The sequence below is a fragment of the Notechis scutatus genome, chromosome 2 (assembly GCF_049901735.1).
Source record: "Notechis scutatus isolate UNSWTSFEM ecotype Mainland chromosome 2, rNotScu1.2, whole genome shotgun sequence".
Classification (NCBI taxonomy): Eukaryota; Metazoa; Chordata; class Lepidosauria; order Squamata; family Elapidae; genus Notechis; species Notechis scutatus.
Window position 1 is genome coordinate 89,092,746 of NC_142010.1, and position 130,523 is coordinate 89,223,268.

Consider the following 130,523-nt stretch of genomic DNA (forward strand, 5'->3'; position numbering starts at 1 on the left):
AGGGGTCCCCAACCACCAGTCCCCGGACCGGTACCGGTCTGTGGATCATTTTTTACCGGGCTGCAAAGCTTGGGCCCCGCGAGGGAGAGAGAGGAAGAAAAGAGCGCTATGGTATGCCCAGCGCTAGTCTCCCTTTTCCTCTCCTTCTCCTTCTCCCCCGTCAACCATGCACACACATGCGCGCAGATAAAGCTGTTGCTGTTGCTGCTGCTGCTGCACCACGACCCGGAGGAACAGATTGAGCACAAGCACTGAAGGAGCGCCACGGCGTCCATCGCCAGAGCGCAAGGAAGCAGCAGCAGCTGCGGTGGCGGCAGCTGCTGCGCCTCCGACTTTCCCAGGGAAGGTCATTCCCTAAACAGTCATGCTTCCCGGCCCACACTTGCACCCCTCGACCTCCCGCCGCCCACTTCCTCGGAGGCGGGAAGCTGTGAGGAATTTGGGCGTGCTTTCTAGCCGGCTGTGCCAAGTCTTTTTTTTTTTTTTTTGCCCGAGGCTGGAAAGAAGAAGGGCGACGGGTCACTGAGGAAGGTGAGAGAGACTGAGAAGGGAGAGAGAAGCCCTGCTAAGGCAGCTCCGCGCTGCTTTAGGGACTAGTAGTAGAAGGCGGCGGTTGGTGGCACTTGCCACCAGGCGATGCTTCCGGGTTTTCGGTTGGAAAGCGGTGTTTGGGTGCTCGCGCCTTAGTTTCGTCGAAGAGGGGGGTGGCTTCGAACGAAGAGCCGTCCCGATGGCGGTGGAGTCTCACATTACTCAGGTACCGATCCGTGGAAGAATAAATAATCGTGAAACTGGTCCCTGGTTCAAAAAAGGTTGGGGGCCACTGGACTAGGCCATTCATACCATGGCCATGCCCAATCAGTAATCTGGCAGAAAACCCATTGCTGAAATTTTTGAAGCCCACCCCTGGCTCAATCATGGTCATACATCGAGGACCACCTGTAGTGCAACAATCCCACTTTAACTAAGAACAGGAGACATATCAACCAGCAGATGAGGTCCCTGTGTAGGAGAAACTCTTTTCATTTAGCAGAGAATTAGTAACATGGGGATTTCAATAGCTTTCCTTGGCAACAAGGCCTAAGGCCTTGAAAAGTGACACATCGCAAGGAAGGTTGGCTACAGTCTTTGCTCACTGACCTTCTTCTTCTTGTCATATGGCTAATGGTGATAAATACCGTATTTGCCGGCGTATAAGATGACTTTTTTGCCCTGAAAAACATGCCTCCAAGTGGGGGGGTCGTCTTATACGCCGGGAGGACTCCGACTCCCACTTCGAGCTTGAGTTGCAGCCGGGAGGGAGGCTGGGGGAGCGTGTGTGTGTGTGTGTGTGTGTGTGTGTGTGTGTGGCGGGTGTCACTCGCCACGCGCTGCGCAACCTTTCCCCCTCTTCCTTCCTTAGCGGTGTGGGGAGGAGAGGATTCGAAGATCCTCACGTGCGGCGTACTTTTCTTTTTCTTTTTTTCTTTTTGCACGCAGGTTTTGCATGCGGGCGGCTGTAGGTTAAGGATGGGGAGCCCCGGGTGGGTTATCAGGTTTTACGGTGCTTCCAACATGTGCGAACGGTGGGAGAGCGGAGAAGAGAGCGAGCGCGCCCGCTGTGTGAAATCCTGCCGTCAAAGCAACACTGGGGGAGGCAGGGTATAAATTTACCAGGTTAATGTAGCAATGGTGATTAATGCCCAGAACATTGTTTGCGGGTATTGGGGTGTGTGTGTGTGTGTGTGTGGTGGTGGTGAGGAGAGGTTGTCCTTTGAATGCGGAAAAGTAGGTGTGACCTTGTGTAGGAAAATAAAGAGATCCTTTTTAGCGTGTTTGGCTTCTTTGCCTCCCCTCGTTCGTTTTGACGTGGAGATAATGGCCTTCGGGCGGGAGGGGAAGAAAACGGTAGCTGGATCATTTCAAATTTCACTTACTCTCCTGCCTCACTTCAATATGTCTGAGCGACTCCAGATACTGGAAGACTTTTTGAATGAAAGTGTTACCTCCATTTTTTTTTTTAAAGAGGGCCACTTGGGGGAAAAAAAAGATTCTAAGGAATTCCTTGTTTCTTGATTAAAGAGAAGGCATTGAATATACTGTTCCTTGGCAGCCTTTTCAGTGTCCTGGTTTTTGGTGTGTGTGTGTGTGTGTGTGTGTGTGTGAGAGAGAGAGAGAGAGAGAGAGAGAGAGAGAGAGAGAGAGAGAGAGAGATCAGCTGTATTGAGAAGAGAACGTTTCCTGTGTTCTCATTTTATTTACAACATATTTTACGCTTAATGGTAAGCAATGAAAAATATTTTTAAAACTCATTTCTAAACTCCATAGCTATTTGCATATTCTTGGTTCAAAATTGGATTAGCTCATTTCAAAATTGTCCAAAGCAGAAAAGTGCGTCAAAAAAAAAAAAAGTGCAAAAGTGGAAGGTGTGTGGAAGAGGGGGTAGTCTTATACGGCGAGTATATAACAAACTCTATATTTTGAGTGGAAATGTTGGGGGGTCGTCTTATACGCCCAGTCGTCTTATACGCCGGCAAATACGGTATCTGCTTTCTATAGAGAAGGGTGTCAGCATTTAGCTGAGTGAGAAATGACAGTGGATGGAGCAAAAAGCACAATATTAAGACATCAAATAATATTATAGGCTTAAACTAGCAGATGTCTGCAACAACAAGGAAAACCAGGTTAAACATCACCAGTAGGAACCTCCCAAGTGAACAAGATCCATTCGTGCAACGTGAGTCCGTTCATATGAAAGACTGAAATAAGTGACATGGGAGTTTTACAAAGTGTATTCCTGTATGTCTGTATTGGATTTTCAGTCAACTAAAAGTATTGGACATGGAAGTAAAATACGGTATTTTTTATTTTATGTCTGCTAAGAAGTCCATTCGCACACACCCACACACTTTTCTAAGCAGGGGAAACATTGATTGCAGTCAAGAATATTGAAAATTTACACTAGCAGGCCAGAGGCTAGTAATGAAAAACCCAACAGAGGAAGATTAAGTCCTGCAAGAAAAAATACTTATGCAAGCAAATAAGCACAATATGGACATTTTACATAGAGTACAATTTTTAAAATGACCAAAAAAAATATGGAATGGTAGAAGAATGAGTCGATATGAATCCAGAATATCAATAGAATGTTAATAAACTGTTTGAAATAATATGCATAATGTAATCCCATTAGGAGACTGAGCAAAGTCTAGCAAAATAATGCATACCCAGAGACAAATTATCAACTCTTTTCTAACAAGGCCAATGGCATTTGCAAGGTAATTCAGCAACAAATCAGTTGGCTTAAATATAATGGTTTGGATTCCAAACAAAATTTCTATTCAAGTAAGGGGATTATAAGGAAATGGTTGTTCTTTATTATTTCATCTGCAATCCTCCATATCCTATCTGATGTCATGTCGAAGGATTCATCAACTCACAATTTATTGGAAGAAAGAAGATACTGCAGAGGAGAAGGGTACATTGGACAACTGTTATTTAAATATCAGCTTGGTGAATTGATGCAATTGTCCTGACCCTCTGGAACCTTTCAGGGGCTTTCAATATAATTGTCTACAGAATGTTTTTTGGACTAGCATTAGGGATTGGCAATAGGAAGCAAAGCTTGGCAGTGGTTTCTCTGGGGCCAGTTGTAGTGAGTGTTGATTGATGGTGTGGGGGAGGAATTTCCAGGTCTAGGCCTTTTAAACTTCTGGAAGGCAGTAAAGAGGTCTCTTTCCCACACAGGGATCCTGCGGACAGTTTTGTTGGATATATCCAAGGAGGAGAGTTGAGACAGCATGTTTTTGTGTTATGGTTTTTGTTGTTTCCTGGTCATATGTTTGTTATGACCTACCTAGAGTTATGTTCTAAGATAGGCAATCAGACATATATTTTAAATAACTAAACAAACTTTGTTTTATTCATGACACGTAAGATAATGAGTGATAAGATCCAAACCACTGCTTCTTAATTTTGATTGTGTTACTTATATTATTTATTTGTTTAGTATAGTACAGGTAGTCCTCAACTTACAACCGTTCATTCAGTGACCATTCAAAGTTACAACAGCATTGAAAAAAAGTGACCTATGACCATTTTTCACGCTTTCAGCATCCCCCTGGTCAGACACTTGGCAACTGACTCATATTTATGATGGTTGCAGTGTCCCAAGGTCATGTGATCGCCTTTGTAATCTTCTGACAAGCAAAGTCAATGGGGAAGCCTGATTCACTTAACAACTGTGTGACTAATTTAACGACTGCAATGATTCCCTTAAATAACTGTTGCAAGCATGCTCATAAAATGGGGCAAAACTCACTTAATAAATGTTTCACTTAGCAACAGAAATGTTGGGCTCAGTTGTGGTCATAAATCAAGGACTACCAGTCTAGTCTAGTCTAGTCTAGTCTAGTCTAGTCTAGTCTAGTCTAGTCTAGTAACCATTTGAGAGAACCTTCAGGACTAAAGTACTTTTCTAAAGAGAAAAGTACTTTAGTCCAGAAGGTTCTCTCAAATGGTTATTATACTGTACTATACTATACTAGGACATTATAGCTATATACATTAGTTGTATATATGCTGACAGTAAGGCTTGAAACAGATATTTTAATACCACTTTCAGGGCTCTGCCTATTAATAAGTAAATCCATACAGCCCATCTGGATTAGAAATATCCTGATAGGTCAAATGTAGAGCTAGTGATGAAACTGGAAAACCCTGAAGTGGAATTGTTAGATTTACATGAAGAATTATGTCATCTCAGTGTTCACCTGGAATTGGTTGGAGATATAAGAGGAGCTCTGTTGGATCCAGTCAAGGACCATCCATTCTATTCTTCCATGCCATTCTGAGGCCAACCAAATGTATCCCAGAAGTTCAGAAGCATAGACAAAAAGTCCATTTTTATTGTTGTTCCAAAACCCTGATATTTATGCTGTTTGTGATTCTGAAGGTAGTAAACAACCAGCCAGATTGTAATCATTAGTAATCTGTTCTTCCATTTCTTTGTGGAATGTAAGTTATTTATTTTTTATTTGATTTATTTTGGTTTGTCAATTGCTTATAAGATAATAGGTATAAATAAAAACATAGTTATGAATACATGAAAAATAAAAAAATAAAAGAAACAATAGGACAGGGACGGTAGACACATTAGTGCGCTTATGCACGCCCCCTACAGTCCTCTTAGGAAAGGGGTGAGGTCAATAGTAGACAGTCTAAGATTAAAGTTTTTGGGGTTTGGGGAAGAAACCACAGAGTCAGGTAGAGTATTCCAGACATTGACCACTCTGTTGCTGAAGTCGTATTTCCTGCAATCAAGTTTGGTGAGATTAAACTTGAGTTTGTATCTATTGTTTGCTCTTGTATTGTTATGGTTGAAGCTGAAGTATTCATTGACAGGTAGGACATTGCAATATATGATTTTATATGCTATACTTAGATCGGACCAAAGGTGGCTTAGTTCTAGGTTTTCTAGGTCTAGAATTTCAAGTCTGGTGGCATAAGGTATTCTGCAATGAGTAGAGGAGTGGAGAACTCTTCTTGTAAAATATTTCTGGACTTTCTCAACTGTGTTAATATCAGATACGTAATGTGGGTTCCAGACTGATGAGCTGTATTCGAGTATTGGTCTAGCAAATGTTTTGTATGCTCTAGTTAGTAGTGTAATATTACCAGAGAAAAAGCTACGTAAGATTAGGTTAACAACTCTTAACACCTTTTTGGCTATGTAGTTACAGTGGGCTCTAGCACTTAGATCATTAGAGATGAGTACTCCAAGATCCTTGACACAGTTTGGATCATCAATAAGGTCTTGACTATTCAGCCTGTATTTTATTTTCTGATTTTTTTTTGCCAATATGTAGGATAGAGCATTTATTTGTTGAGATTTGAAGTTGCCATTTGTTTGACCATTCTGATACATAGTCAAGGTCTTTTTGAAGGGTAGCAGTATTGTCTGTGGTGTTGAATAGCATTACATCATCAGCGAAGAGAATGCAGTTGCTGTTAATATGATCACAGAGGTCATTTATGTAGAGTATGAACAGAGTTGGTCCTAAAACACTGCCTTGGGGGACACCACTGTTGACAGGTACAGAATTTGATAGGACGCTCCCAATTTTGACCATTTGTTGTCTGTTTGACAGGAATGCTTCTATCCAGTTATGCAGGTGTCCAGAGATACCATAAGATTTTAGTTTTAGGAGTAGTTTGTCATGTACCACTAAATCAAAGGCTTTACAGAAGTCTATGTAGATTGCGTCTATTGCTTTGCCCTGATCGAGTTGTGTGGTCCATGTATTTTTGCAGTGTAAGAATTGCAGATTACAAGATAGTTTTTGTTTCTGAAACCAAATTGTTTATTAGAGAGTAGGTTGTTTGTCTCTAAGTGGAGGATGATGGATTGGTTAATAATTGATTCCATGACTTTACAGGTGACGCAGCATAAAGAGATTGGTCTGTAATTTTCAACTAGGCTGGGGTCTCCCTTTTTGAAGATGGGGATGACCGTGGCATGTGGCCATAGTTTTGGCAAGGAGCTGGTCCTGAAAGATTTTTCAAAGATTATGCTTAGAGGTTCGGCTATGGCAGTGGATAGCTTTTTTAAGAAGTAGGCACATATTCCATCTGGTCCAATAGATAGAGATGGTTTTAGATTGCGTAGTGCTTTTTCAACATTGTCTTCTGTAAAATTGATATGTATTAGATCATTGTAGTTATCTGTGGTTCGACTAGGAAATACTGGGCATGATCCATTGCTGTTTACAAATACTGAGCCAAAGAATGTGTTAAAGAGGTTGGCTTTAATGGTGTCATTATTGCAGTCTTTACCATTAGGTCTTTTCAGGAGTGGGATGGACCTTGAGTCTTTTAGATTGTTGTTTACAAAATTGTAGAAAGCATGGTGGAATTGGTGCGTAGAAGGTTTTCTTCTTGTTATCAAACAAACAAAGTTATCAAACAAACAAACCCCCCACAAACAACTCTGGGTACAACTTGGAAGTCATTTTGTGGCTCCTCCAATATCAAGGCATAGACTTGTCTCCATGTTTAAACTCAGTTCTATTGTATTTTCAGCATTAATGTCAGTAGGATGTATTTGGAAGCTTCTGGCGTTCAAGAATAATTTTGACCCATATTCATATGATAGACTTTGGTATAATCTCAATTTGATTTCTGCAAGAGGTCTTGTCCTGCCTTACAGATACACATACACATACACATACATATATGAAAGCCAGCTTCTCCCAAGGACTGGTCACCAACAACTTTAGTCAAGTGATAACCTATAGCCTATTTAGTAGTATATTCCAAAAGGTGAATCCTGAAAAGTCATTTTTTTTATCCATTGCTATTAAAAATACAAGTATGCAGTAAACATATGCATGCACTCACATACTTCAACCAAGCTGTCTCAGATCAAGAGATCTGATTTTTTTTTTTTTTACAATACAGAAGATATATGATGGTAATATTAAAGAGTTTTCTCCTTGTGCTGGCTGACTGAATATTAAGACATTTTGCTGTTTGGCAAACCCTGAATCAAGCTACAGTATATATTTTAAGAAGTTTCTGCAACTTTCAAGAAGGGGTTTTAACTCAAAATATGGTGCTGCAAACCAATTCCCAAAGCCGGCTTTGAAAAATGTTTTTCTGCAAGCTAAAAATCTAAGTCAAACTCATCAAACATTGTTGGATAACAGGGGACCAAACATGACTAATGACAGCCTCTTCAGGCCTAAAGGATACTAACAGAATTTCATTTTCCTGTCCCCTAAAGTACTGTTTTTTTTCAAACATCAGTATGCCACATTGGGAGAATGGGCTTATTAACAGAATATTTAACTATTGGTAATGGGAATGTATGTATATGTGACATTTTCCTGTCTCACATCTTTATTTTCAATTGGCTTCCTACTTTGTAATCATTTTCTACACTTTACATAAAGTTGCAGGTCCTAAAAAGTAATGACATGATAGATATATGTGCATGATAATGGATTGAGACCAATTTTAGTCTTTTTTGAAATAGTGCCACTGAAATCTATAGAATATGTTAGACATTAATAAGCTATGCTCATAGATTTCAATAGTTCTGCTCCATATGTATCTGAAACTCAATGCAATCTAATAAATCAGGGATGTCAAGCTCAATTTCATTGAGGGCCACATCATAGTTGTGTTTGACTTCGGGTGGCCAGGTGAGCATGGCCAGAATGGGCATGGCCAGCTTGACGTCACTTGTGTCAGGAGTGCCTGCTGTGGCCCAAGTGCCCTGCCAGTGAAAATGGAGCTTGTTTTTGCTGGCAGAGGCACCATGGGCTAGTCCTTTCCAAGGTGGCCCTGCGGGTCAGATCTAAGCATCCCATGGGCCATTTCAATTCAAATTATGATATCAGCTGAAGAATCCTACCATATGATCAATGTTAGGTTTTTTAATGGTGCTCCCAGAATGCTAAAGTCCTATACAGTACACTATAAACTACATTACCGAATTGACTTCAAAATTATAATGAAACCAGCATTCTTGAGCCACTGACAGACAGATGAATTGTGATTGCTCCAAATACTTCTGTGACATCATAGCAAACCAACCAGTGATATTTCAAGAAGCAGGTCAAGCCAGAAATAACAGAGCTTGAAAGAGCATAAAGCAGTGCAAAGGAAAAATACAGTATTTGTATGGGAGAATAGTAGCATAGCTGCCTCACTAACAGACTTAAATCTGTAGAAATACTCTACATCAGGGCTGCCAAACTCCCAGCCCATGGGCTGGATGCGTCATGGGCTGGCCACGCCCAGGTTTAGCAAAGGGGGGAAAGTGCCGATATGTCGCATGACACTGCCATAACAATGTGAGTTTGACACCCTTGCTCTACATCATTATTTAAATGCTTTAATTTAAAGATTTAAATTTAATTGGGTGAAAAAATCAAAATCAAATATAAAGTAAAGAAATTCTGTCAATCCAATACCCATGAAAAATATTTCAGTAGGATTTTCAAGTATGTAGATTTGAATATCAGTGCATAAATTGATTTCATTAATGCAACGTTGAGAAACTAGGATCACTGCAGGAATCATTGTAAATATTCACATTGCAGTATTACCCAGTGATAAGAATAAGAAGTTGATTTTAATTCCTTTCCGGAACAATATATTGATGTTTGCAAAAAAAAAAAAAAAGCATTAATTCAAAGACTATTCATGTAGTCAACCTCAGTATCTACTCTGGAGAGTATCAAGCTAAAAAAATATTTACAGCAGATTCTATTGACTGGAATAGCCACATGTAAACTTTAAATATTTTTTTATGAGAAAATGTAAAATATCAATTCTGATTCCCAGGAAATGCTGTGTGGGTGTATGTGAGCAAAATGATTATTTGATATGATAGATACAAATTATGCATACAAATTAGGGATCAGCATTTTAGGGAGACGTGTTTTTACAGTACATAGAAGAAATACAAATATCAAAAATTGAACAATTTGAATGACTACAAAAGATCCTCCTCAACGTGGTTGCCATTTCAACAAAGAAACCTGGTTACTAGTTCACAACTCTCTGAGTTGAACAGTGTACATATCCACCATTCTTGGTTTGGGATTTCTTTCTGCTTTGCAAAGTAGGCTGCAGATTCTGCTTTACTACTACGGAAAATGAAGCAATTAACCTCAAGTAGAGATGCCAGGAGATGGCAGGCAAGAAGCTATTGGGGTAAATGTTTGTGTTGCATTCCCTGAAATAGCCTGTTGCCCCCAGGTGAAACTATTGAACAATAGTAATCAATCATGTTCTAAACCAGGGGTATCAACATCAAAGTCATGTCATCACACCAGCGTCATGTGATGTATTGCGATTTTTCCCCCCTTCGCTAACCAGGCATGGGCATGGTCAGCACGGGACGCATCCAGCCTGCAGGCTGGGAGTTTGACAACCCTGTTATAAATGATGAGTGACAATTTCCATCCCAGGTCTCCAACATGAGATAATGTAATGATATCACTGTGAAGCATCAGGAAATCTCATTCCTGTCCTTCCACTTGCAGGGTGAAAGCTTAACTTTTACTGGGAAGTTAACGAAACAGGAGTTCTACCAAAGTTACTGGTAAATTCACTCCGCAGCTTCCAGCTGAACCATAATTTTTCCTCTACATTGCCCAGGGAACACATCTTATGAAAAGGGTAAAGAAGAAGAGAGAGAGAGACATTTATTTGCAGAATCATGACAATGTTGTGTCAGATGTTTATAAAGTTGTTCACATTTTTCATTTGTTTCACATAGCCATTATGAAAGAAGGTCCAGTTGTCCAGACCTACACAGAACACGGTGAGGGGTGCTGTGCTATTATAGACCACAAATTCCTGGCCATAATTCAAAGATTAGTTTAAGCAATGGCTCTCTTTGGACTTTTGTCACTTTTTTATTTTTTTATTTATTTTGTTTTTTTGGGTTCCTGAAATAATTAAACAGCATGATTCAATTCCCCAAAATATGTTGGAATTCATCTCACACTGTGCTACTTATTTTTTTCCCCAGCTGATCCAGCAAAATGGCTGAACTGACTACAATTTCTTAGGTTAGCAGATTCTAACAGCCGCAGTTGACATTTCTCTTCTGATTTTGTTCATAAAGCAGAACTAAGGACCTTCAGGCTTAATCTGCCCCCCCACCCCCCCGAGTTTGATATCTGAGGCTGCTGGTTGGGTGTTCCCAAGGAATCTTCTCTTGGAAGTAGAGCACCGTCTATACAAATTTCATTGCACTGGCAGGTGATCAAATCTATCTAGCCCAGGGATGTCAAACTCACGTTGTCATGGTGTTGTTATGTGATGTATCAGGATTTTTTTTATCCTTCATTAAACTGGGCATGGCCAGCATGTGACGCATCTGACTCGCGGGCCGGGAGTTTGGCAGCCCTGATCTAGTCCTGTGACTCAGAACTAATTAATGTTCTCCACAGTTATTCTATTATTGATTTAGTTTCATGAACCCAGGCAAATGTTTAGAGCTAATTATCTTCCCTATGTTCTGATAGAGGTGGGCCATGTAAAGTGAGAGGAACAAGAATAAAGCACTATTATTTGGTTTCTTCCTCTTGGTTGCAGTTTACTCAGTCATGACAAGTTCTAATGCTAAGGTGCACTTCAGGGATTATCATATATAATAGCAAGCTTTGCTTGGCCACTTCCCTTTCCTCTGAATGTGTTCTCTATATCTGAATGATTAATGCAGAAATTAAATTAATTCAGAAGAATAGATTTTTAACAAATAGACTGCTATTTGCATATGTGCTTAACACAGAAATATAGTGAGATCTTTAAATAACAACAATGATGTTCCAGGGAATTTTTTTTAGAAAAATCTGAGCCCTGTATTTTTAACCAGATGAAATCTCTTGATGTGATAACACATACATCAATTATTAGGAATGTAAAGATAAGTGGAAATTCAATTTGTGCCACCGCCACATCTATGTACTTATTGTTCTGTTCCATTTGTTTCCTGACAAATCCATTTTTGTAGAAATAGCTGGAAAATCAATGAGTTGCTTTCATGCAGATATTTTATTATCCCAATCTGTGCATTTTTCCAGTATAAATTATGTCATTATGCTTGTGCACCATAGCAAGAGTTGTGGTAGCGCAGTGGTTAGAATACAGTACTGCAGGCTAATTCTGCTGACTGCTGGCTGCCAGCAGTTCGGCAGTTCAATTCTCACCGGTTCAAAGGTGACTCAGCCTTGCATCCTTCCGAGGTCGGTAAAATGAGGAGCCAGATTGTTGGGGACAATAAGCTGACTCTGCAAACCACTTAGAGATAGCTATAAAGCACTGTGAAGTGGTATATAAGTCTAAGTGCCATTGCTATGTACAACTCAGTCCAAGAATGCATGTTTTGAATGCATTATTCATAAACATATATTGATTTTACATATTGGTCAACTTACTTATTGAGCCAAGAACAATACCTGGCTGCAAACTCCAATCACTGCTGACATCCATGTGATTGAAGAGTCCATTGTGTTGGATCATGGATTTCAAAAGATAAAAAGTCAATAAATATGGTGTGATTGGATATGTATCGCTTTGATGATATCATGTGAAATATTTCTAATGAGTGTCTAACAATAAATTCTTAATATTATCCACATGAATCATTATTATCGTCATTCATTATAAAACTGTTCTAGCCTCCCATTCCTAAAGACTCTGGGCAGCTTACAAATATAAATATAAACCAATAAAAAACCGTGCTTTTTGGAACTCCAGGGGAGATAGATCTGTCCTAATGCTGCCTGGAGAGAGGCTGTGACAGAGAAGGCTCATTCCCTTAGCCCCATAAAATGAAAACATTCAATACTTCCCTCCCTCCCTCCCTCCCTCCCTCCCTCCTTCCCTTTCTCTCTCTCTCTCTCTCTCTCTCTCTCTCTCTCTCTCTCTCTATCTATCTATCTATCTATCTATCTATCTATCTATCTATCTATCTCCCCCACCCCACTGGCTGCTGTCATTTTGGAAGGCTAAAGCAAGCCATCACAAGACGCCTGCATTTCTTTTATGTACAAATGTTTATCCAAGGCCAATTGATGGCAGTTTTCTGCTGCCAACTATTTTGATGCAGAAAAACTCAGCCACTTTTGCTTGGACTCAAGGATGCCAATTATTCTACATTTTAAGTGGACTAAACCTATCAGACAAACTCCTGACAGTGACATCAGTTACTGCAAGATCCTGAATGTCTCTGCTGTCCCAATTTCAGGCTCTTTTTGCTTCAAAATATTATTAATACTCACTATCAGCATCACACTTACAAAATCCCAAGGGTGGGCTGAAAATAGAAGAATGTTCCCTGTTAACAGTATCAGAGAGAATCACGACTGAGCCAAAGAGATTTTGCTGGTGGAGAGGAGGGGATTGGAAATAGAATCCATAGGAAAATGCAAGAGTAAATACTGACAAACAGCCCTCGTCTTTTTTATTTTCTGTAGAGATCATTTAAATGGCTCAGTATAAGACTTAGGCTCTCTTTTACTTCTATATCTATAATTCCGTGCCTCCGATGTGAGGAATGGAGGTTCTTTGTAATTCAGACTCCACAGCTAAGAGAACTTAAGTTGCAGTTCTGAGTATCTTTCTTTTGACATTTGTGTCCAACTCATTGGGTATTTTGAGAAAAAAGATATGGGATTTGAAAATTTCAGCCACATTAAATAGTTCACCAAACTCAGTGAAACTTATATCTGAATACACCTCCAAATGCATGCTTATTTAGCTTCCAATGAAGTGAATAGTCACTTTACAGTAAACCCAAGTCAGGTGCTACACATATGTAAAAAAATTGGACTGTTAAAGTCTCCTCTTGAACGTACACATTTAATTTGGGCATTCATACAGTAATGTCATAAATATTTGTGTTTTGGTCTTGGTCATTTTTTGCCTGCCGCTAGTGCTGAGCTCTCATGTTCCCAAAGTTTTTGCCCAATGGGAGAAAAATTTGGTTCAACAGCTTGTGCAAACTTTTATTAATCAACAACTTTGTTATATTAATATCACACAGAATAATTCAAAGGTATCTTTGTTGCTTTTACGGAACTCGGCGGTGGGCAAAATTATTTTTAATCTATAGCCTTGATTTATCTGTATTCCCAATTGGTGCTTAATTTATAAAAGAGATTTTAGGATCAGGACTGAAGCGTTTCCCCTATTTTCCAAGTTGAAATTTCATAATGAAGAATAGACCTATGCCTGCCTTGGAATATCAACTATCTGTATTTCTTAAGACTAATTTTGCACTGATTTTAGTACAACAATTATTTCTGCTATTAACTCTCTTCAAAACAACATGTTACTAATATTTTTTAAAACAAACATAATGTTGGGCATTGGAAAAAGGAGATAGGGTTAAGTAAAGTCAGAATGAATCCTGCCACTAGTAAAGCTTTCCCTCTTTATAGGAAAATCTGAGAAAATGACTGCCTTGTTTCCACCTTGTCTGTGTTTTTTCCCATTGATAAATACGTACTTGGGGAAAACCCAAGAGCTGGTCTCAAAACTGATACTTCCCAATCATGTTTCCTGCAACAATTAGCATTGAAAGGCTGCAATAACCACTGTGACTAACTTTGCCTCAGTTTCCATGAACTGGTTTTATTTCATGTTAGAAACCATCCCTTGTCCTGTGATCAAATGATGTGCTTGCATGAAGTAGATTCAACACATGGAAAGCAGCATCTTCCCCTCTCTGAGTCACACTGTGATGTCTGCATTTACAATGTAATTTTCTGTAGCAGAGAGATTGCAGAAATACAACAGCCTCCATACAAACTAGGACTTTAATCACACATGTTTAAGTATGCAATTATTATGCTTTGCAGTGGCAAAGTTCTGATAAGTAAAGCTCATCCTACACGAGGCAGTGAATAAAGACAATGTGTAAGATGTCTGTGTGTTCTTATAATAACCACTGTGACTAACTTTGCCTTTATGCATGCTCATTCACCCCTAATTGGCAGTAAAATGTATTTGCACATATAAAATGTATTTGCTCACTTAAAGTCCTCCCTAATTGCTGGAGCTGTGTGATGTAGTCTTATATACAACTCTCTTTTTATCTGGTTTATTTTTTATTAAAAGTAAATATTTTTAGATAGACAAAAATGTTATTGAACAGGCTTCAGTTTATATATCTCACTTACCTTGGCTGATATTGAGGAGACTCTGATTATAATCTCTGTTTCTAGTATGATGTTGATTAAATCATAGTTTTGTTGACTTTTCTCAAAGTTTGAGCAGTTTTCAGGAACAATTTTTCAGCACTTCCCTCCTCCCAGAAAGGCATGAGTTTCTGCAGAATAAGTTCAGCTTGGATCTTAAAATAAATGAGGGCTGCAAAATGTTCACAAAAGAAAAGGGCATATACCAGGCATGTAGTGTGGTTTCACGTACATGTGGGTGACTGATGTCTAAGCAATGTTGTCAGGAGCTGCAGGTTTGAACTGTGAAGGACCCACTCATTTTGAACTGTAATTCATTGCAATCATGCAATGTTTAATATACTTGACTGGCAGATGCCAGTTGAGTCCTGAAACTGACAGTTGGGATCACTGTGAGCCAGATCAACCTATGAATTGAGTTGATCTGAAGTAAAGTTGATCTGAGGTAAGCCAGTCACCTATATATTTCTCTAAAAGATGCAGGTGTGTTAAAAATGTAAGAATGGTCTATTATGTTTTGTGAGGGGTGAAATAAACATGCGCAATCCATATTTTATCATTCCTAACATGTTCATCATATCCATATAAATTCTTAGTGAAAAAAATGGAAGGAAACAATGGTACCACAATAGTTGAGACTCTCAGACACATCTAATTTTATTTGTCCTGTCAGAAAAAGTCAAGAACTACACCAAAAATACTTCAGTCTCTTCTACCTACTGACATACAACAACCATAAAATTATAAATTATCCAGTAGCTGTTCTGGAAATTGTTTACTTTTTTTTCCAATGATTTTTTTTTTTTTACATTTTTAGATGAGAAATGGATTTACAGATGTAGTATGAAGAAAGAGATAAAGACAGGGATAAAAAGACATTGAGATTTGGCACTACAGTTTTGGCTACATTATACAACCATTTATCATTACTTCTTTTGTTTTCCATCTCCAGTAGAGTAGGCTTTCCTTTTTTCTTGCAGGTAAAATATAAATCAGAAATCTGATTTGGGGACCCATCTTTAGGGCTCTTAGTGACAATTTGATTAATTTTAAAATAGCTGTTGTTTGCTTAATGTTTCTCTACATTCAGGTTAATTGAATTTGCATAATTTGGGCATAGCCAAGAATTCCCCCACTGACCACTCCCAAGTAATTCCTATTAATACAAATTAAGATTTTGGTGGAGCATGCCCTTGGTTTCTTTTTTTCTTCATGAAACTGAAGGTTAATTTGACACAAACCAGTTCTGCAAAACCAATAATATTTAAATACATAATTCATTCAAACCTCTGTGTGTGTGTGTGTGTGTGTGTGTGTGTGTGTGTGTGTGTGTGTGTGTGTGTGTGTGTGTGTGTGTGTATTAAAGTATAAACATATGAGATTACAGTTTCCTAATATGATGTCTTAGATCAAGCGCACTCTTCAACTGCTTCCTCCTATGCATTTATTCAGTAATTCTTATCATTCTAAATGGCTCTACCAATTTGTGGGGTTCTGAGAACTTCTGTTAAAAATTCAGCATGTTTTATTTACTGAAGATGAACTCACTGTAGCTGTAATATAAATTTATGTAGCACATTTATGCCTATGATTGGGCTCATGTGACTTGAGTCTTCCATCCAAGCACTGATCAGACCTTGAAGTGGTTGAATCATGTGACCTTAATCAGTACTATTTAGGAGACTACGAAGTGCCATTGCCTGTCAAGGTCACTAGTGCTAATCCAGCTGCACTAGTAGCCTGTATATTTGTATAACACAATTTGTATAACACAGTTTCTTAGATGATGTCAAGGACTTGGTACAAATGAACACAGGCATTATATTCCATTAAGAGTAATGTATATGGTTAGTTTTTGAAAGATATGTGGATTCTTTTACTGGGAGGAAAAAATGGCTTCCAATGAGCAGTTCCATACTTCTTTACCACCTACATATTGACAGTGATATTAGACATTGGTTTCATTAGTAAAAATGAACCCACAGAATCAGTTAGGGGAATCTTCTTAAAGAGTGAAGCTATGATCTGCAATAGATGCATGGCATGATTACATGAAATTGTATAGAAATACACATGTTTTTTTTTTTTTTTTTGGTGGTGGTAGTGGTTTATTCCACAGCTGTTCTGACATTATTTCATGGGTGACTTTTAAAATTATTTTGCATTTCTTTTAAAAAATGTTTAGTCATTGTTTAGGGTGAAGGAAAATTGGATAGGGAAGAATTTAAAAATGCCAGCATGCAAATGTGGCATAAAACAGCAAGGTTATACTCCTAAAATCCTTTTCGTAACCTACTCATCATCTACACAATGTGCTAATTTAATTTGATATGTTTTGTCAAATACTGTCCAATACACAGGAGAACCAGTACCTCCTTCACGATCCCTATTGCAGAAAATGTGAAGCTGAATAGCCAATATCACTGTTTCAGCTTGTGCTACTTCTAATCTAATTTCCACTTTAAAAAAAACCACTTACTGCTTGCAAGTTTGTTTGTTTGCTTGTTTTGGTTGGCTGGCTGGGTTTTCTTTTGTTTTTTTCTGTCTTTTACATTTTCAGGAGAGTACAGTATTATTCAACTCTTCCAGATTCTCAGGAAAGAAAATGGGCCTTGCCAATGAGGATGAGAATTTTCTGAAGCTATCTGGTACCCATTGGCATAAAGAGGGCAAATGTTTAAATGTTGCCATAATATTACCAGGCAAAACCAATAACTTTTGTACTTGTATTTAATCTTGGGATATGAAAGGGCAGTCATATGCCGCCTGGTGTCATAATGCATTATTTCATCATTTTGGGGTCATGGTGGCTAGTAACAGATACCATTGCTTACATATCTCTAGCTACATTTTATTTGTGTGATAACACACCTGCTTGGGTAACCATTTTTTATGTTTAATGTATTTTGGCAAACATACAGAAAACAGGTTATCTCTGTCTTAACTTTAAATCTCTCTATTGTAAGAGTGGCTGGCCATGTGATGGGGCATTTGTGGTGGCATCTGTCTGTTGCCCTATTGAACAAGATTCCCTGTAGCCAAGGAGATATAAGATTTTTATACTCCTTGAAGAATCAAAATAAAGTCTGTTTCACTTCTACATTTTTTTGTCTCTATCTCAAATTCACCACCCCAAAAAAACACCCCAAAAAACACCTGGGTCCTTCTGAGACAGCAGTTCACCCTCTTTCTCCAAGCCGAATTTTTATTTGTTGTTTTTGAACTTTGGCGGTCAGTTTTGGATTGTGGGAGGACAGAACTGTTGTGTTCAAAATTGGGTTGACAGTCAGGAGACACATAGGAACCTGCTTGCATTCACTCTCATGGCTAATATTTCCCTCTTGAGAAACAACCAAAGATTAGTAGCCACAATCCAATAGTTTAATGCATGTGTGGGGCTTTTGCTAAAGAGACAGGAGTTTCCTTGTATGTAAGGTCTTTCCCATTCATTTTAATGTTAAGGACAGAATAATGCACATTGGAGCACCAATGGTGCTAAACTGCTTTAAAATCATCCATATAACATCACCATCCCTTGAAAACTCTTTGAGATGGATTTTTGCCCAGACAAGTATGTATTTTATTTGTACATGATGGTTGTGCACTATAAAGTTGCTCCAACAATCTGAACTTTCCTTTCATGTCACATTGTGAAAAACAAATTACCCACCTTTGTTTGCCAAGTTTCAAGGCTGTTTTCTCAGCCAAGAAAGGCCTAATAAATTATGCTTACGATTTCTTTTCCTTTCTTGTCAATGTTTACTGGGTTTGCTTTTTTTGTTTCATTTTTATTTTCTTAACAAATACTTAGCAATGGTTTTAAAAATATTTGTACATTGTGAGATATAGTCAACACCTAACATGCCTTTGTACAAGATCCTGACTTAGTTACAAATTAACGAGAACAATGCACTAAAAGGAAGGGTGAGAATGAATGAAAGAGAGAAAACTATCCATTAAGATGACACCTGCACTTGGAGTTAGTGTATTCTCATCACACCGATTAGCAAGGCGCCCTCCGTGAACTAGAGCAATGACTTAGAGACATGATGTGGTTTTCCCACTCCCTCCATCCCCAGGCCATCACATGGCTTTAATGGCCTTCTGTCTTAGTGGCCTTATTTTCATGATTTACCGATCCTGAAGAAAGCCAGGGAGATACAGACCGCGAGCTGGTTTGCTTAGCCATGCTGTAGTGGCTGATGACGGTGTAGAATCTGCCCCGGGAGTTGGAATCCTGAGCTGAATAGTAAGCATCGAGAGAGGCAGGAATGCACCTCTTATGCTGAAGATCAAGGAAAAAAACAGGAACCATGAATACTAATTTAGCAAAAACACTTTTTTTATTTAATTATCTACTTGCCATCAACTTAGCTCACTCTGAACCCCTTGCAAAAGTTTAAATATTTTGAGTGGAATTCTAGCTACCGATCCCAGCTCCACAACAGTTGACTATTGGCTGATCTCAAAAAGCTAAACCTACAGTTGGGTCTCTGACTATTACTTGAATGGCTGAAAGCCCAGGGCTGTAGTTCAAACTATAGGAAATAAGAAATAGGGAAATAGAAAAGGGGGGGGGGAGAGCAATGGGATACCATTCTGCATTGTTGCCAAAATAACTGCATAGATCTATCCACAGAGCAAAAATCACCAGCAGTTGATCTTGACTCAAAATAAAATTTTCTTTTCTGGAAGGATAGTCCTGAAACTCACAGCAGAACTACAAGTAAATGTGCTTCTCAATTCCAATTCTTTGTATGGTATAGGCCTGTGATGGCAAACCTATGGCACGTGTGGCACCACAGGTGGCACACAGAGCCATTTGTGCTGGCACACAAACTGCAGGTAAACTTACCTCACTGTGCATCCATGCGCCTCACAGCTGATTTTCGCCAGTTTGAGGCCTTTTTCCCAAAGGCTTGAGGAAGGCTTCTGCAGGCTTTGCAGGCCAAAAACCAGGCCCATTTTTTCACTTTCTGTTTTTCCGAAAATACCGGAAGTGATGAAACAGGCCAAGTTTCGGGCCTGCAGAAGTCTTCCTCAAGCCTCTGGGAGGCCGAAAAGGTCTCAAACCATCCAAAAATCAGCTGTGAGGTGCAGTGCAGGTAAGGGGGCGGCGGGGTGGGTGGGTGGGTGTGGATTGCGCGCACATGCGTAGGGGGGCATGGGGGGTTGTGCATTGCCTTCTGGGTGCTTGCATGCAAGCGCAAGTATGCAAGCACACGCACAATTTTTGGCACAGAAGCCCACAAAGGTTAGCCACTACTGGTATAGGCCGATGAGCAGAATATTGTCCTTGGATGTAAAGACATAGACATGAAATGTCTTTCAACAAGACGGTGAATTATGTTTGCCAATAGGTAATTTTTTCTCAGTTTTATAACTCCTACTCCTATTTTTCCTTTTATTCTGTGACAATAAACTGAGGATCAATAAAGATGTCCCAAAACTTTCAAAATGCATAATGTGTAACTGTATGCAAAAACTAGAGCCAGCCACCCTCACCTACATTGTTAATCTGATACTGAGACTAAGCTGAGTCAAAAACCTAATTTTTGTCAGCCTGTTCAAAAATAGATGGGGGTGGCTGGCTGTAGTCTGCTTGAAGATTTATACCTGTCAAATTCAAAATAATTGAGGCTGTTGGAGGGTATTGCAGACCTTTATTTCCTAAAGCACTAGCCACTTTTCAGCATGTTGTTGACAAATTATATCTTCAGTCCTGACAGAAAAAGGCCGGATTAAATTGTAGTCATGCAGTAAACTAGATTCTATCACTAGCTGAGACCGTTCCTTCATCCCAGACTTCTTACCTTATAAACAAATCCATCTGGGCAACTGTGGTCGTAGGTGAACGCTTTGTATACCACAAGAAAGACTATGCAGGCAAGGAATGCAAGAGCCAGGCTTATGAGAATAGTGACCTGCAAAACAATTAACAATTAAATTAATATTTTGCCATGAAATAATGGATATTTATAGTCATTTTAACAGATTTGTGGCTGTGATTGTTTTTTAGCACAACATGCAGCACTTAACTCCCATCATCACAGATATTAAAATAAATACTGGTATATTTTCTGAAAGGGTATATTAACTCTAGGAAAGCAAATTAATAACTATAGAGGAGTTATATCGAAGACAGAAAGCTAAACTAGAACAGATTGCAGCAAGTGTTCATGAAGTGATATTAGAGATATTAGTTTGATGTAGTGGTTAAGGTGCTAGCCTTAAAATCAGTAGACAGTTTCTAGGCCTGCCTTAGGCATAAAAACCACTAGGTGACTTTAATCCAGTAATTCTCTCAACCTAACCCAACCCATCTAAAAAAGATGCTGTTGCAAAGAAAATAGAAAACAAGAATATTAGGTATCTCTGCTGCTTTGAGTTACATACCCCGGGGTGGGATGCTACTGGTTCTGCCCAGCTCTATAGAACTGGTAGCTCTGAAGAGCAGCAGACACTGAACCAGTTCTGTATTTGCTGCTGTTTGGCCCACCTGCCGACTCAGACTCTTACCTGTCCTTTATTTCCTGCTTTTTCAACCTCAGCTGTTTTGCGTGGCACAGATGAGGTTGAAAAAGCAGGAAAAAAGTAGCTTTTCAACCACTGTGCACCTGCGCACAGCGCTTTTCAGCTGTACAGGCGGCACAGCTTAAGGTTTTTTATATGCGTGCACAGCAAAATGTAGTTACTGAACTGGTAGTAACACCAGTTGAATCCCACCCCTGTACATACCTACATACATACATGTAAAATAGATGATAGATTGATTATAGCTGAGATAGATATAAGAGATCACAGAGATAGAGAGATAATTGTGATAAAACTAAATCATCATCATCACCTAAAGCTTTATAGAAAATCAGAAATTGAAATCCAATTATTGATAAACTCTATAAGAATTTTTAGCCACAGATATAGTAATGGTCTTTGGCCTAGGAAAATGTGCCTCTAAAGCAATAAATCAGGTTAAAATCACAAGCAGTAATCTTATTGAAAATGCCAAATGGCCAAACTATCAAGAGCCATCAGGATGAAGCCTACAAGTTATCTGGGCATTATATAGTGGAATAACATGAAGCATCGATAAGTTCAAAGCATGATTAACAAACAAGACATCCAAAAAGTAAAAATATTACTAAGCACAAAGCATAGTAGTGCTATCAATATCTGGGTCATACTGATGATATGTTACACTCATTAGAATCATTAGAAGCAGGCTCCCCACCAATGAACCACAAGACTCCTGCACATGCCTTAAATGCTACAAAAATCTAAAGGATAATGAAAACTCCATCAAATGTTCTCTGTGTAAAAATACACTCATCATGACTGCTTGGGATTACCTGAGCAGATGATTCAATACCTAAAATCATCCAATGAGTTTCCACATATCTGCAAATCATGCAGACCCAAACTGGATCTGTCTGAAAGAGTTGATACCATTGAAACCATTGAAACATCCCCTACCATCGAAACCATTACAACATCCCTCAACATCATAGTAGCATCCCTGGACGCCGTAAAAGAAAGAATATCCAACCTTGAAAAAAAAAGGACACAACGCAAAAACCTGAACATCCAATAGCTACTAACCACATCTCTACCAATCAACCACAATCCAATCCACAACCCAATCCACAAATAAACACAACCCAGACAAATATTGATATCCCAATTCTCATCAGAGAAGCCGTTGAGCGTGAACGGAAACGCCCAAACGCCATCTTATTTGGTCTAGAAGACATCAATGTCAATGATGACATCACAACTGTCCGAAACATCATCAGAAATTATCAAGCATCAACCATCTCCGCTGATGAAATACTTGACATTTCCCGCATTGACCGAGAGCTCAAAAATAGAGATGGCTCTGTGGCCCCACGCTTGTGCAGGGTCATTTGCAAAAATGAATCAAGCAAACGTAAATTCATTTATACTATAAACTCACTGCCAAACCAACACCATCCATAAGAACCTCCGTTGCCGCCCTGACCTAACCATACAGCAACGTGCCCGCTCCCGTGCACTCCGCATCGAACTCATTAGAAACAATAGCATAGCAAAGTAGCAACAATGGTGTATTGGAATATCTGCAAGAAAGCTCATTTGCCTGCAAGCAACAACTGGTGGAACTATGAAATAGACAAAGTAATAGAAAATCAGGAAGTTAAAGCATTCTGGGATTTTAGAATTCAAACAGACAAGCACCTGCCACAAAACCCCAGACTTAACAATTGTTGATAAGAAAGAAAAACATGTCTGGATAATGTATGTCTTGAAGTCAGCAGAAGAGAAGAAAGAACTGGAAAAACTCACAAAATACAAAGATCTGCAAATAAAAATAGAATGACTATGGCAAAAGAAAAGAAAGATTCGATCTGAACATCTGGCTAACTACATGACCAACCATAATAATAACAATAAATATTAACGTCTGAAACTATGAATTTCTAGCATATACAATGTAAACAAGTTAATTTGGACTGGAATCTAATATCTAGGCAGAAAAACATAAAATATGCAATACTAAATATCACCAAGAGTGTTTCCATCTGGCAATAAGAACACAATAACACCTAGGAAGCTGCGCTAGCCGCTTTTGGTGCTCCCGATCCCGGACGGGTCCGGAGCTAGGCTGCCCTGCAGGGGCAGCTGAAGATAGGGGATCCGGAGAGGGGTTTGGGGTGTTGCAGACCCCCTCCCGGCCGGCAGAACCCCCTTTTCCCAAGACGGTGCAGCGGCGGTCCGCAATGGCCGCCACAAAGAAGCTGGCAGCCGGGTAAGAATGCGCAGGAGGAAGTGGAGAAAGTTTTTGAAAAGAGAAAGTTTTTCTTGGTTCCCAGGACTCTAAGACATATTTAACAAAACTCCTGAAAATTATGACTTTCTGAATGATACCTTCTAGAAGAGGAAAAAAAGCGGCAGTTTGGTGGTGCTGAAAGGAAAGTTTACTCTCCTTCCCGACGGAATTAATAAGTGGACATTGAGAAACCTGTTTTTTCAGGTAAAACTAGCTTTATGGGATAAGTCGGAAGGGAGAGGACAAAAATATATTCATCTGGTTTGATTTTGTTGGAGGAGATGCCTTAAGGATTTGAAGACAGAAATAGAACTCCAATAAGGCTTCAAAATACAGATTTGGACTTTCTTTTTCTTTTGTCTGATACTACCCCTGGAAGAGAAAGGGAGAATTTTGTCTTGGCTTGGATTGATTGAGGATTGTGGATTTTGGGATTGTTTTACTTTTTTTTAAATATCTTGGTTGGTGTAAGAAGAAAGAGGGAAAAAAGAAAAGAAAAGAAAAGAAAAGATCTATAATGGCTTTTTCTTTTGAGGAACTGAGGGAAGAATATGAGCAAATAAAAGCAGCCGGTAAAGATGGTATGGAAAAAGCCTTCCTATTTTTAGAAATGGCGCTGGTTAACTATCAACAAACAATACAACAGATGGAGGCAGAAGAACAACAAGAAGAAGAAGATGAAGACGCCATCTTTAATGAATTCCAAAATTTAACTAAGAAAGAAGGAAGAAAGAAAGCGAGGAAAATGAAGGACTTAAGATCTAAAAAAACATTTAAGAAAGAGAAAAATAAGATGAAAAATAAATATAATGATAGTAAACAAAAGAAAAGGGAACACAACAGAGAAGGGATGCCAGCAAGGCAGAGGCTAGAACAGGGGTGGGCAAACTACGGCCCGCGGGCCACATCCGGCCCGTTGGTCTTTTTAATCCGGCCCGCCGAAGATTGGTACAGAATTAAGGTTTGATGTGAATGATTGAGTGATTGCATTCATTTGATTTTGACTTGTAATGACAGGCATTTCGACACCAGGTGGTGGCCCGTCTGTCAAATTTTAAAAGTCAATGCGGCCCCCGAGCCAAAAAGTTTGCCCACCCCTGGGCTAGAAGAAGGGGGTAGGAAGATTTGGTGGGGGAAGAAAGAAAGGGGAAAGGCGGAGAAAAGCCACAAAGTTTTGAAATTAGATGGGAAAAGAGGAATTTTTTTAGGGACAAAGGGTAAAGTACAATTTCCTTAAAAAGATTTTGCAAGGTACATAAGATGGTATTGTAACATCTGTATTAGAAATAGAAAATTAGAATGGCTTAAGAGTTAATACGAAATTAAAATGTTGAAATGTTTAACAATGATTGATTTTAAAATGTAATAAAATATTAAAGGGAAAGGCAATGGGAATGTTATAAGATTTAATATTTAGATTTATTATTTAACTATGTATTTAATCATTTTGGATTTATCACTCTGTTTTTATTGTTATTAAAAGAAAAAAATTAGTAGATAGAAAGTACCAAGCAGAATCAGATTGGGTATTAGGTGTTATTTTAAATGTTAATCTAATTAATTTAGGGGAGGATAGAAAGGCATCATACTCTGATTAGTGATTTCAGGAGAAATTCTTTTTTTTTTTTATAAGGAATGAGATAGAGGGATAATAAAGAATGGGCAAAAGATACAAATATAATGATTTAAATTAAGATGGATTAAATAAGATAGAATTATGAAGAGTGAAATGTGTGGAGAAGTTTATATAGAAGATATAGAATGGTAAACAAAATAGGTAATGATATGTAAGATGAGCATGAATATAATTGAAGCCCATATAATGAGAGGTACCTGGGGCCAAGTTACTTTCCTAAAAGATTTTTTATATGTTTGTTTGTTGTGTGTCTATGTTTTTGAGAGTATTAATAAAACCTTGTAGAAATACAGAATGAGAATAATGGTAATCAAGTCAGAAAGAAATAGATGAAATAATAATAGTGAAATTGAATAAGAGTAAAGAGAAGTAAAGAGAAATTGGATAAGAGGTATTTTTATGCTCATATGGAAATGGCTTAAAATAGAATTGTATTGTATAAAATAAGGTTTTATCTGACTTGTAAAATTTATAATGGAAAAAGGTTCAAATATGTAATGGTTGATGATGATTTGTTTGTCTTTGAAATTAATAAAATTTGCTTTAAAAAAAATATAACATAGTTTCCCACTGCAATTGATCTGGGAACAGCTCAAGGTGAAAACAGGGCTTTCTGGATGTAAATGACGGAGATGTTATTGGCTGCAATGCACTCTAAATATAAATGTTGGCTGATATTGAGTATAGAAGACAAAGGCAGGAGGGAGGAAGCAGGAAATAGATCCAGCCTCAGTACCTGATTTGAAGAAGCCATAAACAGTGATGCTCATTGCATCCTGCTCCCTCTTTTTCATTTTTAAAAATGCATTATAACTAGGGCAATTGGTGGGACATGCCTATCCTCAACACAGAGTATGTTACTATTTTCACTTCTAAAATGTATTGTTTATCTTCAAGAAAAAGTAGTGGCAAAAATAACTGTAAATATAATGGTATGCACTCCAATATGCAAGTATGCTGAATTCATTATCAAACTTATGAAATGCCCCTCCCCAATATATACCAACTCCTTATAGAGTCCTTGTCAAGGTAAATCAGTCAGGAACCTGTGGTCCAATAAACCATTCACTGACCATATTTCTAAGATAGTAGGTGTCAACTCATGAAGCTTCCCTGACCCACTCCCGAGTTGCCATAGGCAGGGGGATGGGAAATCGTGTCTCGCAGCTGCACCATGGAATTTACTCCTCAGTCCTAACATGACACAGTCTGGATGAGCAAGTCAAGGCCATCTCTAATGGATACCAGTAATGCCTGGAGGGAGTGACTTCTGCAACCTGCGAAATTACCTCATTGAGGAATGTGACGGGTGACACACTTTGGGGGGAGGGGGAAACAGGGTCAGAGGCAAGGCGTGAGGGGGTGAAGTCAGAGTTGGCTTCACCTAAGTAATGTTGACATGGTGCTCCTAATAAAAGCCTAGATTTTTATTGCCAGATGGCTTGAGACTCTTAATTGCATTAGGGCACTGGTCAGAACCCCGACAGAAGGACTAGCATGCTGAGGTAAGAAGGCTATAAATAATAATAAACTATTTAGATTGAATATCTAAAATATTCAATATCATGCTGTAATTGCCACTGTGTCTGCCTTTCTGTTTTTCTTGCCCTTGTAATTCTTGCCCTTGTAATGTAGCTAAACTCTGATTTTGCCTTGGCTCATGGCTCTTCAGCAAAGTGTCATTGCTTTGCTGGGGGTCCAGAATATATTATTTATCGATTTTCAAATAAGCAAGATATGCAAATAAGATTATGTCATATCTTCAAAGTGATTTGATTGCTTTAGATAAGACGGGTTTTGGCCACAACAAGAAGAAAGCCAATTTGCAAATATCTGTTGAGACAAAACTGATAACCATTTTTATTAGGAAAAACAAAAACTCGGTTTGCTATAATATATCAGGTACTCAGTAAAAACACAGTAAAACATGATAGCAAGTTCCAATATCTGATTGGCTGCCACAAAGAAGAGGGGGGCAACCTATTTTCTAAAGTACCTGAAGGCAGGACAAGAAGCAATGGATGGAAATTAATCAGAGAGTTGCAAGCTGGAACTAAAGATAAATTTCCTGACAGTCAGAACAATTAATCAGTAGAACAACTTTCCTCCAGAAGTTGTAAATGCTTCAGTATTGGAAGTTTTTGAGAAGAGATTGGATAACTATTTGTCTGAAATTGTATAGGGTTTCCTGCCTAAGCAGGGGGTTGGGTTAGAAGATCTCCAGAGTCCCTTCTGTTATTCTATTCTAGTGTTGAACCTAGAAAGACAGTCTGACTGTAAACAGAACATTGAGTTTCACAACTGAAGATATGATATTATGACCGTCTTCTTCCATAAAATCTTTAAAAAAAACTGGAAAGCTGCCTAGATATACCTCTGTCCAAGGGCAGACAATCTATCTTAAGGCCAAAGCATCACTGTTCTTCTTTCTTAAAGAGTCTCCAATATTTTTGCTTTGTAAACTAAGGCAGACTGACTGCAAACTGCCTCAAGTAATCCTGGGGTTGAGCTCCCCTGTCTCAATGATGCAAAATCATCAAGAGAGTTGAGAAAGATATCTATGTAAATTCTCAGTCATCCAGGTCATGGTTGTCTCCAAGGCGCTTTTTCAAAAAGCAACTGGACTTTCTGGTTTTTCTTTGAAAACATTTTGCTTCTCATCCAAGAGCTCTTTGAACCATTTGAAAAAGCAACTTTGGGTTGAGAAAGATATTTATGCCTTGACAAACAGCTTTTGTCCTAACAAAATACTGAAGCAGTGCTGATCTGCTTCAGTCAGATGCTTCTTGTCTGTAAAAGTTGTTAAGCAATGCTGCTGTGTCACACAATGGGAAAAAAATATAGAGGACCATTGCTTTGTTTTTAGCAGGACTTCAAAGGGGTATCTCATTAAAATTCTGCCTCATTAAAATTCTGTAGAAGTAAAGATTCTTAGTAGCTATATTGCTTCTGTATCTTGTGATATTCAGGAGATTTGTCATACTAATCATTCTATACACCCAACCCTGCTGCTATCTCCTTTTAGATACTTCCACCACAACCTACAAAATTGAAACCACTTCCATTTTGGTGTTGTTTTTTTCTATAAACATTTATATGCCTCTTTTTGTTTAAAAAATTCAAAGTGGTTGACAGTACAATTCAAGCAACTATAATGGTAAGCTAAAGCCTATACTAAAATATTCTATAAAACATAAACAATAAATCTATCAAATGGAAAGAAGAACCAGTAGTACAGAAGTTAAAACTATCCTAAGAACTTGTTTATTTAGTGGTATTCTCCATTCAAGCGCTTCCTTCCCCTCATGTACTACGTATTAACTTCCAGCCTATTTTTCAGTTCACTTTGCCTTGGTCTTCCATCACCAGGTTGCAATCTCTTTGACTCTCTCAGCCAATACAAAATTCAAAGCCAGCCAAATAAATATTTATTCATGACTATACCCAGTTACTCACAATTAACATTTGAACTAGCTTGAAACCTGTCTTTATGAGAAACAGATTGTGGCCAACAAAGCCTCCAATGCAGCTATGCTTCAAGTTTGCAAATATTATTATAAATCATGTAATTTAAAGAATAGTAATATTATTTTAAAGAATAGTAAAGTTGACAAAAATCCAGTATAGTAAAGAAATCAAGCCCTTTATGGACTGAAGGAAAAAATGAGAGTAATAAGCGTAAAGTTACCTTTTTCCAAATTCTCTTGAAAATACAGAACTTGATTATTATTGAAATAACTTATGATCAGGAAAATGAACTATCTGAACTATCTCCAGAAGGAACCTTCAATAAAAGTTTCTTAATCCACAGTGGGAGGAGTTTTTTTTAATAATAACTTATGTTTCAGCACTTTCATTTTTCCTAATGCCCCTCTTATTTTTATCATATCTCATGACACTTGAATTCTAGTGTCTTCATGTGAAAACATCATTTCCCATTCTTCTCAAAACCAGATATACATCATGTTCACATGGAACTTCATGTTATTTTTTTTTCCTCTTAGGCTTACCTGCATGATAAAATAAATTTATAATTGAAAGTGGAAGCCACATATTTAATTCCTTTTAACTTATTGTTATCATAACTCCATGATCTGATCCACTAATGGAATGACCCTGACTAATGAACAAAGAAATATAGCTTACCTGGGCTTGATCTGGGCAGTTCAAATAACCTTATTTTACTTCAGAGCTGATTCAGAGTCAACCCATATAGTCAATACTATTTGTTATGTGCATGTGGGTGCAACCTGGAGAGAGGAAAGGAAGTAGGAAAGGGGAATGACAGCAAGATGCCTTGGAAATGGGGTTCTCCAAGAGGGACTACATCTTCCTATCCCATTCCTCCTCTTTTCCATTGATGAACCTAAAGAGGTTTGTCCACAGCAATTTTCATTAAAATAAAAAGCATTAGAAATATATTTCACAGTGTTTCTGGTTTCTTGGTTTTAGAAAACTCAGGAAACATTTTTAATGCTTGTAGGAATAATTGAACGTCAATGTCTTATAGAGGTGAGTCATCTATTAAGAATGCCTCTCACAAAAATAAAGTTTAAAAATAAATGATGGAAGCATGTAGGAAAGCTTGACAATATTAAGAAAAACACGTTGGCTCTATTTGAAGCTGAGTAATGAATGCATAAATTTAATAAATTTCCCATTTGGCCAAATTGGAGGGTTCAGTATTTGTCTGAAATTTCACATACAGCTGCCGAGAAGGTTTGGCAGAAGAGACAAGTAAGATACACCCTCTAAGTCTCTATAATATGAAAAATGAATCTTTATGTTGCCTCTAGATGAGATGGGCTGCATGTAAACCTAATAAATAAATAAAAATATCCATCCTTTCCATGGTATTACAGTTCTTTTTCCCCTTTCATTAACAGCCATCCCATCATAATCTTACTGTGACAGAATGATGGCCCCTTTCTACTATAAGTAATATTTTCCCTACATCAGGATAAGTTGGTCTTCCAATGCTTAAAAACAAGCATGGTTGGCTGAGGAATTCTGGGAGTTGAAGTCCACAAGTCTTAAAGTTTCAAGTTTGAAGATCCCTGCTCTAACATCCACAATATATGGGGCATGGAATTAGAATTTGATGCAATTGGAGAAAACAACTCTACACATTCCAAGGAGAGATCCAGCCACTATTTGGAAAGTTTTATAATCCCTAGTCTAGGAAATATTATTTCAAAATAGGTTGTGCATAATATATAGGAGAGTTTAAAGGTGGGAACGAATGTTTGATGTTTCTTTAATAAAAGCACAACATGGATAGAATTAAATTAGACTCTTATTCTTCAAAATATGTTTTCATTCAAAAAAAAACCCACAATGTCTATTCCAACATTTTTTTTCTTTTGGGAACCTCTAATGTCACCATTGCCCAGTTTGCTTTACACATCTTGTCACCACAAAGCCTGCTTTCTGAGATGATATCTCTGCCATTAATTCTCCCTGCCCTGCTATTCTGAGATAGCAATGAAATGACAGAACAAACAAGCACATCATGTTTCCAAGTAGTTTGTCAAATAATTAAATTAAGCAGGGGGCTCAATTAGACTGGCCAAACTCCAATATCAAACTCGTAATATCATTTCTGGAGTTTATTTCAATCCTAATGGATTTGATGCTTTAAGTGTTTGTGGAGCCAGATTGCAGTTCGGAGACATATTTCATTGCCAAGTCCTAAATTTCCAGCGAGGGAATAACAATTACAGTATGCTTAATAAGCACTGGTTGAGTTATAACATGCTTTTTTCTAAGCAGAATGCACTAAAGTGATAAATGTTTTACACTTGGGTGGGAGGTTTACATAGAAGAAGGTTAATGGGACCAAAATGGTAGCAGCTTTTTAAAAAATGTTCCATGGAAAACTTGTTTGGCTCATGCACAACTTAGATGTGAGAGGTTTCACCTTAAAATATTCAATTATTCTGTTATTCAGTTTCTTCTCACCCCTGGAGGACATGGAGTGAGTATAATAGGATCCATAGGGAAATGTTTTAGTGCAAGAACATCCAAAGCCAATGCTGTATGTATGTGTGTGTGTGTGTGTGTGTGTGTGTGTGTGTGTGTACACACACACAAAATACTATATAATGGAAACAAACATAATAATTACAGTTAAACATCCCAATTAGTCTTAGAAATAGTTACAATAGTTATTCAAATCCCAAAGGCTTGCAGAACAACCATAATTTTGCAAACCAGGGTTGCCAGATCGCAGCTTGGCTCTGCGGCCAAACTCAAGTCAAAATACGGCCAAATTCGGCCAAATTATTTTCTCTCACGGCCAAACAAACTATTTCAGAGGTTTTCAGACAATCTGACAGTCATTTTCATGTGAATATATTGTATTGAAAACCGGTATTCGGCCAAAATTTTGATTTCACGGCCAAGCAACTTTCATATGGCCAAATTTCCGGCCAAACATATTTGAGATTGAGACATGATTTTTTTCACGGCCAAACAGATTTCTATACGGCCAGATTTCCCGAATTTGGCCAGAAAAATGGCCAGATGGCAACCCTGTTGCAAACTTGGGAGCAGATGCTGCCCTTGGCTCAGAGACAAGCTGTTCCAAAATAGGGCAGTGCCCACACAGAGAATACCCCTTTTCATGCCCCGTCCCTTCTCGTGTCTTCATAGTTAGAGATCTTCAGTAGGCATTTTCTGACCCCATGGGATAGGCAGTCTCAAAGATACCTATGTTGTGAACCACTAATTTTTTATAGGTGATAACTAGCACTTTGAATTGTACTTAGAAACATATCCAGTGCAAATCCCATTGCAATGGTGTTATATGGCAGTAGCAAGACTATCCACCTAGGCTATTGACTGCTATGCTTTGCTCCAACTAAGGTTTTTGGTGGAGAGAGGTTGTGACAGAGAAGACTTATTGCCTTAGCCCCATGTAAGGTAGCCCCATGTAAAGTAATCAATACTGGAGATGACAAAGGCTCGATATTTAGTGCTTCCTGCTCTAGGTAAGACTACTTCTGCCTTGGCTTCCACTCTTAGGACCTTTTAGTTGAGGAGGATCTCCAAATTGTGGACCTGCTCTCCTTGGGATAGGGTTAGTGATTCTCAGTACAACTGGATATAATCTATATATTGATAATATCTCACCCAGAGGTGGTATTCAGCAGGTTCTGACCAGTTCTGGAGAACTGGTAGCGGAAATTTTGAGTAGTTCAGAGAACCAGCAAATACCACCTCTGACTGGAGATTTTACAGTATCCTTCCCCTGTCACACCCACCAAGCCCACCACAGAACCGGTAGTAAAAAAAAAATGGAATTCAACCACTGATCTCACCCTAAACTAGTGAACTGCCTCTTCCAGAAGCTTCAAGTTGATGTTAAATCAGAGAGGGGAGAAGATCCAGGACTCGCCTCCCTTGAGGGAATGACCAACAACCTGATCATTCTCACCATACTTTTTGACAGCCAACTGAACTCCATCACTCAAGAAGGAATGGAATCATTAGAATATCAAATCCCAACTGCATAAGCAATCAAGCAGGATATACAAATGGCAAAAGTTCTAATAAAACAACAATGGATGGCCATGCTTTCTTCATCCAAGTTCAGCCACAAGTCATATATGAGAGTCACCAATTAAGTTTAGACCCATGCTCAGGTCTGAATCTCAGTTTCAATGGATCTGGACAATCAGTTTTGTCCAGGGTTCTGCAACTGTTATCCTACCACTCTCCCCACATAGTAGAAATTGGATGTAGGATGATGGTTTCCCAAAATAAGTTAATCCAAGGCAGTTTATTGACTGTGGGCAGAACATTGCTTCTCTCAAAGTTACCAGCATCAACACACTGGGGAAGGAAGGTTACCTAAATACACATTCATCTCCAAACAATTAACTAGCTAGGAAGATCAGGGGTTAAGTCCACAAATTCTGGAGATAATGCTACAAAGAACCCTTTTGGCTACTTGCTCAGAAACATCTCAGTAACCTACTCAGCTTCTTATTCAGAGAAGATATGAGCAATTTTATTTACAATATAATGAGACAAATTATGGTAACCTCAGATTGTATAGCCGTGTATAATCATATAGTCATAAGAAACGTTATCAATCACAGACAAATAGTTGATTACTGAATGTCTGTATTAGGACTTAGCTTTTTAGCAAACTGCAAAAAGAAAAAAAAACTTGCTTCATTCAAATCTACAAAATTGAGTTAACTCCATTCAGTCTGTTAAGCCAATTGTGAAGGAAGACGTGGCATTTTGACTGCATGCTTCACAATGAATCCCCAGAGTTTAAGCCAGAATGCAAACCCACAAGGTTGCATGTTACAGTGTGTATGTATGTGTGTGTATTAAACTTGGGGGGGGGATAAATAGCAACTATCTTATTATTCCCTGGAGGGATTTCTATTTCAGATTAATCTGTCTTTCTAATCTTACTTTTTCATAATTGGCAATCCCAAACATATTGATATCATTAATTCAGTTTTCTTCTATAAATGAATAAATCACCAACATCATAATACTCTGGAATGGGGCATACACAAAACCAAAAGTCCAACATAGATAGATAGATAATCAGAGTTGGAAGGGACCTTATAGGTCATCTAGTCCAACCCCCCACCCACCCAAGCGGGAGACCCTACACCATTTCTGACAAATGGCAGTCCAATCTCTTCTTGAAGGTCTCAAGTGATGGCGCTCCCACAACTTCTGAGGGCAAGGTGTTCCATTGGTTGATTGTTCTCACTGTCAGAAAGTTTCTCCTTATTTCCAGGTTAAATCTCTCCTTGTTCAGTTTCCATCCATTATTCCTTGTCTGGCCTACAGGCGCTTTAGAAAATACTGTGTTTCTCACAAAATAAGGCCGGGTCTTTTTTTTTTTTTTTGACCCCCCAAAAAACGGCTAGGCCATCTTTTCAGGGGTGGCTTAATTTCCTCCCCCACCTAGAGCAGTCCATGTGCATGTAACTCTCCACGAGGCCGTTTCTATCGGCCGACGAAAGTTCTCCAAAGGCAGAGTCCCCAGCCGCTTCAGGGTGAGGCGTAGCTGCCCATGTCCCCTCGCCATTAGGCAGTGCTTTTCAAGTGATGGAAGCTCCCCGAGGGCAGTCACCAGCCACTTTGGTAGGCCGGACACACACGCACACTCCCCTCGCCCCGAGGCCGCTTCTACCGGCCGATCGAAGTGGCTGGTGACTGCCCTTGGGGAGCTTCCATCGCCCAAAAGACACTGCCTAACAGCGAGGGGACACGGGCAGCCATGCCTCACCCCGAAGCGGCTGGGGACTCTGCCTTCGGGAAACTTTCACCAGCCGATAGAAACAGCCTCGTGGAGAGGGGATTGTGCATGGGCGCTCACCCCGAGGCCGCTTCTACCAGCCGATCGAAGCGGCTGATGACTCTGCCTTCGGGGAACTTCTATTGGCTGATGTTCTATCGATAGTAGATTGGGGTATTCTAGCCTAGGCTACCTGCAGGGCACTCCTAAAGGCAAGTTTTCTCCCCGCCCCACCCCCGCCCTTCCCCCATTTCTCTTCACCTCATGTAGTTCTAACGAACAATGTGAGAAATGGTGGGAAAACGCATGGTTTAAATAGGCCTAGATTTTGAGGGTGGGGGTTAATTTCACCTCATGCCTAGAAATCATGCTGGGCCTTCCTATTGGTGGAGGCTGTATTGTTGGAGAAACACGGTAGCTTGACCTGTTCCTCTCTGTGGCAGCCCCTCAAATATTGGAAGACTGCTATCATGTCTCCTCTGGTCCTTCTCTTCACTAGACTAGCCAAGCCCAGTTCCTGTAGCTGTTCTTCATATGCCTTAGTCTTCAGTCCCCTAATCAACCTGGTTGCTCTTCTCTGCACTTTTTCTAGAGTCTCAACATCTTTTTTATAATGTGGTGACCAAAATGGATGCAGTACTCTAGGTGTGGTCTTACTAAAGCTTGACCTTGATTGTATCCCTCTGTTAATACAATTTATGATTCCATTAGCTTTTTTTGGCTTCTGTTGCACACTGCTGGCTCATATTGAGTTGGTTGTCCACTAAGACTCCAAGATCCCTCTCACAGTTACTGCTATTGAGCCTGGTTTCACTCAGTCTATATGTGTACTTTTGTTTTTTCTTGCCTAAGTGTAGAACTTTACTTTTCTCTACATTGAATTACATTTTGTTAGATACAGCCAACTGTTCTAGTCTGTCAAGATCCATCTGGATCTTGAGCCTATCTTCTTCGGTGTTAGCTATTCCTGCCAGCTTAGTATCATCTGCAAATTTGGTAAGTTCCCCTTCTATTTCCTCATCTAAATCATTAATGAAGATATTGAAGAGTACTGGGCCTAAGACGGAACCTTGTGGCACCCCACTGCTTACTTCCCTCCATGTAGACTTAGACCCATTAAGGACTACTAGTTGAGTATGGTTTCTCAGCCAGTTGCGAGTCCATTTAGTGGTGGTGATATCTATTCCACTTTTTTTTAGCTTACTAAGGAGTAGATTGTGGTCTACTTTGTCGAATGCCCTGCTGAAATCTAAATAAATTATGTCCACAGTATTTTGCTGGTCTACTAATTTAGTCACTGTGTTGAAGAATGAAATAAGATTGGTTTGGCATGATCTGTTCTTAACAAACCCGTGCTGACTGCTAGTTATTACTTTACTTGTTTCTAGCTGTCGGCAGATCTGTTTTTTTATCTTTTCCAGTATCTTCCCAGGTATTGATGTTAGGCTGATTGGTCTATAGTTTCCTGGGATTGTTTTTTTTCCTCCTTTTTTGAAGATGGGAACCACATCAGTTCTTTTCCAGTCCTCTGGCAGTTCCCTGGTGCTCCAGGATTTTTGAAAGATTTGGTGCAGTGGTTCTGAGATGACCTCTGCCAGTTCCTTTAAAACTCTGGGATGTAATCCATCAAGCCCCGGTGATTTGTTTTCATCAAGATCAGACTGGTATTCTCTTACTAATTTTTTTGCTTATTTTAAAAGCTATGCGCCCAACAATACAGTTAGAACAATTAATCAGTGGAACGACTTGTCTCCAGAAGTTGTGGGTGCTCCAACAAGGGAGATTTTTAAGAAGAGATTGGTCAATCTTTGTCTGAAATGGTATAATATAGGGTTTCCTGCTTGAGCCTGGCATTAGACTAGAAGACCTCCAAGGTTCCTTCCAACTGTTCTATTCTATTATTCTGTTCTTAAAATCCCAGTGAAAATATTTGACAAATATTTGGAGAGGATCTTGGTGTCTCTCTGAGCTTGGTTGTTTTTGTGCTGATGTTTTGTTTCCCAAACTAAGTAACATCATCAGTGTTAGTCCATCATTGATGACGTTACCTCGTTTGGGTAATGAAATATCAGCAAGCAAACAACCAAGCTCAGAGAGCACCAAGGACCCCCTCATGTCAACCCTGAGCTACAAATATTCTTCTTTACTGATACATTGTTTTATCCTGTTAGCCCAAAGAATAATTGTTGTACATCAAACACTGCAATACTGATTAGTTAAGAATTTACTATAAAAATTTATAAAAGCCAATATCTGTAAAACAATTGATTTTGTCATGCACTGAATATTAAATATCAAATTTTGGTACTGGGAGATATGATTTGAGACTGTCCTTGTCATTATTTATTTGTAATGTCTTCTTATGTGTATTTATAGCCCAGTCTTCCATTGTCAAAATAACATTTAAGGTAGCTTATAAATATCCTTTTCTACAAACATAACTTTGTAATATGAAGTGCATGACATCATCTAATGTACTGAACTGATTGAAAATTTCTGTAATAAATATGACTAGGAAGTAATTACACACTTTTTTCTTCCCTAATTTGGTTTCCGTCTGGTGTCTTAGATTTCAATTCTTGTAATTCCTAGACAGCTAGTCCATTTCAACTGGTGAAAATGATTTTATAAACTCAGGTTTTGTATGATTGTGAGAACCCATAATCACTGTTTCCACCCCCACGTATTCCAACTATTTTCACTCTTGTCATGGTTGGTTCTGTCCTGCAGGTCTAGCAATGGCATAACTGTAGAAGATCTATACATTGGAAAGACATGAGCAGTCGAATACTAAACAGTGAAATATTTAAGGGAAAATAAAAATTATTGATAAACTATGAATAGTGGGTTAGATAGGATGCTTAATTTTCTGATGTTGAGATTCAGAAACATGATTGTTGCTTTTCCAGAAAAAAAAAGTGATTGTAAGAACATGATCCTTTCACTTGCAGTGAATTGATGAGTACTTTTCAGAGCAGCCTTTCTAAAATGACCCTTATAAAAAGGAAAGTTTGTGATGAGAAAAATTGGGACTGACTTGTCTTTCAAATCTGTAAATTGAGCAACTGATTCAAGTAATAGAGTTCCTATATAAGAGCTTGTCTCCCAGCTGCCAGCTTTTATAGGTGATATCACATTGCATTATGTTAAATCTAGTGTAGTTCACCAAGCTAATTTTGCATTAATGGAACTTGAAGGACATTTTTAAGTGCAACACCAAATACAATTTGGCACTGAAATTATCAAAGAAGTTAGAACATTTGTGGATACTGGAAAGGGAAGCCCACATTTGTCAATGGTTTGCCTATAATCAGTTAATAGAAAGATTTAAACTGGATAAGAATAATTTTGTTCTTACCAGTGAGAAAACTGATTTTGAGTTGGATTTATGACTAATGGCATTAATGAAAAACACGTGATTGCCAAGATGTATAAATTACTGTTAAAATTAATATGGAGGATGAATGTGAAAGTTTTTTTGATCAAATAGGTAAGAAATGGGTTATAACACTGGATCAACCTGAGAATATGTGGAATAAAAGATTGAAATTTACATTGAATTATAATTTTGAAGGGAGTTATTACAAGATGATGTACCCCTGGCCTTTAACACCTGATAAATTGTTGAAGATCTACAGTATAAGGATATGTCAAAAGTATACTGGAAATGTAAACAATTTGAAGGCACTTTTTATCACCTATGTTGGACAAGTAAAGCCAGAGATTTGATGGACAGACTGAAAAAAAACATAGAACTTTGTTTTTATACATGATAACAGCAACAAGGCTTCTTATATGCACATAGATGAAAGGATTCACATATTCCCACAATGGAAGAATGGATGGTAAAATTACTGAAGTTGATGAAGAAGGTGAAATTGATTGTTTTGATTAAATCAATCTTTATCTAGCTTCCTTTCTACTTGGAACCATTGGATTTTTTTTTGTCTGAAATGGAAAGAAATGAAATTTTAACCTTGTATTTTGATGATTAGATTGTTTATGATGATAGAAGAACTGTCTGTTATAGCTTATGGTTTATATTACTTCAAAGGATAATTGATTTTGAGGGTTTTATAACTGTAGCAAAGAGAGTCAGAAGTTATCATTCTTCTATAGCTTTTGCTTGCATTTTCCATTACCTCTTTCCATTCTTTTTGACTCTTTTCTTTTTTTTCTTTTTCTATTTTATACTTTTTTGAAATTTAATAAAGTTTTTTGGGGGAAAGAACATTTATGGATACAACAAAAGCAGATGGGTAATCACCTCCAATTTCAAGTGAAATTATGGCATTCTATCAAACGCTTCCATTTCTAATGACCTATTTTTCATGGTCGCTTTTTTGAGGAAATCAATTTATGACAAAGACATCCAGAAATATTTTTGTCCCCAGAAATCCTTCTGAGATGCATGTTGGAACTTTCAAAATTACAACCTCTTTACTATTCCTAGCAATAAGGGGTTGTGTTGGTACCAGCATTAGACTAGAGTAGAGGTAATATCTATTGAAAAATATAGTTTTTTTACTGTATGGACAGAGAACCCAGTATCTCATTTTGAAGTAACATGCCACTTTGTAAACAAAAATTATCTAGACAATTTAACAATTAAGATAAAATTCAAGTTCAAAAATACAAAGTCCAGTTGCTTCTTGAAAAAGCATCTTTGTTAAATTCTGAGTCACTGTTGTCCAACTTACTTCCTCTGTTATTGATAGCCTATTTTCATTTAGTTATGACAGGGAATTTTAAAAAAGGAAAATTTATAAAAGCATCAAAATAGGCATTGCTGCTTCACTCTCACAAAAGTAGATTGAACAGCGGAGGGCAAACAAAGGCTAATTTTCTGGAGATTTGAGTTTTGTATTCTGTTCTGTATTCTCAGATCATTTTTTCACATTTCAGTGTTCTACTGGCTCTGACATTTAATGTAATATCCCTCAAAATTGAGCTTCACTTGCAAGAGCCGTACAAAGAAGTGAGTTTACATATAAATGCAGATAAATAATTTCTCTACCTCAAATGCGGTGACCTTTTCATGTGAGATGAGATGAAAAGCAGTTATAGCATATTTACTGCTATATTCTAGCATTTTAGTTCTGTTTGAGAATGCTGATGCACCACTTTAAATCAAGAAAAAAAATCTATTGTTAGCATTCATACATACGTTATTCTCTCTTGTTCAGAAACTATTATTAATGTTATAATTTTCATTGATTTGGAAGACCCCGATGATCATCTCTTTGTACTGTCTTTGCAACTGCTGTTGTATTACTCACACATCCAGCAAGACTCGTTTTCCTATTTAAACTATTAAATGTCCCAATTGCAGATACACCATGAAGAGTTAGAATGTAACCTAATTTACAGCATTTTCTTTTACTGGTTCTATAGAGGATCTAATGCCTTTAAATAAGTCTATCTCCAGTGATGGCATTCAACTTGAAGACATGGAATCCATCAGTGGAATATATATGCAACTCTCTTTTTTCACATACACCCCTAAAAATCCATTCCTAGGGCAAGAAGGTCCTGTTGAGTCAAAGGATTTTTGCTCCATTTTTCCAGTCAGTGCTATCAGGATGTCTTTCCCCTCTCCATATGTGTATCCTTGTTCATTTAGTACCCTTTCAATACCACTTTAACCATATTCATATTGACTTCAGTTAGTTTCCAACTTCCCTGGTATACATAAACATTTGAACATCACACTAAATCCTGTCCTTAAAAAACTTAGCTGCCTTGACCAAGGCTTTCCAGACCTAGAAAAAAAAATCCATATTCATCAGTGGTGGGATTTAAATTATTTTACTACTGGTTCTGTGGATGTGGCTTGGTGGGCGTGGCAGGGGAAGGATACTGTAAAATCTCTAGTCAGAGATGGTATTTGCTGGTTCTGTAAACTACTCAAAATTTCCACTACTGGTTCTCCAAAACTGGTCAGAACCTGCTGAATTCAACCTCTGATATTCATCATAATATTTGTATTCTTTCTGACTCAACCCTGATTCTTCAAATACTTCCCTCTGTGTTACCTAGCATCACACAGTGATTACATACAGTGTTTTATAATATATTTTAATATATTTTATATTCAATAGCTGGTCACTGTTGACAATTTGTTTAAATGAATTGAGCTGAACAGATAAACTGAAAATACATTTTGGAAGAAGACTACTTTTTCCTTCAAATGTCTTCTTCTGTTAACTCTTAAACAGAAGCAATGCACCAAATTGTACATAAAGACAGATGAGATAATCATATAAAATTCTCCGTATGTGGGTCTGTGAGAGTGCATATATATAGATGAACATGAGAAAGAGAAATGTTCAGAAGCTTTCTTAGATACTGAATGACTATATTGTCAGTTTCTTTAATAAAATTTGATGTTAGCAACATATTAATTTATTTACAGACATTTATCTAATTCTTAGATTCTGAGTGGTGTGGTGGCCAAGAGGTGCAGAAGCTTACCTCACACTCAGAAGATAGAGACTTCAATCTCATGCAGTAACATTAGTTTTTCTATCAGGGCACAAAGAGAAAATATCTGTTGCAAACTTTGCCTAGGCACCAGGAAGGGTATTTGGCCAGTAAATACGCAGCTCTATTCTATCATCCCAACTCCACCCCAATAAAAGGGATTACAGGGGTTTTTAAACAATCTATTTCTGAGATTCTGTTTCTATCATACTTAGTCATTTAGGCTTATAAACGTTCCTCTCCCACTACATACTTGGGGAAAAAATTGCATTTAAGGATAAGTTAGTTTGGAAATGATGACCTTGATGAAAACAGAAAAGCTTATATAAGGAACAACTCTAAATATGAGTTTTGTAAAAGAGAAAAAATATAAAATACATACTTGGAGTGACATGACTGATTTTCATTACTGGAATTATATCAAACTCTTTCTCACCATGTGACACAATTATGTTAAGGTCAGAAGAACAATCAATTATTTATTCTTCATGACAGAAAAATCCAAAACAAGAAATGACTAGATCAGGGCTGATCATGTGACAAAATGAGAAAAAAACTTAAAACTGTCATTTTAAGTGGTGTAAGAAATGCTCAGCTGAGCAAATCAAGGCTGAAGAAACATTCCTGACGGGATTTAGAGATGATTGACATTATTGCTTGTTGTCTTCCACAGAAGAAATTGAGTGACTTCTGGTGATTTCACATTAACTTCAGTTTGACCAAAAGAACCAGGAAAATGGATTTTGCAGAGAATTGTGAAAGTGGAAGGAATGCAATGCCATCTACTTACCCATGGAACATACAATATTTTTAAAAAAATATTATTAAACTTGTATGCTGCCTGACTACCAATAACTCTGTGTGACTTTAAAGTAATGCGCTTATTAATTATTGATCCCACAGAAACTATGTTCCCTATGGCAAATTTAGAAGAAATTCAGTGGCACAACAGCTAGGCTGTATAGCACTTTACATCAGAAGAAGATAGGTGGTTTGGAGCATACAAAACCCCTAGTTGCAACTTCATAAACCAAAAATGTATTTTTCTAGATATGTGAAGAGCAGCCATGCAATCTCTGGAAAATATACATCGGTCTGGAGGAGCTGAAGATAGATCAAGCATCTCTGCTCTCCTTGAAGCATTTTTTTACTAAAAGAAATACAGCACAACTTTACTATTTACTATATATCCCCATGGCATTATTTCTGAATAGAAGAAATAAAGGTAAGTAGTTTTTATCAGTAGAACAGACACTGTTGGTGGAATGCCATTCTTTCTGCCATCCAAGGTTGTTCTACCAGACAGGAAGAAGAGTCTCTTGAAATAATTTAGAGACATACTCGCCCACACATGCATACATACTATTGGAAGGGGAAAAAGCAATGAATGTCTCATCTTATGAGTGGATGTCTATCATATAATTGAAAGAAGCCACTGGATACAAGTGTATTACAATAGTCTTCAGGGAAGTAGAAGCAGTAAAAAGAATATGAAACATAACAAAGCTAAGATGGGAAAGTGAATTGTTGACATTGAAGTCTGATAGATTCCAGAGCTTCCTGAGGAAATTAAAAAATATTTATCAGATGTGTACACTGCTGTATTCCAAAGACTCTCAGTGGCCAAGAAAAATACACACACACACACACACACACACATATGGTATTCAGCTTTGTTCGGGTATTTTCCCACGTCATTATAGTTGTGCTTTAAAAGTTGTAGCAACGTTTCGACAGAATCTCATCTGCCATCAACAGGCTTCTGTATTGTGTTCATCTGTGAGTCAGGCTTTCACAGCCGTTTCTGTTTTAAATTTGGTACTAGCCTACTGCTGTGTTAGAATGGTTTTTCTTCATCCTGATTGGTTGGGAGTCTTGGTCTGTGTTTATTGGTCTTGGAGTTTGCTGTGTTCTGCTTGATTGGTGTTTCTAATATCTTCTGTCTGTTTTGTAGCATTTTTTGATTGGCTGGCAACATTGTGTTTCCTGTATTGGAGGCTTTTAGTGCAGCTTGGCTTCAGGTAAAAGGATGGCTATCATTTATTAGGAAGCTAGGTTTCATCTGAGTGCCTGGTTGGGGTGTGTTTGAGCCGGAGGTATCAGGGAGGGTCTGTTTGTGTCCAGGTGTTTGCTTGGCTTGTGGTGTGGAGATTTTTTTGTTTGAGAGTGCAGGCTTCCAAATAATTGACAGTCTGGTGGAGTCATCTCTTCTATTCATGCTTTCAGGTTTTTTTCAATCTCTATGGCTTCTCTGATAATTCTGTAGCTGGGGTTTTCTATAGCGGCTAGGGTTTTGGTGCCATTGAAGTTGATGCTATGACCTGTGGCTTTCATGTGTTGGACTAGTGAGGAAGTGTGTTCCAGCTTTTTACTGCATTTTTGTGTTCATCCAGGCGGGTACTTATTCTTCTATTGGTCTGTCCGATGTATGTGGCAGGGCATGATGCGCAGGGGACTTCATATATGCCTTGGTTTTCCAGGTCAATCTTATCTTTGGGGTTTCTTAGGATGGCTGCTATTTTTCTATCTGTTTTGAAGGCAGTCTTGATGTGATGCCTGTGTAATATCTTACTGATTTTGTCTGTAGTACCTCTTATGTAGGGCAGGACAGCTGTTCCATAGGTCTGTTCATCTTCTAGGTCTCCATTATGTCTCAGTGTGTTTTTGTGGATCAGGCCTGTGATTTCGCTTTTGTGGAAGCCGTTGGCTGACAGCCGTTGGCTACTTTAGTCAGGGTGCATAGTTCAGTCTTTATGCGTGTCTTGTCTGCCAGGAGTTTGGTTCTGGCAATTAATGCTTTGGCCATGGAGTTTATCTGTGCTGGGTGATGGTGGGATTGGGCGTTGAGGTAGTGGTTGGTGTGTGTTTCTTCTGGTATATGATATGTCCTAGTCAGCCATCTGGTTTTTTTTTTTGTAGATTAGTATATCTAGGAATGGTAGTTGTTTGTTTGTTTCTGTTTCCATGGTGAATTTGATTTTTGGGTGTGTGCTGTTTAGGTGTGTTAGGAAATTGTTTAGGTTTCCTTTTCCATGGGGCCAAATAACAAATGTGTCATCGATGTATCTTAGCCATAGTTTGGGTTTGTGGGTGGCATTGGCTAGGGTTAGGGTTAGCATTAGGGTTTTGGTTTGGCTCCAAGTTTGAGGCCTGGCTATGTGTTCATGGCATGTGTCAGTTTGCTTGGTTTGGGGGTCGGGATGTGTGGCAGCTGGTGATGCAGCCATGGTCTGGTTTCTGGATGGTGGTTGCCTTTCATCTATGGGATGGGTTTGGGTTTGAGTCTGGTGAGGGAGATTGGTGGTGGCATCATGTGTTGTTTTGGGTCTGGTGTTGGTTTTCGTGGCTTGTTTTATCAACAAACGAGTCCCATCCACAAAACCAAAACCCAGAACATCACATCACAGCCACCTGCTCAGGATATCACATCATGGAACCCAGGAGGTTACACCAAAAAACCTCAGGATGTAGCAACACAGCCAACGACCCAGGAGATTACAGCATAAGACCCAGGATGTCACAACAATAGAACTCAGAAGGTCGTCACACAGCCCATGACCCAGGTCATTACAACCCAGGAGATTACAGCACAAGACCCACGATGTCAGTTTCAGTTTATTGGACCAATAAACACAGACCAAGACTCCCAACCAATCAGGATGAAGAAAAAACATTCTGGCACAGCAGTAGGCTAGCCCCAAATTTAAAACTGAAACGGCTGTGAAAGTCTGACTCACAGATGAACACAATACAGAAGCCTGATCATGGCAGATGAGATTCTGCCGAAACGTTGCTACAACTTTAAAAGCACAACTATAATGACGTGGGAAAATACCAGAACAAAGCTGAATACCATACATGTAAGTACCTGTGAAAATTTAATATATATATATATATATATATATATATATATATATATATATATATATATATATATATATATATATATATATATATATATATATATCTGAGGTTCTCGCAGGTATTTGTATGTGGATCTTTGGTTATTCGGGTTTTCTCCAGCGTAAGATTATATATAATCTATATATAATATATAATAATATAATATAATATATTATATATATTATATTATATATTATATATATATTATATTATATATAATATAATATATTATATATATATTATATATTATATTAATATATAATATAATATATTATATATAATATATTATATATATTATATATAATATATATAATATATTATATATATATATATATATATATATATATATTATATTATATATATAATATATTATATATATAATATAATATAATATATTATATATTATAATATATTATATTATATTATATTATTATATATAATATATAATATAATATATATAATATATATATATAATATATATAATATATATAATATAATATATTATATTAATATATATATAATATATAATATATTATATATATATTATATATTATATATATATTATATATATATATATATTATATATATATATATATATTATATTATATATTATATATATAATAATATAATATAATAATCTATATATATATATAATCTATATATAGAATATATATATTAATAAGACAAATGGAATTCATATAGCATGTGTAGCATGCCCAAAAAGCCCTCCAGAAAATACCAACTTCAGAAAGTAGACTATATCGCAGATAAACAGATCTCCAAGGAGTGGTCATGTCATCATTAAAAACAGCACTTTTTGGCTCCCCCAACCTCTCCAAAATAGAAGCCAAGCATTTCCTTCAGCATGACCAATGTGGCCAGCCTGACTCTAATGAAGAGAGGCAGTCTTGCAATAACCAGGTGCCAATGTATAAAGGGCTTTATAAGTAAATACCATCAATGTATAAATCATGCTAGAAAGCTAATAGAAAGCTGATGCAGGGTCCAAAAATCACGCGTGATCAGCTACTGCAATGGTCAACTCTTGCAAACACCTAGTCCACTGCATTTTGTACCATCTGAAACTTCTAAATAATCTTTAAGGACAGTCTCCTGTAGGTGATGTTCCAATAGTCTAACCAAGTGGTGTAGATAGAATGAGCCATTGTAGTCAGACCTAAGTAAGGTTGCAACTGGTATTAAATTTGAGCAAAGGCTCTCCTGATCACAGCTTCCACCTACCCATCCAGCAATAGCCATGCTAAGCCCAAGAGGTCCTCAAATCATGGGCCTACTCTATCAGGGAAGTGCCTTCTCCCTGAGAGACAAGAGTAATGCTGTCACAAAATCTATTTTGTTTGGATTTAATTTTAGCCTACATTGACCCATCCAGACCCCAACTACCTTCAGATAGTAAACCCCCAAGAGTGTCTCTGGAGTGGCTCAAGATGACAATAAACAATTGAGTCTCAATCTCATACTGATGATATGGCACCCAAATCACAAAGATATTCTCTCCCAGTGACTTCATATAGTATTAAAAAGCAGGAGTGAAAGAATAAATCATATGTCACCATAGCCAATTGCTATGCTGTTATCCTTTATTTGCAATAAAAATAAGTTAACATATAAAATTCTCAAAATTTCTTTTTTTCTGATTGATATTACCCCAGGAAGAGAAAGTGAGAACTTTGCCTTGGCTTGGACTGATTGATAACTTTGGGACTTTTTATTTTATTTTTATTTTTTTGAAATATCTCGGTTGCTGCAAGAAGAAAGAAGGGGAAAAGAAAAGAAATGATTTATAATGGCTTTTCTGTTGAGGAACTGAGAAAAGAATATGAGCAAACAAAAAAAGATGGTAAAGATGGTTTGAAAGAAGCCTTCCTTTTCTTAGAAATGGCACTTGCTAACTATCAACAAACATTACAACAGATGAAGACAGAAGAAGAAGAAGAAGGAGAGGAAGAAGCCATTTTTAATGAATTTCAGAATTTAACCAAGAAAGAAGGAAGAGGGAAAGGAAGAGAAATGAAGGACTTAAGATTTAAAAACACTTAAGAAGGGGAAAAATAAGGTGCAAAATCAATATAATGATAGTAAACAAAAGGAAAAAGGAACACAACAGAGAAGGGAAGCCAGTAAGGCAGAGGCTAGAAGAAGGGGGGTAGAAAGGTTTGGTGGGGAAGAAAGGAAGGAAAAAGGTGGAGAAAAGCCACAAAGTTTTGAAACTAGATGGGAAAAAAAGGAATCTTTTTTAGGGATAAAGGGTAAAGTATAAATTCTTCAAAAAAGATTTTGCAAGGTACATAAGATGATATCGTAGCATTGTATTAGAAATAGAAAACTAAAATGGTTTAAGAGTTGATAAGAGATCAAAATGTTGAAATGTTTAGTAATGATTGATTTTAAAATTTAATAATATTAAAGGGAAGGTTTAGAATATTGAGTTTTAATTAAAGAGTTTAATAAGATTATGGTATTGATGTTATTATAAAATTTTTATTATAGCATTTGTTTTTGGAAAAGGCAATGGGAATGTTATAAGATTCAATATTTAGATCTACTGCTTAACTATGTATTTAATTATTTTGGATTTACTATTTAGATAGAATGTACCAAGCAGAATCGGATTGGTTATTGGGTGTTATTTTAAATGTTAATTTGATTAATTTAGGGGGGAGATAGAAAGGCATCATACTCTGATTAGTGATTTCAGGAGAAATTCTTTTTTTATTATAAGGAACGAGACAAAGGGACAATAAAGAATGGACAAAAGATACAAATATAATGACTCAAATTAAGATGGATTAATTAAGATAGAATTAAGAAGAGTGAAATGTGTGGAGAAGCTAATATAGAAGACTTAGAATGGTAAATAAAATAAGTAATGACATGTAAGATGAGCATGAATATAATTGAAGTCCATGAAGAGAGAGATATCTGGGGCCAAGTTACTTTCCTAAAAGATCTTTTTTTTTTTTTTATGTCTTGTGTGTTGTGTGTTTATGTTTCTGGGAGAATTAATAAAACCTTGCAGAAATATAGAATGAGAATAATGGTAACCAAGTCAGAAAGAAATAGATGAAATAATAATAATGAAATTGAATAAGAGTAAAGAGAAGTGAAGAGAAACTGGATAAGAGGTTTTTGTATGCTTATATGGAAATGGTTTAAAATAGAATTATAGGTTTTATCTGACTTGTTAAATTTATAATGGAAAAAGGTTTAAGTATGTAATGGTTAATGATGATTTGTTTGTTTCTGAAAAATTACTAAAACTTGTTTTATAATAAAAAATTAATAAAATATAGATAGATGATAATTTGTTGATGTCCAATACAACTTTTACTTTCTCTAATGCCTATAGAATATATATATATATAGTAAATAGAAGATCAAGAGACAAGATTTTACCTTCATTAGTGAGAATATAGTACTTTACCTGATCCTTAATACAGAATATAAACTGAAAAGTAAAAATAGCAATCTATGAGAAGTTTTAAAAAAAGGATATTCAACTCTTTGGAATGCTCATTAAGCTAAAAACCATGTCTCAAATATTTGTCAAAATTCAGGATTCCTTGGTATATACCCCGTGACCAAATTTGTCTCAACAAAGGAAGAAACGCAAATAATATTTGGTTTGAAATTTTAATCTTCAAAATAGCGATTTTGAATTGTACCTAAATCTAGATTGATTAATGGACAGTTCTACTTCATTTCAGGCAGATAGGCAGAATGAGGTAAATCAATCCACATATATTATAATAATTCTGTATTTTTGTACTTTTTTAATATCAATATACCTAAAGAAAAGCTCAGTGTATAACTTAATATTGAAAAATGAATGGCAACATCCATAAACAAGACCACTGTGGGTTGGTTCTGATTGGTGTTATTTTGATGTCCAAAAACTCTTTGATCCAATCAAGAGTTTCATCTGTGGGAGAAAAATGATTTGTCACTTGGGGCAAATTCAGCTCCTCTTTCACCACGGGATCTCCCAGGCTCCTTGTCAGAAGCTCTGGGGGAAATATAGGGATCACCAAAGCCTACCTCCCTTCCCACCTTCATTCAGTAAAGGGAAATCCATAGGATGCTAACTTTACATATTCAGCCACTTTGTTCATCATGATTACTAGATTCCTGACAGAGAATTTAGGACGCTCTAGAGAAATAAAACCTCCTATGGGCTTCTGTTTCAGTACATTTCCACAGCAAACGAATAAAACTTCCATAGAAAGAAATTTTGACAAGTCTTCTCTGAGAGCAGAACAGAACTGAAATTACTTTGGGATTTTGGTGGCTGGATCTTAATACTGTTTTAACATTATTTTCCTGCATTCCACCTACACAGAGTGGGTGAAGACATTTGTCATAATGTATGTACAGGATGAGTCATGAAGTTGAAGAATAATTGGTCAAGCTGCCAGAATGCTCCATAACTGAGCTGAGCAACACAGAAATGCAATATCATATTTCATAAATGACAAGCTCCTGGAATAACATAAGTTTTCAGCAAGACAAAAATCAGAGCAGTTGCGCAGAGACAACAACTCCTCTGGGGAATTATCCCAGAGCCCTATGTAGGTATCTGCATTTAAAATAAACAAAAGCACAATGGAGTGTGTGCTGACCCAATACATATATGGATAGGGATATAAGCATATTCTGCCTAAGATTTCTACAGACACACCAGCTATTGTGAGCATGGCTTCAGTTTCTCAGTCTCTCCTACCCACTTTAACCCTATTCTTGTAACATAGGTGTGGGAGCAAACAATTAAAGCTAGTGATTGTGATGCATACAAAAAAAAAGGGAAAGGCTTTGATCACAGCCAACATCTTGAATCTTCCTGCTTCACCCACCCACCAATATTCTTGCCAAGGTGGATGATAGCATTCTCTCCTAAAGAAACTCTGTCTTGTTCATGATCAAAGTTCGATGGTATTAACAGGTCAGTTTATTCAATTGGCTCAGAATGAAGGATACATTCAGAATTACTTATAAAGTACAAGGAGTTCTGATATTTCCTACAAAGGTGAAATGACTTTCCTGAAAACAAAATGTTTTAATTGTCAAGGATGATGATAAAATTGGAGTCAACAAGAGGCAAGAAATATTGAAAATAGTTATGTATTATTAATTCTTCTCTCCCTCCTCATAACATCTATTATAGCTTACCCTAATATATACAGTATTTCCTGGCTTGTACATGCAGTTTCCATCTTGTACATGCAACGATGCAGCTCTGATTGAAGAGACTCACCCTAAGGCCAAACATTCCCACTGCATGGGGTGTTTTTGACCAATCCAAACAGCAGTTCCAGCTAGTTCCTTACATCTGTTTTGCAATGCTTTTAGAATAAGAAAACATTGAGGAAGCCACAGGTCATGTTGTAAGGAAATACATCAAGTAAATTTCCACGTCTCTTTCAAACTCACCCAAGTCAGGATATCAGATGAATTTTTGGAAAAAGATTTAACAAATAAAGAGATGGAAACTCACTGAAGCATCCTGATATCTGTAATTTCATTGGGCTCCTCCATCATCTGAAATTGAACAAATACTGTCCTGGGATAGATACTATTTCTGAAGAATTGCAAGACCTTGCAAAAGCAACTGGAATATCAAATACTGTGCATTATGTTGCAAGATCAATATGGTTCTTTTGCATGAAAAGTATCAGTGATAACATTTGTAACTCCTGTGGTATTTTTGTACACTCCAGCACAAAACATTTTGAACTTTGAAAAAAAACTATACAAGAAATTGAGAAGACATGAACATGTAATTAAAAAAAACATTGCTGAATAGCAAATAGAAAGAACTGTCTTATAACAGTTGCCCATTTGAATCCAGTCTTTCCTGTAATGTTTATTGGGGGCATATTTCGATGCAGTTTGCTCGACTCAATGCAAGAGCAGGAGCTGCTTTAAAGAGAGTTCAGAAACCATCATTGAAGCACACTAGGAAAGTCATTGAAACATATGTTATCAATATTGCACCAATTACATAGGCTACCATTCACATACTGACAAAACTAAAGGAAAATAGAAAGAAGCACATTCTTGATGTCTAGCATGCATCTTAAACCCTCTCCATTCCATTATAGAATTATCCCTTCCCCCAAAACTTCTAAATAAAAATAATTGATTTTCTACCAAATGGGCTAAACAGATGAAACAGACAGGCAAATCACACATTACCATGAATGAGAAACACGGAGCTTCTAAAGCTACAGAAGATGGTCGGCCATTTATTGATTTTCTTTTTCAGTGCTGACTGAAAACTGAAGCCACCCATTAAGTACCTTTTGCTCATATGAATTAATCTATGGAATTAATAAGACTAATCTGTGGCCCGTCCTTAATGGATAGTGAAGGATGCAGCAGGCATACGATCTTCTGTATATAATTATCTTTTTATCCAACCTGACAAAGAGTCGGAAAGAAAGCATATGAATGGGGTCACAACTCTTGACTATCTCTCTCTATGTGTATGGATAAATCTTTGGAATCTGATGAGTACTGGACCATGTTTGCCCCTGGGGGAAGAAAATAAAGACTGAATTCAAAAATAGGTTCCAGCCAGCCAGAGCTGGCATGGGGTCATTAAAAATCTCTACCTATAAAAGGTAGTTGGGCATCAAAGTTGATCCTTTGTTCCAAACTTCCTTCCTTCTCCCTTCAAGTCATGTGATGTGGAACAGAACTATTATTAAGGCCCTCAAAAAGATTCTACAAGTTCTCCAGGCTTCTCCTTCCTTGTCAGGTAGGTATATTTAATGTACAATATGGTAGTTCAGTGTATCTCAGTTTTTGCAATGTCTCATCAACCCACCCAGTAAAATCTCTTGAACAAGATATATAGGAGATGTCTCTTCGCGTTCTGGGTCCCTATAGAAAGCATATCATTTTCATATTTTTGGAGGGAAGATGGCTACTTTTATTTTTGGAAATAAAAGAATGTAGTTTTCTAAATAAAAGGTCTTACTGTTCTTAAAATTAGTATGTTTAAAGGCAAAGATTAGGATAAACTTAATGTGACAGAGAATACGCAAAGTAAGCAGAATATAATGCTGGAAGGCAAACCTCACTCTCAATTTTCATTATTTTTAGGCAAGTTTTCACCCTTTAGCAAAAGTGGAAATTGATGTTTGATAATGCAGAAATTTCTGTGTCAAGGACATAGCTAAAAAGATTTCTGGAAGTCAAAGGAACATCAATATCCTTGAGAATTTCTATTTCTGTACTCTAATAGAAAAATCAGAATATACTGAGCAAAAACAGCACACTATTTGGCTTAATTTGCATACTTTAGACAGTTCTGCAATAGGCATGTGATCACAACCTATTTTCAGCAGAAATACAAAGCTGTTTTTACAAGAGGGAGATGGAAGGAAAAGCTAGAAGCAACATAGGACATAGCCTAATTGAGAAGGATCCCTTTTTAAATGTTAGATATTTTCTTTTTCCTATATTTTGAGGGTAAGGCAATATTCCTTGGAGGGGAAGGAGTGATAGCATTATTACTTTTGGCCCTAAAATGTTGTTTTGAAGTGATTTTTAAGTTTGGGGAAAATAAATATGGCTGCTGCCACAATGAAATTTTCACTCACATGGGAGCGAAAGAAAAGGAAATGCCTTAGTTAAATATCTAAACAAGAAAACATATCTTTTTTCAAAGTAAATGGATTGTTTTTGTTTTATCTAAAAATACAAAACATTTAATAACTTTCCTAATAGCAGCAATTACATCAAGTTTGTTAAAAATATAAATTCACAATGGGGCACCCATACAGCTGTATTTATAAACTTCAACCACTAAGAAACTATCTGTAAACCTACATTTTTCCTCATAAGACTATCTTATCAAAAACAAACAATTAAAAAAAATGTTTAATTAGTCTATATTTGAAAAACAGATTCAAATGTTTCAAGCACCACATGACATTTTAGGAAGGAAATCCTGTAGATCAACAAATCAGCGGGAGGGCATTAAATTCAAATGAGTCTACTCAAAAGTAAATGTGCATCAGAATTAGTAAAACGGGAGAAGCAAAACTAAGAAAATGGTCATTTTGGAAATTGAAGTTTTCTCAAACAGCTATATGAATCCCACTGATATTAATCAAACCACTTGCTCCTTCCTTATATTTAGACACCAAGAATCTGTTATAGAAAAGCTCTATGAATAAACACTGGGTGGAAGGACAAAGAAGGCTGCAGTTCCTTAAATCCAATTTAAGAGCAAATTCCACTGAGCATAGTAATAATTGCTTCTTAATAAGCAATCACACAAAGATTTAGAAAAGATGACTTATATATATATGATAAAAGTCCCTTTTTACTGTTCCAGAAAGATGAAAATGAAATTTCTAGCACATTGCTCACTGGAGAGTTATATTGAGTAACAAGCTTCTATCTAAAAACAGAAAACATGATGATCTCATTTACAAGATCTGTTAGTCTTTATTTCCTTCACCCCTTTCCTTACCTTTCCTTTCCTTTTTAAAAGTACCAAAATCAAAATCGATAAACCTTAAAACATATGTGCCACTTCCCTTCTCCATAAGCACAAATGAAATATATTTTTCTAGCACAAGATAAAAGATATGTGTATAATCAGAAGGAAGTATATTTATTCCTTACAATATTCACTGGAATAAAAATGAAGAACAATTTTTAAAAACATATTAAGATATAATAAAAATGATCTATTATCTCAGCTTATTTTAATCAGGAAATAATTCAATAAAGTCAATAAATATAGAATATGGAGTATCTATAAAAAGCAGGCAGAAGTTTACATCCTAATCTATTTTCTAGCCAATCTCATTGTACACATGTTTGACAATAAAGATTGATTGACCTTCTTTTATGTGATTAATGATAGGTGATTAATAGGTGATGCAGAGAGCTCAAAATCAAAATCAAATGAAGAGTCAGAAATTAGCACTGACATTTTCCATTGAATGACAGATCATTGGATTTATTTGCTGACCCAGATAACAACCAATGTGAGAAAAATGCTTGGGAAGGGAAAGAGAGTTAAAACAGTAGCTTTGGAGATCAATTAAAGAGAAATAAAAATGATAGGGAACTATGTTGTCAGTAATGTGTTTTTGTAACTAAATATGCCTCCAAATTTCAGGCTATAGAGTCCTGATGAAGAAAACCATTTTCGTGGTTTAAGGAAGCATAAGATACTGATTTCAAAGGATTCTCAGAACTTTTCAAAGGATAAAATTTGGCCCTTGCATTGATTTAAGTCCAACTGCTATTAATTTTTACATTTTGTATTGATTCTTGGCAGATTTTTGATTCCCGTGTCCATAGTTCATTTCAAACTAACTCTTATAGATCTTGTGTTGAGACAAGATTCAGTGGTATACAAAACAGAACTCCAGTCAACGGAACTATTCTGCAACTTCATATGCCACATGGTTGCTAATACTATACTTATAAGATTACTTTTTGATGTGGATGCCATTCATATAGCAACATGGATATAGAAGCTGTGTTTCCCACATACTGTATAACTACAGAAGGGTTGTCAATTATGCACGCAATTCTGAGGTATGATTTTTATGGAATTAGCAATGCATTGGGACCAAACAATACTTTCAAAGAATGTTTTATTCCAGATAACATGTTTTTAAAAAATCAAGGCTGGAGATCACAGGAAAGTCTTCTGCATTTGATACTAATTTGATATCAAAAGTGGAAGCTGCTAGTTTTCGATAGAAAATAAGACACTTCCATTTCAGGTCCTATTTTTTTTAGAATTAAATTCCTTATAGGATCAGACTATCATTCTTTTATTTCCAAATTTCATATATATTCATGTGCAGTTCATCAGAAAAATATAGACATTTCATGCACAATTTTCTTTAATATATACAATTATATATATTCACAGGCTGCACATTGATTTGAAAGCTTCAAATTAAGTAAATTTACATCAAAATGCAAATTGAACAAATACCTCATGACAGACAGAAAAAAGAAATTACAGGAGCAGGAGTAGATCACTCTAAAATTTGCTGCAGCTCATTCTCATACCAAAATTTATGATTCCTCTTTACTGATAAATAAAGCTTAATAGTTTTTATCTCATTCTTTAGAGAAACCCAGATCACAGACTTTGCCAAGATCATACCTGCCAATGAACAGGCCTTGATAGAAATAGTCTGCGTGCATGAGTTTCATGTTCAAATGCAATTTCTGTTTTTTCATTATGTCCTCCTAACAGTAGCAATATTATCAGTAATCATCTTGAGTCAGGGAGATGACATACTTTTAATCTGGGATTTTTTGCAACAGTATAAAATTTTGCAATTGAGCCCAAATTCAATCTACTGCATAATCAGGTCTGTTTCTCCGCTGTGTAATCAGCCTAACAACTCTGAAACCTCTCTGCCAATAAGAAACAGATGGAGTATAACATAGATTTAATATAATGCATGATTTTTATAAAAACATGAAGAATCATTTACCTTTAGATTCTGGAAGTATCTTGTGATTTTGAGATTGAACATACCAAAATTCAGATAATTAAGGTAATTAATGAATTAAGGAAACATTTAAATCATGGTTATAATGAAGGCAAGAAGTTTGATTCCCCAACTGAATTCTGACTATCACTGTAGGTTTCTCATAGCATGGGTAATAGAAGCTTGGCAGAGCTAGGCTGGGCCTGGCTGAATCCCTCTTCCTCTTCATGTCATATATCTAATCCAATCTTTAATGTGCATCACCATGCATTGGTAAACTGTATGTTACAACCCAAGAATTCTTAACTCCGTGTGATCTTGAGTTGTATGCCAGAATAGGAGAGCTGCTGTCTATTAATTATTCTATGACAATTGAAAACTGGACATTTACTGGACAAACCTCTGCATTTCTTACCTTTAACCTCTCTGTTACACCATCAGTGAAACTGACTGTGAATTCAGCAATTTTGGGCACTCTAAGTTTTCCTTTGTTCTTCTGGTCTGGTTGATATTCTGTTCTTGTTTTCACAATCACCTAAGACACAAACATTGATATCTTCAGTTTTCCCAAGCTAAAAAGAAACATGCAGCTTTATTAAAGAATTGGTTTTTAATAAGTCATCTCTCTGAATAACTTTATATATATAGAAGTCATTGTTGTAGGTAAAAACACACAAACATGAACAAACAACGAAGGTTAAATAAATTAACTGACAACATTTTCCATGAAGGTGCGAAGCTAAATTAAGTCACCCTCCCTAAACCTACTAGTGTCTTGCAGTTCACATCTGGGGATAAGGAAAGATGAAAAAAACCAATTTCTTTCAGAAAAAAAAATACAGATAACATCTTCCTCCTGGCATCTGTATTTTCAAAGTTATTATTTTAGTATTTTTTAATATTTTTTATATTTTTGAAACAAAAACACAAACAAAACATAAAAAACATAAAACCATTTTCCAGTTATATACGTACAGTGTATCAGTTGGTTACAAATCTTTTGTGCTATCCTTTCATAGTCCTCACTTACAATTTGTATAGATTCTCACATTATCAATCCAACATATATTTATACATTATCAGTTATTAATCATTCATTTGACTAAACTATTATACCATCATTTTATACAGAATATTCTAAATTTATATGAATTTATATTATGCATTCATCCAATGGTTATATATTTTTATATTATATTCTATATCATTCTACTAGTCTTATATTATGAAATTTCCTAATATATTTCATTACCATGTCTTTTTGTCTAATCATTGATAAAATAAATCCCATATCTTATAAAATTGTTTATCTTCTTGTTCTCTAATTTCAAATGTCAATATACTCATTTCAGCACAATCCATAATTTTCTTAATAACTTCCTCCTGCATAGGTGTTTTTTCATTTTTCCAATTCTTAACAAATACAATTCTAGCCGCTGTTAAAACATTAACAATCAAATATTTCAATTCTTTATTATATATTTCCAGTATAATTCCCAATAAAAATATCTCTGATTTAAAGTCTATGTGTTGTTTTGTCATTTTTTCCAGCCATGTGTGGATTTTCATCCAATATCTTTTTGCATCCGAGCATGTCCACCACATATGGTAATATGAACCAGGTATCTGATAACATTTTCAACATTCATCCAATTTGTTCTTGAACATTCTTGCAATTCTCATCAGGGGTAAATGCCACCTAAAAGTTATTATTTTAGTCTTTAAATGCTGCAGATTGATACAAAAGACATGGGATAAATTTTAGGACTATTTAAAACTATGTAGCTGAACATCAGCCATTCTGGCCTTGAATTTCAGCAGAGATGCTCTGAGAATCATAGATTAAAAGCCTGAGCCTTACCCCTGACTACTTTGGAAAGTATGGGGAGTCCATTTTGCAAAGACAACCATCCCACATGCAATATGAATCCCTTATTTGATGGAGTACATCTTACTTAGCCACATCATATCATATTTGGCTAAAGCAATATGTATTTCTCATTATAAATATTTTGTTCAACCAATTTTCTGCCAGTGTTGCCAATTAATAATCCATAAATCAGGTGGAATGTGAAGACAGCACTTCAAATGATACTTTTGTATAGAATTTCTTCTTCTATTTCTTCGTCCATCTTCTTCAGGGACATCCAATAACATCCTATAAGGGATTAGGCCATACTGAAATCTGACTAGTCTAGTGTAACAGTCAACTGGATAGAAATGGGCAGCTATAGAAACCAATTCAATGAATATTCTCAGGAAAACATGCATTTGATTTGAGAAGCAATGTATATGCTTGTGTGTGCTCCAACACTCTTTTTCTTTTCAAATCTAAAGCACAGGTTAACCGTTATAGTTAATGGCAAGTAAAGGTGCAACTTTCAGGCATAATGTGGCACCTCAGCATTCCTTCCATCTGAAATAAAACACATGCTCAGAATTTGCACATTCAAAATTTATAATGAGTACAATATTTTCTCTCTCTAATACAACAAATGTTGAAGTAGTTCTAAAGCAGAGGTGTCAAACTCGTTTTCATTAAGGGCCACATCACGGTTGTGTTTGATCTTTGGGGGGGGGCATGGTGGGCGTGGCCAGGATGGGAGTGGCCAGCATGACATCACTCATGTTTCCGGGCAACTGTGGCCCAAGCACTCTGCCAGCGAAAACAGGCTCCCAAGCTCCGTTTTTAGCTGGGACGCCCTCCTGCAACCCTCTGCCAGTGAAAACAGAGCTCAGAGCTCAATAGAGCTTGAGCTCTATTTTCAGCTGGGATGGCCTGCAACTTCTGCCAGTGAAAGCTGAGCTTGGGAGGGCCACAAATGGCCCTTGCAAGCTCCATTTTTGCTAGCAGAGGCACCATGGGCCGGTCTTTCACTGTTTCAAGGGTGGCCCCACGGGTGAAATCTGAGCACCCTGCGGGCCAGATCTGGCCCCCGGGCCTTGAGTTTGACACGCCTGTTCTAAAGCATGCAACAGTTGTTACATGCTGGACAGTGAAATTACCTAAAAGGAGGATGCACAAAGCTATTTACTCATGTCTAAAATGACTCAACTATATAATTGAACCAAGTATTATTTTAGTATACCACTATGATCTACTTTAAATCTTACCCACATTCCATAATTATCCTTCTCCCCTTTCTATGTTTAGAACATAGTGTCTAACTGGGATTCTGATAGTCCTACAGATTTTTAAGAACTGTTGCTAAAATTGTTTAAAAATATGCTGGATGCTACCTACCATGTTTATTAATCCTATAAATAGCAAACTTTATGGCTGATGTTAGATGAGCAATATCCACTGTAATTCATTTATATAATATACATATAAGCACTTTTCAACACTGTGTTATATTTTGCATTGGGCATAGAGAGTTACTACTTTGGAAGCTATTTTGGCTGAGAAAATGACACATTAAAAAAATAACAGAATTATATGTGGATAATGAAACAAATGTTAGAATTTCATCCAAAATTTAGGTGCCAAGTCAGATGGTTTTGTTCCAGAGGCTACAAAATTTGGAGAGCTGCCATTTTCACATCAATCCACATATCTGAATAATTTTAGACTATGTTTTCTGCATTGTCTTATTTTTAAGAGCTGGCAAAGTCACTGATAAGTGAGAATCCACTCTTTATATCTTAATGTGACTGTATTCCTTCAAAATAGAACTGGAAATACTATTTTTGATATTTATTTTCAAGATTTATATATGAAGAAAGGCAGTTTTGCTTTGCCAATTGTTTTGCTTTGCCAAAAAGCAAATTGTTTTGCCTTGCCAACAAAAAATATACTATAGTCATTGCCCTTAGTAATATGTATCTCAGGACAAATAACTTTTCTGCTGGAAATTCTAAGCAGAACAGACTGCTAATAATTTCTTGTAAATTATTCTGCTGTTTACTACTCACCTCCAATCCATTTGGTCTCAAAAGTCATTGTTTTATTGGCAGTACAAATCTAGGCCATTTACTCAGAAAGAAAATCCATTGGGATCAATGTGACTTACTTCGAGATAAGTTTGAAAGGAGCAAGTTTAAATTCTTCCCTAAAGCAATAATGGTTTGAACCCTGGGAAATCTTGGTGCACCTTGAGTGTAAGAAGGGTGTGATGCCTAAAACAAGGATGAAGGGAGATCTATGGACAATATTACCTAGTTTTGTAAGAAAAATTGAACTATTTGAAAAACCAATCATTTTCTATTTGTAGTATCTTTACAAGGAGATTGCCTCAATGTTTAATTTCAAAACAGATAGGCATGAAGCATTCGTTGTACAGTGTCTGTGCAGTATGCCAACAATGTAAATTCTGCTCCTTAGGGAGATGAAGTCGGAGCAGAAAATGGAAAGCACTCCTTGAATATTTTCCTAAATATATGGAAGAAAAGATGACCAATGTAAAGAGGAAAAAGCATTGTGCTTTGCTATAAGATTCTCTATTTGTAAAAAAAAAAAAAAAAAAAGTATTTGATTCAAAATTCCTTGATATAGATTCATTAACCATAGTTTCAGATCATAAAACGGAAACAGTGTCCTGTAAAGAGAGAAAGAAATGGCATGTGAATTTTGTGTCTGATTTATTTTCCTACATTCTGGTAGCTGGGAGCATGAGGTTTGATTGCCCAATGCCCATCTAGCAATACATTGTTTCTGTGTATAATACAAAATGTTGAGTATTACCTCTAAACAGTTATACGGCTTATAATGCCTGCTGAAGCTCCCAATTTATTTGGTGTAAGTACTCCTGGAAATGAATATTCTCTGTAGGGGCCTCTCTTTCTACAGAACCATTTGTAAGACTGACCCTTGTGGCCTTCTGGAGATTTATGAAGAGTTGATTGGTGCAGAAGGTCTTTGGAGACTGATTTATTTTTTCGGAAAGAGATGTAGCACCATCTGAGGTGGTGCGGTGGCCTAGAGGTGGAGCTCTCACCTCACAATCAGGAGGCCGTGAGTTTGATCCTAGATAGAGGAAGATATTTCTCTCTCTGGGCATGCTGAGAATATATTTGCTGGGGGGAAAATCCGCATTGGCAACAGGAAGGGCATCCGGCCAGTAAACATTCAGTTGCCAGACTCCATCCCGCATGGGATTATTGGGTCATTAAAAGAGGATGATGATGGGAACTTCCGGTTTGTCGGCCAGAGCGGCAGGGATTTGTGATTCTCTGCGATCCCTGCCACGCTAGCCATTTTTGGTGCTCCGATCCGGACGGGTTCGGAGCTAGGCTGCCCTGCAGGGGTAGCTGAAGATAGGGGGATCCGGAGAGGGGTTTGGGGGTGTTGCAGACCCTTCCCCAGCCGGCTGAACCCGGATATTGGATATTGAGAAACCTGTTTTTTTTTTCAGGTAAAACTAGCTTTATGTGATAAGTCGGAAGGGAGAGGACAAAAAAGATATTCATTTGGTCTGATGTTGTTGGAGGAGATGCCTTAAGGATTTGAAGACAGAAATATAATTTCAATAAGGCTTTAAAATACAGATTTGGATTTTCTTTTTTCTTTTGTCTGATACTACCCCTGGAAGAGAAAGGGAGAACTTTGTCTTGGCTTGGATTGATTGAAGACTTTGGGATTGTTCTATCTTTTTCTTGAAATATCTTGGTTGGTGTAAGAAGAAAGAGGGAAAAAAGAAAAGAAAAGAAAAGATTTATAATGGCTTTTCCTTTTGAGGATCTGAGGGAAGAATATGAGCAAACAAAAACAGACGGTAAAGATGATATGGAAAAAGCCTTCCTTTTTTTAGAAATGGCGCTGGTTAACTATCAACAGACAATACAACAGATCGAGGCAGAAGAACAAGAAGAAGAAGAAGAAGAAGCCATCTTTAATGAATTTCAAAATTTAACTAAGAAAGAAGGAAGGAAGAAAGAGAGGAAAATGAAGGACTTAAGATTTTAAAAAATGTTCAAGAAAGAGAAAAATAAGATGCAAAATAAATATAATGATAGTAAACAAAAGAAAAAGGGAACACAACAGAGAAGGGATGCTAGCAAGGCAGAGGCTAGAAGAACGGGGGGTAGGAAGATTTGGTGGGGGAAGAAAGAAAGGGGAAAGGCGGAGAAAAGCCACAAAGTTTTGAAATTAGATGGGAAAAGAGGAATTTTTTTTAGGGATAAAGGGTAAAGTACAATTTCTTTAAAAAAGATTTTGCAAGGTACATAAGATGGTATTGTAACACTTGTATTAGAAATAGAAAATTAGAATGGCTTAAGAGTTAATAAGAAATTAAAATGTTCAAATGTTTAATAATGATTGATTTTAAAATTTAATAAAATATTAAAGGGAATGTTTAGAATATTGAGTTTTAATTAAAGAGTTTAATATGACTATGGTATTGATGTTATTATAAAACTATTATAGTGGCATTTGTTTTTTGAAAAGGCAATGGGAAAGCTATAAGATTTAATATTTAGATTTATTATTTAACTATGTATTCAATCATTTTGGATTTATTACTCTGTTTTTATTATTATTTAAAAAAAAATTAGTAGATAGAATGTACCAAGCAGAATCAGATTGGGTATTAGGTGTTATTTTAAATGTTAATCTAATTAATTTAGGGGGAGGATAGAAAGGCATCATACTCTGAGTAGTGATTTCAGGAGAGATTCTTTTTCTTTTTATTATAAGGAATGAGACAGAGGGATAATAAAGAATGGGCAAAAGATACAAATATAATGATTTAAATTAAGATGGATTAAATAAGATAGAATTATGAAGAGTGAAATGTGTGGAGAAGTTTATATAGAAGATATAGAATGGTAAACAAAATAGGTAATGATATGTAAGATGAGCATGAATATAATTGAAGCCCATATAAAGAGAGGTACCTGGAGCCAAGTTACTTTCCTAAAAGATTTTTTATATGTTTGTTTGTTGTGTGTTTATGTTGTTGGAAGAATTAATAAAACCTTGTAGAAATACAGAATGAGAATAATGGTAACCAAGTCAGAAAGAAATAGATGAAATAATAATAGTGAAATTGAATAAGAGTAAAGAGAAGTAAAGAGAAATTGGATAAGAGGTATTTTTATGCTCATATGAAAATGGCTTAAAATAGAATTATATTGTATAAAATAAGGTTTTATCTGACTTGTAGAACTTATAATGGAAAAAGGTTCAAGTATGTAATGGTTGATGATGATTTGTTTGTTTTTGAAATTAATAAAATTTGTTTTTTTTTAAAAAAAGAGGATGATGATGATGTGGCACCATCTGAGGAATACTACCGTTAGTTTTATTGCATTTTTTCTTATGTATTTCTGCTAATATTGAAATGGAACAAAAGAAGGACCCTTCCAGTCGCTATATTATATCAGATCCTACTGAGTAGCATCCCATTTTTATCTGGAAAATGTTGGGGTGGAGGAACATAGCTGGGTTTTAAACAGAGCTCAGGTTTTCTACAAGGATCTGCTAGGCAGTTGGGTAGGAACCTACTCACCGCTTGGAATAGGCAATGTTCTGACCCAAGGCTTGTTCAAATAAAACAAACACAGAGTATTTATATAAGCAAACCTTTTTAATGCAGCGCTGTGAATTCTGTGCATTCACAGCTAAGAGTCATTCAAAACTAATTGTCCCAGATAAGAGCAAGTCCTTTCAAGGTTGCAAAAGGCTGCCAAGAATAAAAGCCAGAAGTTTCCAAAAACAAACCGGAGTAAGCATGGCTTTGATGAGAAATCTGAGCATAAAGTTGGCTTCTTTGCTTCTTGCAAAGAAGCCAACCCTGAAGGCTGGGTTTTATCCTTTATGGGAGGGGCTATCACCTTCCAGCCTTACTCCCGAGTTGCCCGTGCTGCTTCATCTGCTCTTTCTTTCGTGCAGCCCTGTGTGCATGCGCACTGAGCATAGGCTCCCCAGGGTCCTCTTCAACACTGCTGCCAGACTCCACAAGCTCCAAAGGCAGCACCCCACACTCCAATACTCCTGGCCCCATCCCTGCCTCACATGCAGGCCCCTCAACCGAGTCCTCGCTGTCAGAGACCTCAGCCGTCCACACCTGCTGCCGGCGAACCACAGCAGGCATCTGGCTGGGGCCTTAGACTGGATTGCTGCTATGTAGCCTTTCTGTCCGCACAGATCCCAGATGCACCTGGGTTTTCTGAGGAGATCTGGGAAATAAAACACAAAAAGAGCTGAGAAGCTCTGGGAAATGGAGTCAAACTCGTGCTTTGCTTTGCTTTGCTTTGCTTTGCTTTGCTTTGCTTTGCTTTGCTTTGCTTCGCTTCGCTTCGCTTCGCTTTTCGCTTTTCATCAATGTGTTTGGTTGGTTTTTCCATTTTGCTCTTCTGGTCTGCTGTATTCTTCTTACATGTTGTTGTTTTTTTATTTATTAGCTACCCAGAATTGTTTATTGGCTATAAATTAAAAATAATTAATTAATTAATATGTATACATTTATCTGTTAGTTTTTTGCCCTCAGAGATACAGGGATGCAATGGCAAAAGCAATTTTGCCTCCACAAGTTCAATTCACTTTCTAGGTGCATCATGCCATCATGAGCATGTACACGAAGGAAGGAGTTTGCATGACAGTATAATGGTGTTTTTATCATTTTGATTAAAGCAAGGTGCTACGGAAACCTCTTCCTGCCTTATTTACAGTACAAAAGATATTTTCAAATGTAAAAATGGGACAGTTTTGGGAGATGCCACACACCAATAAATCAGTGGCTTGCCCAATCTCCTTCTTTGAGATTTCAGAATGTTTTTTTCCCCCAGAAATCATCTCAGAAATCAAGGTGTGTCTGCTTTAAATGCCATGGAGACGCATTGTCTGGGTTGCTCCACTTTGCTAATCCACATCACACTAACAATAACAACATCATCAGTATGTATAAATAACCCTTCAATTTTAACAGCACAATTGAATAAAGGGACTGAGACTTCACCAATGAAGTAATAAATATTACATAATGCAGAAGTAACACGGGTGCAACAGGACAAAGTAACAAGCATTTTTAAAATAAAAACTGTTGGACTTTTTCAATACAGGAGAGGTTTCGAAAGCTTGTAAAAGAAAGTACCATATTATGCTAGCAAGGTGACAAAATGTCATTAATTCTAATTATTGGCTAGACAACATGGAACTAAGAGCTTCTAATTAAGAGTTTGCCCTGAATTGGTCTTCCTGTTTATATTGAAGATTCTTGGCGTAAATTAGATGTGATCCTCTTAAGCTGCTCCCCTGCTATTTTGTATCAACAAGTACCGTCTAACTAAACTGAAAAAAGCTCTACTTCCATTAAGTGCTGTGGCACCTCTCTTTCCTTTCCTGTTTTCCACTTATATTCCTGGCTGGACCTCAATACTTATTTTCTCCATGCTTTGTAAAGCCTGGACCATTAATTAAAGAAAATTTGATCATTAGCACTAAGCTCAGTAATGCTCTGTGGATGCATCTGTGCTCTTTTTATAAACAAGTCAAGCACTTCATTCGTTCCCTGTCAACTCTGCCCATCTGCAGTCCTTGGTTGTACCTTCCCCTTCTCTAATCATAAAATCCAATGAAAGCATATCAGAACAACTCTCTGCAATCTCTGATTCATTTTCAAATGGAATTCCTTTGTCTCTCTTTCAATATGTTTCATCAGTTGAATGCATATTGATGCATTGTTGACTTCTAGAAAACTGGGCAAGAGTTCACTAATGTTAAAAACCCTCCAAAAATATTTTATAGCAGACCTACCAGGGGTGAAATTCAAAAAATTTTCCCTACTGGCTCTGTGGGCATGGCTGTGACTGTAGCTTGGTATAATAGTAATAGCAACCAGGAGCAACCAGGGGCAATTCAAATTGTCCCTACTACCTTTCCCAAGGTGGTCTGAGGTGGTTGAATTTCACCCCTGAAACCTCTTCATTTTACAGGCTACAAACTGTCCTTATCTGGCCTGCAGCGGCTTGTTGGTGGGAGAGAACAGGGTGTCATCAGTGGGTACGAAACAGCGTTGGTGGAGGGCATGGCAGTGGCCCTCCACAACAGGCACGCTTTCTCATGTGGCCCATTGGGAAATTAATTGCCTGTCCCTGCTTTATAGAACACACACACAAGTAAACCTCTAGTCTGGATATTCATTTTGCAGGAAGGAATAGTATATGTCATCTTTTGACTTAGATGGCTGGCATTTTAATGGCCTTCCTGGAAACCAGGAGAAAATAGGACCATTCTGATATCTGGAAGAATGCTTCTCTACAGAAGGTGGTAGAAATCCTAAAGGCTCATTCCCATAGTCCCTAAAGATGCCATTCTCTGAGCAAAAGGATGAGGAGGCAGCCCCACCCTAACAGATGATATTGAACAGATGAATACTATGAAGAGTTGCTGATCCCTCTCATCTCCAGACATTCAGCCACAAAGGGTTTTAAAGGTGACAGTTAACAATTTGAATGTCACCAAAGGCCAAATAACAACCATTCCGCTCTCAATACTCAGGCCACTGTATTCTAGATAAGCTATGGAATTTGTTATGCCTATTTTCCCTGCAACAACATGTGAGGAAGGTTGGTCTGAGAGACTGGCCCCATCAGTGAAATTATGTGGATGTGGGAGGATGAGATTCTAAGTCTTCCTATTCCTAGTCTAGCATCATAACCACTCAGTTAAAAAAATTATTTCTCCAGATCCTATTCGATCCAGTCTCTATATTGCATTGGATAGACTCTATAGACCTAAACTAAAATGTTAGCCATTAAAATATAGCAAAAGGATCTCCCTCAAGACCCTAAAATAGTTTTTGATACATAAAATTCTTATTATCCCAAAGTGCCATTGATTCCTACACTTGATACAGCAGATGATTGTCAATTTCACAGTCTTTTAATGGGATTCAAAGAGATGGGTGGATGGATAGAATAGAATAGATGGACAGATGGGTGGGTGGATGAATGGGTGGGTAGTGGGTGGGTGATGGAAGGATGGATGGATTGGGCAAGAGTTTACTAATGTTAAAACCCTCCAAAAATATTTTATAGCAGACCTACCAGGGGTAACATTCAAAATTTTTCCCTACTGGCTCTGTGGGCGTGGCTGTGACGTGGCTTGGTATAATAGTAATAGCAACCAGGAGCAACCACGGGCGACTTAAAAGCCCTCCAACACACTGGGTTTTTAAAAAAATATTTCCTGGAATAAGCAAATGAGATGATACATTTAACTACCCAGAACTCTTAAAACAGAAATCTGAATGAAGGTGAAATTGTTATTTAAAAGCTATGTGGGGGAAAAATCTGATAAAAATAAAATCAAAGGAAACTTATGGGAGCCTATGAGAACTGAAGCTAAGATCGATACAAGGAGCCTCCATTACAGTCAAGCGCCCAGCGTGAATGTTTCATATATAATGAAAGAGTTATGATGAACTAATGTAAGTGTGTGTCCCAACTCATAGTATAACAAACTGGGTGCAACAAAACAGCTGAACAAGATTGTGTCCTCTGGTTTTTCTCACTTTTTAAATGGTTCACAATTCCATATGTTTGTCACCCTTTGTTCCTGCTACATGCTGAAGAGGAGGAAATGCAAGCTCAGCTCCAGCTTTAATACTATTTCACAAGACATGCCGAGATATAAATACTTAGCATTTACATTATAACCCCTTTAAAATATTTTGCAAAATTATCTTGGTAGAGTCATAGAGAACAAATGTGTGGAGGGAGGGAGGGAGGGAGGGAGGGAGGGAAGAAGGGAGGAAGGAAGGAAGGAAGGAAGGAAGGAAGGAAGGAAGGAAGGAAGGAAGGAAGGAAGGAAGGAAGGAAGGAAGGAAGGAAGGACTCTTCAATCATTAGTTTTCTTTCCTAGGTAGTACAAGCATCAGCATACAGTAATATGGGGTCCTTTTTAAAAAAAATGATGATGATGATGTCTTAAAAAGTGTTAAGTGTAAGTATTATTATCAGGCAGAGAATTGAATGCTACCCAGCGTTATGGCCATGCATTAATTTATTCAGTCAAATTGTTAAGTTTAAAAATAAGGAATTTATCACCTATTTAATTTTAGCAGTTAAAATAATAACTGAATTTATCACCCTATAAAGGAAAACCTTAGAGAAAATAACAATTAAGATGTGGATCAATAAGGATTCTACAATCAATAAAACTTCTGGCATACTAGAAAAGATTATAGATTAGTTCTGAATAATGAAAAATCACAATTTAGGAATAACGATTCTAACAAGTCAGGATGGGTTTTATGCATTATCTGAATTGTAACAGTCTCATTAACAGAAATTGTTATGGTGCATGATAACTATTAAGAAGTTTATTGTCTGTTTCCCTTAATTTTTGTCTATATTTTAGTGATTTTATTTTTCTTTTATTTATACACTATAGATTTATGCTATTCAGTTATTGTTAATTTTTGCTAATTAGTAATAGTGCTGATTTTGCTAATTGCTATTGTACAAAAAAACACCATAGAATGATTTGTTAATAGTTAATTTTATTTAAGAAGGCTAATCATTATTCTGTTTGGTTACATAGGGGAATGGAAGCTCAGATTCAGCCTTTAGGAACTCAAATTAATAAACACCTTTTTACAAGAATTAATTGAGTCAGTCCCATTGCTAGGTACCATCTAGTGCCATGGTATCATCCAAATAATATGTTTCCAGTATATTTCCAGACATATTGCAGACTTCTCCCAGATATCTACAGTCATAACTTGGTACTCGGTTGATTTAAAACTCATTGAATTTGGTACTCGAAACATTTTGATGTGAAATTGTGATTTGTTTGGTACTTAATGCACAAGCTAGTACCGTATTTGCCGGCGTATAAGACGACTGGGCGTATAAGACGACCCCCCAACATTTCCACTCAAAATATAGAGTTTGTTATATACTCGCCGTATAAGACTACCCCCTCTTCCACACACCTTCCACTTTTGCACTTTTTTTTTTTTTGACGCACTTTTCTGCTTTGGACAATTTTGAAATGAGCTAATCCAATTTTGAACCAAGAATATGCAAATAGCTATGGAGTTTAGAAATGAGTTTTAAAAATATTTTTCATTGCTTACCATTAAGCGTAAAATATGTTGTAAATAAAATGAGAACACAGGAAACGTTCTCTTCTCAATACAGCTGATCTCTCTCTCTCTCTCTCTCTCTCTCTCTCACACACACACACACACACACACACACAAAAACCGGACACTGAAAAGGCTGCCAAGGAACAGTATATTCAATGCCTTCTCTTTAATCAAGAAACAAGGAATTCCTTAGAATCTTTTTTTTTCCCCAAGTGGCCCTCTTTAAAAAAAAAAAATGGAGGTAACACTTTCATTCAAAAAGTCTTCCAGTATCTGGAGTCGCTCAGACATATTGAAGTGAGGCAGGAGAGTAAGTGAAATTTGAAATGATCCAGCTACCGTTTTCTTCCCCTCCGCCCGAAGGCCATTATCTCCACGTCAAAGCGAACGAGGAGGCAAAGAAGCCAAACATGCTAAAAGGATCTCTTTATTTTCCTACACAAGGTCACACCTACTTTTCCGCATTCAAAGGACAACCTCTCCTCACCACCACCACACACACACACACACCCCAATACCCGCAAACAATGTTCTGGGCATTAATCACCATTGCTACATTAACCTGGTAAATTTATACCCTGCCTCCCCAGTGTTGCTTTGACGGCAGGTTTTCACACAGCGGGGCGCTCGCTCGCTCTCTTCTCCGCTCTCCCACCGTTCGCACATGTTGGAAGCACCGTAAAACCTGATAACCCACCCGGGGCTCCCCATCCTTAACCTACAGCCGCCCGCATGCAAAACCTGCGTGCAAAAAGAAAAAAAGAAAAGAAAAGTACGCGCACGTGAGGATCTTCGAATCCTCTCCTCCCCACACCGCTAAGGAAGGAAGAGGGGAAAGGTTGCGCAGCGCGTGGCGAGTGACACCCGCCACACACACACACACACACACACACACACACACACACACCGCTCCCCCAGCCTCCCTCCCGGCTGCAACTCAAGCTCGAAGTGGGAGTCGGAGTCCTCCCGGCGTATAGGACGACCCCCCACTTGGAGGCATGTTTTCAGGGCAAAAAGTCGTCTTATACGCACGGCAAATCTGTACTTGTCATTGTTGGCTGCCTAGTGACTCTTTCTGGCCAAAACAAACTTAAGTCACATGGTTTGTTTGGTACACACTATTTTTAGTATTCATCACACCTCCTGGAACCAATTAACAATAAGTACTGAGCAGTGGTGGGATTCAATTTTTTTTACTATCGGTTCTGTGGGCGTGGCTTGGTGGGCGTGGCAGGGGAAGGATACTGTAAAATCACCAGTCAGAGGTGGTATTTGCTGGTTCTCAGGAGTATTCAAAATTTCTGCTATCGGTTCTCCAGAACTGGTCAGAACCTGCTGAATACCACCTCTGGTACTGAGATACCACTGTAGTTGTCTTTTCTCAGGCAATTCCAGTTTGCAAATTGATTGATTATAAAATGTATATGCTTCCCATCTCACTGTCCAAAATGACTGTATTCTTTCTAAGCCACTAAGAAGAAACCCAATAACATGCACCAATCTGTTCTTGAAGCTATATCACCTTTTCTCCCTATAAACAATTCCCAAGGCAGATATTGCTCAATCATGACTGGGGAGATATAGACACAAGCAACAACAGTAGAACATACAGTTTATTTTCTAGGATGGGGTGCCCAGTCACTGGGTCTTGAGCCTTTTGGAACCGGAAGTGGTGGGTGAGTGTGTGCTTGAGTGCTCCATTTGCACAAGCTTTGCCCCACAACCAGTCCTCAAAGCCACAAAAAGGTTGGAGAACTCTGTTCTAGGATCTTTGGGAGAAGTATTTCTAATGACAAGAGTGATGGATTTTCCCCACCACCCGGCCATTTTATTACATCCCAATATGTCAGACTCTTCCATCCAAAGCTAGCATTGACAGGAATTTTTTAGTCAGAAAAAGCCCTCCTAGAATTATCTCCTTGCTTTACAAACTTCCATTCAGGAGGATGAACAGGAAGATCGTAAACTGGAAACTTTCCTTCCAGTTCAAAGTTTAATATACGCTGTTGCAATGCTCACTCACCTTTTTTCTAAGTTTAATCTTCATGTTCCAGCATGAACCCCATGAACTTTGTTTGATACTTTAATGGATGCTCAAATTAAAAAGGGAATTGGAGAGATACAGTAAGAAATAAAGCATATAATGTAGTGCAAGGATATATTACTTCCCATGTTTAAAAAACCCCAGATTTTTAGGCTAAAGACTAAGGCTGTTCAGAATCTTGGCTTGTATTATTTGAAGACTATTTTTTATTTTAGGACATTTAGTACCATTTATTTGCACTTTATCCTTGCACTTAAACTCTCTTTTTGAGTGAAATATTTAACATGATTGGGTGCTATGAATGCTCTTAAATTATTCATTTAAGGGAAGGACATGTAATTCTCAATTTGCAGCAATGGAGTATATAATGTATTGCAGGTCAGGCAGCATAAGGAGCACCGAACATGAATTTTTAATTTTTTCTTCTCCAGATTATTAACAATGCCAAAAGAAATTAAAGTTCCTGGTTTGGAATTGGTCTACTCATCCTTAGAAAGGTTGTCCACATAGCTAGAGCATTCCCTTTGTTAGGGAGAAAAAGAGAGCAACAAACCATAGGAGGTTCCATATATTTGTTTTTCCAAAGACAGATTCCTGACTTGTCTAAATCTATTTCAAACTGATAGCTAGTTCAATGACTACCCACCTGGTTTTGTTTTATCACATATACTGTCTAGGACAGGGGTCCCTAACCTGTGGGCCATGACCCACTAGTGGCCCATGAGGGGATTGCAACCAGGCAATGGAAACAGCTGGTGACCACGTGTGCATGCAACTGCATCCTCACTTGCACAAATAGTGTGTGAGTGTGTGCGCACTCCATTTGCATGAGTGGCAGACATACACACAAATGGAGCTGTGTGCACGCTTGCCGGCCAGACACACAGAACCGTTCCCTCTCCCTCCCCTGCCGGTCTGCAAAACTGGAAATGCTTGCACACCAACTGGAAAAGGAAATTCATAGCTTTTACCCTCTTTGTTAAATCCTTCTTTTAAATGTGATGACCAGAGTTGTACAATATTTTAGATGTGTACTTACCATAGAATTGTATGACAGTATCACAGTGTGATTTCTATCCTCTTCCTAAATAATCCCTTGCCTTTTTCACAGCTGTCAAACACTGAATCAATATCTTCTCTGAAGAATCTATTATGACCCCCAAGATCTTTTTTTTACTGTTTAAAGACAACAGACTCAATCGGTATATAAGAACACAGGGCAATTTTTCCCCGGTGCTTTCACTTTATACTTACTTGAATTGACCCACATTTTCTATTCGCTCAGTTTGAACAGACATCTCTAGAGCTTTTTACAGTTACTTTTGATTCTTATTACCTTGAATAGTTGTCTATTATCTGAAAATTAGGATAGCTCGCTGCTTAACTCTAAGATAAGGTTATGTACAAAGAAGTTGAAGGGCACTGGTCAGAATAAGGTTTCTTCTTACCTTCACTCATTGACAAAATTGCCCATGAATTCTTACCCTTTGCTTTCTACTTTTTGACTCTTAGTAATTCTTTAAAAAGCCAGATAGGTCCCTCCCATAATTATTAAGTTTACTCAGAATCCTTTGCTGAGGAACTCTATTTAAGATGTTTTGAAAATCCAAGAATACAATGTCAACAGGTCACTTCCATCCATGTGCCTGTTTAACCTCCTTTAAAAAATTCTATTTTAGTGAGCCAGGGTTTTTCTTTGCAGAATCCATGCTGATTTGCCTTTAGCAAGATTGATTCTTGAGTCCCTTCTTAAAGAATCAGGAGAGAGAGAGATTTGCCTTATTGAAAACTTCTGTTTGGCCACTCAGGAAATATGGAATCATAACCATCCCTAACCAGGGACCTCTGGAAAGAATTCAGAGAATGGTTAGAACCTGGTTTGATCCTACGTTGAAAAATTTCTTGCTTTGAAGAGATACACAAATACATGGCATGGGGCCAGGTTGCCAGAGGAATTGACTCATCCCCATCACCTCAGTCTGCCTCACTTGATCAAATAAGGAAGATACGTTATGGATTCCATCAGTTAATCAGGGAAAGTGCCTTCTCTGCCATTGCCCTTGATCTCTGGAATATTCTCTCTCTGGAGGTCAGGCAGGCCTCCACTTCCTGGTCTTTTGAAGGTGTTTTGAAGCAACTCACCTGGGGCTCACTGGGCAGCCCACAATCATGGGAATGATTAGTGCCTAGATGGCTCCTGCCCCACCTTTTAACTTTTATTTCATTTCATTTCATTCAGGAGAGTTATTGCTTTCCTAATTTTTTTATATTGGGTTTTTATCTTTATAAGACAACCAGTGTCACTGAGGTGAGTTGGATGACCACATAAATTTTCTTAAATAAATAAATGTAATTTATTTATTAAATGTATACCTAACTATCTCATTTTTGGAACAATTCTGGGTGGCTTTTTAACTTATTCTATTTTTGTTTTTATCTGGCTCTTCTTATTGATGCATGATATTTTTATATGGCTTTTAACTTTTGATTTAACCTTTGGTGTTATTAACTGTACATTGCTCTGTGAGTGAGATGGCCAGTATCTAAATTTGAAATGGCTCCTTGTCCTCACACTGAAAATGCATACAGTTCTCACTGGTTTTCTCTCTTTTTATTTATTGCCATCATTTTATATCACACTTCCCAGAATACAAATACTATTAAGTATAATCAACAATCCTAATGAAAAGCCCAGCAAATTATATCTTTCAAAACACAAATGAACACACTGCCTTTCTTTCTACAGAGCCATTTGGTGATAAAAGCTCTTTGGGAGGAGAGGGAGTTGTCTTCACTCATGTTCTCCCATCCCTTTTCTTTATTCTGTTATGAAAAAGGTTGCCAACTAATATGTTTGACATTTTGAAGTACTGGCCTTTACCGTTGAATCCCTGTGGGTATATTCTCCCATAATAGAAACATTGTTTTTTAAAGACAAAAAAAACTAAAAGCAAAATTCCTCTGAAGATGCCTTTTGGTCTGACATAAAGTTGCTTCAAAGACAAATATCTGAAGATGTACCTTTTCCCATAATTTATAATGTCATCATGAGCATAAAGCCAAAGAAATCCCATTTCCTTCAGGGAAATTCCAACTGAATAGCAAAATATTTTTTTCTGCACAAAGCCCTCTACCCAGAGGTGATGTCCTTCTGACCACTTCTGGAGAACCGGTAGCAGAAATTTTGAGTAGTTTGGAATACCACCTCTGACTGGCCCCACCCCCATCTATTCTCTGCCTCCCGAGTCCCAGCTGATCGGCTGGGTCTTCTTTTGTTGCCCTGCACAGGAGAATGGAGCTGGAAAGCAGGTTAGTGGGGTGTGGAAAGAATGGGGATTTTACAATATCCTTCCCCTGGAGTGGAGATTTTGCAGTATCCTACCCCTGCCACACCCACCAAGCCACGCCCACCAAGCCTGCCCAGAGAACCGGTAATAAAAATTTTTTGAATCCCACCACTGCCTCTACCAAAGATGCTAACTGTCTAGTAACAGGGAAAGCGTTCTTTTTCCACCCAATTTAATGCCAGCCAATTGCTATACATCACATGTAATAACTTGGGTTGGAGGACTGGGGAATAGAGAGAGGATCTTTGCTGCTCTACCTCAGGCTGCATTGTCTTATTCTTCTTAAATAAGGGACCCAAGGAACAATTAGGGACAAGGAACCAGCAGCCTTCAGATGCTGCAGGATAACTATTATATACCCTGTCTACAGTGACCAGATTTGGCTGGTTCTACTAGTGTATTTCTTTAGTATGTTTTTGAATTGTTGTTGTTGGTCTTGTGATTCATTTTGTTTTGTTTTCATTGCTTTTCATGCTGAATTTGATAATTAGTGATATGTTTGCTTGGTTCAACTGTAAAAGATATCTTCTGATTAAGAAAGTGTGGGTAGAAGGATCTATGTAAGCAATTAATGGGACCAGGTCTCAATAGAAATCTTACAATTAATCCCCATTATCACCTGATCGTGGCTGCTCCTGATCATGGCTTGCTGTTGTTAGAGAAGCAAGAACAGAAGAGCTCCTTAATTCCATCTCATCACAACTGTCCTAGTCTTCTCCTTATTCTCTTACTATGGCCATATCATGCATGTATGTCCAAACTGGATAGATGTGAGTATTATTATGTATTGAATAGCATAAATATATTTGGAATAAAACTGGGCTTTGCCATATTGTGCAAAATGCACTAAAATTGACAGATATGCTTATGGTTGTGACAAATGCTAGTAAGATACTGTAGTTTATTCTATCTTACTGAAATACATTATGTGAAAGTGTCATGTAATAAGTGGAGGACAAACAGATGTGATAAAACAGTGATAAGAGTTCATCTCTGAGCTTTAACTTTTGTGATAAGAGCAGCAAAATGCCAATTCTTCTTTGCATTTATCCACTACTCCCAACTGGTAGATTTACTTAGACTCTTTTTGTGAAAAATGGATATGATAAAATACCTGCATGCATGCTGGATTATATTTATGATTTCTTGGTAGATAAAATTGCTTGCATATACTCCGATTTGGGTGCCAGCTGGATGGAGCCCAGCAAGGTGAACAAGGCAGAACCTTATGCTGCTTTCTGGGTTTATTTATTTTATTGATTTATTGATTAAATTTATATGCAACCCATCTTATTGTCAAGCAACTCTAGTTGGCTTACAAGCATCATAAAAATAGAAGTACAAACATTAAATATTAAGTAAACAAATTAAATAGGCTAAAACCAGAATGTTGTAGGGTGGAGGTAGGATCTTCTATATATGAGTTTCTTTTGATATGTTTCTTTTGAGTTTATTACATTCAAAGAAATAAATACAGTTTTCTTTTAGATGAATTGTGCCACTTGCAAGTTGGATCTTTAAACTTGCTAGCTCCTACAAGCAGCCCAATAGGATGTGAGTAATTGGATTAGGAAGATTGTCAAATATGAAAATGGATGGCACTTGCTTTCAAGTATGTGGTTGGATGAAGTCCTCTTAGGAGCCAACATTTTTGATAACTGGAGGTTGCTTTCTCTCTCTAACACATATACAGTAGATGCAAAAACACAGAGAGTCCATTTGGAGAAGAAGGTGGTGGTAGCTTTCCTTCAGAGATGTATTTGAATTGCTATCAATCAGTAATCAGACCTGGTCAAAGAACCTAAACAGCATTGTTGCATGGCATTGTTGCTTTGTCAGGACCTCATTGAGGGAAAGGTTTTTTCTTTTCTTTTCCATAAGTATGGGGATTGGAGTTTGTAGGTACAGTTCTTCAATGATTCTGCATCTTCCTGAATGAGCAGTTCTAGTTTGTTATCACAGTATTTGCTGCTATAGTTGCTCCAATGGGAGGTAAGGCAAGGTTCTCCCCATGTGGTATTTAACATGTATATGAAGTTTCTAAGTAGAGACACTCACCAGTTTGGGATGAGGAGCCATCAGGCTTCTGGTGGTATAATTTGTCATCTTAAGCTAAGCTGGGAATGACACTAAATGTCTGAACTGATATCTGCATAGAGCAAAATTAATTTAGATTAAATCCGAACTTTCTGAACATCCAAGAACTTTGGTCCTTGGATGGCCTCCTGCTCCTTCTGAAGGAAATGGTTCATGGTCTAAGAGTCCTCTTGGGCTTATACAGCTTCAGCATCAGGGACAGGCCATGGCTAGAGGTCCTTTGTCCAGTGTTATCTAGTGCTCTACTTGCAACCGTACCTACGCCAGGATTCTTTAGTAATGCTAATTCAAGCTCAGCCTGATTAATATGTTATACTCTATATGGGGTGTCATTTGGAGATATCCTGATAACTGCAGTTGGTCCAAAATGTACATGTACTTGTACATCAACCTCACCATTGCAAGATAATATCTCTTCTAAAATTTCTGAATTATATCAATAGTTCAAAGTATTGATCACCACCTCTAAAGTCCTATATAGCAGGGGTCCCCAACCACTGGGCCCCAGACCGGTACCGGTCCGTGGAACATTTCCTACCGGGCCGCTGGTTTGCTGGGCGTCGCCATCTTGTTTCGATGAGAAAGTGCTTCCAGGTGAGCTTTTCCAGTTGGAAAGTGGTGTTTGGGTCCTGAAGGAATCCTCGCGCCTTAGTTTCATCGAAGGGGGGGAGGGCTTCGAACGAAACTAAGGCGCAAGGATTCTTTCAGCACCCAAGGCAAGGTGAGCTGACCGACTGTCCCGAAGCCCATCGACAAAGGTACAAAGGAGGAGTTGAAGGTGGCGGGGAGAAGCAGGGGATGGCTGGCTGGCCAGTCGCTCGGCTCACCTTGCCTTGTCATGCGTGCTGATGCCGGTACCGGGCCGCGGATCATTTTGTGATGCCGGTACCGGGCCATGGCACAAAAAAGGTTTGGGGCCACTGCTATATAGCATACACAATGCACCTCAAACACCACCTCACCAGGATTGAATTTGCCCATCTTATATGAATATCTTAATAAGGCCATTAAGGTACCCACTTTCCCAGTCCATTGGAGATTAACAGATTGTGGACCAAATGGTAGACCTTTTCTGTTTTTTTCCCATAATCTGTGCAATTCTCTCCCCTGTGGTATTCTGAAAAACAGCCAAAAGTTCTATTTCATTCAGCTTTTTATCTTAGGTCATTGTTCAATGGGCTCCATTTTTTTAGGAGAAATATTTAGAGTTCATGAATTACTTTGTATAGTTTTATATTTCTACTCTTGAGGTATTCTGATTAGACTAAGCCTGCAAATAAATAACAAATGCAAACAATTGCTGAAATTAAGCAAGCTTCGCATTTCCTAATATAGAAATGTGAAACTTAATGGAAATAAACATTTTGATCTGGTAGTGCCACTAGTTCTCTTTATGTCTAATTAACTTCAAGAAGATTAATTTCCAAAATTGCTTAGGTTAAAAAGGACATTAAAGGAAATAATAAAGGCAATGTCCCTCAGAGATGTTATTCAGCAGGTTCTGACCAAATCTGGAGAACCGGTAGCAGAAATTTTGAGTAGTTCAGAAAACTGGCAAATACCACCTCTGACTGAAGATTTTACAGTATCTTCCCCTGCCATGCCCAACAAGCCACACCACAGAACTGGTAGTAAAAAAAATTGAATCCCTACATTAGAAGGAATAAGGTATCACTGAGCTGATCACAATAGTTTTTGAAGTCTTTATTTGAATTGATTATTCTGAAGAAATACTTGTAATACTTGTAAGAATACTTGTGAGAATATAGAGAGATTTTCCACTAAAATTGAAAAATGAATTTCATATTTAATTTTAAAATTTCCAGAGGATAACAGCCAAACAATCTTTTGTAAATGTCCCTGGTAGCTTAAATAACGTCTAAGGTTTCTTGAAGGCAACAAATAGACTTAAGATATAGAAAGTCAAGAAAGAGAAAGGTATGCAATTTAAAAATCATAGCAATCATTTTTAAGAGGGCAAGTTTATACAAATCTGCTATACCCCTCACTAAATTCAATAAAAGTTTACCCCTTGCTTTTAAGAGCTTGCATAGAAAAAGCAAAAGTATTATTATGCATTTATTTCCATTTCTCCTTCATTAACTGCATTATTATTTATTCTCTCACAAAGAACAAAATGTCCACCACCTACAATTTCTGGGTTAAAAATAGTATAGAGTTGTCTGAATCATATTTCTTAAAAGCAATCCTGGGAGTAGGCCACATTGTACCTCCCTTCTTTTATCAAGAACTATGTACCTCCCTTCTTTTATCAAGAACTATAGCAAGAGTTTGATAAAAAGAAAGAAAGAAAAAGAAATACCCATGCTTCTGCTTATCGGTAACTAATTTATTTTGTACTCAAGACCTAAGATGCTACAAAAAAAAGTTAGCAACATTTTGAGCCTAACCTAACCCTAACCAAACCTGACCACAATGACAAACTATCAATGGCATGTGTGAAGTGGGATGTAGAAGATCATTATTCTATAAACTCTAAATATGGCTTACTTGTTTAATTCAACTTATTATTTGAAAAACAAAGAAGATAAACTAACTTCCCATGTCATGAAAATTTTAGTGATATGTTGGGGCATCTACAGGGAAGGGTTTTTAAAGTCAAGATGGTGGCTGTGTTTGCCAATTGAAACTCCGCTTTTATTTTTTACATCTGTTTGTACATGCAATGCGTTTTTAAAAATGGTCAGGGTTTTGATTGCATGGTTGTACTGCCATTTTGATTTTCTGACCCCTGTGGATAGTCATGATGACCTATTTTTATCTACTTTCCATCCTTAGCCACTGCAGTCTTCAGAGCTTCCAAAAATGCAAAATGTGCATTTCAATCAATTAAAAGAATTAAAAGACAAAAATAGACATTGATCAGAATTTGAGATGCAAAATAGCTTTTGGTTATATTTAGTAATGGACTCTGAGTGCATTCAGATATAGTAATACATTGGGGGATGATGAAGCATTAGATAAGGTCTTATATCATATCCCATTATTAGTTCATTGAACACAAAACAGCCTAGGCTGTTTCTAGATAAGGCCTTTTCATGACATACTTAGCCTTTTTTCACAGAAGATCACAAGCACTGAATCTGGAGTGCTTTGTAGGCAAATGAGGAGCTTCATTGAGCTACAGAGGTGCCCTAAATAAAGGATGGAGTCATTTAAACTACCTCCATTTTTTACACCATACCAGACACTTCACAGATATTATCAAACATTTCCAAAAGAAGACAAAACCTCATTCCTTTCCTTATGCTGGAGTCTGATTCTATATGATGGTGGTGACTTCATGCTTTCAGGTCAGTCTGGACTTCTGGTGATTACATGGACAAGGCCATGTAGTTTTCATGGCAACATTTCTCAGAGCTGATTTTGAAATTGCCCAGAGAGAAAATGACTGGCCCTAAATCACACAGTTGACTTCATGCCTAGGCAGGACTAGAACTCACAGTCTCCTGGTTTCTAGTCCAATGTCTTTAACCACTGCAACAAGCTGGTTCTCTTCTATATGATACTAAGTAGTAAACAACAGATATAGGGCTATATTTGTTTCCAGATCATAGCAGTGGATGCCTCACTGTCTACAAGGTAACTCTTGATTTGGCAAAAGGCAATGTGTTGTCATGAACATTAGTCTGATTATTGTAGTGCCACAATCTAAACTCCCCATTTTTTAGATTCTCTTGTGAACAAAGAAGAAGAACTGGTTGGGTTGGATCAATTTATTTATTTATTTTTAGTTATAGTACATTAAGAGACAGGGCATCATCCACACTATTGTTCTTTTAGGCAGTATGCTAGAAAATAAACTGCTGTGTGGCCTTAGTTGGAATACTCTACACACATGTATAGAAATAGAGTAGATATACTCAAATAGATACTATGAGCTATATATGCATGGAAGAATTGACAAAAGAATGGCAAATTTGGAATTGAGATATCCCTATTTTTTAATGATTTTGAGAAAATTATTGCCTTTTCCAAGACACTAAATAAAATATTCAGAAGGATCTTTTCTCCTATTTGTTTTTTTTAAATAGATTATAACAGAACAATACTTTCTTTTTCTTTCCAGGGCCATCAGTGAGCTTGCTTTCCCTCACTAAAAACTTCTCAGAAAAGGCCTAATTTGATCTTAAATATAAATGAAACTAAGTTTCAGATATAATTAAGATACACAGGAAACTTGTAGGTAAATATAAGTTCCATCTACATTCAGGTTAGATTAGTTATCATCAGATATCACATTATTGTGTATATATAGTTTATGCTCTGCTAGTATTTATTATCAGATATCTTTGCATATACAGATATTTTTAATGCTCTTAAGATAGCAAAAGACTGAGTAACAGAATTTTAACTATTGCTTTGGTGGGAAAATAATCAGCTGCACTGCATGTAGGAAATTACTGTTAATTTCCAAAGCTTCTATATAGGAAATTGAGCTTGTTTGTTTCTTATAAAAATATTGTGAGGTAAAGTTGATGATTTGTAATCATTTCCTAATATCCTCCAAGGGCCTTTTCCTGGGACATCTACCAGAATTTTGCATTGAAAGAGTTTATTTTTTAAAAAATTATGACAATTACATACATTGTGGTATATACTTCTCTGTATTTCTTAGTTAACATCCTTCTCTTCTATAAACTAGGGCTAATACGACTTACAAGTCTTGACCAAAGGCCAAATAGAATCTGACACATTCACAACGCAACAGTTGGGAAATGGCAGCATAATTCAGTTTTGCTCATGTCTTTATTAATCATAAGTAAGCAAAGTCCCAGTGTTTGGCTTAAATACTGTACTGTAATGGAAGTCTGGGTAACAGAAATAAAAATCATAGTGATTCTGTAACACCTTATACTGTTCTGTCACCCTAGACAGGTTCAAATAATATGTAGTTCACCAGATATTTGGGACTCTAAAAATCCTCAATTATGCCCCACTTCATCAAGCAATTGTAGAAATTATTATCCAAAAACATATACATCCCCAAATATAGCAGCTGCCATTGACAACAAAAGTTTTTTCCAAGCGTTCCCCCATTTCAAGTTATCTGGGGCTTAAGCTCCTTGCATCTGGACCTTGGGGAGCCGAACAGGGTAACCCAAATAGACAGCCACCAAGTTTCAAACCTATTCTAGAGAACCTACAGATGACCTACAAGTCCCTTCCAACTCTGATTATCTGTAATCTTATCTATTTTGCATTGCATTGCTCATAGCTTGTTTGCCCCAGCTATTCATCCATGTGCACTGAGATCCTTGCCTAAATAAAATGATGTTCATATCACCTTTATTCTGACTTGAAACTGATAAATATTTGCCTAGATTAATTGTGTGGTTGAAGAAAGGTATAGGCCCAGATCTCCATGATCCAAGGAAAATATGTTATCCACTGGATCAACAGCTTACATCTGTTTTATTAGAACTTATGTGTATCTGATAAACAATATTCTTTGTCTGCAATATGGACTATTCTTAAGTTCAATGTTTTTTTTATTATTTCAAAACAAGGTATACCTTGTTGAATCAGATATGAGGCATATCTAGCAGAATATTCTTCCTCCATTATAACTAATCATGAAACCCACGTGTTCCACAGCAAAATACTGAGCCCATCGTTCTAATTCTGAAAATATTATATAACAATCAAGAGTAATAATCGACAGACTTATTTTTCTTTTCTATATTTTTAAGATTATTACTCTTGAAGTGTTTAGAATAGTCTCTCCCAAAACATGGGCAGTCCCTTCTCTATTGGCCTTTGGCAAGGCCATGAAGACTTGACTTTTCCTCCAGGCTTTGGAACATCTAGGACATTAGAATGGGATCTGTGGTATGGGGATAGGTGTCTTGTAGTTTTGGGGTTTTTATTGAGCCTCAATGCCATTTAATTGTTTTTATTTGTTTGTTTCTTTATTTTGTTTTAATGTAATTCTGCTTTGGTTTGTTGCCTGAAGGCTCTTGGATAGACAGGTATCCATATAAATTGGATAAATAAATAAATAAATACATTTTTAAAATTATTGGAAAGAAACAAATAAACATTTCAAGGTTCAAAATAATAAAAATTATCATCACAATATTTCTATCAAACCCAAGGCTTCTAAGAACTGATTCACATCACACCACTTTGCAATCAGAAATGCAATTTTATGGATTGTTAACCTTTTCTAACATTTTTATCTCTCAATCACTGCATCTCCAAATTACTTAGTAGAATTCCTCTATATAAGAAAAGACATTATGACTTATTGTAATGTATTAAAGAGAGAACTTTTAATGTTTTATCAGGAGAGTGACATTATTGAGATGAATTAAGCAAAATTTGTTTAATTTGCTCTTTTCACCTTTGTGTGCATGCCTATAGTCTACGTAGTATGTTTTCTACATATTTTGGGGTTGAGAACTGAATAGACAGATACACTGCAGTGATTTTCTAACCACATAAAACACAGATTAAACGAATTTGAGACATATTTATGACCTTACATTGTCATCCCCAGTAATAATAATACTAAAGAATAGGATAATGTGTACAGGTTAGACAGCAAATTGTATTAAAATAATGGCTCAGTAAGAAGTAAATCAATGATACTGACTTTTGAGGATCCCATTCAAAATCTAAGCTTTGACTTGCTTGACAATAAACTAATAGAGGTGGAGGTACAGCAATATAGGCATAAAATATCTCTCTGCAACACTTTGTCAAAAGAATTCATTGCAGCAGGTTACATTCATGTCAGATGAACAACTGGGATTGCAGTTTTAAAGCTGATTTTAAAATACACAAATGCATTGTAATTGTTCTAATAAGCAGATTTCCCCCTCTCTGTTTTATTGGATAAAAGGATGAACAGACTCTGCCATTTTTCAGGCTTGAGACACAATCCATTTCTATTATATGCTGGTCTGCTCCGCTTTTAAAAACAGACAGGTGCACACAGCAAAAGTCAACCCCTTTCAAGGGAACAATGGGTTTTTTTCTATGCTTCTGAGAGGCAATAGAAGAGAATAGATGGGAAGCCTATCTTGCCTATTCTCTCTCTTTTTTTCTCATTTTGCTTTAGATTTTGTTTTGTTTTCCATTTACCTTTTCTGGAGCTGGGAACTGTAAATGATTGACTTCCAAGGGTGTTATCAAAGGAACCGTCTGAAAACCATCCTCATTGGACGGCTGCTGCTTGTTCTTTTCATTCAAATTGCTTCCCAGCTTCACCATCCTTAGATCTCACTTTCCAGACCTAAAACATATTGATGTGATCAGTATTAAAGGAGTAAAAAAAGGAGGATGGAACAGAAAGGAGGGGAAATTAAGGACAGAATATGTCAGCTTGCCATATTTCAATCACCCTGCAGGTCATATGGTTCCCACTTGCATATCTCTGTTAAATTGAATGGGGGGGAGAGGGAGGGGGAAGCATTTTACCTTTATCTCTTCCTTTAAAGAATGTATCATCAGGTCTAAACCACCCACAAGAGAGTTCAGCTAAGCTTCTGTTGGTTTAGCTCCAAACAAGGATTGCTTTATATCAAGATCTTGTTGTAGGAGTGAATCTAGCTTGGCTCCTTTGTTGCTAACAGAAAATATCTGAACAAGGGATGCATCTGGCCCAGGTTTTTTTCTGTATATTACATCTATTTAAAAAAAAAAAATCATAGCAACTTCACAAAAAATTTCAAAAGTGATGCTTAATAACAATCGTTCTTTAACAACCCCCTCTTCTCTGGCGACTGACATATTCCAGAATGAACTATAATCCATGAACAAATTAACAAATGAAACACAGTGTGAAAGATACTGAGAGCCCCTTTGGTTCCCCCGCCCCTTCTTCTTAGCCCTGATGCATCTGCGCCAGTAATCAGGGGCGGGTCGCAAATACATGCCTCAGAATCAGACGATCGAGGGAGAGAAATCCTCCCTCCGCCCCCCACCCTCATCGTCCTCCTACTATCTACTTACTGCAGGGCACACCTCGCTCTTGGAAGAAGGTTCGCGACGGATTGCGCCAAAAAAAAAAAGCTGGTTTTTAAACCCCCCGGTGGTGCTGAATGGACAGCGCCTCGTTCCTCAGCCGGCTGGTTCCAAACGCTACTGAAAGAGGATCAAGGAGTGAGCGCAGAGACAGCCGCTCGAATCTGCGGCAGGCAAACACTCCCAAACTGGGGCGGCGGCTTCCGTGCGGGATCTGGCACCACCTGCTGTCGCCCAGGGCGGCCACAAGCGCTAGCAAAGAGAAAAAGAGACGGTGCTTATCGACAACGCCACCTACAGTCTGCACAGAGCACAGGCAGGCGACGTTCCAGCTCAGCCTGGCCTGACTGTTTCCAGCAAGCCTGCTAAGAGTTTTAAGTCTTCACCAAGTCCGCTTCCCAATCTGCTGTGATGTCGTTGACAGACAGGTGACAATTGCAGGAATTAGAGTAGATGTAGCTACAGCAGGCAGAGATGTATTTGCCAAGAAATCCTAAGCAGGGTTTTTTAAAAGGCTCACTCTTTAATTCTTGAGAGGAAAAAAAAACATCCTCTGGAAGATGAGGACTGTTAAAACAGTAGGGCTCTAAGAATATGCATCCGAATATGGAAAAATGGTAAATTAGTATAGTACATTTCTAAACAGAAATGCACCTATTGAACTCAAGTTACTCTCAAGCAATATATGCACCTATTGAACTCAAGTTACTCTCAAGCAATATATGCACCTATTGAACTCAAGTTACTCTCAAGCAATATACACGCTTAAGGCCAGACCATAACACGTGAAGATTAATTTGTCTTTAAAATAAGAAAAGGCTTCCTTTCAGCCTGTATGTAAAGTGGAATAGATATAATACTGTCATGGGTTATAGTTCCTCTGGTATAATATTCATTCTAGCTATCCATGTATCTTGCTGAGTTGCATTTCTCCTTAATTCCAGCTTGATCACTGATCGGTGCTCACTGTTAAATTTCAACTCTATTTCCTTGAGGGAAATATTTGGCAAAGGAAACAAGTTTCATTTCCAACTTTTGGTGGGAAACAGTCTCCTGCCCTTCCATTTTAGCAGTTCAGAATTCCAGAGCACTGACGCACCAGTACTACTTTAGATACCTTTTTTTCCCTTTAGTATCATGCTTTTTATTGGTATTGTTAAGAATTGTCTCAGAGGAAGATAGAATATGGGAAATAAATACTTCGCACATTAGAATGTGTGTGTGTGTGTGTGTTAATATATATATACATTTATATATGTATATATGTATAATATATCAAATAGTTGTTGCTCTGGGTGATACCAAAATTGAATAATGATAGTGATAATGATGATAATAATAATGATGATGACGATGATGATGATGGGGTAGGGAGGAAGAATTAAGGTTATAACAGTACCATAATACACTCACATATGATAATACTATATTGCTCAACTTTTCATTGGAAGAGGGGAGAGGTGAGGTGAGGAAAAGGGAAGGGGAGGAGAGGAAAAAGAGTCAATTAAGTGCAGATAGTGAATAATCCATGCACAGACACATAATAACTCTCAAATTGATCCCAAAGAACTAAAATTCTGAAATTCTTTATTCCAATCAATAGCCAAAGCTAGGATGAATAATCCATGTACAATATGAACACCATATGCAGGAGCATAGCTGAAAATCCAGTGATTTCTATTTTTCATGTCTCAAGTCTTTTGTGTTCATTTGGTAATTAATTAGAAACCTAGCTGGAAACAAAACAGTGAGAGAATGAGCAAGAGAAGAAGTGGCAGAAAAATATTGCTCCTTCACTATGATATTAACTGAATATTAATAAGATGTAGTGATAACAAAACTAAATTAAATGTAATTAATTTTGATTAATTGCCATGAGGTTAAATTGCCATTAAATCAAATATGATAGTTAAGTTCATCGTGACAATTAAAAAGAAACTATCTGACCTGTGTTTTTATTTTGTTGCTCAGAACCAGTTTTGGAGAAAACATAAAATTCTGTTTCTCTGTATTTCTAGAAATAAAAACTTGTGTGGAAATTTGTGCTATCTCCTAAAAGCTGTGGAAGCCCTCATGGCTGTTTTTGAAAGTTCAAAAGGCTGATTTTAAGGTTGAAATGCCTTTGCCTTACAACTTGCCAAATCAATTATTTATACATTTATATGAAGTAACACATAATGGGTTTATATAAACTTGGTATTTTATGTTTGAAGCTATCGAGAGAGAGAGAGAGAGAGAGAGAGAGAAACAAGTTAAATCTCACATGAACACCATTAAAAAAAAGCGAACAGAAACGTAACTTGGAAGGAACAAATAAAAGAGAGATTTAGAGATTATACTGCACATTAAATATGAACGGACATCCGTCCAAACAGAACCAAAGTATGCAATAGAAGATCATGGAAGTACTGAATGTTGCTTACTGCCAGAGTACCTTGTATCCTAATTTTATTTTGTGATTAAGAGTCTCATAGAATGAGATTATTTTTGTTTTCTCCTACTATCAACTAACCAACTACCTTATCACCCCCAAGCCTGAAATTGTGGGTTGGGAGAGAATGGCCAGCCCAAAGTCTTTTTTAATTTTTATTTTAATGGCCCAAAGTATATTTTATTTAAAAAGAATGGCCGACCAGCTTTCAGGTCTAAAACAGGACTAGAACTCTCTGTCTCCTGATTTCTAACCTGGTCCCTTGATCACTACATGAAATGGCTCTCAGCATGGGAAATATATCATTTTCAATTTAAGCAAACCAAGAAGTTATTACTTTTTACAATTATCTTTGCTGAGAAGCACGACTACAATGCCCTTAAACAAATTGCCAGGTTAGTCCAATAGCAGCACTGTTCATATCTATATTACTATGTTAATATAACCAGCTCTTTAGTTTTATTAGCATGTCTGAGTTATGGATAACCAATCACATTTTCTCTCTTCTTGTAAATGTATTTAAGACTCCTAATAAATTTTTCTTATTATTATTCTCCATGTTACTCAGAATAAAACTTTTATTAAATAAATCAGATCTGCAGTTAAAAATTGAAATAGCTATACAAGCTATAAAGATAGTCGTTGACTTACAACAAGTTCATTTAGTGACTGTTTGAAGTGACAGCACCACTGGAAAAAAGTGAGTTATGACCGTTTTTCACACTTATGATCATTGCAGCATTCCCATGGTCACGTGATCAAAATCCAGACTCTTGGCAACTGACTCATATTTATGAGGGTTGCAGTGTCCCAGGATTATGCCATCACCTTTTGTGACCTGCTGATCAGTAAAGTCAATAGAGAAGACAGATTCGCTTAACAATCGTGTAACTAACTTAATAACTGCAGTGATTTACTCAAGAACTGTGGCAGGAAAGCTCTTAGAATGGGACAAAATTCACTTAACAAAATGTCCCACTTAGCAACAGAAATTCTGGGCTCAATGGTGGACATAAGTTGAGGACTACTTGTATATGCATTTTCTAGCAGCCATATTTTGCAATATTTTAAGAAAAAAATTTAAAGTGTTCTCTCTCTTGAAAAACATTTGAGAATGCATCTATACATTGCAGTGGTATTTACCTGCACCAAAATGTTCTAATTAAGTATGTACAGTGTACATATTAATAAGGAAATCAATTCCATAGAGCTAGCCTAGAAGTTTTATTTGTTCAAGGTTGAACCATTCTGCGCATGCATTTAAGCATTTTTGAAAGTCAGGCTATGACCAAACAATAATTAATGAACAGATTGTATAAGCCTAACAGGAAGGAGATTATTTATAGGAAACAAACTATAGCAATAGGCAAAGTCTAGCATCTAGCTAACTACAGCCTATCAAGAGGAGGATCGGATGGAGAAAGGCTGCACAAAAGGTGACTGAAACACATGAAAACCAAATTCCACCATGCACAGATGCTCAGGTAGAATTCCCTGAATTGAACCACCACCCTTCAAAAGAGATGCACAATTAAAGACACAGGTTGCTGATTTTAAACTCAAAGAAATGTTTAAACAGCAATCATTTTATTGCAGTGGAATACAAATCAGATTAGATCGCCCAATTGATACATTGCTGACAGATCCACTTACTAAGTTTTTCCCCAGAGATCAACAGAGAACTTTTCAAAAATTACCAAGTGGGAGCTGTAGATTGGCAGACGTAGGGATGTTGGCGAGTCAAATCCAGTGACACTGACTCTTCAACACCTCATGCCCCCAAAAAGGCAGTAAGTATAGATAGTTAAGGATCATCTCTGGAACCTATTGTTGTCTATCAATCCATCTGTTCTTTGTTCAAAATATTGTTCATCTGAGGTTACTTCCTCCTGCCATTCTTCCTAGGCACACATGCACAGAGCACATGTTTTTAGGTATTCTCCTGGTAGCATTTAGTTAGCCAGATGCAGAGCCTATGCCTATCCCTATAATGTATTTCCTATAAATGGATCTCCTTTTGTTACAGTTATAAAATATAATTATTGCTCAGGTTAGATTCAAACACTAATGCACACTTTTACACATGCACAATGCAAGAGTTGTATGTGCTTCAAGATCTGCATACATGACATCTCTTATTTGATGTGCTGCATTGGTTGAAAGTTGGATTCCTGGTCTAATTCAAGGTTGTAACCTTTAAATGGCATGTAACCAGGTTATTTGAGAAACCATCTCCCACCCACCCCTAACTATATTTATCCAGGTCCCATAGGAGAAGCATGGGTTCCATCAGCCAGGGAATATTATTGTGTGGAACCTAGGAAGAAAGCTTTTTCTACCATAGCTCCTGCCCTGTGAAACATCATTCTCCTTGAGGTGAACTTGGCCCCAAATCCATTGCCTTTCTGGGTTTCGTCACCAAGCTTGAAGATCCCACAATAGAAGCTGCCAGATGGCTATATGACAGGAATGTCAAATTGGATTTCTTCGAGGGCCGAATCAGCATTGTACTTCTCCGCGGGCCAGCCAGAGTGGGGGGAGGGAGATGGGATGGACGCCTCCTGCAGCACCCTGCCAGCCAAAATGGGAGGCCCCCCCGTGCCTCATATTGGCCACCAGAATGCTACAGGGGGACATCCAGGCCAAAAATGGGCCTGTTTTGGTTGCCAGAGGCACCTCAGGCCAATCTTTGCTATTTCTAGTCCAGCCCAGCAGGCCAGATTTAAGCACCCTGTGGGCTGGATCTGGCCCATGGACCTTGAGTTTGACACCCCTGCTATATGACAATACACTCTGTATATTTTTGCTAGCATTTTGTTTTTAACTGATTTCTATTCTTTTTATTCAAAATGGTTTATTTTAATGGTTTGATATATTATTATTATTATTAATATTATTTACAGTTATTATGTGTGAAGAGTAACTATACAAATATGATTAAATGAATAAATAAAATTTTTCAACTTCAACCAATCTTTACTATAGGAAGTGTCTGTCAAGATTGAAAAATGCTTACCCTTCCTGTGACTGTTAATTGCTTTTCAACTTGCCAATGAACTGGGTGGGGGAAAGAGTGAGATGGAATGCGGAAGCTACAATCTTTACCCATGAGAACCAAGGACACTTCTGCAGGTGTCTGCCAAGATGTGGACTGTTATCAAAACAACGGGCTGATTCTTAATTGGACAATGTGACCCGTTCCATGGGAGCAGGGGATGAACTATGTAGGGTTGCATGGGAAAATTTAGAATTGGTTTTGCTTTCTTCTGTGCCAAAATGATGTACTCAATAAAGACTTGCTTTGGGGATTTTAAAGTTCCTGAAGATGCCTGCTTTTATTGGGTCTGTTAGTCGGACGGTTGACAGTGTCATCTACAAGCTCTGCCCATCATCACCAGAGAAGTTGAAGTAAACCTATCTGTAAGACATAATATGCTTTTTAAAAATTTTGGACAAAGAATTTTCTGTCTTCCCTAGAGTTTTCAGAGGCTGGATATTGTTCATTCTATAAACAAAGCCTGTTCACCCTCACTGAGTGATGGTGAATGCAAATAACATGGAAAATGGATTGGAAGATTAATTATATAATGACTCAAACTCGAATTCTGAATCAAACTAAAATTATAGTTGGAAGTGTGACTATAGTATGCCATAGCTTGGGCATGTAGCATGCAAAATCTGGGCAAAATTTATAAAGGGGGCACTAATACATATTCAGTTCAAACAATCCTATTTCATTTTAATAAATTGAGATACATACAAGCCCTTCCTTGTTATAGTTTTGCAACTGTGATTAGGCACTTCATCTCTAATTAAAGCATACCATAAAGAAAAGGGGTAGTTTACAGGAAACAAAGGCTGGTGCATAGCTTATTAAATAGGGGTAATTTGACAACAGCTGTAGGAAATATAAAAATAAACCTACCGACATTGTGCAGCTGCAATACAGCAAGTATTTCCAATAGCCTCCTTCCACATGGTTTTGATCAAGAATAGTGGCAGATTTTAGGTTTATAGGATCTTCTTTGTTGTTGGGTTTTATTACTAGAACCCCAAGCTTTCCAACTAAAACCAAGGGCAAATTGATTACTCAAGGGGCAAAAATCACTTTTACCTGAAGAAGACAAAAGTTCTGGAAAAGCGGGAGTGCTATTGGAGACAGACTTGCAGGGCCAGGGGGAGGAGTAAAGAGGGATATTAGTTTAGAGTCTCAATGTAGTCAAAAGAGAGTGAAGTCCAATACACTCACACCCATGAGGTGCTATTGAATCTTATCTAGTTTTACCCAGGTGAAAACCACTGAGAAGATTCCTGTGTATAAGCTTGAAAAATAAAGCAGTAAATTGAAGCCTCAACATGCAGACATGATTGTTATCATGTGACATATCTCCTCTACTAAATGTTGTCAACTTGCAAGACTGAGGAAGCATGCCTGCTGTGCCCCCTGCCTTCAGGAACGGCATCCCATCATAAATATGGACTGTGCTAGGGTTCTGGAAAGGCTTCAAAATATGACTTTGGTCCCAAGCCTGGGGCTGATGTTATTATATTTTGGGATGGGGTTTTTGATCTGTGTTGTTTTTCAGATTGTTTTAGTCCAGGTTATCTACTGTATGTGGTTTTATGTCTTATCTGTTTTAGGGATTTTTTTATTTTATATGCCACCCAGTATCCACTGAAGTTGAATGACTATAATACATTTAAAATAATAATAGCAATTAACACACTGGAGCACTGGAGCAGAAAAATAATGACAATGAATCATGCCCTTTATCCATGCAGCAATGTTGACTACTTGCTAAAGTGTATAGATAGGTGTGGAATATTGCAAATAGAAAATGGAAGAAGAAAAAGGACACTGGAAGAATATCTGAAGCACAATGAAGAAGATACACTGAGGCTAGTAAACCATCGAGGCTTTACTGAATACCAAAGAGACCAAACTGGTTTACAAGAAAAAACAAAGGAAAAATAGAAAAGAGACATGCCAAAAAAGAGTATTACATGGCTAGTGCATATGCACGCATGCGCATGTGTGCGCATGTGCACACACACACACACACACACACACACCTAGATAATAACAAGTCCTGGCAATGGCTAAGAGAGGGAAAATTGGAAAAGAGACCAAGGGACTGATTGTGGTTGCACAAGACCAAGCCTTAAAAACAAATGTATACAAATACAAATGTATTTTCTTAATTCTTCTGAATTAAGAAGACAGCAACAGATAACAAATTCTGCCTGCACAAAGAAGCTGAAGAAATTGTGGACCCCCTAGTTAGCTGCTGCAAGAAAATCATTCAGACTGAATATAAACAATGGCATGGTTAATTTGGAATATCTGCAAAAAATACTACTGGCCTATAAGCAGAATGGATGGCACCACAAAATAGACAAAATAATAGAAAATGAAGAAATGAAAGTGCTCAGAGACTTTAGAATTCAAACATACTGTACAAGCACTACTTAACAGATTAACAATTGTCCAGAAAAAAAATCTTGTGGATATTGCAGTGGTGGGATTCAATTTTTTTTTTACTACCAGTTCTGTGGGCATGGGCTTGGTGGGCGTGGCGGGGAAGGATACTGTAAAATCTCCAGTCAGAGGTATTATTTGCCGGTTCTCCGAATTACTCAAAATTTCCACTACCGGTTCTCCTGAATTAGTCAGAATCTGCTGAATACCACCTCTGACCTGGAGACAGCAGAATAGAGGAGAAATAACTGGAGAAAATCACAAATTTCAAAGACCTGCAAGTGGAAGTAGAATGGCTGTGGCAAAAACAAGCAAAGACAGTACTTATGATACCTGGGGTGCAATCCAAAATATCTAGATCACCACCTGAGAAAATCACCATCAGTCAGTTGCAAAAGGCAACTTTATTGGCACAGTTTATATCTGTAATAATGAGGTCCTAGGCTAATGAACAGTCTGTAGACCAATAAAGGAAAACATTTGTAGCTCAAGGTTGACATGGTGGGGGGGAGTCCTTGGTGCCCTCTGAGCTTGGTTGTTTTCTTGCAGACATTTCATTAACCAAACTAGGTAACATCATCAATGCTAGCTAGGGTAATGAAATAGCTGCAAAAAAAACAACCAAGCTCAGAGAGCACCAAGGACCACTCAAGTCTGTAGACTCTTAAGTAAACAGTGTATTGCAAGCATTTTTGTTACTAGTGAGTAGTCCTGTTCTTCATTAGAACATAGAAAGGCTGTTAGAAACCAAAAATCATCTGCCTATTAGGCTCTAAATGGGAAATAATTCACTTGCTGGGCTTGTTATAATCCTATCTCTTTCATCTCAATAAACTTAGCAAAAATTCAGTGAGAAGCTTGGAAATAATTAGTTTTGATTTCAGACTGTATCCAAAGAGCTGGCCAGGGCAACCACATGTATTGGGCAGGACTTGAGGTGTTCTTCAGATTAAGGAGATGGTAACAGCATGCTTGTTTCAGTCTTGATGACCTTGATGCCTCCATTTGGAGGCTTCTCCAAGCAAGGCATCAAAATCCATATGCTTCCTTGAAAAGGATGGAGGTTGTATGTGCTTAGATTCCACTGAAATCACATTCAGTGAATGACATTAGTGGCAGATAAAGTTATTAACAATCAGAGTAGCAGTGGCTGTGGGCTAGGCCCTATTTTACTTGGCCTATATTTGAAATCCAAAGCCTATAGTCTACTCCATTGCACCTAATGCTTGAGCTCATTCTGGTAGAAAAAAAATATTCCCATAGCTGTAGATACCATAGGCAGATATATTCCCTGAGGCTATAGGGATTTAATAAAATAAAACCTCAGGTGTTGATTGGATGCAATTTTTACTTGGACCTATCATTTTAGATGAATGTTTTCTCTCATTCTCATTCAAGGACACCTTTGTAAAACAAAAATAATTAATTCTCTCCCAATTCACTCTTATCTTATTGATCAGACTTATTCATCATCAACTCAAAAAACTTCAAGAAATAAAAGCAGTGTGGGTTTTTTTTCCCACATTCAGTTTTAAAATGTAGAATCTATGAACATACACCTCCTTTGCCTATTACATACATAATTAATACAAGGTTTCATTCCTGAGGGATGTTAATATCAAGGACGGATGAAAGAAATCAACGTATTTTAAAAAGACTTTTATCTTGTAATAAATAATAATATCTTGTAGGATTCCTTAATGAAAATCTAAGCCTATATACTTTCTGTTACTACATTCAATTCTCCTAACACCAAACTATACACGAGTTATAATTCGATCAGATCAGTCTTGCATCAATGTATTTTCTTATGAGCAGGTCTTATTGAATAGCAGCTTCCAACATTTTTATCCTTGGCCAGATTGCAGGAAACAGCAATTTAATGGCTACAGATTCTCCACTTTGAGATTGGACCAATGCCCAAGTTTGTAGCAGGACTGTGTGACTGTAATGTAGATATTTTCTTCAAATCCAAGTATAACCTTTTAAAGATCTGCACTGAATGGGATAAATTGTATTTTAGGAAAGTTCAATGACGTAATGGAAAATCCTGGATTTTGTCTCTCTTTTATTCTTGGGTTGATTGTTTTAGATTTCTCGGAGAAGCTGAATTTTAACATCTGGTAATCTAAAAGCACAAATTGGAAATTAAGTACAGTACATCTTGCATTTAGTCAATTAACTATGAATTCATCAGCTACTTTTAACTAATATTACATTAAATTCCCAATGAAAAGGGCATGAGTAAAGAAGTCAAACTTGATGTGTTTTTTTTTTTGGGGGGGGGTATTTTTGCTGTTCCTATTTGTGCAGTTTATATATTGCAGGCAGCAATTTTGGGCATTATTGCGTGCTACTTTCCTGCACTGTAAATTACCAAACTATCACATCTCTATTTTAAAGGAATTTCATGCAGAAGAGTGTTTGTGTATTACCACTGGAGAACAGGAAATTGCATGGAAATGCATTACCGACATCTAAACTATATTTGGTACATGGATGCTGAATATCAACTCTGTGACAAAATTCTCAGGTGGAATGACATGTGAAGGCATGGACTTAAAGATGAAGACATGAAGATGTAGATGGGGACAGAAATATTAAAATTTATTGTTTTAGAACCTAAATAAATAAATTATATTATAAATGCTGGTATTATGATTGACAATAAACAACAACAAATGTAACAATGTTCTATTGTTCAGGAAAGGATCATTTTTATTTGGGTTTTCAGGAAACATATTACTGTTAGATAATATAATTTTGCACTATGACTCATGAGGTTTCCAGGCAATAACCCATAGAGGCAAGGAAACAATAAAAAGTTATATCATGACAGTGAATGTTGGAAGAAGAATGACCCTTCCTTTTAACACTCAGTAGGTTACATGGTTGAATAACATTAGGATGCCTAACTGCAATAATAAAATACTGCCACTTGCACCCCAAATCCATCACCTTTATGAATTCACACTTTGCTGCTTCACTTACCTTGAACTTTACTTATGGCAAGCTGAGATTGATGACTGACTTCTACTTAAATGTTTCAACATACGTACAAAGATTCAGGTATACAATTTTAATTGCATGGGAATAAAATTAATTCAGAACTTGAGGTGTTTCAATTTATATATTTATTTCGTACAAACTTATTTTTTTCTGAAATTCTAAATGTTCTTTCAGTAGTGTTAGATCCATATTATATTCTTATATAAGAATTTATACAAAATACTGTACTAACAAGGAGCATTGCTTACTCAAAATTTAAACAAAATATTATAACAGTGTAATATAATCATAAATGCACTAAATGCAGTAATCACAAATGCATACTTTGCACTTTATATTGTACATTCTTCATATAAACTATATGGCACTTATGTTCCAGCACTTTTGATGGTGGGAATGTTTTTCTCTTGACTGGTTAGGTGATAATTATATATAACAATGAAAATATGAACAATAAATACATCTTCTTTTCCTTGTTTCTTTTTTTTTCTATACCCATCCAAAAATTGCCTCATCCTAAAAGAAAAAGATTAAATATGTTGGTTAGGAACAGCTTGTTAAAACAAATGTACCAAATATTTCTTTTTCAGCGTATATCAAGTTGAAAGACTTTAACTTATCTATCTGCAAAATCATAATTTATTAAGGGCCTTCTATGTGTACAGATATATATATTGCAGAACATACAGTATAACTGCAGAATATTCTGCACATATTGTAGAAAAGCCCATCTTACTTCTAATCCAAACCCATTGCATAGGGTAGTGAGAATGAAATGAAAAAGAGCTTTTTTGAATTGAAATGCAAAATAATAATGTTTTAAGCCTTAGAAATGAGAGACCATTAAAAAGAAACTCAAGCTGATTTTACCTTAAATCCCTGGATTATAAAATGAAGGAAAGGAAAACACACTCTGGCTGTCAAGTTTCTGCTATATAGTCTATATCAATAAGGTAGATTTCTAACATTTTTATGTACTGTATATACTCGAGTATAAGCCTAGTTTTTCAGCCCATTTTTTGTGCTGAAAAAATCCCCCTCAGCTTATACTCGAGTCAGATTCCCTCTGAAAAAAAATGGTGTGGAGTCGCGGCCTCCGGCGGCAGCGACTCCCAACAGCCCCAGCCGGGAAGGGAAAGGCAAAAGCGCTTTGCCTTTCCTTCCCGAGGCGGCGGGACTGGGGCCGCGCCGGCGGTAGTGACTCCTGACTCACGGGGCCTCCGAGGGAGGGGAAGAGAGTGACTCCTGCCTCCCGCTGTCATCATCATCTTCTTCTTTTGGGTTAGTGAATCAATTAAACCTTTCATGATAGTGAGATCGTTTCCCAAATTAATTATTTTTATTTTTGAAATTTACCAGTAGCTGCTGCATTTCCCACCCTCGGCTTATACTCGAGTCAATAAGTTTTCCCAGTTTTTTTGTGTAAAATTAGGTGCCTCGGCTTATATTCGGGTCGACTTATACTCGAGTATATACGGTAATTTGTTTCCTGACATAATCTGCCTCGAAGGGCTGATAGGCATGGAATAAAATTGATCTTCCCTATATATCTTGGATTCCCTAAATGGTAATATTTGATACTAGCAGAAACTCCTCCTAACATTAAAGTATAATAGGAGAAATTACCATAAATCAACAAATTTATTCCTTGGGATTTGCACTTAGCAAATATTAATACTATATTCTACAAATTCAAATAATGAATTTATTTTACTAGATAGTCTCCTTCTGTTAGCAATTTTAAAAAAATGAAATATGGCAAACAATGTAATTTCAAATTGTACATGTTTGGAATCTATAGTTTCATGATAGACATATCCATATCTTGGGTCTATTGTAAAAGATAATATATTTCTAATTAATAAATAATATCTCTTGAGGAAACCATTATGAAAAATTGCATCAACAAAAGTCTCCTTAGTTTATTTGAAATAAAAGTGTATATACGACCTTGGATGAAAAGGCAAACTCATAGCATTTTGTAACAGCTTTAAAAACCATCTACAATAGCTGTTCAATAACTTAACCTTTTTTACCATAATATTAACTTTCCTAGTGCCACAGCATTCCATTGTTATTATTGACTCTATTTATTTGCCTCTGAAATTAGCATTGATCAATATAAACAAATGTGGTTGGCCAAAAAAAGTGTTTCCCTCCAAACCAATTTTTTATTATTGTTACAAAATAAGGGTGTGGGTACAATTATTAAAAAGGAGCACAAAGGACCTAACATGCTATACCAAAATTGGAGTGAAAATTACAGTGGAGAATAATAAAATGCTAGAAGATATATAATAAAAGAAATATAAGTTAAGAACTAAAACTATATACAGTATACAAAGCAATAATGTAACTGTAACCCAAAGTATTTCCATAAGTAAATCTAATGAATGGTTTCCACTGGGCCGAAGTGTATAAATGCCATATTTTTATATATTTTAAACAATCCTATTTTGTCATTGAAACAAAACTTGTTTTACTTACTGTCTCAATAAAAGAAATTTCACTTTGCAAATTCTGATTTATATCTGTACCTGTACAAGAATTTCAGATGAGAAAATATAGAAGAATAGATTAGATTTATTTTTTATTTCTTTTTATCTTGCCTTGTATTTTTGTATTCCCTTGTGTCTTATTTTCCCTCACAAAAATTTTATTAGGTGGATTGGGCTGAAAGACAAAGATTGGCCCAAAGTCGCCTAACTAGCTTTCATGCCTAAGACTAGAATTCACGTTTTCCTGGTTTCTAACCCGGCACTTTAGTCACTACAGTGAACAGTACTTTGTTTTATGGGGAAAATAAGTCTCATAATCCCCATTAAACAATGTATATTATTAAAATTATATTAAATAAAGATAAGAGAACACTTTGCACATCACTTATGAACCTGTTTCTTCAGATTTATTATTCTGTATCTTGCAATCCTAGTTGGACTACTCCATTTATTTTCACAATTTATCTGATAAAGAATTCAGATCAATAGGAAACTTATCTCTTTGCAATATTGTACAAAATCTAGTAATTAGAAAAAAGGCATTAGAATCAAGAGCTTTCAGCTAAATAGAGTTTAATAAGTGAGCCACAATCAATGCTCTGGAAAAAAAAAAGACCTACAATTAGTGATGAGAGTAACATAATAGTGCCTTTTAAAAAAAATGCAAATTATAGCCAAAGATAATTGCCAATATGTAATTTCTAATGAATGATGACAAATGAGGAGAGGTAGGGAGCATTACTCATATTCATTCTTTCCTCCAGAGGTATAAACAGACTTTTGACAAAACAGTTCTTACTACTTTCAGGACCAATGTGTGACAACATGTTTTTAGTGGAAGTATTGTATGTCCACAAAGTCTTTTTTTTGTTGTTGTTAAAAAAAATAGAAGTGCATTCAAGCAATATAATTCTTATTGTAAGAAAGCAATGCAGGAGAAAGCTGCAAGGGATCCTCCTATTTCAAGAGCCTTGACTCCTATACAGAATGCATATAGCAACCTATATTGTAGGTAAACAGGATTACAATAAAGATCAAACAGTAGTGAATATGTTCATTGTGCGGAAATTGAATTAAGATGCATTATAAACATTAGTTCACTGGATAACAATTTTTTTTCAAAAGGTTTTGCTTCCTGAAAAACTTGTGGTGATTATGATAGACCCTCTCAAACTAAACATATTTATAATTTCAAAATGTCTGTATCATGTAGAATCTTGAGAAATATGAAATTAACTTTTAATGACTATAAAGTATTTAATTGCATAACGTTTCTGACATGCTGCATGCATTCAACAGGCTAAAAGTATTTTGCTGGTGATGCATCTTGCTGCAGCATCCAAAAATAATCAGCCAGCATTGATGGATTCCAGTTGCCCTGATACTATTTTTTTATTGTGGCAATGTCCTGGTGAAACCTTCCACCATGTTTGTCACTGACTGCACCACATATTTGGGAGCAATGTCCAAGTGTGAATGCAGAAAATGAATCTTCAGTGACATGTTACATTTCATGTTTTTGTATGTTGTAAGAAGTTTATCAACCAGCTGAATGTAGTTTGCTGCTTTATAGTTGCCAAGAAAATTCTCAACAAGATCCTTGAATGCTTTCCAGGCAATTTTCTCTAGCCCCACTAACACATCATCAAAACACTTGCCAATGACAATATATCTAATCTCCAGATCAACAAAAATGTTTTCCTTAATCTTGGCATCAGTTATTCTTGGAAACATCTGCTCAAATAATGAAAACTTTCACCATCCTTGATCATCACTTTTACAAAAATTTTCATCAGCCCGAGTTTTATGTGAAGCAGAGGCAAAGGTATCTTTGATGGATCAAGAAGCAGTTCACATGCCACATTTTTCTAAATTGGAACCAAATTCTTTCACCAGGTTTTTTTTATATGGGGAGGGCTTGTGTTAAGTTGCCGATTGGGCAGTAGGCCTCCCAACAAATTCCCCAGGAGACCATCAGGGGAATGGCGGTCGTGGAGGATATTGTGCGCCAGCTAGGGGCCCGCCCAAAATCCCCAAGTGAATGGTCTGGAAGCACAAGTATCCTGCAGATGGAAGGAGACCTGCTTGGCCAAGCAACCATTTCTGACCCATTCCTGACCCGATCGGCCGCTAACTGCAGCCAGGGAGTCTCAAGCCATGATCTTAGAGTGCCTCGCAGAATTATTTCTGATAGAGGGGTTCAGTTTACTGCAAAATTCTGGAGGGAATTTATAAAAACAATTGGATCCTCTCAAGGTCTAAGCTCAGGATTTCACGCACAAACTAATGGATTGTATGAGAAAACGAACATAATTATTGGACAATATTTAAGATGTTATGTAAATTATCAACAAACCAACTGGGCTGATTTGCTGCTTGTTTGCAGAGGTTGCTTATAATAATGCTGTACATAGCAGTACTGGGTTAATACCTTTCCAAATTAATACTGGGATGGAGTTCGTTCCCATGCTTGAATTGCCGAGGAACATCCCCACCACCCATGTCAGTAACTGAGTGGATAGACACAATTAAGGAGTCTTGGGAAAACACAAAAAAAGCTTTGAATAAGGCAGCACAAATCCAAAAAATGCAAGCTGACAAACATCGTTCCCAGCAGCCACAATTTAAAGTGGGGGATAAAGTTTATTTGTCAACTAAATATTTGAAGTTACACTTACCTTCTAGGAAATTAAGTCCAAAATTTATAGGGCCCTTTCAGATAATTAAAGTAATAAACCCAGTGAACCTTAATCTCCCTAGGCTATTGGGGAAGGTACATCCCATGTTTCATAGTAGTTTATTAAAGCCATTTGTTGATTCTTTTTTTTTAATTGGTTTTTAAAACAAACATAAACAAACAAAACATAAAAACATCAAATCATCTTTCATATATGTACATACAGTATGCCGGTTGGTTTACAAATTGTTTTGTGCTTCCATTTCATAGTCTTCAATTATAATTACATTGTATATAATCTCATATTTTCAATCAATATATTAAATACATTAATATCATTATTAATCAGTCATTTGACTATACTTTTATTCATTCATGTTTTCCAAAATGATCATATTTTACTTAATTTGTTTTATGACAATTCATATCATCGTCCCAGATCTATCCTAGAATGTAGATATAATAAGAAAAAAATACATCTTTATATATTTATTATTTTCTAAAAGTCTACATATTTCATTACTATATTTTATTATCTAACCATTGATAGAAAAGGTCCCAAATTTTATAAAATTGTTTATCCTCTTGTTCTCTAATTTCAAATGTCAATCTACTTATTTCAGCACATTCCAATATTTTCTTAATGATTTCCTCCTGTGATGGTATTTTCTCATTTTTCCAGTTTTTAGCAAATACAATCCTAGATGCAGTTAATACATTTACTATCAGGTATTTCAAGTCTTTACTATATATTTCAGGTAAAATTCGCAATAAAAATATTTCTGGTTTCAAATCTATATGCTTTTTTGTCATTTTTTCCAACCACATGTGGATTCTAGTCCAGTATTTTTTAGCATCCGCACAAGTCCACCACATATGGTAATATGAGCCAGGTATCTGATGACATTTCCAACATTTTTCGGATTTATTCTTGAACATTCTTGCTATTCTTGTCGGGGGAAAGTGCCACCTGTAAAACATCTTATACACATTTTCTTTATATGCTGTTGACATTGTCATTTTATAATTTTGAGACCACAATTTTTGCCACTTCTCAAGATCAATCCCATATCCAAAATTCTTCTCCCAAGCAATCATAGTTTCTTTAACTTGTTCTTCTAGTTTAATTTCTTCTGTTTTAGAATCTTTATCATACCTTGAATGTATTTGCACACATGAAAACCAATTCATCTTGTTCCTTGTTCCTCTAGTTTTTGTATAGATTTAAGTTCACCCTTTTCATTCAGTATTTCACCATATCTAACTGTTTGTTCCTTTTTGTATATTATAGGATAAGAAAATGCTTCAATAGTCGATAGCCAGACTGGAATTTTCAAATAACATTGTCTTTTAATCTTCTCCCAATTTAACCACAGAGACTCCCATATATAATGTCTTCTAAAGTACCCCTGTGTTTTAGTTCCTTTATACCATAAAAAAGCATGTCACCCCAACAACAGGTCATGTCCTTCTAATATCAACAATGTAGTATTTCTTAATGTTATCCATTCCTTAACCCACATCAAATTTGTAGCTTGGTAGTACAACTCCCAATTAGGCAAACCAAATCCTCCTCTTATTCTAGCATCTTGCAAAAGTTTTAACTTTATTCTCGCTTTCTTACCTTGCCATATATATTTCAACACAATTTTATTTAAATCTTCAAAGTAGTCTTTTCCAAGCCTAATTGGAATTGTTTGAAACAAATATAAAATTCTGGGTAATATATTCATCTTGATTGTTGATATTCTCCCTATTAATGACAGTTGTATATTTTCCCATTTCGCCAAATCTAGCACTATCTGCTGTTTAAGTTTGATATAATTATTCTCTTTTAGTGTACTGCATCTTGCTGTCAAGTATATCCCCAAGTACTTGATCTTATTCGTGACCTGAATTTTCAATAGGTCTGCCAGTTCTTCCTTTTGTCTTGATAGCATATTCTTTGTCAAGATCTTTGTCTTATCTTTATTTATTTTCAAACCAGCCACCTTTCCATATGTCTCTATCTTTTCTATCAATTTTGATGTTGTTTCTAGTGGGTCTTCTAAGATAAAAACCAGATCATCTGCAAATGCTTGCAACTTAAATTCTTCTTTTTTAATTTTCATCCCTTTTATATTCTTTTCATCTCCAATATTTCTATTTAGCACTTCCAAAGTTAATACAAACAACAGAGGTGATAGTGGGCACCCTTGTCTTGTTCCTTTTCTTATATCGATAGATTCTGTCAGTTCTCCCTCTAGCATTACCTTTGCCATCTGCTTATGATATATAGCTTCTATTGCTTGAATACATTTTCTAGCAAAGCCCATCTGTTCCAGCAGTAATAACGAATCGCCAATTCACATTATAAAATGCCTTCTGTGAATCTAGAAATATCAAAGCCATTTGTTTTTCAGGATGTGCCTCGTAGTATTCCAAAGTATCCAAGATTACTCTCATATTGTCTTTGATTTGTCTCTTTGGCATTTGGCAGTCTCTTTGGTCCATTTTGGTCAGGATGGATAAAATTATTTAAATATTTTTTTAAGTCTTTCTGTCAATATTGAAGAAAAGATTTTATAATCTGCGTTTAGTAGGGAGATAGGTCTATAGTTCTTGATTTGTAATGGATCGGTCTCCTCTTTTGGAACAAGTGTGATATAAGCTTCTGACCATGATTTAGGTTTCCTCTTCTTTAACATAACTTCATTCATAACTTCTAGCAATGGAAAAATTTCTTTTTGGTTTATTTTTATGCATACTTTTATATTTGAGACCTCTTAATTGGATTAAGGTGTTGAAGAACCTGAAGAATTTTTCCTTTCTTTTTTAGCCTTTTTCTTCACTTTTTCGCCTTTTTTAGGATTTTACAACTTTTTCTTTTGTGTGTGTGTCCATGGTGTGTTTATGGTCTTTTCCTTCATTTTTGAATTTTTACTGTCATCTAACCAACCGATTGGATACAAGAACCTGAAGAAATTTTTTTCTTCTTTTTCTATTATTATTACTATTGGGCTTCTATTTTCTTACTATTCTTCTACTTTTTTCCTACTATTTTTATTTGGAACTGCAATTGGTTATTTTACAACTGGATTAAGGTTTAGAAGAACCTGAAGATTTTGAACTCCTCAAAATGAGTAGGAAATTAACAGCTCCCGGTTCTTCAACTTCCACTTCTTCCTCTCCACCATCTGGAGGACAACATTCAATACAGACAATATTAAGGCAAGAAAAAGAACAAGAAAAAGTGACCCTGCAGATGATTATGCAAGGAATTCAAAATATTCAAACAAGATCAGAGAATATTGAAAAGAGAATAGAGAACATTGAACAAAGAACAGAGAATATTGAACAAAGAACAGGGAAAACCGATGAAAAAGTGGAGAACATCCAACAAATGATGATGACGTATGATGAGAGACTCCAAAAAATTGAAGAAGATAAACAAAGAGACAAGAAGATTGGAGACATTGATAACAGATTAACTGTGGTTGAACAAGATAAATGTGGTATGCTGAGATGGGAGATGGACAGATCAGAATTTTATCTTAGATTCCAAAACATAGAGGAAGAAAAAGGACAAAATCTAGCCGAGATAATGATAGAAATATTGGCTGAAACTTTGGAAATAACTGAAGAGAAGATGATGGATGGAATAGATGAGGTTTATCGAGTCTTCACAAGATATGTGATGAGAAATAGCTTACCAAGAGAAGTTCACATCAGATTTACAAAGAAAGCCATTAAAATGCAAATATTGCAAGTGGCAAGAGAGAAAACATTGAAATACAAAGATAAGGAGATTGTGGTCTTGAAACAAGTACCCAGAAGAGTGAGAGAGATGAGAAGAGAATACCGATTCTTGACCAAATTGTTACTTTTAAAAAAAGACATTTGTTGATTCTTCATTGAGGCCAGCTGAACGTGTAGCTCTGAAGCCTTTGTTCATTGCAGGGCATAAACATTATGAGGTTAAGAAAATTTTGGATTCTAGGATTTTCAGGGGGAAGTTACATTATTTAATTTATTGGAAAGGCTATCCACAAGCGACGGGTAAATAGCTGGAAAGTAAATGCTGATTGATTGGTGGGGAAATTCCATGAAAAATATCCACACAGGCCCAAACCAAATTCTGTGGGTGGCAGAGGAGGTTAAAATGTGTTTCTTTTCAAATGAGGGAGGACAGCCAGTCAAGCCTGAAACTAACATATATGTAGCCATTTTAGTTAGGCTTAGTATATATTCTTTTTCTTACTTTCTCAGTGGCAGTCATGGGGGGAAGGGTTTTGGGTTTGCCACGTTCCTAAAGTGGGAGGAGTGGAGACAGAGAGAGTTATTTTGGCTAGGTGATTCGTCTTCCCATGGGAAAACGAGCTGTCCGTGCTTAGGCCCCTTGAGGTAGAGATTTATGATATCAAGCAACATTGAATTACTTCAATTAGAGAATGTGACTTTTGGAGGTTGTTTCTAACATTTAATATTATGGGGTAATTCCGGGTTGTGTCAGATCCGGAATTACCATAGACGTTGCCAATTTGATGCTTTCCTAAATAAAAGAAATTGTCTTGGGAGATGGACTTTGTTCTTTTCTTTTTAAATGGATTTCATCACTTGGAAACCTGACATTGTGCCTCTCTTGCACGACTGTTCCATTCACATATGTAACAACTGTATTTCATATATCTGACATATCTTCCAAGCAACAATACTTGGTATATCTGATAGGTCTTTCAAGATAGGTCTTTTTAGATTTCCATAGATATTCCAGTTGTACTTGGTGTACTGAATGTGCTTCAACAAATTTCATGTTTTCATATAGCAATAGCAGTAGCACTTAGACTTATATACTGCTTTAGCGATTTACAGAGTCATCATATTGCCCCCAACAATTTGGGTCCTATGCTTCTTTCATCTGTGCAGCATAGACAATATGCCGAAGCCAACTATAATTTTGAAATTACAGAAACAGAAGATTTCTATAAAATGGTACAATAGGTTAAATTACAGGTCATGGTTAACAGCCAAAAATGTATGACATACACCAATTTTTTTAAAACTTAGAATAGATAAGATCTTATGATGAATGTTTGCATAATAATTGGCATAATGTATTAATATTAAATTTCTACAATGTATAATATGGATTGTCAATTCATTTAAATTTATTTTTATTTCTTTAAAAAACTGGGTTCTTGTACTAGTAAAAATCATCCCAAAGCACTTCATATACAATAAAGAAAATAAAGAATTGCAATCTGGCTAGCTGGTATTGTTTATTATGTTAATAATTCAAAGAAATATGAAGCATTCCAACCTACCAGCATTCATTTGCAATATATTATGATAAATATTCTGCTCTCACATAGCTTACAAACTCAAATGTTACTTTGAGTAAAGGCAAATTGAGGGAGGGAATATGTCAGTATAAATGTAATCAGTTAACACTTAATGGATTGGTAAATCAGTTTCCTAAAACTAATTAAACTATGAAGCTAGAAATTCCAATTAAGTTGGTAAGCTTAATATTGTGTTACTTTGAATTGTGCAGCAGCAACAAAGCTTTAATAGAAACTACATCAATAGAATGTCAGTTTTAATCTTTGCTTCATTTTCACATAATGAAATTCTGCATCTAGGCCACCTTTGGATGTAAAATTTTCTAAAATTACATTTTTCTAAGTCAGAATCAGCATACACAACGAAGTAGTTTATCAATAAATCACACATATGTTCTATGGAATGATCCTTATTCTAATCTTACAGATGGAGAAACTTTACTATTACATTCTGTATCAAACACTTATTTTTTCATGATGATACAGCTTTCCTATCATTTAATTTTAAAGAAATGACTATTTATTTAATATGCTTGTACATTATTTGCTATTTAAAAAATCTCTGAGTAGTTTAAAATTTAAATATAAAAGGCTAACAAAATTATAAAACACTGTCAAAAAACTGCAAAAATTTACAAAATAAATCACACAGTAAAGTATATAATAATGGAGAGTAAAAGCAATTAAAAGTTAAAAATATTGCCGCAATATTTACACATTATAAGAAGCTTGGGAATTTTTTTTAAAAATCTGCCTTTGTCAAATAGGCAAGGCAATGGCAATTGACAACAGAAATCTCTTCTGTCCACTCTGTGATCAAGACTTTTCTATTTTAAATATCAGGCATTCTAGCTGGAAAAGCACATTTGGAATGGGCAAATCCCCAGGCAGTTGATTTTGAATCTAACATCAAGGACCAGGCCAGAAGCAACTCTGCAAGCCAACTGCTCCACATTGATTCCATTTGTTTCTCTCTTTAATCTCTTTCCAGTTGAAAGCATGGAAAGTACAGCCAAAATATTGCCTTTCTGGGGAGGGAATTCCAAAGTTGCAAGAAATACAATTACCAGGACAAATCAATAAAGAAACCCACAAATCAAATTCTTTATTTTGAAATGCATCTCATTCATCCTTAAGGCATGGAATAATGAATACCACTGTTATGAATTTTTAAAAAATACACTTTAAGAGAATATTTAACTGCCACATATCAAATCACACAAGAGTTATACTACTTCTAACCAAGGAAGATTTGCATAAATATGCAAGAATAAATTGTCTATCCCTTGTTAATCAGGCAAAAAAATGTCAGAATTAACTCTTTTCAGAATTGCTACTCCACATAATAAAAAAGGTGTGAGAAAAAATAGTGATGATTCAAAGCTCCATTCATCTCACTGCAGTAAAATGATTAAAGTATTGGGCTTGAAGCTGAGAAACCCAGATACATAACTATTCTTAGCAACTGAAGTTCCCAGAGATGATTTTGGGCCAGTAATTGTTTCCTAGCCCCACTATTCCCCACAAGTTGTGAAAAAAATGAAGGAGAGAGTTCTAAGTACATCACTTTCAGGTTCAGAGAAAAGTCAGGTTATCAGTTAAACAAATAAATAGGCATCCATTCTCTGGAGGGATAATTTCTAGAGAGAACATTGCTTTGATGGCTTCCTAAGCAACTAGTAGCAGTATTCTAGACTGCATGGGAAAACTACTTGAAAAAAGAAATCAATATAATTCTGTATCAAGTGCATTGTAAGCCTTACGATGTTTTTATTGGGAAGCCATGATGGAATAGTTCAGATTAATATACAACACATCTAAATTTCTCTATAGATTGGCTTCCACTCAAATCAATGAAAATTTGACCTGTTCACTTTTATGCACATTAAAAGGTTATCACATAAAAAATCAAGGCTTGTTTCTACTGTTTCAGAATGCAGGATACAGAGTTGTGCTAGATAATAAAGCTTCCTTCCTTCCTTCCTTCAAGTCAAGTGCAAATGCTAATAACTTCATGAAGTGCCTTCTTACAGGTTGTTTCTGACTTCTCAGCCTCACATACTCATTCATCCAGCTCAGTTTGGGATTCTCCATTCTCCCATGCTTAGCCTTTGAGTTCAGATAAGATAAGCCAGTTGTTTTTCCCTCCTGAGGTTACCTTATTTATAGATATGAATGTTAGAAAACTCTCATGATGAAAAAATGAAATTCAAGAGCAGATTCTACCAATTTATACAATAGCAGATGGATGGCTATCCAATGAGTATGCTTTAATTTGGATTTAAGCTTTACGTGTACTGTAATTAACATTAGATGGACTGGACCACAGCTTTTTGGTCTAAATGAGGAAAAAGGGATTATTGTTTTCAGTAAGATAAAATTAATTTGAAAATCCTTCTTAACCAATGCATTTTGTAAAAATTATGCTCAATTATCTGGCAATTTCTCCTTGTGAAAAGAGTTCATGTGTTACTTACCTTCACCTGAAAAATGAAAATTAGACACCAATCTGTTCCTAAAGTATCCATTTTCTTCTACCATTTTAGAAATTACTTCAAATACTTCAAGCCACACTGCAGACTAGAAAAAAAAAAGATGTGTGAGAAACATGGACAAAACCGTACTGCTTCATGTATCAAGAATTTTCTTCCTCTCATTTTCCCTACTCCAGTTCTAAATCATTTCCTATGAACCACCATCTCTGAATACCTTTTGGCCAGCCGTAGGTGAATTCAAAAAAATATGTATACTTGGCAAAGAAACCTAAAGTATGTCTATGCATATCTCAAAAAGTTTGTTTTCTCATAAGGGAATTTTTAAAATGCAATTTGGGCCTGTGTTAACAATATAATTCAAAAATCATTCCTTAGCATTTTAATAGTAATATACTAACTTTAATAGGCTAACCAGCAATGATATCAAATATTATTAAATTCACACACATTTTAAGGCAGGATAACAACACGTTCAAAGTCACCACTGTTTGTATGGGGTATAAATTGCATCATCATCATCAAGGAAAATGATTCTCTATGAGAATCTACGTAGCTATAGTTTTGATAATGAAGGCATTACCCTGCTTGTTCTTTGATAAGCTTTTAAAACACCCTTTTAAAGTTAATAATTGTTTCTGCACTAATATAATATGCACAGAAAACCATTTTCAACCATTACTGAGACCAATGTACTAGCCAAAGTGTTTTTCAATATATTGCTATTATTCTGATGTTCTACCTTTTTCTTTTGTTCCCTGATCATTTCATTAGTGTTTTCTTTGGATGTAGAGAATTCATATTCATCTGCTCCACTCTCTTTGAAGCCACCTATTAAAATAATTTAATTGTATTTATTTTGTGATTCAATTTAAGCTACTGTGACCGTGTGGGTATGAAATATATGTTTTCTTCTTTCATTATAACTAAGGTGTATGTTTAGGTGTTGATCTTAACAAACTATTTTGAAAAATCAATACTTCATATCAGTTGAAAGCAGAATTAAAACCTTTCAGAGGATACCATATGTTTTCATATACTGCTCATCTTTTCCTTCATATAGCGGCTGAAACTAAAAGGAAGATGAAAATCAAAATGAGGTAAAATGGAGGGAGGAATTCACTATGTTGTCTGTGGCTAAGGCAGTAACCTTTTGACTTTCTAAAGTAAATCAGTTTTTAAAAGCTCATTTGTATTTTTAGATATGCTAAAATTGTTCTTTATGTCTGCATCCTAGATTATAACTAGTGATTGACATGATAGCTTATATAAAGTTAGGTTGTACGTTTTTGTGATTTAATATATTAGAAGTTAATTTGGAAAGCAGAAAGCAGAAACTTATTCAATTTTTAAATTATGAATATGTTCTACTTTCATGAAGTATTGTTTTAAGAACCTTGTATTATTTTTCTTTTCCAAATAAGCAACTGCTCTGTAGACTTAAAGAAAATGAGCATTTCCTTATTTTGTTCCAGTGCTCTGGACTTATTTTAAAAAAACTGTGGGAAAAATAGCTATTGCATGGGGAGATACAGGAATAATAGCTGTTAAAAGAAAAAAAATCTGATGTGTATTAAACTAGGAACTTTCTATTTTAAAAAGTGTTTTAACCATAATGTTATAATGGCATTCCTACTAAAGGTATTTTAGAAAACATTAGAGATAGCCTGGGCCATTAAAAAAATTTTTTTTTACTTTAGAGCTAGTTGTTGTGCCTCATGGGAATGCATTTTGTTATTTTATGTTTATGTATATAAATCCAATTTAACCTCGTGGGTATATAGACATAAACACACACACACACACACACACACACACACACACACACACACACACACACACACGAAATATATGAGTTTACTAAAACTCACAGGAAGGAAAGCTGCTGGCAATTGCTTTTTTGGAACATAAAGCTGTGAGGGAAAAGTAAGAGGGGAATTGTGCAGTGTAAGACACAGTAACCTGTAGTCTGGACTGAATTATTATACAAGCTATTGCCAAAGTATCTCAATCTGGACAGGATTCTCTTAAACCAGTTTAAAGTCAAATTGGCATGAGCACAGGACAGGAGCCATTTAAGGGTGTGAAGAGGATCTGCCCTTTGTCACAAAGTAGGCAATATTTTCTATGTCAGAGTTTCTCAACCTTAACAACTTTAAGAAGTGTGGACTTCAACTCCCACAATTCTGGGAGTTGAAGTCCCGACATTTTAAAGTTGCCAAGGTTGAGAAATACTTATTGTGGCCTCATAGTAACCAAGAAGGAAGAGGAAAATCCACTTGCTAATACAAAATTCATAGGGAACCTATCCTTGCTCATCACTTATGTAAAATCACCGGATTGAACACCCAGACTTATTGTAGGGAGACATATAAATGTCCTCACAAAAAAAGTGCCAAGCTTTGAACTACCATTTCAGCAATGGACAATTCTGAATAGGATTTACACCTCACATGGCATCTGCTGGGACACTCTGTATAAATGGAGCGTAATATCTTCCCCTTAGTGTGCCTGTGAAGTCCCATGTCAAACTATAGATCACATCATGACTGGCTGTAAGCTGAGGGAATATACCAGTCCAGTATCTGATTTTTTAAAAATATAAACAATGCTGAGGTTCAATGGTTAGCTGGCCTAAACTTTGGTATTTGAACATTTATATTGTGTTTTACTAATCTAGCTGAAATGTTAATATATACTGCTGGTCCACATAAGATATGCTAAATGAAAGAATAAATAAATAGCTGGATTGGCTGGCCACCATGAGACTGACCCATCTGGGGGGGAAATATGTGTACTTTAAATTAATGGTTCTTATTCACAGAAAGAACAGTGTATTTAAGCTTTAATCTGTCAGTCCTCCACTGTATTGGCTTCTGCTGCCTAAGAGCCATTTAAATCTGGAAAGCAGAAGTTTGGGGAAATGTGTTATATCTGGTACATGCTGGGTTGTGCTGATAGGCCAGACATTTCTACCAGAGATTGTAGAATTTGCTGTCCCCCTTTTGCTTCCCTGGCCTTTTTTCCTTGAAGGGGCCAGCTTAGAAGCTTCTCGGCCTGGGAGCTTGGCCATACTGCTGCTCCAGCTTTCACTCTGTGGTTGTCGACGTCTAGTTTGGCTTCCTCGGACTTGCATCGTCCCAGGTCTCAGGCTTGGGTGCCTCTTTTGTCTCTGAAGGGTGACACCCAACGGGCCTGTTTTGGACAAAGTGGCAGAAGAAGCTTTGTCAGAAAGGCAGGAGCGGAGGTCCTCCTGGGCTGCTGTTTTAGGAGGACTTTTGCCACCAGAACGAATCTTCGTGCCACAGGGGTGTTTCCCAAAACGAGTGACATAAATAACTGGAAAATGCTGCCGGCCAAAGCGAGGCCCAGAACTGGGCTTCATACTGATACAAGACTAGCAAGCTCTGAGGCAAATCTTCCTGCCTGATCACTCACAAGTTAAACCAGGAGATTCTGGACTGAACCAATAAACCAGGAGGGGGGGAGACTCAGGGTGAGCCCATGAGGGGAGCAGGGAGAGGAAAAGTTGTAATGCCTGCAGCATGAAGGGAGAGGAGAAATAATACACTTGTTCAATAACAGGAAGCCTGGATGACTCATACTGCAGTAGCAATGAGTAAGCAATTTACAGTATCTGAAAGAATAAGAGGGAGAGCATTTTAACATCCACGTTTTTTTAGCTGACATTTAGAATATTGTCCAGGAGTCAAGAGTTTCAAACAGAACAAATCTGAATAATTTTTAAAAAAGGCTATATGCTAATCCATAATGGAACAAGGTAGGTATTCTGACCCACAATTTGCTCATCTAATAAAGTCTATTGGAAATTAATACATTTATGCCTTAATAATACTTAATAGCATCTCTTTATTTAGCTCAGGGAATAAAGTGCATTACAGTTATTGGTGGGACCAATAACTGATGTGGAATGGGAAACACAGGAATATTATCAGATGTGGTATTCAGCAGGTTCTGACCAGTTCTGGAGAACCGGTGCGGAAACTATTTTTAAAAAGTTTTCTTTATTAAACAATTAAACAGACTCAAAGACGGACAATTCTTACAATAAAAAAGTTGAATGTGGCACAGTCTCCCTAACATCAATCATTGTCATTACTTCGCTAAATCCAATAGTAATATTACATAATTCTCTATACACTTTAAATATACATATAATCATTCCTTATTCTCATTGATCTTCCTCGTCTCTAGCCAACCATAAAATTTCTCCCATGTTTTATAATAATCCGAATCTTCCTTATTTTTTAGTTCTTTTGTTAATTTATCCATTTCTGCGCAAATTGTGATTTTGCGGAAACTTTGAGTAGTTTGGGGAACCAGCAAATACCACCTCTGACTGGATATTTTACAGTATCCTTCCCCTGCCATGCCCAACAAGCCATGCCCACAGAACCAGTAAAAAAAAAAAATGAATCCCATCACTGAATATTATGATATGGCTACTTATGATATTCATGAAATGTCTGGGCTACCAAAAAGTAATTATGGAAAAACAGATGCTTTACACTTTTATTCTGCTGCCAATTGATATGAACTTAGAAGGGATAATAAGTTCCAATGTCAGGTTTCCGAGTGATGAAATCCATTTAAAAAGAAAAGAACAAAGTCCATCTTCCAAGACAATTTCTTTTATTTAGGAAAGCATCAAATTGGCAAAGTCCATGGTAATTCTGGATCTGACACAACCTGGAATTACGTCCAATATTAAAAGTTAGAAACAGACCCCAAAAGTCACATTCTCCAATAGAAGTAATTCAACATTGCTTGATGTCATAAATCTCCACCTCAATCCTAATTGTTTTAAATGTTTCTTAAAAGTTCACAATTTTGTACATAAGATGTCCAGGTTTATAAAAGGATGTTAATGAAAGAGCAGAATAAAAGGGTTGCCAGATCCATTTAGGTTAGTCTTCTTCAACTTTGGCAGCTTTTAAGGTGTATGGACTTCAACTCCCACACTTCTCCAGCTAGCATGCTGGCTAGGGAACTGTGAGAGTTGAAGTCCACACAATTAAAGTTGCAAAATTGAGAAATACTGCTGAAGTATGAAGTCCACGTGTTACCAAATGTCTGATGCAGTGGTAGAATTCAAAACATTTTACTACTGGTTCTGTGGGCATGATTATGTGATCATGTGACTGGGTAGGCGTGGCTATGTGATCATGTGACTGGGGGGGTCAAAAGAGAGAAGCTCACTTTAACAATGCTCTTGGAGCAGGGGATTGGACTAAATGACCTCTGAGGTCCCTTCCAGCCCTGGATTGCTGTGCTGTTTCAAAGCATCCTCTGAAGCTGCATCTAGTGCCAGAGTTTGTGGTCCTTCCTTCCTCTCCTTTTTCCCTCTCTCCCTCCCTCTATCCATCCGTCTATCCGTCCATCCGTCCATCCATCCATCCATCCATCCATCCATCCATCCATCCATATCTCATTCACTTCCTCTTCCCTTCCTTCTTTCTCCCTTCCCTCCCTTTCTTTCTTTCTCCCTTTCCTCCCTCCCTCTTTCTTTCTCTTTCTTTCTCCCTCCCTTCCCCTTTCTTTCTTTCTTTCTCTTTCTTTCTCCCATCCCTCCCTCCCTCTTTCTTTCTCTTTCTTTTGCCACACCCCCCGTGCCTTGTTTTGGGCCTAGAAAGCTTCCCTGGAGCCTCCTGGGAGCCAAAACAGGGAGCAGGGGCCATGCCACATCCTCCTGTGCCCCATCTTGGGCCTAGAAGACCTCCTTGCACTTACCTGGGAGCCAGAACCAGGTGTGTGGGGGACTTCTGGGAAGGGTGGGGCGAAGCCAGCTGGTTTTCGGAACTACCGGTTTGCCGAATTGGATGTAAAATTAACATCCAGTTTGCATGAACTGGCTGAATCCCACTGGTCTGATGCCATGTCAACTGTTGAGTGGCATGAGCTCAAAGTTGCCAATATTCCCAACCCACAAGACTTTTAGGAGGAGACTGGTGAATAATCCAATGGACAGGTTTTTGCTCAAATAGAGGTTTGCTAGTTTCACAAGTTATGCTCTGTGAAAAATGAAGGGAATCAGGTTTGGGCCAAAACCAAGGAGGAACTCCCTAATAATATTTGTCCATTTGTGGAACTGTCTGCCTTTTGAGGTTTTTGGGTTCTTCTCTGCTGTACTGATTTAAGCAGAGGATAGTCAGCTGTCAAGCATGCAGAACAGTGTGGTAGACCTAAGCAAATCTATTTTTCCCCAGCCATCTTCCTATCATGTTTGCTGTTTTTTTTCATATGAATGTAAATTATTCCGTTCCAGAGCCATCATTCATTTTTGTAATAAAAATCAATAGTGGATATGTATTACATATTTGATTATGCATTCTGCGTTAACAAATGCATTGATTTGTCTATTGAAATATTTAAAGCAGGCACAAGTTTAGTTTTGTTTTTCTAAAGTTTCCCAAAATAGAATGTACTAGTTTCAAAAATAAACAAAAAGCATAACTAAAAGGATACAAACTGTTGTTCAAGAACAAACCAGGAGATGGCACTCTTAACTGTGAAACCAGAAAGAATTGTAGCAAGATATCTCAATGCAGTCTTGTAATTGGAGAGAAATCATTGTAACAAATCCATCCCAAAGGGATTCCCTGGATGGCAAATCTATTGCAGGTAAAAATGGTTTGCTGGCATGAACTCAGCTTGTTAAAACATGGCAGGATGGTTTGCTATGAGTGACAGGGATTTGTTTTTCGCAGCACAGAAGAAATTCATTCCATTAAAATGAGATCATATAGCACAGAAGTGTGCAACCTTTTTTAGACTAAAGACCACACTCGGGTTTTGAAGGGCATTCCAGGGGTCACATTCCAACAAATGGGAGAGTCCATGAGATAATTTTTTTTAAAAGAACCTAAATTTGATTTAATTGTAATTGTAAATGTCAATTAAGAAGATTAAATATGAAGTAACTATTCTTCACTATTCAATAATGTTGTTCTTCTGTCATATTAACTCTACCCAAGGCTTTCATGAGGCATTTGCAGCCAAGAGGAACCTCATCTTATGGAGAGATGAACAAGAGAAGAATATTATTTTAATAATGTATAAACTAGCAGAGAACATCCTTTTCCCTCCAGAAAAAGGGAGTGGGGTGAAACAAGTAGGTAGGGCTGGCTTGCTATCTGTCTTCTAGTATGTTGACAAACAGGTAATTCTGCTCAAGGAACCAGGTGCTCATATTTTTCCCTTATGAAATGCAAACTTGTCATCCTGGTAAGAAAACACCAGCAATTACATTGTTTAACTGATTGCTATTTGGAAAAAAGGAAGAATACATCATGTCATAAACTGTCTGAATCCAATTTGGGAATTTAAATATTTGAAAGCACTTTATATTTGTCACTAGAAATTCTGCATCTGTCAGGGGAAGGGGGAGGGAGGAAGAGAGAGGGAGGGAGAGAAAGAGAGAGCGGGAGAGAGAGAGAGAGAGTGGGAGAGGGAGAGAGGCAGGGAGAGAGAGGGAGAGAGAGAGACTCAAAGCTAGCCCAGACCAAACTACTGTATATGTATGAGTACATATAGTTTATCACATTACTCCTTTTAAGCACTAAAACAGAATCAATATCTTTTTATTAGCTCTGATTGATACACACACACACACACACACACACACACACACACACACACACACACACATATATATATATATATATATATATATATATATATATATATATATATATATATCTTAAGTTTAAGCCCCTTACATGTAATTATTCGGCTTGGTTCGGTATTTTCCACGTCATTGTAGTTGTTCTTTTAAAGTTGTAGCAATTTCAGCAGAATCTCATCTGCCATCATCAGGCTTCTGTATTGTGTCCGTCTGTGAGTCAGACTTTTACAGTGGTTTCAGATTTAAATTTGGGGCAGCCTATTGCTGTGCCAGAATGGTTTTTCTTCATCCTGATTGGTTGGGAGTCTTGGTCTGTGTTTATTGGTCTCAGAGTTTGCTGTGCCATGCTTTTGGTGTTTCTAATATCTTCTGTCTGTTTTTGGCTCTTCTTGTATCTTGATTGGCTGGCAGCATTTAGTTGCTTTATTGGAGGCCTTTAGTGTATATATATATATATGGATATATATTAGTTAGGATAGCTGGGTTTCATCTGGGTGCCTGGTTGGGATGTTATATATATATAATATTTATATAGTCAAACAAAAATATTTGATTCCTTCTCCTAGTGATCCTTTAATTTACTTTCATAAGAATTCCATGAAATATGTTTATCTATTCAAAAAACAAACAAATCTCTTTAGTGCCTGACTGGTGTTTTTTTCCCTGCCTGTTTGACAAATATTCTCTTTCTCTGTCTCTTCCTCTCCCCCCCCGCCCCCTCTCTCCACTTTCATTTCAACTTAAAAAAAAAAAAAAACCTAGCATGTTAGTTGGAAAATAACCAGTCTCCAACATTATAGGGATGTGAACAATACAAGTATTGCTTAGAAAAATAAAAGACGTCGTTCACTCTTTTGGAGTGAGATGTAAAGAGTTCATGTTGTGGTTTGCTGGCAGCCAGTGCAGACAGCAGCAGAATCAGACAGTGGGGAAGAATGGGGACCAATCAGGGAGTCTGGAGAGGACTCAGACAAGAGTTCTGCATCCAAGGCAGAGATGGGGCCAGGACCACCTGGGAGTGGGGTGCTGCCTTCAGAGCCTTTGGAGTCTGGCAGCAGCGAGGCAGAGGACACAGGGGAGCCTGTTCCCAGTGTGCATATGTGCAGAGCTGCTAGAAGGCGAGAGCAGCTGAAACAAAAGGGGCAACTCGGGAGTAAGGCTAGAACGTGATTGCCTCTCCCATTAAGGGATAAAAGTCAGGCCAAGATGACGAAACCTTTGCAGGAAGCAAAGTAGTTTGATCGGTTCCGAGTCATCCTTGAAGCTCTTTGTACTTTGGTTGGTTTTTCTTGTACTTTAGTTGGTTTAATTTGATACTTCTGTTTTGAAATTGAATGAAAACAATTCCCAGCATTGCAATAAAATAGGTTTTGTTTTTAAAACAAGTTTGTGAATAATTACAGTTTACAAAGCCTGGGTCAGAACAGTTCATCTGAGGGAAGTGCAAAAGATGGCAGTCACATTTCTGATGAATTAATGCCTGTGACTAGTTTCTTTAATAATCATAGCCTTGTTGTTGTTGTTGTTGTTGTTATTTGAATGAGCAAAACTCTTGCCATGGTAGCCACTTTCTGCCAATACATACAACATTGTGCATCATGTATATTTAATATTGTGGGAACAAAACTGACAGCAGTTTGTTTACTGGTTTGGTATAAGTACAATATCTGGGACAAGCAAATTACAAACAATCAATGGGTTGGGTAGGTAACAAAATTAATCTGCAGTAGACATATGAGACAGGTGAGGCTTCAAAGGCTCAGCAAAGACTTTGCTAGTGTTGCAAAAATACAGCAGAAGGAGAGATAAAGAAAACGAAAGCTGAAGTTAGTTTCTACAATGTTGTACCTGAAAAAGATATAGAAATGAAAATTATGAACAGACATGGTAGTACAGGTAGTCCTTGACTTACAACAGTTTGTTTAGTGACCGTTCAAAGTTACAGCAGCACTGAAAAATGTGACTTATGACCATTTTTCATAGTTACAACCTTTGCACCATTCCCATGATCATGTGATCAAAATTCAGGTGCTTGGCAACTGACTCATATTTATGACCGTTGCTGTTTCCCAAGGTCACGTGGTCGCCGTTTTGTGTCCTTCTGACAAGCAAAGTCAATGGGGAAGCCAGATTCACTTAACAACTGTGGCAAGAAAAGTCATAAAATGGGGTAAAATTCACTTAACGAAAGTCTCACTTCACAACAGAAATTTTGGCCTCAATTGTGGTTGTCAGATGAGGATTACCTGTATGTGACTTGTGTAAAACAGATAGGATGAAATTGGAGGCAAAGGGATTACTACAAATTTAGCATAAATAGAAAGGCTGAGCAAAACTTAATGATTTTGAAGATGTTACCCATTATAGATGTTGTCCTGTTTGCATATTTTGTGATTAAATCACAGTCTCTTCCATCTTTTAGGAAAATTAAGAATTTTTTAAATTAATTTTAATTAATTAATGTCTCATTAGATATGCTTCATCTAGTTTACAGTAATATAATGCTGGCAATATAGAGAATGTAAGGAGCTTGTAGAAGCCAGACTGTGATTGCATCTATTAAATTTCCTTCATAGGGGATTTTAAAGCTTGGTTCTACTGGGGTAGAGTAATCATTGAACAACAGAATCCCCTCCTGGCTTTCTCTGTTTTGCTCACCCTTGCAAAAGGAGGTCTCCACTGGGCTCTAATGTTCTCAGAAATTAAGTTCTACCAGGGTTTATCCACAGACAGGGGTGGGATTCAATTTTTTTAACAACCGGTTCGGTGGGTGTGGCTTAGTTGGTGGGCATGGCTTGGTGGTCATGTGACTGGGTGGATGTGGCTTGGTGGTCATGATATTGGCTGGGCATGGCCAACTCAATATCACTCACATCGAGGCACCATCTCCTCGCCTGGCCTCTCATGACTGTGGGGATCCTGCAACAGTCGTAAGTGTGAAAAATGGTCATAACTTTTTTCAGTGCCATTGTAACTTTGAATGGTCATTCCACACAAGCAAAGTACCAGCAAAGGAGGGGGGGGAAAATCCAAAGAAATTCCTGAGACAGGAAGTCTACTCCTGCCAAGAATGTAATAAGGGTTAACGGAGAAGCAGTTTCTGTAAGCAACACAAGAATGTTTCCTTCCTGCCTTCCTTACAGGATTAGGCCAGTAATTTCTTCTAACAACCAGTTTTCCAAACTGCTTCAAATGTTAACAGCCGGTTCTAGCGAATTGGTGCAAACTGGTAGAATCCCACCCCTGCCCACAGATTCTGATTTTGTGCAGATTTCTTTATATTGGATTGGTTCATGGCAAAAAAAAACAGCCTGCGTGAAGGAATAGGCTGAGCTATGAGTCTCCCTTGCCTTGTAATGTGTAAGTATTTCATGTTGAAGAAACTACTTGTTCGGCAGATGGATAAAATTCTACCAGGTGGGGACATCTTCATGGATCAGGAACAAGGACAGGACAAGCTGAGCTTGATATTGATCAAATATTTCCACTCCGTAGTGCAGTAGAAATAATTTTATGACATTTATTCACAAGATAACAGTGGCAAGTAGTGTTTGGTGGGAAGACTTTTATCCCACATAATTCCCACATTTTATCCCACATAATCAGATGCAATTGGTAAATGATAAACTGATAGGCTGTCCTTTTCATGGTGGCCCCTTTGCTGCAATGTGAAGCCATAATTAAAATGTGTTGTTCTTAGAACTAGATCCCAATCATGTGGCTCAAGATTATATTCACCTCATCTAATGTATGAATCATACCAAGGCTCAAGTTAATGGTTGAAAGATACTGGTCAAATTCTTCTTCCATTCTTTTGAATGGAATGCAAGGAATATAAATAGCATCTCTTATCCAAAATAAGGATAAGTCCAACTTTCCTTTTGTGAGAGGGAACATGAAGGGTTTGAAAGGGTTTGGCCAGGTATAAACTCTGAATTATCTTTCTGGCTCACTTAGAAATGTGTGTCTTGCATGGCTATCATTTCTTGTAATATAATAAAGATATTCTAGCCACAATTATTCTTGTCTCAATGGGAATCTGCCAACTTGGCAATTTGTCCCTTAGTTCCTTACTTGTGAGAACTATTCAATTACCCATGCAATGATTAGGAAAATCTGAATCCATGACTTAGTATCCTAGATGCTTGCAACTATCAATTTGCTACATCAATAAGAAGTGACAGCATAGATAGATCTCCTGACTGTACATCTAATTTGGGACAAAATCCTCCACCTATGCTGTTTGAACCCACATCACTGTGAAGGATCTCACTTGGTTTTCCACCAAGTTTCTCCCTTTAAGTAGTTGCCTAAGAAGCCAGCTACCATATTTATTGGTCCTTTTAACTACCATCAATCTGATACCTTCCTCTTCAATTTCATACAACATTAAATATCTATTTTCCCCATTATTCATTGTTAAGCAACTGCCCAGCTTCTTGTATATCTGTGGTCTATCTCCTACTTCCATCTCAGTAAATAGTGAATAGGAATTTGAAGCAAAATACATTTCAGCGTCTTAGTATTGGGTGGTTGTATTTAATTCACTGATGGGCAATCCAAACTGACTACTTCCTGAAAGAATGAATATGCCTGCCTTCATCTACTCTATGGTATCCATTTTCAGAACTTTTTAAGCCTAGGCTGCCATGTATGTTAAGCACTCTCTCATCATTAAAGAGTAGATAAAGATTTTCCTTCAACCTGTACTTCAATTCAATCCCCAATAAAGCAAATTTCCTTCTGTCAAATTAAATATAAACTGATGTGAAAGAACTGATATGAATGACTCTATTAGGCCTATCTCAACTGTTCTGCTCCAGTTTGGGGCCTCAAAGAATTGGTAGTCTTGAAATGTCTATGGAGATTCTTAGTCATCCAGAACATGGTTGTTCCAAAGGTGCTTTAAAAAAAAAAACAACAACAACAAGTTTTATTAATTTCAGAAACAAACAAATCATCATCAACCATTACATATTTGAACCTTTTTCCATTATAAATTTTACAAGTCAGATAAACCTTATCTTATACAATACAATTCTATTTTAAACCATTTCTAAATGAGCATAAAAACATCTCTTGTCCTCTATTTCTTTCTGACTTGATTATCGTCATTCTCTTTCTGTGTTTCTAAAAGGTTTCACCAATACTTCTCAAAAACATAAACAGACACAAACAAACATATAAAAATCTTTTAGTAAAGTAACTTGGCCCCGGTACCTCTCTTTATATGGGCTTTAATTATATTCATGCTCATCTTACAGATCATTACCTATTTTATTTACCATTCTGTATCTTCTATATATACTTCTCCACACATTTCACTCTTCATAATTCTATCTTATTCAATCCATCTTAATTTAAATCATTATATTTGTATCTTTTGCCCATCCTTTATTATCCCTCTATCTCATTCCTTATAATGAAAAAAAAAGAATTTCTCCTGAAATCTCTAATCAGAGTATGATGCCTTTCTATCCTCTCCCTAAATATTAGATTAACATTTAAAATAACACCTAATACCCAATCTGATTCTGCTTGGTACATTCTATCTATTAATTTTTACTTTTAATAACAATAAAAACAGAGTAATAAATCGAAAATGTTTAAATACATAGTATCCTCCTAAATACGTAGTTAAATAATAAATCTAAATAATAAATCTTATAGCATTCTCATTGCCTTTCCCTTCAATATTTTATTACATTTTAAAAATCAATCATTATTAAACATTTCAACATTTTAATTTCTTATTAACTCTTAAGCCATTCTAATTTTCTATTTCTAATACAAATATTACAATACCGTCTTATGTACCTTGCAAAATCTTTTTTAAGAAAATTTATACTTCACCCTTTATCCCTAAAAAGATTCCTCTTTTCCCATCCAATTTTAAAACTTTGTGGCTTTTCTCTGTTCAAGAGGCAACTGGACTTTCTGGTTTTTCTTTGATGATGTTTTGCTACTTGGATGAGAAGCAAAACGTCTTCAAAGAAAAACCAGGAAGTCCAGTTGCCTCTTGAAAAAGCACCTTTGGATAATCTTGAAATATTTCTGTGGGGTTATGTATTTATTTACTTACTTTTATCCCACCTTTATTATTTTTGTAAATAAGCCCCTCCTACTTTTCCTCACAACAATAACCCTGTTAGATGGATTGGATTGAGAGAGAATGGCTGGCCCGAAGTGACCCAGCTGGCTTTCAAGCCTAAAGACGGACTAAATCTCACAGTCTCCCAGTTTCTCGCCCAACTAGAGTCTTGACTACTAGTTTTGCAGATAGTGGAATGCACAAAGGTGAAAAAAACATCATGACCTATAAAATATGCCAGGATGTATGGGAGAGGGAAAATATTGGGATTAATGTCCATCAGGTCTGCTCTCAGATCATAACGATCTTAGCCTGATTAATGTGTCATGAAGAGTAGAAAGGTTAAGAGAGTGATCCTTAATTTTTCCATGTGTCTATCTCACTATTGTCTATTTATGTGATACATTCTTATGTGATGGCACTGTATGAGTCAAATTTACTGGCTAACTTAGCTAAATGATTTGTCTATTTTTTGGGTGCATGAAAGTGGGTGAATCCATTATATTTATTAATTTCAATATTAAATTCATCATATATAGGGGCCAGCATAATTTCTTACAAATTATAACTTTTGCATGCCCCCCCTACTGCTGTCCTAACCTCAACTTTGGTATGAGTGTTTTCCATTACATGGATTATTATCACTGCAAATTTCATTATATTCTAATCCAGAAGAGCAAAGCAAGGAGCATTTAAAAGGAGGAGGAGGAGGAGGAGGAGAAGGAGGAGGAGGAGGAGGAGGAGGAGGAGGAGGAGGAGGAGGAGGAGGAGGAGGAGGAGGAGGAGGAGAAGGAGAAGAAGAAGAAGAAGAAGAAGAAGAAGAAGAAGAAGAAGAAGAAGAAGAAGAAGAAGAAGAAGAAGAAGAAGAAGAAGAAGAAGAAGAAGAAGAAGAAGAAGAAGAAGAAGAAGAAAGAAGTTGGATTTAATGGGAATAGATGAAAACTTCATACATCAGTTAGATTAGAATGCCTCATTCCCTCTTTAAATTTAACCCTGACTGAAAATTAAACCTCAATGAATCCTTTGCAATTTTTTTAAAAGAAAGAAAACAGGAAAATACCCAAAAGGTAAAATAAGGAACAAAACTCCACAGCTGTCCTTCTCAGCTTCATATTTTTCCCCTTTGAAATCAATATTTAATTAATATTCACAAAGGAGAATATTTTCAGATTCAAAAACATAGAATTTAATCCTACCTTTAACATATGTCTGGAAAAAAACAATAATAGTGGAATTGTATAGTAAAGCCCAGCAGAGGGAGTATAATGCCATTAATTCCATATACTTGGATGGGTTGGTTCCTTTTGAATATAAAAAAACCAATAGATTTTTAAAAAATCAACAACCCCCCCCCCCCCTTAAAAGCAATAACACCTTGATTATGCAGAGATCCATTATATCCCATTGTAGAAATGCATGATGAATGGTATTTCCTTAATCCATTTATACGCTGGGATTACTTAATGTCATTTTATGCCTTTAAAGGCAGCTGAATACACAGCCTCATCCTGGGCCCTCTTTTTCATAAAGACAAACTGAATTGGCTTATTTTTCTCTGAAGAAAAGAAGGCAATGTTTTCTGGTTGGCTCTCTTTTTCTGTGGCCATTATTTGTCTCAGATTTCCTGTAGGCAGGCAATGGGCCTTTGGGACTGTTGTCAGAGTTGCCTTTCAGGATGCTGAATAAAGAGCAGCTAAGGAATTGCTTTATAAGCATTTATTGGCCAGCAATTCCTTCTGAGTAATCTGTTTTAAAGCAATGAGAAGAGATACTATTTTGTGGAGATCTACTCCCATTTCACTTCCAAAAGGAGATGTCTGTGTATGCTTGTGTGTGTGTGTTTGCACTGACATGGGTGAGAAGAAAAATCAGAGAAAATGGATGGTTCTCATGTAACAACTAGTACAAAATGGCATTTTAAAGGAGAAGGCTCTATTCAGGGGGAAAAAATTACAAATAATCTAACCTAATAGAAAATGCTATAATAATCATACACATAAACCTAAAAAGTTTAGCTAGTGCAATATCCCTTGCAAATAATATTCACTGCATTTTCAGGCACTTCCTTGTCAAAGCAGTAACCAAGGAATACACATCTGTACCTCTCTAGATGTTACTGAACTACACTTCCCAGCATTCCTTGCCAATGCCCATGCTGATCTCTTATACCTGCACCAATCAGAGCAAGCCTATTTCAATTCAATATAATGACTACATCCCTAGCTTGGGTTTATACCACAAAAATCATACCCATGTTTTTGACTATTTCCAAATAGCTGATTCACATTTGCATTATTTGCTTATTACAGCATTTATATCATGTCTTGTCTCTGATAAGTTGAGTTATAGATACGATGACTATAATTTTGGGGGGAAAATAAAGAGGAACCTAAAAAAGGAACAAATCTCAAGGAGGTTCATAAGGATAAAAAAATGTTTAACTTTGCTTTACAAATGAAAATTTAAGAACAAAACCAAGATAAACTTTATAAAAATAAATATTTTAATCACATATATAAATTCAATTCCCCTACTTTCCACATGAATATGAAAGACTGTGAATTAAGTGCTATCATTTGTACAGTAAATGTTAAATGACCAAAATATAAGACAAAAGTGTATTGTGAAAAATAAATCTGAAAGGACAGCTTTCTGAAATTAAGGACTGCCCTTAGAGTAAAGGATGTATGGTCATTGTGGTTACATAGGGCTCTTTTGTAGATTGAGACAGATTTTAAGAGATGGATGAACCCAGAGGGATTTGGGGAATTCATGAGGAATGTAGTCCTAATAAAAAGGGATAGCCCTAACCAGAGAGCCTTTATTCTTAAGATGGAAAGGTAACTGAAACAGCATTGAATAGAGTGCTATGCTTACATAGCCCAGGTGCGATGGGACTGCACACTACACTGTGAAACAGCTGCTACAGATAATGGAACCAACCCTATAACAAAATAATACTACAGAAATGGCACTATTATGACAGGAACCTTTGGAATGTTCCACTTGCTAAGAGATGTATAAGTCATCAAAAAATCTCATCAGCTGAAATTCCTACTGTGAACTTGACTATATAAGTTTGCTTGTAGTGCATTCACCTGAGAACATTAGTTGATGAGTCCTTGCATATCTGACAAAGACTGCAGGCTCTTAATAAAGTTTTGGAGAATTTTAAGTTTAAAATTAAATCTGGGTCAGGACTGAATAGTACAGACTTGAACTTTCCCACCTTCCCAGAGGGAAGAGAAGCGTACTGATCCCCCACCACAGGTATATGCCAGGTATTTTTGAACAGGAACAAATATTCCAAATCTTAAAATGAGCTCCTGTCCTGCACTTGAATCATTGTGTCACAACTGCTCCTCATGAGTAAACATGCAGGATGCATGACGTTTTAAGTGGCTCAGAGTGGAATTATAGTTTTGAATTATTACATTTTCTCATGGAAAAATAGAGATTGCTTCAAACTGAGATCTTGAAAATTCAACATTTGAACCAGAGGATAAAGTCAATGGAGTAGAAAGCCTTAGTGCAAACTTTTGAATACCTCTCAGTCATTTATTTTTTTTGAGAGAGAGAATGGATTAAATGCTTGATCAAATTGACAGAATATATTTAATAAAGTTATAAAACAAGAACAAGCTGCAATGGGTGTCTATGAAATTAATTCAAAGAAAGATTTAAATGTAATACAAATTAATTTGTTGGATGACTTATTCCCTAAAGGAGATGAACAACTATTCAAACAGGAAACTGATTTGGATATTTTTCTTCTTCTTCTGTATATACAAAAGAACTCTGTTAAGGTTTGGAAGAACTTTTTTAGAAGTGATAAATAAAAAGATATTTTTTTATTGATACCAAAAGAAATCCGTTTAAATTCTGATGGATTTTTGCTTTGGAATCCAGATAATTAACAAGCTATCTCTGAGATAGGTGGTGTTTTTTTTTTTTTTTTTGAAGGGGTTAAAATAATGATTTGAAAAACTCAGATAAAGTTTATTAAATTGGCTTCTTCAACCAGGGGTAAAAGAAGAAAATAATTATATTTAGTTGCCTGGGCTTTTGCTAACAAAAATAGGTTGACGTAGAATTTGGACTTTGTTTTCTTTACCTTAAACAGGAGCTATGGAGAAAAAAAGAGATTATGTTTTATTTAGAGATAGCAATAAACTAAACTTATTTTTAACCTTCTGGAATTGAAGGGGAAAATTACTTCTGTTTTCTTTCTAGTTTTCCTTCTCTCTCTCTCTCTCTCTCTCTCTCTCTCTCTCTCTCTCTTTCCACTGCTCCCTTTACTTCCCTTTTTATTTTTGTATTTGTATATTTTGTAGTTTGTATTGACTTTTATTCTTTTCATTTAAAATTCTAAAAAATGTGAAAAAATGAATGTTTTAATTATTCCGAACTGATTTTTTTAAAAAATAAATCCCACATGTAGATATATACCTATTTGAGCATGTCAGTTCAAGGAGGAGGGGATTTGTTAAAGCACTACAAAATGATAGCATTTTGTTCACACATATTACAGGTAGTCCTCAACTTACAACCACAATGGAGCCCAAAATTTAAGTTGTCAAGTGAGATAGTTTTAGGTGAATTTTGCCCCATTTTATGACCTTTCTTGCCATAATTGTTAAGTGAATCACTGCAGTTGATAAGCTAGTAACCCAATTGTTAAGTGAATCTGGTATCGCCATTGACTTTCCTTGTCAGAAGATCATAAAAGATGAACCATGGATAGAAGCTGAACAAGGAGAGATTTAACCTGGAAATAAGGAGAAACTTTCTGACAGTGAGAACAATCAACCAATGGAACAGCTTGCCCTTGGAAGTTGTGGGAGCGCCATCACTTGAGAATTTCGAGAAGAGATTGGACTGCCATTTGTCAGAAATGGTGTAGGGTCTCCCGCTTAGGCAGGGGTTGGCCTAGATGACCTACAAGTTCCCTTCCAACTCTGATTAGCTGTTATCTAATCACATGACCTTGGGACATAGCAATGGTCATGAATATGAACCAGTTGCCAAGCAAGTGAATTTTGATCACATGATCACGGCATGCTGCAAAGGTCATAACTGTGAAAAATGGTCATAAGTCACATTTTTCAGTACCGTTGTAACTTTGAACGGTCACTAAATGAACTGATGTAAGTTGAGGACTACTTGTATTCAGCTAGACTGGCACATTTCTCACAGCGAGCCAAGAAGATCAGATGAAAACACCTCTGTGTTGCCATATCAGCTTCCAGCCACCTGAATCTTTTAGGGAAATTGAACAACCACCTTGAGGTCTCTATTAAGTCTTAAAAGATGAATGCTAACTAACACCTGATGTAAACAGTCCCACAAATCAACAATACTTTTAAACTACTGGTATTTTCAAGGTCAGGGTGAACTTTGGCCATGATCATTTCCCCCCATATGTTTTATTATTGGAATACACTAACTGTGCTTTCAAAACTAACCAAGCCTCTTTTATAGAGACATTAACAGGAAAAATATCAAGGCTTTCATATCAAATAAATGGTGTATACAAATTATGTGTTGCATACTTTAGACAGCATTTCTAGATTGGCTTTCTAAAAATCACTCATTATAAATTTGTCAAGAAAGTCAGAGGATTACCAGAACACCTGTAATCTTTCTACCTCATGCTTTTTATTTAAAATCATCTTAGAAAAGAAATGCAGGGGTGTACAGAAAAAGCTGCAACTACTTTCAGTTCAGGCCTGTTATTATTCAATTGCATAATAATAAGTTGTAATATTTACATTTTATTAAGAAAATTTATACAACTACTCAATTAACTCACATTGGCTCTGGGCAGCTTACAGAAGATATTATTTGAAAACACCTATGTGCTTAATCAAAACATACCTAAAATCCAATGTGATAATGAATAAAATATCAGCTAAAAACCCAAGAATAATTAAAGTAGCAAAAAAACAACAACAACCCACCACTAAAGGCCTGATGTTAAAGGTAAACTTTAAACATTAGAAGATAACCTGACTTTCTACACAGGGGTATTTTTGGTCTTTTTGTCTCCAAGACTCCTTGTTTATATGACCCGTTGTATCTCCAAAGGCCTTAGGATGTACAGGAAGATCTCATCTAATACTTTAACCCAGGGGTCTCCAATCCCCAGATTGTGGACTAGTAATGGTCCATAGCGCACCAGAAACTCAGCCATGCTAATGAGCAAAGCCCCCATCCATGCATGTGCGGGATGCAGGCAACACATAAAACCACACTCCCTCCAGTCCACAGAAAAGCCTCTCTCTACGGAACCGGTCCCTGGCACTCAAAAGATTGGAGCCCGCTGCTTTAAGGCCAGCTTAAACTGGAAAAGCAGCTCTTCCTGAGGAGTCTGTTTTATCTGCCATATAGCACTCAGTTTGGTGTAGCAAAAATTACAAGACTGGGAAGAAAAAGGGGAGAAATGTCAGTGTCTCATTCTTTTTCCCACATTAAACACACGTCTGATATCCAAGTGGCAAGAATTACTTTCCGACTAAAATGTGAGGTCTGGATCATTGAGTAGACTGAATATCATGAGATGGCAATCTCACTTAAAAAAACCTGTCAATAAGTTGCCGTGAGTCATTCTGTAAGAAGCTGAAAATGATTTGTATTACAAGTTTTTGAGAGGGAAGCAAAATGTTAAGTGTGTCCCAGGACCGCCCTTCATCTTAATTATATTTGCAGAACGGAAAGAGTGGGCTCTATATCTTAAAGAATAATAGGTTGGTATAATATAAAATTTGACCCCTTCATTTACAGAATAAAGGCCATGTTACTTTTGAAGTTTTATGTGGAACTCATAGACATGGAAAGCGCATATGTGAAGCAAACGTTTTTGTCATACTTCAAAGTTGTCATTTGGGAAAATAGAGACATGAAAAAAACAGGAGAGGAAATTTCTGTGCCAATCTGTTTGTATTATTTCAACTATGTATCTGCAGGTAAAATCCAAAATATTCTTGGGTGGAATATTCTAACTACTAACAGACCAGTGCTGAAATAGATCCCAATGAGAAGCTCAAGGCCTCAGCTGTGAGCATTCCATAAAAGCTTTTCACTTTCCCCCAGTGTTTTCCTAGAGTGCTACAGCAATCCATAAGAATCCTGGTGTGGGCCTGGCAGGCCTGGCAAAGCCTTTACTCCACTCTGCCAGACAGCTCACTTTCCCAATGCTTTGCATTCTTTTTCCCCCCAGATGCGCACGGCCATCTCAAGTCTTACTCCTTTCCCAACTTACCATTATTTGAGCATCTCATTCTGGGCTTCTTTTGACCCCAGCGATTAAGTAGCAGCAGAACATTAAGTGGAAGCAGGTGACTGAACACTTGGCTCCTTGTTGTTGACCTAGTTGACATACTCAGGGCTGTAAGTTTAAAAATAAATGCCAGGATGCTGAGCTTGCTGAATATTCATGCCAAAGTCACGAGATTCCAGCCAGAGACATCAATGTATATCTGAGTACCACATTAACAAAATATAAATAGCATTTGGCTCTCCCCCCACCCCAGTTGACATGTGAGCAGACAGCTGAAGGCTTATCCTCAGTGCACTGATGTCTACTTTAGGACTTTCTCCTATTGTTGGGCCTGTGATATCAACTGATGTTACAAGAGTTCCAACACGACTGAAGTTGCTAGGACTAGTATAAATTGATGTCTATTCCATACAGGTTACAAGCCAGTCAAACAACCAGAGGCAAATGGCTAAATATTACAGAATACAACATTGGACACTGAAAAACTGGAGTTTAATATGTTGGTCTTTAACCGGAACTCCTAAAGAAATCATAACCTTTAAACACATTGACCAAACCAAACATCTTTCAAGTTTGGTTTCATTATTCATTCTTCCCATTCTATTTTTTTAATAAGTAAAACTCTGTTCTTGTTGTTTGTCATTCCAGTTTAAAACACATATACACAGACAAGTTTACACCCACCCAAAAGGTCCATAAAACTCTTTCCCTTATTATTTTTACAGGATCTTTAAAGATAGTTTTAATACACTGATCCTTCAAATCTAGCTAAATGTTATTGGCATCCATCTTAAGAGAGGATTGATTTATTAGTAGTATATTTTTTTAATAATGTTGATGTATTTCTATGTTATTTTATAACCAGGCAACCTGTGAATTTTTGGATCACTCTTTCAGATATTTGCAAGTGCAGAGGGACTGGGTGTGATTGTGTGGGGACTGGAGACTTACCCGAAGAATTGGCAACCTTCCCTGCAAGCTTCCCAGGAAGGAAGTTGCAAGTTGAAATCTGCTACTGTGATCCCACCATCACCTAAGTGATCCGCATCGACTTTTTCCTGCAAGCTTCCCAAATGAGTTGTGGGAAGATGTTAGGGAACACCTAGAGTCACCCCAAACAGTGAGATGGGCGGCATATAAATTTAATAAATAATGTTGTAAATAAGGATCATGACCACTGCAGCATAGCGGTAGTACTGAACAGCAACCTCACACTGAAACAACTTTTTCAACAAAGAAGTGATTGCATTCCTCTTACCCCACCCCACCCCAGCTGAATGGCTCATGGGCTGCTCAGGAGCACAGCTCCCCGAATTGTCCTGCAGACTGCTGCTGCATGGAGGATCTTGTGGATGATTCTAGGACTTTCCCTAACCCCGGAGTGTCATATAAACCAAGCTCCCTTGCTAATAAATTGAAAAATTCATGGAGTTTTCCCTGGACTGGTCAGTTGATCATCTTCACTCTGACTCTTGTAACCCAGCCAGAGTTTTGGAATTGGGCAAGCTATAGAAACTCTTATAATAATAGTTGTTACTTAGTGCTAATCAGAAGCTAAGATGCCTATTTTTCTATTTTCTTATTTTTCCCTATGCCAACAAACCTGTATGGTAGGTGAAAGTGTTAAGACCAAAGTTGTCCATGCATCTGCTGTAGCTGAGGTTAACCATAATATATTCCACCTGCTCCCAGTCTACCAGCTTAACTGTCAGCTCACAGAAGTGAAGTAATTTCCATAACATATAATATATACTGCTGTACAGGTTTTATCAGTAACA

The 130,523-nt window shown here is 36.8% G+C and overlaps 2 protein-coding genes across 4 annotated transcripts; both read right to left on the reverse strand.

Annotated features, from left to right (window-relative positions):
• Positions 1-15,334: 15,334 nt before the first annotated feature.
• NSG2 (neuronal vesicle trafficking associated 2) lies at positions 15,335-84,034 on the reverse strand. 3 transcript variants are annotated; one of them, XM_087955432.1, is made up of 5 exons: positions 83,824-84,034; positions 82,942-83,092; positions 55,722-55,841; positions 20,516-20,626; positions 15,335-18,987 (listed from the first exon to the last, which is right to left on the reverse strand). In XM_087955432.1, the coding sequence occupies exons 2-5, from the start codon at positions 83,068-83,070 to the stop codon at positions 18,796-18,798; spliced, it is 552 nt and encodes a 183-aa protein (XP_087811558.1). In that variant the 5' UTR covers positions 83,071-83,092; positions 83,824-84,034; the 3' UTR covers positions 15,335-18,795. The 3 variants fall into 3 exon arrangements, with proteins under 3 accessions (XP_087811558.1, XP_026541343.1, XP_087811559.1); XM_026685558.2 differs by having other exon boundaries at positions 83,812-84,033; XM_087955433.1 differs by lacking the exon at positions 83,824-84,034 and adding an exon at positions 83,278-83,534.
• A 12,191-nt stretch (positions 84,035-96,225) lies between these two features.
• Positions 96,226-111,672, reverse strand: C2H5orf47 (chromosome 2 C5orf47 homolog). Its single transcript, XM_087954179.1, has 4 exons — positions 110,707-111,672; positions 108,473-108,561; positions 107,716-107,818; positions 96,226-97,279 (listed from the first exon to the last, which is right to left on the reverse strand). The coding sequence occupies exons 1-4, from the start codon at positions 111,113-111,115 to the stop codon at positions 97,194-97,196; spliced, it is 687 nt and encodes a 228-aa protein (XP_087810305.1). The 5' UTR covers positions 111,116-111,672; the 3' UTR covers positions 96,226-97,193.
• Positions 111,673-130,523: the final 18,851 nt, after the last annotated feature.

Excerpts from the sequence above, each read along its gene's own strand:
- NSG2 (XM_087955432.1), bottom strand. The coding sequence starts at position 83,070 with ATGGTGAAGCTGGGAAGCAATTTGAATGAAAAGAACAAGCAGCAGCCG. Across the intron at positions 20,627-55,721 it reads GTGTAACAGAGAGGTTAAAG|GTCACTATTCTCATAAGCCT; the intron begins GTAAGAAATGCA and ends ATTGTTTTGCAG. Across the intron at positions 18,988-20,515 it reads CAGATGGATTTGTTTATAAG|CATAAGAGGTGCATTCCTGC; the intron begins GTAAGAAGTCTG and ends CTTGATCTTCAG.
- C2H5orf47 (XM_087954179.1), bottom strand. The coding sequence starts at position 111,115 with ATGAAGCCCAGTTCTGGGCCTCGCTTTGGCCGGCAGCATTTTCCAGTT. Across the intron at positions 107,819-108,472 it reads TCAGGGAACAAAAGAAAAAG|TCTGCAGTGTGGCTTGAAGT; the intron begins GTAGAACATCAG and ends TTTTTTTTCTAG. Across the intron at positions 97,280-107,715 it reads TTTTCATTTTTCAGGTGAAG|GTACAGATATAAATCAGAAT; the intron begins GTAAGTAACACA and ends ATTCTTGTACAG.